The following is a 144,179-nucleotide window of genomic DNA, read 5'->3' on the forward strand; positions in this document are numbered from 1 at the left end:
CGTCATCCGAGTGCCGAACTTATAGGTGCCAGCACCTGCCACTAAGCCACAGTTTCGGCAGCAAATGTGACTTTGTATGCTGACAGACTGTAGGAGGAATGTCTTTCAATGTTGTTTGTTATTCAGTGATCAGGACTGACTGTCACAATCACCAGTAGAGAAGATGGAGTTAGCTGGTGCATAGGAAGGCCTTGCCTCCTCTGAATCTGAGGTTCTGTTGCCTCGGTGAATGATGGTTTCAGAGACAGGTTTCCATCTGAAGTTTATTTTTCTCCTATATATTGAGAAACTGGAGATTTTATATGGTTCCACACAGAGCATGTCCGTATCTCACCACTGACTTCTAGTATCAGCCGCATGCAGTTGACATCAACAAGTGTATGGGCCTGAAGATGACGTTGTTCCAACGTTGGAACTAGTTACCAAAATAGAATCGACACCTTAAATACAACTGGAGGAATTTCTTCATTTTTAATATAAATTTATACCAGCTGACTTCCCAAAGAAAGCAGGTGTTGACAGATGTGAAAATTACCGAACTATCAGTTTAATAAGTCACAGCTGCAAAATACTAACGCGAATTCTTTACAGACGAATGGAAAAACTGGTAGAAGCGGACCTCGGGGAAGATCAGTTTGGATTCCGTATTAAGAAAAGATTAAGGCAAACCTACGTTTCTAGCATTTGTAGACTTAGAGAAAGCATTTGTCAACGTTAACTGGAATACTCTCTTTCAAATTCTGAAGGTGGCAGGGGTAAAATACAGGGAGCGAAAGGCTATTTACAATTTGTACAGAAACCAGATGGCAGTTATAAGAGTCGAGGAGCATGAAAGGGAAGCAGTGGTTGGGAAAGGAGTGAGACAGCGTTGTAGCCTCTCCCCGATGTTATTCAATCTGTATATTGAGCAAGCAGTAAAGGAAACAAAAGAAAAATTCGGAGTAGGTATTAAAATTCATGGAGAAGAAGTAAAAACTTTGAGGTTCGCCGATGACATTGTAATTCTGTCAGAGACAGCAAAGGACTTGGAAGAGCAGTTGAACGGAATGGACAGTGTCTTGAAAGGAGGATATAAGATGAACATCAACAAAAGCAAAACGAGGATAATGGAATGTAGTCAAATTAAATCGGGTGATGCTGAGGGTATTAGATTAGGAAATGAGACACTTAAAGTAGTAAAGGAGTTTTGCTATTTAGGGAGTAAAATAACTGATGATGATCGAAGTAGAGAGGATATAAAATGTAGACTGGCAATGGCAAGGAAATCGTTTCTGAAGAAGAGAAATTTGTTATCATCATCTATAAATTTAAGTGTCAGGAAGTCGTTTCTGAAAGTATTTGTATGGAGTGTAGCCATGTATGGAAGTGAAACATGGACGATAACCAGTTTGGACAAGAAGAGAATAGAAGCTTTCGAAATGTGGTGCTACAGAAGAATGCTGAAGATAAGGTGGGTAGATCACGTAACTAATGAGGAGGTATTGAATAGGATTGGGGAGAAGAGAAGTTTGTGGCACAACTTGACTAGAAGAAGGGATCGGTTGGTAGGACATGTTTTGAGGCATCAAGGGATCACAAATTTAGCATTGGAGGGCAGCGTGGAGGGTAAAAATCATAGAGGGAGACCAAGAGATCAATACACTAAGCAGATTCAGAAGGATGTAGGTTGCAGTAGGTACTGGGAGATGAAGAAGCTTGCACAGGATAGAGTAGCATGGAGAGCTGCATCAAACCAGTCTCAGGACTGAAGACCACAACAACGACTTCCCACTGTCCTCCATTTCAACTATGGATGTACGAAGACTGTATGGTTCCAGTTCCTGTCCATTCTAGAGCTGTTCTTGGAAGGCTTTCTTGTCTCATTCTTTTAACATGGCCAGACCATTTCAGCCTGTTTGTTTGCATTTTTCTTTTAGGAGATTTATGTATCTGGAGGATGTTTCGTATCGTTTCATTCCTTGTCCTGTTCCTTCTCTTGCTCAGGATATATTTTAGAAAGCTCGTTTATGTCACTTGTATTATACTCAGATCTTTCTTTGTCCAGAGAGCAGAGAGAGAGAGAGAGAGAGAGAGAGAGAGAGAGAGAGAATCACAGCAAAGTATTTCCTCTTTGTATATAGATATACATATTGTTATCGTGTATGATGCAATTCTTCAGTATTATTGAAGAGTAATGATAGAATTTTGCCTTTTCACCATAAGTTTTATTAAAATACTCATATGTACAGAAAATTATATACACATAATAAATAACAGATGTTTCTAATTCTACAGGCTTGTGTGATATGCAATTTTAATACAACACATATTTGCAGATGACAAAACTTTCATAAAATCCCAGAACACTGCCAGCAGTGTTTCACATGCAACATACACACTGATCAGGCACACAATGGCGTAAATATTCACAACAGCAAAACAAAATGCAGCATTTTGTAGCAGTCGTGAGAGGAGATTTTTTTAAGTACAGTACAACTTGAAATAAGTGAAGGTAATGATGTCAGTTCCTTTAAGATGATCATTAAAGAAAGATAGAAAACAAATCTACATCTTGTATTGTCAACTGGTACATACATTAGAATGTGTTTTGGAAGGAATCCTTTACTAAGAATGAAAGTGAAACATTGAAATGTCTTTTTCATTATGAATAAATGTCAATTAAGTGTGTGTAATACACAACATAGATAACAAAATTCTTAAGATATTTACAAGACTATACAGAACTTTTCATATGTACATTAAAGAGCACAACCTTGTGAAATAGGTAGAAGTTTGCAGGCAGTGGTTTCTGATCCGCTTGACCTGTTGTCTAAAAGAAGCACATACAGCATTGTACTACTAATAGAAATTGCTTCCACACAGTGCTGTATGCACTACATTCTTATTCAAGGAAATACATACAACAGGTTGTGAGCTGCCTCAGCATGACAGTAAATGTAGGCATGTTCACTGTAACGGCAGTGCACTTTCTTGCTAGTCTTTCGATAGTTGAGTGCTGTAGGAACGTGGAACTTTTTTGGCGCAAGCTTAACTGAGCCATGACACCGAATCATGGCTAGTAAGGTTGTAGCTCTCAATCTTCCACAGTTTGCGAACAAAGACATTCCGACTGTTGAGAGGTTGCAAAACACGGAAATTGTTTACCATACGATCTTCACCTGAAGAATAGATACGTCGGAACTTCTTGATCTGAAAGAAAAAAAAATTATCAGAGATGAGTGTAATTGTAGAATGTAGAATCGTAACTTATGTATGTCACAGAGTAATGTGTAATATTGGTACCCATGTAATGTAGATTACATTTAGACAGCATAAACATAAATAGTATCAAGTGATACAGTGTCAACGTGGCACTTCATTTATCCTCATGCCGATACTGAGCTTTGCCCAATCAGTCTCACATGCAGCTTCAGTTTCTATCTCGGTGGATTTGAGTTTTTTGTCTACTGTGGCAAGTACACTACCTCCATTGCCGCCCCCCCCCCCCCCCCCCCCCCCCCGGAAAAAAAAATCTTATTGCCATCAATTTCCGGTTTCACCCAGCTTTCTGTACCTAGTATTGTGTGAGCTCACTGCTTTTCATGAGCCCTTCAAGCCGTGGCACTTTGTTGTGAATGCTTCGGCACTTTACAGTTCAAATTTTAATATTCTCACCTGTCGGAGGCAGTGCTTTCTATCTTACACTGATACCTTTGGGTTTCTTATGGCTATCGTTATCTAGATTGGATGGAGAGTCGCCTAATCAAAAATACCTTGTGTGCACCCTACACACTGTCAACTATCTGAGTAACAGCCTCTGATGTGTTGTGCACACCTTACATATTTAGGGAGGCCCTACAGTTCTCAACCCTAAAGTGCCAGTCCAGGAACTTGTACCGGCCTAGCTTGTCACAGAACCTCGAAGTATCTGGTTCAGTCCTTCCACCCGACTCAGAACCAAGGAGTCATGACCAGTTCTAGAGACAATGCTCCAAACTGTGAGCTCCATTGAAACTCCACGTGCAGTGCTGGCCTTCTCAACCTCCTCTGCCAATCACTGGAATGACCCAAGAATTACCTTGGAGTCCAGACGACAGGCATCATTTGTTCCAATGTGCACCACTATCTGCAGTTGGTTGCCCCCCACTTATTGCCATTTCCCTAAGGAGTACAACCATTCGCCGTACGTTTGAACTGCCGACGATTAATGGACCCCTACCCTTTTGCGTTTACCTCCTCCTGACACCACACAAAACAGGTGAAGTGAGTCCCACTGCCTCTGTTTCAGTGAAAGACAGCACCTCAAACTTGTTGGTTAGGGGGATCTGTACAACATCCTGAGTCCCCTCTGGTCCCAGTCCACCCTGTACCGGACACCTAGATCTACCACTGACATGCCACTTGCAGTCGAGTGGATGACAGATTCTGTACTTTTTTTCAGAAGAGACAGGATCCACAGGAAAGGATAGCATTTGAGGTATCTCTGATAGAGGTATCACAGGTACACAACTCTCCGGAGCTCTTCCTCCAACACACCGATTTGCGGCAGCTGGCAATTGTTTTCAGTAGTCAGGGCGATATCCAGCTGCTTATGAATGTCGACCAACTCGTCCCTTGTTTGAGAACAGCATTCACTGTGAGGCTGTATTTTGGGTAGTGAAATGTACTACAAGACAGTGAACAAATAACTTTAAATTAAACCTGCTGATTATGAGGGTGGTTTGAAAAGGTCTCTGAATTACCACAAGAGGTCGGCACTAGCGCAATGAGTTGTTCATGTGATATTCATTGAACTGTTGTCTGCAAACATGTGCCATGTCAGTGCTCTTGGGTGAGAGCTGTGGCGGTGACATGGCTCTGTTGTTACCGTGTAGTGATTTACAGAAATGGAAAAATAGAGATTTGAGCAGTGATTAAGTACTTCATAAGGAAAGGTATGAAAGCAAAGCACATTCATGCTGATTTCCGTAGCACACTGGGGGACTCTGCTCCTTCATATTCAACTGTTGCCAAGTGGACAAATGAATTTAAATTTGGTCAGGAGAGCTTAGACGATGACCCAGCTGTGGTTGGCCAAGAGTGTCACTACTCCAGAAATCACTGCAAAAGTGCACGAAATGGTCATCTAGGATCGCTGATTGAAAGTGCGTGAAATTGCTCACACTTGCCAGATGTCATCTGAAAGGGTATATCGCATTTTGACTGAAGAATTAGAAATGAAGAAATCTGCAAGATGGGTGCCACGACTCTTGACACTGGATCAAAAACGCATGAGAATGGACGTATTGGAACAATGTTTGGCCCGTTACAGGAGAAACGAACAAGATATTTTGTGCCAGTTTGTGATCACAGATAAAACTGGTGCACTACTATATTCCAGAGACAAAATAATGGTCATAGCAGTTGAAACATGCTGATTCTCTGCCACCAAAGAAAGCAAAGAATACCTTTGGCGGGAAAGGTCATGGCGTCAGTGTTCAGGGTCGTGAAGGGGATTCTGTTTGTAGATTATCTCCCCACTGGGCAAGCAATTCCTGGAGAATACTATGCTAACCACCTGGACAAATTGCAACAAAAGATACATGGAAAAAAGGCCAGACTTAACAAGGAAGAAAGTCATCTTCCATCAAGTCAATGAGTGCCCGCACACGTGCTGTCACCATGGTAAAATTACATGAACCAAGGTATGAATTGTTGCCACACGTGCCTTATTCACCTGATATGGCTTCATCAGACTTCCATCTCTTCCCAAAACTGAAAATTTTTCTTCGTGGATGAAGATTCACTTCAAACGAAGAACTGATAGCCGGAGTTGACAACTATTTTGCAGGCGTGGAGGAAACTTTTCGATGTGGGATCAAGGCACTGGAACATCGCTGGAACAAGTGCATTAATCTAGGAGGAGACTACATAGAAAAACAAAAAAAGTTTCAGTGATGTAAGTACTTTTTTTCTATTCCGTTCGAGAACTTTTCAAACCACCCTCGTATCTTTTAATCTGTTGAGCTAAAAATATCTTCTGTACAGGGGCGTGTACAAATGGTGCAACTGCGGACAGCCCCACGCTTCTAGGTGCCCTGTGTAGAAACTTACAAGGTAATCTGAAAACTGTCACCTGTAATTTTGTTGTATAGATAAACTGAAAAAAAAAGGTAAGATGTTTCTGAAACTGCTTTTAATGTATTGTAGTTGAATTGTATACTCATTGTGACACAACTATGACCACTGGAATCCATCTCAGAAAATTATGCCTGCATCTACATCTACATCCATACTCTGCCAGCCACCTGACAGTGTGTGGCGGAGGGTACCTTGAGTACCTCTATCGGTTCTCCCTTCTATTCCAGTCTTGTATTGTTCGTGGAAAGAAAGATTGTCGGTATGCCTCTGTGTGGGCTCTAATCTCTCCGATTTTATCCTCATGGTATCTTTGCAAGATATATGTAGGAGGGAGCAATATACTGCTTGATTCCTCGGTGAAGGTATGTTCTCTAAACTTCAACAAAAGCACACACCGAGCTATTGAACGTCTCTCTTGCAGAGTCTTCCACTGGAGTTTATCTATCATCTCCATAACGCTTTCGCGATTGCTAAATGATCCTGTAACGAAGCGCACTGCTCTCCGTTGGATCTCCTCTATCTCTTCTATCAATCCTATCTGGTACGGATCCCACACCAGTAAGCAGTATTCAAGCAGTGGGCGAACAAGTGTACTGTAACCTACTTCCTTTGTTTTCGGACTACATTTCCTTAGGATTCTTCCAATGAATCTCAGTCTGGCATCTGCTTTACCGACAATTAATTTTATATGGTCATTCCATTTTAAATCACTCCTAATGCCTACTCCCAGATAATTTATAGAATTAACTGCTTCCAGTTGCTGAACTGCTATATTGTAGCTAAATGATAAAGGATCTTCCTTTCTATGTATTCGCAGCACGTTACACTTGTCTACATTGAGATTCAATTGCCATTGCACCTTGTGTCAATTTGTTGCAGATCCTCCTGCATTCCAGTACAATTTTCCATCGTTACAACCTCAAGGGAACCAGGGTGCTGTGGTAATGACGCGCTATAGTAATATCTATGATCAACACAATTATTACTCATGCGTAAATTAAGAGGTACGTGATTCATCGTTTCTTGGCGCCTCTCTGCACGCTTTCTGCACATTGTTATGGCTATCAATCAAGCATTACATTCTTCCATCAGCACGTTTTTCCCCTAAAATGATTTGTTCGTTGTCATCAGTTTAAATGTTCGATACTTTTCCAGTTCACGATGTTTCATGTGTTGTGAGTGCACTGTGTGAAGATGCAGTGTTTTTGCTTTTCCTGTGAAGTTCAAAGTGCCAGTAGGGAAATGTCGTGTGAAAGTGGCAGATTTAGAAAATACAATGCAGGTGCTCAAAAGATTAAGAATATACTACAACATGAGAAGCTGCCTTCGAAAAATTTCTTTGACCAACAACTTCAGACACTCAGACTGAAGTGTGCGTGAAGGACGATGGCATTAGCAGTAGCCTCACATCGTGTGATGCTTTAGATACAAGTGAACATCGAGTACTGGAATGTGGACCACCTCCTATCCAATATTCTGATAGGCCTAGTACTAGTAATTGTGAAGTAACCACAGATTCGGACTCAGTCACTAGGCCTAATACATTAACATCCTCCACAATAAATGAAATTGTACAGAAAGGTCCTACGAAAATTGTAAATTTTGAGTATCCCTTAAATGATAACAGAGGAAAATTTTCAACTCATTTTTAGTAAGAACTTCACCAAATGGAGAAGAAGAGATCACAAATGGCTTCCGTATTCGAAATCTACTGGCAAAATTTTTTTAATATAAAATTTACTTGAGCACATCTCAATATTACAACACCCCTTCCCCCCCCCCCCCCCTCCCACCCTCCCCGTGACCCCGCCGTAGGAGCTCCGAAAAAGGCAGGGTAGTAACCCATAACCACCATCCCCTGCTGTGAATATCGCATTTACATTTCATCAAATGGTTTTGAACAGCACCTGGTGGTTCCAATCTGTACCGAAGAGCAAAACTTGAGGTCCTGCTGCCCTCGAAAGCAGTCAGATCGCATTTAATGGGAATGCAGCCCAACAATGTCCTAAGAGAAGGGCTGAAACATCTGAGGGTGTCACCAGTGTCAAATGTTATCAGGAAGTCTTTCTGTTTTTCATTGCAGTGTGAAATGTCATTTCCATCTGTGAAATGTGTGGGAATCAACTTCCCAAGAAAAGGGGTGGTTTCACTTTACAGATAGTAAGTTCAGTCCCTGTTCACATATTAGAATAACAGAGAGAAACGTTACCAGTCATTTTAAAAACAAGACGACAACATTCAGATGAAACAATCAAGACATTTAATCAAGAATTAAATGCCGAAGTAACAAAATATAATAAAGTGATTTTAATTTTTATCGTGAGAATGAACTACAGCGGCAAGACCCATCTGGGAGGTAGTACTATCATGATGATTGCACACTCTTATTTATTTATTAGTTTCCTTTGTTACACATGACCTGTACCTTAGAAGATATTTCAGTTCATATTTCACGGTTATTATTATTATTATTATTATTATTATTTTTACTTAAATCCGTAGTGCATTAAAAACGCTGACAGGTCGTTGTGATAGTACCAATAAAAAGCACTAGATCACAGGCCACTGAAAAGATCGAACAGACCCGAGATTTCCCGAACTGTGACATAAACTGTTCGGACACCTTGAGCCGTGTTCCAACACAGCCCTAGCTGTCCGCAGCTCGTGGTCTAGTGGTCAGTGTTGCTGCCTGTGGATCATAGGGTCCCGAGTTCGATTCCTGGCCAGGTTGGGGTCTCTGCCTGGGGACTGGGTGTTTGTGTTGTACTTATGATTTCATCATCATTCTCATTCGTGAAACTGGCTAGATTGGAGTGTGTCAGAATTGGACTGTGTAAAAATTGGGACTTTGTACGGGCGCTGACCACTGCGCAGTTGAGCGCCCCACAAACCAAATGTCATCGTCAAACAGCCCTACCTAAGGTGTCAATAGAAAGGGTGAAATATGGCTGTATGCACCTTTATGCCGTGTTTCAAACTACTGTGTTACAGTGATAACAGACAATTACGGGTTTTCGAAAATGTTATCCTTTAATTGTATTGTGGAGTGTAGATATCACTCCCAGTATCACGTTCTCCGAGAAGCACCGTGCGAGGTGACACAGTGGTTAGCACACTGGACCTGTATTCAGGAGGATGACAGTTCAAACTCGCGTCCGGTGTTCCTGATCTAGGTTTTCCGTGATTTTCCTAAATCACTTCAGGCAAATGTCGGGATGGTTCCTTCGAGAGGGCACGGCTGACTCCCTTTCCCATCCTTCCCCAATCTGACGGGATCGGTGACGTCACTGTTTGGTCCCGTCCCGTGACTCAAACGACCGACCGACCTCTGAGAAGCACTGGACTGCTATGTGGAGAGGAAGTAGACCGCTCACCTGGTTGAAGGAGATGGGCAACGCATCCGGGAAGATGACCCATGTGACGGACTCGGAGCAGGGCGGCGTGGTGAGCGAGCCGCGGTACGTGTAGAAGGCGTCCATGTCGGCGGTCAACAGCGACGACAGTGAGAAGCTGACGTGCAGTGGCGAGCTGTCGCCGGGGAACTTGACGCGCTCCAGCACCTCCAGGATGGGCCGTAGCGCATGGTTGTTCTTCTCCTGGGCCTGCGTCAACAAATGGGGATGCAGTCAACACACTAATCGTATTGCTTACACTAGAACACTATATGGGGCTTTGTCCCCTGGATCTACATGGTTGTATACCAGTCGTAATGGTTGTCAGCATTTCGAGCTGTGCATGAAGCCTGTCCAGGTTAAAGGCTGTTGTATGTACTCCAAGCAATTCTTCCCAATGTCGTGCAGATGGGATAGTCGCTTTGAATCCTCTTGATTGAACCTTTGATCAGTCTCATTCAGAATGAGCTCAAGAATTTCAAACAAACTTTTCCTAAATTTTCGTTCTTCAGACAATTCATTGGGAACAGACAGTGTGTTACAATTTCGCTGGTAATTTTCTTGGCCGTGAGGTATTTAGGTCTTCCGTACTTAGGTTTTTAGAATAACCTTTTGGATTTCTGTAACAGCATATCAAATGCTTCCAAAGTCCTAGGATTTGCAAGAGCTACTTTTAGAACCTCTACAGAATTACATTTACGTTCTTCAATGAACTACTGAGAACAATCAGTATTGAGCCAGGAAATTTATGACAAATAAATGACATTAAATAATTACACACCTTTCACAACAAAGATTCACCTCGAAACTGCAAAGCAAATGCTTGTGTCTTTATCTCTGTATGGCAAAGGAGAAAAACCACTGGCTACATTGTACACGTTACGTGTTCGTTTCCAGAGCTACAATGCGTAGCGACGTAGCTACGGCGTGAAGACATGGTGGTCGTGAAGGGAGGGAAAAGGGGGGGGACTGTTAGAATACTGTCTCTCCTCACATTTGGGTGTACCGTAGGTCTCCAGAAGAGCGTAGCGTTCCAAAGGATGGGAAAAGGGCACAGGTCATCCCCGTTTTCAAGAAGGGACGTCGAACAGATGTGCAGAACTATAGACCTATATCTAACGTCGATCAGTTGTAGAATGTTGGAACACGTGTTATGTTCGAGTATAATGACTTTTCTGGAGACTAGAAATCTACTGTGATTTCAGGTGTGCCGCAGGGGAGTGTCGTAGGACCGTTGCTATTCACAATACACATAAATGACCTTGTGGATAACACCGGAAGTTCACTGAGGCTTTTTGCGGATGATGCTGTAGTATATCGAGAGATTGTAATAATGGAAAATTGTACTGAAATGCAGGAGGATCTGCAACGAATTGACGCATGGTGCAGGAAATGGCAATTGAATCTCAATGTAGACAAGTGTAATGTGCTGCGAATACATAGAAAGGAAGATCCTTTATCATTTAGCTACAATATAGCAGTTCAGCAACTGGAAGCAGTTAATTCCATAAATTATCTGGGAGTAGGCATTAGGAGTGATTTAAAATGGAATGACCATATAAAATTAATCGCCGGTAAAGCAGATGCCAGACAGAGATTCATTGGAAGAATCCTAAGGAAACGTAGTCCGAAAACAAAGGAAGTAGGTTACATACAGTACACTTGTTCGCCCACTGCTTGAATACTGTTCACTGGTGTGGGATCCGTACCAGATAGGGTTGGTAGAAGAGAGAGAGGAGATCCAACAGAGGGCAGCGCGCTTCGTTACAGGATCATTTAGTAATCGCGAAAGCTTTACGGAGATGATGGATAAACTCCAGTGGAAGAGACTGCAGGAGAGACGCTCAGTAGCTCGGTACGGGCTTTTGATGAAGTTTCGAGAACGTACCTTCACCGAGGAGTCAAGCAGTATATTGCTCCCTCCTACGTATATCTCGCGAAGAGACCATGAGGATAAAATCGGAGAGATTAGAGCCCACACAGGGGCATAACGAAAATCTTTCTTTCCACGAACAATACGAGACTGGAATAGAAGGGGCTACCGATAGAGGTACTCCAAGTACCCAACGCCATACACCGTCAGGTGGCTTGCGGAGTATGGATGTAGATGTAGATGGGTTTTTACGTTGTTTTTCTAAAATGTTGTATAGTTCGTAGAATGCGGCGGACATTGTCGTTGCGGCGAGCCAGGTTAGGAGTACCGACTGCTGTTAGGGCATCGTATGCCGGTGATTGTCAATTCGAATGGACCGGCACGTGGCTTCTGCCCGCGTCACCGCGAGACTAAACTGATCAAAAAAAGTTTTGCACCACCTGCAGATCTGCGAACATGTATGGTCTTAGATTCCAGGGGAACCGAATTGTAAGTAATGAGGGTGGTGGCAATATTTGTTTTGAACAATATATTATTACGCAGGTGCAGAGGATGACTGTTAACACCGTAAAGGGACAGCAAAATCAGATATTTACAGTAAAGATATCTGGAGTAAGTCTGGGGCTCCTCCCCCAGATTCGGCGCACTGGCCACTGTAGGGTACAAGACATAGCCCGCCGTGAGGGCCCGATCAGTCTCAACTACTTTTCGAAAGCGCTACGCAGAATTTTTTTACATATTCATACGGAGGTTGTCCCCCATTAGGAGTCACAGATTGAAAAATGGACGAAGGGAAAGGACAGAAGCTCGGTGTTACAAGCTACTTCAGCCAAAAGCAAAAATCACTGCCAACAAAAACACTGATACCATATTTCTTGACGGCATCATAGTTTATTCATTGGCTCTGCCTATAGATTAAATAAAACTCCAAGTCAATTTGGGGGGAGGTGGAGGGGGGGGGGGGCAGAAACCGTATCTCGCCTTCCCGGAGTTTGAAGTGGAGGGGGGCGACTGCCCCTCTCCCCCCACCCCCACCCCCTCCCCGGTTGATAGGCACTCTCTATAGACTTAGTGGAGGAATGCACTAAAGCGGATTGTAGCTGTAGTAACATTTTTGGGATCAGAGGGCCTCTATTTCGCGGCGACAATGAAATGCTAGGATCTCCCAACAACGTAAATTGTTTAGGACGTATGGAATTATTGAGTAAATTCGATCCATTTCTTGCAGATCACTTACCAAAATTTGGGAATACTGGAAAAGGTAACATTTCTTACTTTTCAACGAATATCTGTAATGAGTTTATTGATGTCATGGCAAAACGCCCTAAAATTATAAATGAAGTTAAATTAGCAAAATATTTTTCCATTAGCGTTGACAGTACGCCCGATCTGTCTCATGTTTGTAATTCGATACTTAAAAGATCGTTCCCCTGGTGAAAGGTTCCTGGAATTTATTCTTATTAAAGACCATAAATCTGTGTATTTAGCGGAAACCATCTTGAATTTTTATAGGAATCATGATATTCCCATAAAAGATTGCAGAGGACAATGCTTCAAATATGTCGGGGAAGTATACTGGTCTACAAGCAAGAATTAAGGAGAAATATGAATTTTCCACCTTTGTTTCATGTGCGGGACATTCACTAAACTTTGTAGCTGTCCAAGCTACTGGGTGTGTATCAAAGGCAACCAAGTTTTTTTGAAGTGGTTCAGAAAGTGTACAACTTTTTTTCGAGGACTACCCACCGATGACATACATTGACAGAACATTTAGGTTCAAAAAAAGCCATTAAAAGTCTTTCATAGATCAGATGGTCATCCCGAGCTGATGCAGTAAGCGCCTTGCATGAACGACATAAACAAATTATAGAAACTTTGATGTCCGTCACAGAAGATACAGAACACGCAAGAGAAACTGGAGGTCGAGAAAAACGGGAAAGCTAGAATTTATTATACTAACGGAAAATCGGCGCTCTTTATTGGAAAGAATAGACAAAACGAGTTATTGTCTTCAGAAAGAAACAACAACACTGCACGTCGCAACTAATTTATTCGCTCCACTTGATGATTTTATCATTAATCTCTGGGATAAATTTGAAGACTTCGAATCGCCCGCCAAAGGAAAAAATCCGGAATCTGATTATAAGGACGTATCTCAAAGTACGAAACGCAGAAGTTCACGCCAGAATTTTTTTTGATGGCTCTGCACCGTGAGTCCAACTGAATGGAAAAAGAGAAATTCAAAGTAGAAACCTTTCTTCCCATAATTGATACCCTGAGCGTTCATCTATAACAGCGATGAAGCTCGTATGAGACTGTTAGTCAACGTTTTGGTTTATTTTTTCGCTACTCTTAATTCCGAAGAGTGGAGACTAAGTTACAATGAATTTGCTGCAATTTATTATGAAGACGTTAACGAACAGGAGTTGGAACCGGAATGTCTGCATTTAACTGAATACTTGAAAATTGTTCATAGTAAAAATAAGAAATAGTGGGATATTGGAAATATATCACGTTTTCAAAGAAAACAAAATTGAAGACACATTTCCAAATGAAGAAAACGCGTTGACAATCTTTTTGAGCATGATGGTAACCAACTGCAGTGCGGAATGCTCCTTCTCCAAACTGAAAATAATAAAAAAATGAATTAAGAAGTATAATACTTCAAGAATGATTAACCAGTTCATCGCTGATGTCCATAAAATATGATATGCTCAAAAATATAGCTTTTGAAGAACTAATTAACGATTTTGTCCACCTTAGATCTAGAAGGGTACCTCTTCAATCAACATAGATTATTAAGCCCTAACCTGTGAATGCTAAAAGAGTCACTCTTGTCGATTATATTATCTATTTATTTAATCTGACTGTAAAGAAATAAAAATATATCTAAAACCTCGCTTACCTACTTTCTTTGTCTATTTCAACAAAATAGTGCTCTGTCAAGCTCATAGGGGCTCCATTATCCTAATGTGCCTAGGGCCTCCAATAGGTTAAGGACGGCCCTGCGGATACTTAAAGGCTCAAGTGTACAAATCTCACCTCTCAACAATGCAAGGACAAGGAGACAATCACCCAGGAAGTGGCTGCCATTCCACTGGAAAGGACACTAACAATTATGGATAACTTGTGGGAAATGCTTCGTCAATGTATCAACAATGGAGGACACCATTTACCGGAAATAATTTGTAAATCTATGTAATGTAGAATTCCTTAGTATTTGTTGTTCAAAAATAAAAATATTTTCTCTGAATCTTCCTTTTTTGTTTGTTTGTAACTACCTTTCGAAATACAAGAGACCTTTTTGTCGGTGCCTGTACAAGGGTTGTCCATAAAGCAACTGCTGTTTATTTTTTAAAAACATGTAAATGAAGTTATCGATTTTATCATACAATACTACTTAAAATTTAATTTTAATTTAATTTTCCGCATAGTTTCCAGCCCCATCGAGAGATCTCTCGGTGAGACATCTTTCGTAGCGTTTGATGAGTTTGAAATTCTGCAATCGGAGAATACAGCCCATCTATACCGAAGCTAATCTACGTCAATGGTTTTCAACGCTTTGTCATTGCCAAAGCGCTTCGGGCCAACCGCTTCTTCGTGTGCATGAAGAGATAATGATCGTTAGGCGCCAAATCAGGGTTGTATGTGGGGGGGGGGGGGGGGGGGTGAGAGTGATCAAATACTTCTCATTTGAACTCTCGCTTTTTTTTTAAATTTTTTTTCACGGTACGTCGCATTGCATGCAGGCAGGCATTGTCATGCACGAAAATCTCGCCAGGGGTCAACATACCACAATGTCAGTTTCGAATGGCCCTTCGCAAATTTATTAGTATGTTAAGATAACTTTCAGCGTTAACTGTGGCACGTCTCCAAGAACTAAAATTAAACTAAACTCCGCTCGAACAGGCCATGAAGGCCCAACGGACCGACCGGCCGCCGTGTCATCCTCAGCCCACAGTCGTCACGTCGCCAAAAAGTGCACTGGCAAAATTTATTTCCTGTCCCATAAGACAGTTGCCCTGAGTTTCCCGCTCGAAAGTGTTTGACGACACATTGTGGGCTTTTCCGGCGACCATATATTGCCCCACTGCATTAGCTGAAGTTTTACTTCTGCATTCACATACTGCACCCACGTTCCTTCTCCCGCCACGATCTTCCTCTTTTTTTCATAACGCACAAAAAAGACAGTTTTTGTTTTTAAGAAAGGAGTTTAGGCATACACATGGCATTAAATTTCCGGTAGCCCAAATCTTCGGTAATTACTTCGTACAAGAAGAGCACGACTAATCAGTGGAAAATTAACCCAAAGGCTCCGAGATGGTAAATCTGTGGTTTTCTGTAACATTTGCGTCAACCAAACGCATCAGATCTGCACTCACGGTACTCGGTCGACTGCTTTCCTCCTAATTACGGATATTTGTTCACCTATTTTTCAACGTACGGCACCATCTTTTAGGGTTCCATACCACACTCGATAGAAACGGAACCTTTATAGGGCCACGTTGTTGTCCAACTGTCTGCTGTCTGTCTGTCCAACTGTCGAAAACCATTTTTCTCAGGAGCGGGTTGAAACTGATGTCACATACTAAGGTCTATGGTCCCTTGGCGGTATAATGAAGGTAAGCTTGCAAGTCAATGCAGTACGAACATACGGCCATTTATGTCACTTATTTTGATACTCGTAAACCGACTTATCAAAACGTGTAGGGTATGTCCAGTTGGCCTAGAATCATGAAATGTAGCAAGAAGCAAGTTTTCACACTACGGGGCTATTACAAATGATTGAAGCGATTTCATAAATTCACTGTAGCTCCATTCATTGACATATGGTCACGACACACTACAGATACGTAGAAAAACTCATAAAGTTTTGTTGAGCTGAAGCCGTACTTCAGGTTTCTGCCGTCAGAGCGCTCGAGAGCGCAGTGAGACAAAATGGCGACAGGAGCCGAGAAAGCGTATGTCGTGCTTGAAATGCACTCACATCAGTCAGTCATAACAGTGAAATGACACTTCAGGACGAAGTTCAACAAAGATCCACCAACTGCTAACTCCATTCGGCGATGGTATGCGCAGTTTAAAGCTTCTGGATGCCTCTGTAAGGGGAAATCAACGGGTCTGCCTGCAGTGAGCGAAGAAACGGTTGAACGCGTGCGGACAAGTTTCACGCGTAGCCCGCGGAAAATTGGCTCATGCCACAACTGGAGACCGACAGCGCCGACTTCATCTTTCAACAGGATGGTGCGCCACCGCACTTCCATCATGATGTTCGGCATTTCTTAAACAGGAGATTGGAAAACCGATGGATCGGTCGTGGTGGAGATCATGATCAGCAATTCATGTCATGGCCTCCACGCTCTCCCAACTTAACCCCATGCGATTTCTTTCTGTGGGGTTATGTGAAAGATTCAGTGTTTAATCCTCCTCTACCAAGAAACGTGCCAGAACTGCGAGCTCGCGTCAACGATGCTTTCGAACTCATTGATGGGGACATGCTGCGCCGAGTGTGGGAGGAACTTGATTATCAGCTTGATGTCTGCCGAATCACTAAAGGGGCACATATCGAACATTTGTGAATGACTAAAAAAACTTTTTGAGTTTTTGTATGTGTGTGCAAAGCATTTTGAAAATATCTCAAATAATAAAGTTATTGTAGAGCTGTGAAATCGCTTCAATCATTTGTAATAACCCTGTATAAGTAAACGAAAAAATCCGAAAACTGTTAATTTGTGATTATTTCACACCAAGAAACAATTTTTTTTTGGTATTTGTTGTCTGACTGTTGGTCTGTTTGTCCATCCATCAAGATCCCTTTCTCTCATGAACGGGTAGACGTATCAAGCTGAACTTTATGCCACATAGTAAGGTATCTGGTCCCTTGCCAGTGTAATATATGTAACCTTCAGAGTCACTGCAGTCGGAACATACGGCCATTTGTGTCTCATATGTTGATACTCGCAAATTTACTCATCAAAAACTATATAGGATACTTCCTGTTGACCTAAAATCATCAAATTTGGCAGGCGGCAAGCTTTCACACTGGAAGTAAAGGGAAAAAATCCGAGAATTCTCAATTTGTAATTATATCATACGAAAAAATATTTCTTTTGTTATTTGTTATCTGACTAACCGTAAGTCTGTCGATCCGTCTGTTGAGACGCCTGTTTCTCAGGAACAAGAAGAAGTATACAGTTGAAATGTATGTCACATACCATGGTCTACCGCCTTTTGTAAGTGTAAAAAAGCTGAACTTCTAAGTAGTGCAATCAAAAGGTACAGTTTTTTACGTCACGTATTTTGATACTCGAAAACTTGCTCATTAAAATGTATAAGGGTACTTTCCGTTGACCTACAATCATGAAATTTGGAAGAAGTATGGTTTCACAGTACACGTAAAGGGAAAAAAATCAGGAAATTGTTAATTTGTAATCATATCTCATGAAAAAAAATTTTTTTGACATTTTTTATCCGACTTCAAACTTGAAATTAAAACATTCTGGAAAGCCTCGGAATACTGAGATGCAATATCTTGCCAGTATTGAGGGCAGCATAAGAGGCAATAAATCGACAAGAATCTCGAGTCCCAGGATGGATGCACTGTCTATACACATAATTAAGTTTGCACGGAGCCCTCACAGCGTGAGTGCTAGTTGCACCTGGCCAATTTTTTACACTACCTTCACTCATTACATTTGGCCCATAAACTCCACAGAGTTCGCCATGAATTTCACTAGCTTTTTAGTTTTTTGCGACAAGAAACTTTATTAGAGAATGTAACTCACAACCGGCAGGACTTGTGATTGTAGCACACAGTTTGAAAGCACGTGGCTGTCGGAGGAACAAAGACATGACCTTGACTCTCCGATGCTCACAGGGTACTGGTTCAAGGTGCATTCCACCATAAGAACGGCACTACTATCTCTACCATTACACACGATATATGAAAACGGAAAATACTGACTGAAATATGCCGTTGTCAAGCACTTATATAAGAAAGGCCGTAGGACAGGTGTCAATAACTACAGATCTATTTCACTGCTAGTACCATTTTCCAAATTGTTGAGAAGGTAATGTGTTCTGTATTAGTATCTCACCTGAGCAACAATAATATCCTCAATAAATCGCAGTCTGGATTTCAGAAGAGTTTCTCTACTGGGACTGCCATTTACATGTTCATGCAACAAATTCTACAAGTGTTGTTGTTGTTGTGGCCTTCAGTCCTGAGACTGGTTTGATGCAGCTCTCCATGCTACAGTAAAGCTGCATGTCCTCGGGAAAAATTACGGCTGTAGTTTCCCCTTGCTTTCAGCTGTTCGCAGTACCAGCACAGCAAGGCCGTTTTGGCTAATGTTACAAGGCCAGATCAGTCAATCATCCAGACTGTTGCCCCTGCAACTACTGAAAAGGCTGCTGCCCCTCTTCAGGAACCACATGTTTGTCTGGCCTCTCAACAGATACCCCTCCGTTGTGGTGGCACCTTCGGTACTGCCATCTGTATCGCTGAGGCACGCAAGCCTCCCCACCAACGGCAAGGTCCATGGTTCATGGGGGGGATTCTACAAGTATAAATAATAAAACAGTGGAATTTGACTGTGTGAATTACAGTAATTGAAGCTCTATCTGATCGATGATATAGCCTACAACTGGGTAATATCAAATCTAACCAAAAGAGTGCAGGAAATTGTACTTAGTAATTCAGACTGGGGAGAAATCACGTATGGGGTTCCCCAAGGCTCAATATAAGGGCCACTATTGTTCCTCAAATATGTAAATGATATCCAGTCTAATATAGAACAAGCATAATTAGTTCTTTTTTGCAGATGGCACTAGTATTGAAATCAATCCAAGCACACATACAGAAACAGAAAAGATGGTAAACTATGTCCTTGAAAGTATGATTGATTGGTTTTCTGTAACTGTTTTCACCCTCAGTTTTAAAAAGATACAACATATACCGTTCTGCACATCTAGGGGTACTATACCATTGGTAAATTTAACACATGGTGAGGAAATAATAAATAGGGTGGAAGCTTCAAAATTCTTAGGCATCCATATTGATGAGAATTTGAACAGGGGAAAGCATGCCTTGAAACTCCTAAAACAGCTCAGCTACATTTGTATTTAGAATTATTATAGATCTTGAGGAGAGAGAAATCAGAAAGTTGAAGTATTTGGGACATTTTCATTCAGTAATGTCATATGGAATAATGCCCTGGGGTAACTCCTACTTATGAAAGAAAGTGTTCGTTGCTCAAAAACATGCTGTACGAATAATATGTACTGCTCACCCACGATCATGTTGTAGACATCTGTTTGAGGAGTTGGGCATTCTTACTACTGCTTCCCGGTATATTTATTCCCTCACGAAGTTTGTTTTAAATAATCCACTGCAGTTCAAAATGAACAATAATGTACATAATTACAATACCAGAAGGAAAAATGAGATTCATAACCCCACGTTAACGTCGACTTTTTTTTAAGTACGAAAAGGGGTGCACAATTCTGCAGTTAAAATTCTTTGTTAAATTACCAGTGATATAAAATGTCTGACAGACAGCAAAGTAAATACGCAGCTTCTGTTCTTTCAGACAGGAAATTTACAGGGATCAGTGAAATGTTGCGATTTCTGAGGGTAACGGGCAGGGACATTATGTCAATAATGTGTGGACAGGTTGAAGATTTGAGTCGGTCGAGGACCGTGTGTGAATGACCAAGATGGAGCCGGCACGGTAGCTCAGCGTGCTCGGTCAGAGAGGTAGCTGTCCTTTGTAATAAAAAAGAAAAAAAACTGAGTTGATGTATCAACAATGAACTTCGACAAGTGTCATAGGACATACGCCCTGAACAAATACACCGATCAGTTACGAACAAAATGAGATTAATAAGAAAAAAAAGGTGCTCAAGGCAACCAATCACTAGAAATGGAAAAGTCCGGGTTTGAGTCCAGGTCTGGTCAAAATTTTCAACTTTCCTCATTGATGCATTTAATGCCCAATGGCTGCTTATGTCTTCATTTCCCTTTTATGCTGAAGTTTTATTATTCTGTGTCTTTTATTCACATTCATCTGATAAAAAACTTTATTTGAGTGCTGAATACTTTGCTGTCATGTGCCCAGTCCAACAGATTACGATGATCAGTATCATCATCAGTTGTTCACCCATCTACTTTGAGCTTCAGTTTGGATTTTAGAACCTCGACGATCAAAAGAGCTCACCTGGAAGAAGAAAGCGAGGACGACGAGCCCATCTGGTTTCTGCATGGCTTCATTCAGCGACGAGTACTTCATGTTGCGGTGGACGATGTGCATCTCCATCGGAAACCTGTGAACAGGGAGTAGACAAGGCAGGTATTTCAGACCGCATGAAATCAGTGAAATACAGAATGCTATTTGAACATGCTAATTATACACTCTAAGACAAAAGAAAGGAAAAAAAAAATCGACGCACTATGAAGGAATTGTCCGAATGGGCTGGAAATCGGAAGACGTGATGTACATGTACCGCCAAACAAATTGGGTATTGTAAGCTAGATTATGTACTGTGTAAGCCTAGGGACCGACGACCTCAGTAGTTTAGTCCCATAGGAAATTACCGCCACGATGGACACGAATGCACACTCTGTGATGATATCGCACACAGGCCACAAGATCGGGAGGGAGTTCTTGCGGTAGGACGTTCCATTCTTCCAGCAGCGCATTTGACAACTGCTGGATGGTCGCTGGTGCATGTGGACGTTCTGTACATCTCCCCAATGCATCACATACGTAACCGATAGAATTTAACTGTGGGTAACGGGCAGGCTGGTGCATTCATCAGATATCCTGTCATTTCGAGAGCTCCTCCAACTGTGCTGTCTGATGCAGTCGCAATCGCTTCTCATTCATAAAAGGAACATCAGGGCTGAATGCACCCCTGGGAATATGCTCACAGGGAAGGAGTACAGCATCGCAATAATTTTGACAGGTGAGTGTACTTTGTTCGAAGAGCTGGGTGTTAGTATGTGTGCTGGCGTACGCTGGCGCCATCACACTGTGTAGCATAAAGGTTAAGAACCGACGGAGGCCAATGGGAAGACTCGCTGGAAACGCGCCGCCAACGCCCTCTCAGCCGCCAGTATTTAGGATCGCCGCCGCGGACGGAAGGTCCAGTTAGTCAGTCAGTTCGAGTCTGTATGCCGTGGGGTTCCGGCGTGTCACCGGGATGAGCCGCAGACCTCGTGTCTAGTGCAGAGACAGCCAGCACACAGCAACCTTACAGTGAACATAGCGGACATCTACTTCGACAGCATTGAGGCTACGTGGACTGCACAGAAGAAGGCTTGCATAACAGCACATGGAACTTTAAGTAGCTCTTTCTTTATGAATAAAGAACCCAGTTATCAATTGCGTCCAGTTTGTGTTATACAGGGTGGTCCATTGATCGTGACTGGGCCAAATATCTCACAAAATAAGCGTCAAACGGAAAGACTACAAAGGACGAAACTTGTATAGCTTCAAGGGGGAAACCAGATGGCACTATGGTTGGCCCGCTAGATGGCGCTGCCATAGGTCAAACAGATCTCAACTGCGTTTGTTAAAATAGGAACCCCTTTTTTATTACATATTCGTGTAGTACGTAAAGAAATATGAATGTTTTAGTTGGACCACTTTTTTCGCTTTGTCATAGATGGCGCTGTAAAAGTCACAAACATACGGCTCACAATTTTAGACAAACTCTTGGTAACAGGTAGGTTTTTAAAATTAAAATACAGAACGCAGGTACGTTTGGACATTCTATTTCGGTTCTTCCAATGTGATACATGTACCTTTGTGAACTTGTCGTTTCTGAGATCGCATGCTGTTGCAATGTAATTTACCTGTAAATACCACATTAATGCAATAAATGCTCAAAATGATGTCCGTCAACCTCAATGCATTTGGCAGTACGTGTAACGACATTCCTCTCAACAGCGAGTAGTTCGCCTTCCGTAATATTCGCACACGCATTGACAATGCGCTGACGCATGTTGTCAGGCGTTGTCGGTGGATCACGATAGCAAATATCCTTCAACTTTCCCCACAGAAAGAAATCCGCGGAGGTCAGATCGGGTGAACGTGCGGGCCATGGTATGGTGCTTCGACGACCAATCCACCTGTCATGAAATATTCTATTCAATACCGCTTCAACCGCACGTGAGCTATGTGCCGGACATCCGTCATGTTGGAAGTACATCGGCATTCTGTCATGCAGTGAAAAATCTTGTAGTAACATCGGTAGAACATTACGAAGGAAATCAGTATACATTGCACCATTTAGATTACCATCGGTAAAATGGGGGGCCAATTATCCTTCCTCCAATAATGCCGCACCATACATTAACCCGCCAAGGTCACTGATGTTCCACTTGTCGCAGCCATCGTGGATTTTCTGTTACCAAATAGTGCATATTATGCCGATTTACGTCACCGCTGTTGGTGAATGACGCTTCGTCGCTAAATAGAATGCGTGCAAAAAATCTTTCATCGTCTCGTAATTTCTCTTGTGCCCAGTGGCAGAACTGTACACGACGTTCAAAGTCGTCGCCATACAATTCCTGCTGCATAGAAATATGGTACGGCTGCAATCAATGTTGATGTAGCATTCTCAACACCGAAGTTTTTGAGATTTCCGATTCTCGCGCAATTTGTCTGCTACTGATGTGTGGATTAGCCGCGACAGCAGCTAAAACACCTACTTGGGCATCATCATTTGTTGCAGGTCGCGGTTGACGTTTCACATGTGGCTGAACACTACCTGTTTCCTTAAATAACGTAACTATCCGGCGAACGGTCCGGACACTTGGATGATGTCGTCCAGGATACCGAGGAGCATACATTGCAAAATGGTTCAAATGGCTCTGAGCACTATGGGACTCAACTGCTTTGGTCATAAGTCCCCTACAACTTAGAACTACTTAAACCTAACTAACCTAAGGACATCACACACATCCATGCCCGAGGCAGGATTCGAACCTGCGACCGTAGCAGTCGCACGGTTCCGGATTGCGCGCCTAGAACCGCGAGACCACCGCGGCCGGCCATACATTGCACACGCCCGTTGGGCATTTTGATCACAATAGCCACACATCAACACGATATTGACCTTTTCCGCAATTGGTAAACGGTCCATTTTAACACGGGTAATGTATCACGAAGCAAATACCGTCCGCACTGGCGGAATGTTACGTGATGCCACGTACTTATACGTTTGTGACTATTACAGCGCCATCTATCACCAAGCGAAGAAAGTGGTCCAACTAAAACATTCCTATTTCTTTACGTATTACACGGATATGTAATAAAAAATGAGGGTTTCTTTTTTAAAAAAACGCAGTTGATATCCGTTTGACCTATGGCAGCGCCATCTAGTGGGCCAACCATAGCGCCACCTGGTTTCCCCCTTCAAGCTAGACAAGTTTCGTTCTTTGTAGTTTTTTCGTTTGATGCTTATTTCGTGAGATATTTGGCCCGGTCACTATCAATGGACCACACTGTATAATTTCAGAGTATGCAAACAAATAATATGTGAATACGATGATGTGTGTCCACACTGAGTGCACCATGCCGAATACATTCTGCCACTTGTCGGTGTACCAAAGGAAGTGGAGCAACTGCACTTATTCAGTTTGGACACGAGTGTCGCACAGAAATGTGCTTGCAAGGTGTTCTGGCATTCACCACTAGATGGAGATGTCACTCTTTTTGTAGTCTTGTACCACAAGGAAGCAAGGGAGAGGATGTTGTTACGTGTGGCCGGCATCCTCTTTTCTTTGCCTAAATGGTGTCGAGAGGGTGTTGGCAGCGAGCTGCTTGTCAGTTTGTCTCTGGCACCTCTCGTGATAGGCGCACTTGATCCAGCGCCCTCTAATCCATCCTCGTGCTTCATCTTTGCCGACCAGTGTGCTGGCGAGAGATTATGCTGCACACTTGTCAGAAGGGTGGTGGAGGTTAATTCATCAGAGTTCAACCAGTTTGCACGAAATATTTATAGAATATATGCGCAAACCTTCCTTGTGGTTCAAATCGCTCTGAGCACTATGGGACTTAACATCTGAGGTCATCAGTCTCCTAGAACTTAGAAACTTAAGGACATCACACACATCCATGCCCGAGGCAGGATTCGAACTTGCGACAGTAGCAGTCCCACAGTTCCAGACTGAAGCACCGAGAACCGCTCGGCCACTGCGGCCGGCCCTTCCTTGTGAATTGGTCTATCTACTAGTGAGAACATTATCAAACTCCCTACAGTAGTTGCTGAGATTAGCTCAAACATACAGACAGAACCACATTGACTGCCTTTATTTAATACACTACTGACCATTAAAATTGCTACACCAAGAAGAAATGCAGATGATAAACGGATATTCATTGGACAAATATATTGTATTATAACTGACATGTGATTTCATTTTCACGCAATTTGGGTGCTTAGATCCTGAGAAATCAGTACCCAGAACAACCACCTCAGGCCGTAATAATGGCCTTGATACGCCTGGGCATTGAGTCAAACAGAGCTTGGGTGGCGTGTACAGGTACAGCTGCCCATGTAGCTTCAACACTGTTCCACAGTTCATGAAGATTAGTGACTGGCGTATTGTGACGAGCCAGTTGCTCGGCCATCATTGACCAGACGTTTTCAATTGGTGAGAGAGCTGGAGAATGTGCTGGTCAGGGCAGCAGTCGAACATTTTCTGTATCCAGAAAGGCCTGTACAAGACATGCAACATGCGGTCGTGCATTATCCTGCTGAAGTGCAGGCTTTTGCACGGATCGAATAAAGGGTAGAGCTACATCTGAAATGTAACGTCCACAGTTCAAAGTGCCGTCAATGCGAACAAGAGGTGACCGACACGTGTAACCAATGGCACCCCATACCATCACGCCGGTTGATATGCCAGTATGGCGATGACGGATACACGCTTGCAATGTTCGTTCACCGCGATGATCCTGTAAACAGAACCTGGATTCATCCGAAAAAATGACGGTTTGCCATTCGTGCACCCAGGTTCGTCGTTTAGTACACCATCGCAGGCGCTCCTGTCTGTGATGCAGCGTTAAGCGTAACCGCAGCCACGGTCTCAGAGCTGATAGTCCGGGCTGCTGCTAACATCGTCGAACTGTTCGTGCAGATGGTTGTTGTCTTGCAAACGTCCCCATCTGTTGACTCAGGGATCGAGACGTGGCTACACGATCCGCTTCAGCCATGCGAATAAGATGCCTGTCATCTCGACTGCTAGTGATACGAGGACGTTCTGATTACCGTCCTGAACCCACCGATTCCATATTCTGCTAACAGTCATTGGATCTCGACCGAGGCGAGCAGCAATGTTGCGATACGATAAACCGCAATCGCGATAGGCTACAATCCGACCTTTATCAAAGTCGGAAACGTGATGGTACGCATTTCCCTCCTCACACGAGGCATCACAACAACGTTTCACCAGGCAACGCCGGCAAACTGCTGTTTGTGTATGAGAAATCGGTTGGAAACTTTCCTCATGTGAGCACGTTGTAGGTGTCGCCACCGGCGCCAAATTTGTGCGAATTCTCTGAAAAGCTAATCATTTGCATATCACAGCATCTTCTACCTTTTGGTTAAATTTCGCGTCTGTAGCACGTCATCTTCGTGGTGTAGCAATTTTAATGGCCAGTGGTGTATATGTGTACAACAGAAAGGAGATAGATAGATTAACGGTACAAAGGGCTGGTTGGTTAATTGGGGGGAGAGGACCAACAGCTAAGTCTTCGGTCCCATGAGATCAGGGAAGAGTGGGGAAGCAAATTGGTCGTGCTCTTTCAAAGGAACCATCCCGGCATTTGCCTGAACCGATTTAAGGAAAGCACGGAAACCTAAATCAGGATGGCCAGGGCAAGTTTAAACCGTCGTCCTCCAGAGTGCGAGTCCAGTGTGTTAACCACTGCGCCACCTCGCTCGGTCACTACAAATGGACAGAGTACCGTGAGCGTACTGCGGAACTATCTATTGGTTCACGCTTAACGACAAAGCTGCGTTTATAACGAACGCTGGTGGATCTTGAGCACCTGCGCCGCTTACCTGATGCTGTTGAGGACGTGCTCGCTGCCCCTGGAGAAGCGGTGGCCCCAGTGGAAGTGGAAGCTCTCCAGCTGGTACTCGTGGAGCAGCAGAGCACCGAACACCTTCGGCCATGATTCCCCCGTCACCGCCGGCCGCAGGGACACTGCCAACACACACAAGTAGGCGGATGTCCGTCATCCTGTCTACATCTACATCTACATCTACATCCATACTCCATACATACTGCGTGTAGCGCAGGCTACCTTGAGTACCTCTATCGGTTCTCCCTTCTATTCCAGTCTCGTATTGTTCGTGGAAAGAAGGATTGTCGGTATGCTTCTGTGTGGGCTCTAATCTCTCTCTGATTTTATCCTCATGGCCTCTTCGCGAGATATACGTAGGAGGGAGCAATATACTGCTTGACTCTTCGGTGAAGGTATGTTCTGGAAACTTTAACAAAAGCCCGTACCGTGCTACTGAGCGTCTCTCCTGCAGAGTCTTCCATGTAGTTTATCTATCATCTCCGTAACGCTTTCGCGATCACTAAATGATCCTGTAAGGAAGCGCGCTGCTCTCCGTTGGATCGTCTCTATCTCTTCTATCAACACTATCTGGTACGGATCCCACACTGCTGAGCAGTATTCAAGCAGTGGGCGAACAAGCGTACTGTAACCTACTTCCTTTATTTTCGGATTGCATTTCCTTAGGTTTCTTCCAATGAATCTCAGTCTGGCATATGCTTTACCGACGATCAACTTTATATGATCATTCCATTTTAAATCACTCCTAATGCGCGCTCCCAGATAATTTATGGAATTAACTGCTTCCAGTTGCTGACCTGCTATTTCGTAGTTAAATGATAAGGGATCTCTCTTTCTATGTATTCTCAGCACATTATACTTGTGTACATTGAGATTGAATTGCCATTCCCTGCACCATGCGTCGATTCGTTGCAGATCCTCCTGTATTTCAGTACAATTTTCCATTTTTACAACCTCTCGATACACCACAGCACCATCCGCAAAAAGCCTCAGTGAACTTCCGACGTCATCCACAAGGTCATTTATGTATATTGTGAATAGCAACGGTCCTACGACACTCCCCTGCGGCACACCTGAAATCACTCTTACTTCGGAAGACTTCTCTCCATTGAGAATGACGTGCTGCTGTTCAAACAGCTCTCCATACAGGGGACTGTGTCAGTTGTAAGGGTTCAATAAAGCAATAGACGCACACAACTAATGCATTGCAGGCCGCATATTTGAGTTTTTATGCAATCAAGGAAAGGAAAAACTTTTGTGCTACAAATTTACGGAAGCACCACTGGTGTAGGCACTCGTATTCAAATGCAGAGATACGTAAACAGGCAGAATACAGCGTACGCTTGTACGTATAAGACAACTAGTGTGTGGTGCAATTGCTAGATCGGTTACTACATCTACATTTACATTTCCACTCCGCAAGCCACGCAACGGTCTGTGGCGGAGGGCACTTTACGTGCCACTGTCATTACCTCCCTTTCCTGTTCCAGTCGCCTATGGTTCGCGGGAAGAACGACTGCCGGAAAGCCTCCGTGCGCGCTCGAATCTCTCTAATTTTACATTCGTGATCTTCTCTGGAGCTATAAGTAGGGTAAAGCAATATATTCGATACCTCATCCAGAAACGCACCCTCTCGAAACTTGGACAGCAAGCTACACCGCGATGCAGAGCGCCTCTCTTGCAGAGTCTGCCACTTGAGTTTGCTAAACATCTCCGTAACGCTATCACGCTTACCAAAGAATCCTGTGACGAAACGCGCCGCTCTTCTTTGCATCTTCTCTATTTCCTCCGTCAACCCGACCTGGTACAGATCCCACACTGATGAGCAATACTCAAGTACAGGTCGAACGAGTGTTTTGTAAGCCACCTCCTTTGTTGATGGACTACATTTTCTAATGACTCTCCCAATGAATCTCAACCTGGTACCCACCTTACCAACAATTAATTTTATATGATCATTCCACTTCAGATCGTTCCGCACACATACTCCCAGATATTTTACAGAAGTAACTGCTACCAGTGTTTGTTCCGCTATCATATAATCATACAATAAAGGATCCTTCTTTCTATGTATTCGCAATACATTACATTTGTCTATGTTAAGGGTCAGTTGCCACTCCCTGCACCAAGTGCCTATCCGCTGCAGATCTTCCTGCATTTCGCTGCAATTTCCTAATGCTGCAACTTTTCTGTATACTACAGCATCATCCGCGAAAAGCCGCATGGAACTTCCGACACTATCCACTGGGTCATTTATATATATTTTGCTGCTACAGTGGCAGGTTATCAAGATCTAGATGAGTTTGAACGTGGTGTTATAGTGGGCGCACGAGCGATAGGACCCAGCATCACGGAGGTAGCAATGAATTCGGGATTTTCCTGCACGACCATTTCACGAGTGTACTGTGACTATCAGAAATCCGGTAAAACATCAAATGATCCTGCAAGAACGGGACCAACGATGGCTGAAGAGAATCGTTCAATGTGTGAGAAGTGCAACCCTTCCTCAAACTGCTGCAGTTTTCAATGCTGGATCATCAACAAGTGTAAGCTTACAAACCATTCAACGAAACGTCAAGGATATGGGCTTCTGGAGCCGAAGGCCCACTCATGTACCTTTGATGACAGCACGACACCAAGATTTACGGCTCGCCTGGGCCCGTCAACACCGACATTGGACTGTTGCTGACTGGAAACAAGTTGCCTGAAGAGTCTCGTTTCAAATTCTTCTGAGCGGGTGGGCGTGTACGGCGACAACCTCACGAACCTTGTCAGCAGGGGACTGTTCAAGCTTGTGGAGGCTCTGTAATGGTGTGGGGCGTGTGCAGTTGGAGTGATATGCGACCCCTGATACGTCTAGATACGAGTCTGGCAGGTGACACGTGCGTAAACATTCTGTCTGATCACCGACATCCATTCATGTCCATTGTGCATTCCGACGGACTTGGGCAATTACAGCAGGACAATGCGACACACCACACGTCCAAAATTGATACACAATGGCTCCAGGAACACTCTTCTGAATTTAAACACTTCCGCTAGCCACCAAACTCCCCAGACCCAGTCAGTTTGCTGGTTCGGAATAGTCGGACGGGGAAAGCCTAATGGTTCCACATCTCTCAGGTCAAGGGAGGGAGCTAGCTCTTGTCTCTTGTCTTGGACGAATGGGGGACAGTTTATGGCTGCCACGCCACGCCATTTGCACGAAACGGTTCTGATATTGTGACACGGAGAGTTAACGTTCTGGAAGGTGCCATCACTGTCATTGAAGAGATATGCATAGGTGACAAAAGTTGTGTGATAGCGATATATGCACGTTGCAAGGCATATCTAGGATGCCTAGCAACGTGCTGTTCACAAAAGATCTCCACCCCCCTTGTACTGTTGCGGATTTATGAAAAGCCCTGCAGGATTCACGGTGTCAGTTCCCCGCCAGCACTACTTCAGACATTAGTCGCGTCCATGCCACGTCATGTTGCGGTGCTTCTGCGTGATCCCTGAGACTGTACACGATATTAGTCAGGTGTACCAGTTTCTTTGGCTCTTCAGTGTAGTTTTATTGTGTAGACCAGATGTGGCTTCAATTCAAAGAAACTGTATCGACAGCAATTGAGAGATTTATACAAAATAAATTAACAAACGGCGGTGCTGATTCCCCTTGGTATACAAAACGAATCAGATCACTGTTGCAGAAACAACGAAAAAAGTATGCTACATTTAAACGAACGCAAAGTCTCCAAGACTGGCGAAGTTTACAGAAATTTTTAACGCTGACTTCAGTACGAGACGTTTATAATAGTTCCACAACGGAACTTTTTCTCGAAATCTGGCAGAAGATCCAAAGAAATTCTGGTCGTATGTAAGACATGCTAGAGGCAAGACAGTCAATGCCTTCCTTGCGCGATGAAACTGGAAATACTATCGATAACAGCGTTGTCAAACCGGGGCTGCAAACACAGCCTTCCGAAATTCCTTTATCAAAGAAGACGTAGTAAATATTCCAGAATTCGAATCAAGAACAGCTGTCAACATGACTAACTCAGAAGTAGGTATCCTCGGAATAGTGAAGCAGCTTAAATCACTTAATTAAAGCAAAGTCTTCCGACCCGGACTGTATGCCAATTAGGTTCATTTAAGAGTATGCTGATGCTATAGCTCCATTCTTAACAATCATATATAACCGCTCGCTCGACGAAGGATCCATACCCAAAGGCTGGAAATTTGCACAGGTCATACCAATATTCAAGAAAGGCAGTAACAGTTCAAATGGTTCAAATGGCTCTGAAGACTATGGGACTTAACATCTGAGGTCACCAGTCCCCTAGAACTTAGAACTGCTTAAACATATTTAACCTAAGGACAGCACACACATCCATGCCCGAGGCAGGATTCGAACCTGTGACAGTAGCGGTCGCGCGGTTCCAGAGTCAAGCGCCTAGAACCACTCGGCCACACCGGCCGGCGCAGTAACAGTTGTTGTTGTTGTGGTCTTCAGTCCTGAGACTGGTTTGTTGCAGCTCTCCATGCTACTCTATCCTGTGCAAGCTTCTTCATCTCCCAGTACCTACTGCAACCTACATCCTTCTGAATCTGCTTAGTGTATTCATCTCTTGGTCTCACTCTACGATTTTTACCCTCCACGCTGCCCTCCAATGCTAAATTTGTGATCCCTTGATGCCTCAAAACATGTCCTACCAACCGATCCCTTCTTCTAGTCAAGTTGTGCCACAAACTTCTCTTCTCCCCAATCCTATTCAGTACCTCCTCATTAGTTACGTGATCTACCCACCTTATCTTCAGCATTCTTCTGTAGCACCACATTTCGAAAGCTTCTATTCTCTTCTTGTCCAAACTAGTTATCGTCCATGTTTCACTTCCATACATGGCTACACTCCATACAAATACTTTCAGAAACGACTTCCTGACACTTAAATCTATACTTGATGTTAACAAATTTCTCTTCTTGAGAAACGCTTTCCTTGCCGTTGCCAGTCTACATTTTATATCCTCTCTACTTCGACCATCATCAGTTATTTTGCTCCCCAAATAGCAAAACTCCTTTACTACTTTAAGTGTCTCATTTACTAACCTAATTCCCTCAGCATCACCCGACTTAATTTGACTACATTCCATTATCCTCGTTTTGCTTTTGTTGATGTTCATCTTATATGCTCCTTTCAAGACACTGTCCATTCCGTTCAACTGCTCTTCCAAGTCCTTTGCTGTCTCTGACAGAATTACAATGTCATCGGCGAACCTCAGAGTTTTTATTTCTTCTCCATGGATTTTAATACCTACTCCGAAATTTTCTTTTGTTTCCTTTACTGTACAGTAACAGTACTATACTAAATTACAGGCCCATATCTTTAACGTTGATATGCAGCAGGATACTGGAACATATATTGCGTTAGATCATTATGAATTACCTCTACATCTACATCTACATTTATACTCCGCAAGCCACCCAACGATGTGTGGCGGAGGGCACTTTACGTGCCACTGTCATTACCTCCCTTTCCTGTTCCAGTCGCCTATGGTTCGCGGGAAGAACGACTGCCGGAAAGCCTCCATGCGCGCTCGAATCTCTCTATTTTTACATTCGTCATCTCCTCGGGAGGTATAATTAGGGGGAAGCAATATATTCGATACCTCATCCAGAAACGCACCCTCTCGAAACCTGGCGAGCAAGCTACACCGCGATGCAGAGCGCCTCTCTTGCAGAGTCTGCCACCTGAGTTTGCTAAACATCTCCGTAACGCTATCACGGTTGCCAAATAACCCTGTGACGAAACGCGCCACTCTTCTTTGGATCTTCTCCATCTCCTCCGTCAGCCCGACCTGGTACGGATCCCACACTGATGAGCAATACTCAAGTATAGGTCGAACGAGTGTCCTGTAAGCCACCTCCTTTGTTGATGGACTACATTTTCTAAGGACTCTCCCAATTAATGTCAACCTGGTACCCGCCTTACCAACAAATAATTTTATATGATCATTCCACTTCAAATCGTTCCGCACGCATACTCCCAGATATTTTACAGAAGTAACTGCTACCAGTGTTTGTTCCGCTATCATATAATCATACAATAAAGGATCCTTCTTTCTATGTATTCGCAATACATTACATTTGTCTATGTTAAGGGACAGTTGCCACTCCCTGCACCAAGTGCCTATCCGCTGCAGATCTTCCTGCATTTCGCTGCAATTTTCTAATGCTGCAACTTCTCTGAATACTACAGCATCATCCGCGAAAAGCCGCATGGAACTTCCGACACTATCTACTAGGTCATTTATATATATTGTGAAAAGCAATGGCCCCATAACACTCCCCTGTGGCACGCCAGAGGTTACTTTAACGTCTGTAGACGTCTCTCCATTGAGAACAACATGCTGTGTTCTGTTTGCTAAAAACTCTTCAATCCAGCCACACAGCTGGTCTGATATTCCGTAGGCTCTTACTTTGTTTATCAGGCGACAGTGCGGGACTGTATCGAACGCCTTCCGGAAGTCAAGGAAAGTAGCATCTACCTGGGAGCCTGTATCCAATATTTTCTGGGTCTCGTGAACAAATAAAGCGAGTTGGGTCTCGGGTTTCCAGAAACGCCTGCGCATTGAGTCAAACAGAGCTTGGATGGCGTGTACAGGTACAGCTGCCCATGCAGCTTCAACACGATCCCACAGTTCATCAAGAGTAGTGACTGGCGTATTGTGACGAGCCAGTTGCTCGGCCACCATTGACCAAACGTATTCAATTAGTGAGAGATCTGGAGAATGTGCTGGCCAGACCAGCAGTCGAACATGCAACATGCGGTCGTGCATTATCCTTCTGAAATGTAGGGTTTCGCAGGGATCGAATGAAGGGTAGAGCCACGGGTCGTAACACATCTGAAATGTAACGTCCACCGTTCAAAGTGCCGTCAGTTCTAACAAGAGGCGAACGAGACGTGTAACCAATGGCACCCCATACAATCACGCCGGGTGATATTCCAGTATGGCGCTGACGTATACACGCTTCCAATGTGCGTTCACCGCCATGTCGCCAAACACGGATGCGACCATCATGATGCTGTAAACAGAACCTGGATTCATTCGAAAAAATGACGTTTTGCCATTCGTGCACCCAGGTTCGTCGTTGAGTACATCATCGCAGGCGCTCCTGTCTGTGATGCTGTGTCAAGGGTAACCGCAGCCATGGTCTCCGAGCTGATAGTCCGTGCAGCTACAAACGTCGTCGAACTGTTCGGGCAGATGGTTGTCGTCTTGCAAACGTCCCCATCTGTTGACTCAGGGATCGAGACGTGGCTGCACGATCCGTTACAGCCATGCGGATAAGATGCCTGTCATCTCGACTGCTAGTGATAAGAGGCCGATGGGATCCAGCACGGCGTTCCGTATTACCCTCCTGAACCCACCGATTCTATATTCTGCTAACAGTCGTTGGATCTCGAACAACGCGAGCAGCAATGTCGCGATACGATAAACCGCAATCGCGATAGGCTACAATCCGACCTTCATCAAAGTCGGAAACGTGATGGTACGCATTTCTCCTCCTTACGCGAGGCATCACAACAACGTTTCACCAGGCAACGCCAGTCAACTGCTGTTTGTGTATGAGAAATCGGTTGGAAACTTTCTTCATGTCAGCACGTTGTAGGTGTCGCCACCGGCGCCAACCTTGTGTGAATGCTCTGAAAAGCTAATCATTTGCATATCACAGGATCTTCTTCCTGTCGGTTAAATTTCGCGTCTGTAGCACGTCATCTTCGTGGTGTAGGAATTTTAATTGCCAGTAGTGTAACAATGAAATGGCGTGGTGATGTGGCCCTCAACTGCGTACGCTCCGACTCGGAGTTGAAAAACTAAAAGGTTTTGGCTGGTTTCGTTGTCTAGGGGCTGGGATGCGTAGTTGCCGCATTACGAGCCAAATACTGCTGAGTCTACAGTATATAATATGAATATACACATTAATCGAATGGTCGAAGGTTCCTATCACTCGGCAATCGCGAATGTAACGAAGAAATTTATAAATAAAAGAGTGCAGTAAATAAAAGCTGCAGGTACTATCTTAACGACTTTACGTGATGAGTACGATAGTAGAAGTACTTTTGAGAATGTGGTATATTTCTGCAAAATTTGATGTCGATGGTCGAGCAATTAAATAAAATGTAAGTTGAATAACAGGGAAACAATAGATTCCTACTTCACGTAATTATTTATGAACAACAACGCAGCTCGCGAGATATTCACTTCTGAACGCATACTACATTTTCAGTGCAGAACCCACGGAAATCACACAAGAGCACAGGTCGGCACTCCGAAACATTTCTATTCTCAGCGACCACGTGCAAAACTCCACACTTTACTAGTCCCTCTCGCGCCATCGCGTCCAGCACTTCCCGTGTCCTGTGCCATCTTCCCTTCAGAACTCACGAGCGCTGTGATTGGCTAGTGCGCTCTCGCCACGTCTTCAAGCCAACGCACCCACACAAACATAATGAAACACATTCGAAATACTGTGTTTACATTTAAATAAATTGAAATTAAATAAATATTCCTACGGCTGGACCATAAACACGCTCTAACACACATTATTAAATACATAAACAAATTAAATAAACATATATCAAAGGAACAGAACCGAAGTATGCCAGTAGCCTAATGTCTCTGTACTTCCTAAAACACAGTAAATAATTGATCAATTTCTTCGTGAATAGTATATATCGGATATAAACAAAGACATGTTGTTGTTGTGGTCTTCAGTCCTGAGACTGGTTTGATGCAGCTCTCCATGCTACTCTATCCTGTGCAAGCTTTTTCATCTCCCAGTACCTACTGCAACCTACATCCTTCTGAATCTGCTTAGTGTATTCATCTCTTGGTCTCCCTCTACGATTTTTACCCTCCGCGCTGCCCTCCAATGCTAAATTTGTGATCCCTTGACGCCTCAGAACATGTCCTACCAACCGATCCCTTCTTCTGGTCAAGTTGTGCCACAAACTTCTCTTCTCCCCAATCCTATTCAATACTTCCTCATTAGTTATGTGATCTACCCATCTAATCTTCAGCATTCTTCTGTAGCACCACATTTCGAAAGCTTCTATTTTCTTCTTGTCCAAACTATTTATCGTCCATGTTTCACTTCCATACATGGCTACACTCCATACGAATACTTTCAGAAATGACTTCCTGACACTTAAATCTATACTCGATGTTAACAAATTCCTCTTCTTCAGAAACGCTTTCCTTGCCATTGCCAGCCTACATTTTATATCCTCTCTACTTCGACCACCATCAGTTATTTTGCTCCCCAAATAGCAAAACTCCTTTACTACTTTAAGTGCCTCATTTCCTAATCTAATTCCCTCTGCATCACCCGACTTAATTAGACTACATTCCATTATCCTTGTTTTGCTTTTGTTGATGTTCATCTTATATCCTCCTTTCAAGACACTGTCCATTCCATTCAACTGCTCTTCCAAGTCCTTTGCTGTCTCTGACAGAATTACAATGTCATCGGCGAACCTCAAAGTTTTTATTTCTTCTCCATGAATTTTAATACCTACTCCGAATTTTTCTTTTGTTTCCTTTACTGCTTGCTCAATATACACATTGAACAACATCGGGGAGAGGCTACAACCCTGTCTCACTCCTTTCCCAACCACTGCTTCCCTTTCATGTTCCTCGACTCTTATAACTGCCATCTGGTTTCTGTACAAATTGTAAATAGCCTTTCGCTCCCTGTATTTTACCCCTGCCACCTTTAGAATTTGAAAGAGAGTATTCCAGTCAACATTGTCAAAAGCTTTCTCTAAGTCTACAAATGCTAGAAACGTAGGTTTGCCTTTCCTTAATCTTTCTTCTAAGATAAGTCGTAAGGTCAGTATTGCCTCACGTGTTCCAGTGTTTCTACGGAATCCAAACTGATCTTCCCCGAGGTTGGCTTCTACTAGTTTTTCCATTCGTCTGTAAAGAATTCGTGTTAGTATTTTGCAGCTGTGACTTATTAAACTGATAGTTCGGTAATTTTCACATCTGTCAACACCTGCTTTCTTTGGGATTGGAATTATTATATTCTTCTTGAAGTCTGAGAGTATTTCGCCTGTTTCATACATCTTGCTCACCAGATGGTAGAGTTTTGTCATGACTGGCTCTCCCACTGCCGTCAGTAGTTCCAATGGAATATTGTCTACTCCGCGGGCCTTGTTTCGACTCAGGTCTTTCAGTGCTCTGTCAAACTCTTCACGCAGTATCATATCTCCCATTTCATCTTCATCTACATCCTCTTCCATTACCATAATATTGTCCTCAAGTACATCGCCCTTGTATAGACCCTCTATATACTCCTTCCACCTTTCTGCTTTCCCTTCTTTGCTTAGAACTGGGTTTCCATCTGAGCTCTTGATATTCATACAAGTCGTTCTCTTATCTCCAAAGGTCTCTTTAATTTTCCTGTAGGCGGTATCTATCTTACCCCTAGTGAGATAGGCCTCTACATCCTTACATTTGTCCTCTAGCCATCCCTGCTTAGCCATTTTGCACTTCCTGTCGATCTCATTTTTGAGACGTTTGTATTCCTTTTTGCCTGCTTCACTTACTGTATTTTTATATTTTCTCCTTTCATCAATTAAATTCAATATTTCTTCTGTTACCCAAGGATTTCTACTAGCCCCCGTCTTTTTACCTACTTGTTCCTCTACTGCCTTCACTACTTCATCCCTCAAAGCTACCCATGCTTCTTCTACTGTATTTATTTCCCCCATTCCTGTCAATTGCTCCCTTATGCTCTCCCTGAATCTCTGTACAACCTCTGGTCCTTTTAGTTTATCCAGGTCCCATCTGCTTAAATTCCCACCTTTTTGCAGTTTCTTCAGTTTTAATCTACAGGTCATAACCAATAGATTGTGGTCAGAGTCCACATCTGCCCCTGGAAATGTCTTACAATTTAAAACCTGGTTCCTAAATCTCTGTCTTACCATTATATAATCTATCTGATACCTTTTAGTATCTCCAGGGTTCTTCCATGTATATAACCTTCTTTCATGATTCTTAAACCAAGTGTTAGTTATGATTATGTTGCGCTCTGTGCAAAATTCTACCAGGCGGCTTCCTCTTTCATTTCTGTCCCCCAATCCATATTCACCTACTATGTTTCCTTCTCTCCCTTTTCCTACACTCGAATTCCAGTCACCCATGACTATTAAATTTTCGTCTCCCTTCACAATCTGAATAATTTCTTTTATTTCATCATACATTTCTTCAATTTCTCCGTCATCTGCAGAGCTAGTTGGCATATAAACTTGTACTACTGTAGTAGGTGTGGGCTTCGTATCTATCTTGGTCACAATAATGCGTTCACTATGCTGTTTGTAGTAGCTTATCCGCATTCCTATTTTCCTATTCATTATTAAACCTACTCCTGCATTACCCCTACTTGATTTTGTGTTTATAACCCTGTATTCACCTGACCAGAAGTCTTGTTCCTCCTGCCACCGAACTTCACTAATTCCCACTATATCTAACTTTAACCTATCCATTTCCCTTTTTAAATTTTCTAACCTACCTGCCCGATTAAGGGATCTGACATTCCACGCTCCGATCCGTAGAACGCCAGTTTTCTTTCTCCTGATAACGACATCCTCTTGAGTAGTCCCCGCCCGGAGATCCGAATGGGGGACTATTTTACCTCCGGAATATTTTACCCAAGAGGACGCCATCATCTTGTAATCATACAGTAAAGCTGCATGCCCTCGGAAAAAATTACGGCTGTAGTTTCCCCTTGCTTTCAGCCGTTCGCAGTACCAGCACAGCAAGGCCGTTTTGGTTATTGTTACAAGGCCACATCAGTCAATCATCCAGACTGTTGCCCTTGCAACTACTGAAGAGGCTGCTGCCCCTCTTCAGCAACCACACGTTTGTCTGGCCTCTCAACAGATACCCCTCCGTTGTGGTTGCACCTACGGTACGGCTATCTGTATCGCTGAGGCACGCAAGCCTCCCCACCAACGGCAAGGTCCATGTTCTCATGGGGGGAAACAAAGACATAGATGAATAAATATATTTATCAGCATGCTGCTACCGTTCTTTTTCGTGTAACTGTGGAGTAATTATGGCCTGATGTGATCGATAGTGATCGGCCATTTTGACCTTCAATAACTCATGTACTACTCAAGTTACATGCCTGTAATTTATACCAATTTAGGATGAACTTACTTACTTACTGGTCATACCGGACTCGAGAGTCCATTACCGCAGCAACGTATTTTCGCCACCTGTCCCTGTCTCGGGCTATTTCCTTCCATTAACCTTCAATACCTAGGCTCCTCAAATCAGTCTTCACATTGTCCTCCCATCTACGCCTCGGTCTCCCCACAGGACGTTTTCCCTCTAGGTGCCCTACCAGTACTCTGCGTGCTGCCCTGCCCTCATCCATTCGAGCTACGTGACCCGCCCATCGCAGCCTACGTGATTTAATAATACTGATTATGTCAGGGCTTGAATAAAGTTCGTGAACCTCTTCGTTGTGCAGTTTTCGCCACTCTCCGCTAATGTCATACCTTTTTGCTCCGAAAATTTTCCTCAAAATTTTGTTTTCAAATAGTCGAAACGGCTTTTCATTTTGCACAGTGAGAGACCAAGTCTCACACCCATACAGCATAACTGGTAGAATAATAGTTTTGTATATTCTAATCTTTAAATTCCTAGACAACATCTGTGATGAAAGTAATCTATTCAGTGAGCAGTAGCGCGCATTTCCCGCCCGTAATCTCTTCTTCAGTTCGGATTCAATCTCATTTCTCGAGGTGATGTCCACGCCTAGATACTTAAACGTGTTCACTTTTTCAAACTGCATGTCTCCAACTCTTAACATTTCCTGATCTACTGCTGTTGGCATTCTAGTAGTAACCAGGTATTTAGTTTTGTCTTCACTTATCCTTAGACCTACATCTTCACTAGCCTTGATTAACGCATTCGCATTTGCTGTTACAGATTCTTTCCTTCGCTAATGATGTTTAGATCATCTGCATACCCTAATATCTTAATATTTCCATTTAACTCGACACCCTCTGAATTATCTGCTGCCATTCGTACAATATGTTCTAGGACTAAATTAAAAAGTAGCGGAGACAGGACATCTCCCTGCTTAAGTCCGTTCTTTATTACAAATTCTTCTGACTCCCAATTTCCCCACGCGTACTCTACCTTTTGTGTTTTTCAAACTCGCTTCTATAAGTCTAACATACTTCTTTAGTATTCCAAGTTCCAAAAGAATGGTGTACAATTTTGACTGCAATACTGAATCATATGCTTTTGTAAAATCTATGAAAAGATTATGAACTGGTTTATTGTATTGCCATTTCTTTTCCAAAATTTGACGCAGGATGAATATTTGGTCTATAGTTGATCTGTTCCTCCAAAAGCCGGCTTGGTAATCCCCCACAATTTAGGATGAACTGTTTAGATTTTGGAAATTCGTTGCTGGGTGTTACTTGTATAATTTATCGTCAAATACTAAACTTTAAACTAACTAAATTATTGAAAATCTGATTACACCATCAGAATCGTCGTGGAAATAATGGTGTTCTACATGTTTCTTTTCGAGGTATCATGATCCATCTGGGTACTATTGATTTCTATATGAACTGTGAAATGTCTGCCATTAAGGTTTCACGAAGTCCGCCATCTTTGGCACTCCCGGCATGCCTCCTTCATCGACACAGCGTCACCATGGAATTCCCAGCCACGCGGTCGGCTGGACCACGGGGTCCGTCCGTTGTGCGGAATCACGCAGTTGCTAACGAGCCGCGGCTTACCGAGTGGCCCGAGCGGTGGCTGCCAACTCTGAATTTAAAATATCTCCAGGGCGCCGCAACTCGCGCGTTACCTCACAATGTTCCCAAACAACGACGGAATTTTTCTGAATGACAGTCACTGGAAAAGGAATGAACAAGGTACAGGGACACAGTACTAGAAGTGGCTAAAGAATGTCTTGGAACAGTAGTGTGTAAAGGTAGGACGAAGCAAACAGCTCGGTGCAATGACACAGTCAAGGCAGCCTGTAAAAGGAAAAAGAAGGCGTATCAAAAATGGCTACATACTAGAACTCAGGTAGACAGAGAAAGTTATGTTGAAGAAAGAAACAAAGCCAAACAGATTGTAAGTAGGCTGTTTAGGTTTTTTTATTGGTAACGCCACGTCACGCTCTATATGAAAATCACTGACTGTGCTGTGTGCAGTCTGTGGCTGGGTAGCATTGTTGGAACAGTCGCTATTGTAGTGTTGGGCAGCTGGATGTTAACAGATAACAGCGCATAGCGTTGCGCAGTTGGAGGTGAGCCGCCAGCAGTGGTGGATGTGGGGAGAGAAATGGCGGAGTTTTGAAAGCGGATGATCTGGACGTGTGTCCATCAGAGACAGTAAATTTGTAAGACTGGATGCCATGAACTGCTATATATATTATGACTTTTGAACACTATTAAGGTAAATACATTGTTTGTTCGCTATCAAAATCTTTCATTTGCTAACTATGCCTATCAGTTGTTAGTGCCTTCAGTAGTTAGAATCTTTTATTTAGCTGGCAGTATTGGCGCTCGTTGTATTGCAGTAGTTCGAGTAACGAAGATTTTTGTGAGGTAAGAATTCATAAAAGGTATAGGTTAATGTTAGTCAGGGCTATTCTCTCGTAGGGATTATTGAAAGTCAGACTGCGTTGCGCTAAAAATATTGTGTGTCACTTTAGTGAATGTCTGAGTATGTTCAGTTTTGCTCAGCTGTTTGAAAATCAAATAATGTAAGAGGTTTATCAGCACAGTAATTCATAAATTTTTCTAAAGGGACGTTACATAATTGCAGCATCCAAGGAGAAATCTTGGAAAGACTTTAGAAACATGTTGGAGACTTTGGGTCAAGCTGCTGGAAAACCATTCTGGAGTGTGATTAGCAGTCTTCGAAAGGGAGGTAAGAAGGAAATGACAAGTATATTGGACAGGTCAGGAAAGCTGCTGCTGAATCTTGTTAATGCTTTGGGCAGATGGAGGGAATATTGTGAAGAGTTGCTTAATGTAGGTGAAAATACGATCAGTAATGTTACATATTTCGATGTACAATGGGATAGGAAAGATGATGGAAATAGGATCACATTTGAGGAAGTGGAGAAAATGGTGAATACATTGCAGTGCAATAAAGCGGCTGAGGTGGATGAAATTAAGTCGGAACTCATCAAATACAGTGGAATGTCAGGTCTTAAATGGCAACACAGGATAATTGTAATGGCGTGGGAGTCGGGACAGGTTCCATCAGACTGGACGAAAGCAGTAATCACACCAGTCTTTAAACATGGAAACAGAAAAGATTGTAACAGCTACAGAGGTATCTCTTTAATCAGCGTTGTGGGTAAAATGTTCTCAGGTATTGCTGAAAGGAAAGTGCGAGTATTAGTTGAGGACAAATTGGATGAAAATCAGTGTGGGTTTAGGCCTCTTAGAGGTTGTCAGGACCAGATCTTTAGCTTACGGCAAGTAATGGAGAAGTGTTACGAGCGGAACAGGGAATTGTATCTATGCTTTATAGGTCTAGAAAAGGCATATGACCGGGTTCCTAGGAGGAAGTTATTGTCTGTTCTACGAGATTATGGAATAGGAGGCACACTTTTGCAAGCAATTAAAGGTCTTTACATACATAGTAAGGCAGCAGTAAAAGTTGACGGTGAATTGAGTTCATAGTTCAGAGTAGTTTCAGGGGTAAGACAAGGCTGCAACCTGTCTCCACTGTTGTTCATATTATTTACGGATCATATGTTGAAAACAATAGACTGGCTGGGTGAGATTAAGATATGTGAACACAAAATAAGCACTCTCGCAAATGCGGATGACTTAGTTGTGATGGCAGATTCGATTGAAACTTTGCAAAGTAATATTTCAGAGCTAGATCAGAAATGTAAGGACTATGGTATGAAGATTAGCATCTCCAAAACGAAAGTAATGTCAGTGGGAAAGAAATATAAACGGATTGAGTGCCAAATAGGAGGAACAAAGTTAGAACAGGTGGACGGTTTCAAGTACTTAGGATGCATATTCTCACAGGATGGCAACATAGTGAAAGAACCGGAAGCGAGCTGTAGCAAAGTTAATGCAGTGAGCGCTCAGCTACGATCTACTCTCTTCTGCAAGAAGGAAGTCAGTACCAAGACTAAGTTATCTGTGCACCGATCAATCTTTCGACCAACTTTGTTGTATGGGAGCGAAAGCTGGGTGGATTCAGGTTACCTTATCAATAAGGTTGAGGTTACGGATATGGGAGGTACTAGTAGATGGGAACAATGGCAGGAGGGTGTCCACAATGAGGAAATCAAAGAAAAACTGGGAATGAACTCTATAGATGTAGCAGTCAGGGCGAACAGGCTTAGATGGTGGGGTCATGTTACACGCTTGGGAGAAGCAAGGTTACCCAAGAGACTCATGGGATCAGCAGTAGAGGGTAGGAGGAGTCGGGGCAGACCAAGGAGAAGGTACCTGGACTCGGTTAAGAATGATTTTGAAGTAATAGGCTTAACATCAGAAGTGGCACCAATGTTAGGACTGAATAGGGGATCTTGGAGGAATTTTATAAGGGGGACTATGCTCCAGACTGAACGATGAAAGGCATAATCAGTCTTAAATGATGATGATGATGATGATGACAACGCGCCATGCACTGGGCCACAACGGTTTTAAATTGGTTTGAACAACATTCTGGACGGCTCGAGCGAATGATTTGGCTGTCCTTCGAACTCTTATGGGACATAATCGACAGATCAGTTCGGGCACAAAATCCTGCAGTGACAACACTTTCTTAATTATGGACAGCTACAGAGGCAGCGTGGCTCAGTATTCTGCAATATTCTATTCTCCCAACGATATGTTGAGTCCATGCCACGTCGAGTTGCTGCACTACACCTGGCAAAAAGAAGTCCAACACAATAGTGGGGGGTATCGCATGACTTGTCATCTCAGTGCACTGTCTCCACCAACCTCCGTAGTTGGCATAGTTTTGAGCAGCCGTTTGCCTGTATGAAGCCATATGTGGATGTGACCATCTCCCTGGTATAACAAGAAACGCGATTCTTTGTACCATGTGAAGACGTTTCCTTTGATACACAGTTCTATCTCGATGATCCAACGCCCACTACAGTCCTAGGTGTCGGTGTCGTTTAGTCCACACGGGGATATGTGGAGTCGTTACACATTACGTAGGAAGTCAGCATGCATTGCACCATTTAGATTGACATCGATAAAATGGGACCAATTATCCTTCCTCCCATAATGACGCACCATACATTAACCCGCCGAGGTCGCTGATGTTCCACTATTACAGCGCCATCTATCACAAAGCGAAAAGAGTGGTCCAACTAAAACATTCCTACTTCTTTACGTACTACACGAATATGTAATAAAAATGGGGGTTACTATTTAAAAACCCGCAGCTGATATACGTTTGACCTAAGTCAGCGCCATCTAGCGGGACAACCATAGCGCCATCTAGTTTCCCCCTTCAAGCTAGACGAGTTTCGTTCTTCGTAGTTTTTTTCGTTTGATGCTTATTTCGTGAGATATTTGGCCCGGTCACTATCAATGGACCACCGTAGGCAGATGCGCTGACCTCTACGCTACCGTGACACAGATCACTGGAACCATATGGTTTCATTTTATTAAAGTACCGATGCCTGGGTTTCAGGCAGAATCCACCGTTTCGTTCGATGACGAGATGCTGCTCCAGCATAGTTGGAGAGCCTCTGCAATGGTGTTCAAGTTTAGGGGGAATACCAAGCAGGCTGAAGAGTGAAACGGAATTTGGATTGAATAAGAAGACATGCTAGCGTAGTCCGTACAGCTGTGCAAAGCACTGTGCCAGGGTGGCGTAGTGGTTAGTGCATCTGCCTAGTGAGCAGCAGACACGAGTTCGAACCTCTGCCTTAGTACAAATTTCCACTCGTCTCTGCATATATACATCATAGATGTTGGAGAATCATTTGATTATTGGCAGTTACAACAGCCAGATTTACCATAGCTACTGGGCTGATTTGGTAGTATGGGGCCCAATCAGCTTGAGTGTCCAGTTTTGGTGGTAGCAACTTCGCCTGAAAGCATACGGCTGGCTGGAGCCAGACCCAGTCAATGTTACCGACAGTTTCAGATATGACCACGACAACTACAAAATCTGGGCTGTCGTGATTGCAATCTAGGTGCCTCCTACGGCCCAGCTACTAACCATACAGGAGTGTGCAGCGGGTTGCCGCACTTGTGAGGCGCCTGCAACATAACGATGGGACATTGTGCCTGCAGCAAACTCTCTGGCACCTGCTGGTGCTACATTCGCCAGATATCTACATCTACGTGAATACCCCTCAAGCCATCGTACTGTGAATGGCGAAGAGTACCCTGTGTCATTTTAAGCCATTTCCTTTCCTGTTCTACTCGCAGATAGAACGAGGGAAAAACGACTATGTATACGCGTCTGTATGAGCCCTAATTTCTCGTATCTCATATTTGTAGTCCTTACGCGAAATGTATGTTGGTGGCAATAGGAGCGTTCTGCAGTCAGTTTCAAATGACAGTTCTCTAAATTTTCTCAATAGTGTACAGTGAAAAGAGCGTGCCCCCCTCCCCCTCCAGGGATTCCCATTTGAGTTCCCAAATAATCTCCGTAACACATGTGTATTGTCTGACCCTATCAGTAACAAATCTAGCCCCCCATCTATGAACTGCTTCGATATCTTCCTTTAATCCGATTTGGTGGCGGTCCCAAACTCTCGAACAGTACTCAAGAATAGGTCACACCAGCGTCCTATATGCGGTCTCCTTTACAGGTGAACCACTCTTTCCTAAAATTCTCCCAATAAACCGAAGCCGACCATTCGCTTTCCCTACCACAATCCTCGCATGCTAATTCCATTTCGTATCGGATTGCAACGTTACGACCACGTGACTGTGTCAAGCAGGACACTGCTAATATTGTACCCGCACATTACGGATTTATTTTCCCTACTTATCCGCAATAATTTACATTTTTCTACGTTTAGAACTAGCTGCCATTCGTTTACCACAACAACTAAAACTTTTGTCTACGTCATGTTGTATCTTCCTATAGGCACTCAACTTCGACACCTTAGCGTATACCACAGCTTCATCTGCAAACAGCCACAGATTTTTGCCCACACTGTCCGCCAGATCATGTATAACATATAGAATAACTACGCACTGAAAGACCTAAGTCGAAACAAGGCCCCGGGAGCAGACAACATACCATTAGAACTACTGATAGCCTTGGGAGAGCCAGCCCTGACAAAACTCTACCACCTGGTGTGCAAGATGTATGAGACCGGTGAAATACCCTCAGAATTCAAGAAGAATATAATAATTCCAATACCAAAGAAAGCAGGTGTTGACAGATGTGAAAATTACAGAACTATCAGTTTAGTAAGTCACGGCTGCAAAGTACTAACACGAATTCTTTACAGACGAATGGAAAAACTGGTAGAAGCCGGTCTCGGGGAAGATCAGTTTGGATTCCGTAGAAATGTTGGAACATGTGAGGCAATACTTACGTGGTCTCACCTGTCAGAGCCGTATCTAGACGTATTAGAGGTCCCATATCACTACAACTACACACGCCCCACACCACTACAGAGCCTCCACCAGCTTGAACAGTCCCCTAATGACAAGCAGAGGCCATGGATTCATGAGATTGTCTCCATAGCCGTACACGTCCATCCGATCGGTACAACTTAAAACAGATTCGTCCGACCAGGCAAGATGTTTCCAGTCATCGACAGTCTAATGTCGGTGTTGACGGGCCCAGGCGAGACGTAAAGCATTGTGTCGAGCAGTCATCAAGGGTCTTCGAAAGCCCATATCGACGATATTTCGTTGAATGTTTCGTACGCTGACACTTGTTGATGACCCAGCATTGAAATCTGCAGCAATCTGCGGAAGGGTTGCAGTTCTGCCACGTCCAACGATTCTCCCTACTCTTCGTTGGTTCCGTCTTGCAGGATCATTTTCTGGCCGCTGCGATGTGGGAGATTTGATGTTTTACCGGATTCCTGATATTCACGGTACACTCGTGAAATGGTCGTACGGGAAAATCCACACTTCACCGCTACCTCGGAAATGCTGTGTCCCATCTCTCGTGCGCCGACTATAACACCACGTTCAACCTCACCTTGATAACCTGCCGTTGTAGCAGCAGTAACCGATCTAACAACTGCGCCAGAGAGTAGTTGTATAGGTGTTGCCGACCGCAGCGTCGAATTCTGTCTCTTTACATACCTCTGTATTTGAATACGCATGCCTGTACCAGTTTCTCTGGCGCTTCAGTGCAGATATAAGTGTACAAAATGGCATAATTCTAGCCTTCATAGATTCTGAGAGAAAACGCAATTTTCAGGAAAAGCTATTTCAAGTTCAACCTAACGTTACCAGGTCTTCAACTGACTTTTCAGCTTCAGACAGGCGCTTTAAATCTATTTTCCTCACGATTTCTTGAGGAAAATTTCCTACCTTAGAGCCTGTTCTCTCTAATACCTCCACCCTCCCTACGTTCCCGCCATTAAATACAAGAACTGCATCATAAGTAGGAATTAAACTGTAGCAGATGAAAATGTGGTTTTAGGGCATCGTTCCCAAATGATTGAATTAAGAGACTCCTTTCGATTCTGGGTTTTGCCATGAACATACTTTTTTAGAAGTTCAGGATCGGCTATAAACCTATAAGTGGGCTTGAAAACGTGCTGGATACAGTTTAGAAGCCTCTCCTTGTGAATGTAGTGGTTATGTCTATGAGCCTGTACATGTTTACACGAGCTAAGGTGGCACAGATGAATGGGATATTCATTGTTGACACCATGTGGAAATATGTAGTCCATACTGCTCTTTTCATGTCACTCACAGTGCATAGGTTTAGGCATTATTGAATGGTGAAAGTATCGAACACTTGCGTAAAACAAGAATTGCTTCTCTGTAAACGAAGCAAGTTCTTTGTTATTTATTCCAAGATACGGAACACAGTCACAGATGATCTATAAAACCAAAGAGTACATGTCACAGCCTGCTAGACGTATGCTGTGCACTTTTACTTGAAGGTAAAGCACGGAATCGTTTCTAACATTCTGCGTGGTGTCTGTTTGTTCTATATCGTGTCTCCCTACCACTTTCGCGCAACGACGCTCTGAGCGTGTTTTTTTAGGGAATTGACTAGTTTGAACCTGGGACCTGTTGCTGGTAAGGAGACACCAGACCACACATGACATATAGAGTTCAGAGGAGTTCAGTAAGACTAGCGATGATATAACCAAATACTTAATGATTTCAGCGTCAGCTCCACTGCACTCCCTGTAAAAGAATCTTAATACTAACTAAATTTAGTGGAAGGGGTTCAAGGCTTTCCTATTTTTAGTTACCTGGTGAAATAACGTCGAAAAAACAGTTAAGTTTACCATTGGAATTTTTATTCTACTCAAAAAACATTGTTTATAAATTATACTATTGATAAAAGGAAATATTTTAATACAGGATGATAAAAACCAAGTGCGTTCAACAAAAATGTGAACGAAGATTCCCTGAATGGGTTTCCAAGTTCTATAATGGATCAAAGGATGACCTATGCCATATCACATCTATAATCTAGGTTTAAATTAAGTCTCATAAAAGAAGACTATCAAAAATGGTCTACAGTGAGCCTCAATTATCTTTAATTACTTATTTAACTTGTTGTAAATTACAGTGGCTGATGTGGTTTTTCAATAATTATATAACAGAAAAATCATCGCGTTTCAGATTTTAACTTCAAGTAGCAAATGTGAACACCACGAAGTTTAATTGACGATCGACACTAGTATTACGTAAAAAGGGGATGTAACAGATGAGACTTCTGCAGCTCTGAGTGAAGCCTTACGCGCTCTTATGCGGCATCGCGTGCGTTCATTACCTCGTCGGTGTTCGTCAGGGGGTGGCGGACAGCACAGCTCCACACACCTCGTCGTCTCGGTAGCAACTCTCTCGAACTTATCCTTACTACTGTTTACTGAAGTTGGTTTAAGAAAAAGGTATCTGGCTGTGTTTTCAACTGACCAATCAGCATCTCAATGTGAACCTTAAGCTCCACCTACAAAAATTCTGTCCATCCAATGAGAAACGTTACACTTTTCATGGTGGGGCAATGTTTTTAATGTTTGTTACGTAACAGAGACGCATATAGTCTCACGCTAAAACTTGCAGCTGGTGTGGCCCTTTTAGTGTTACCGTAAGATCTATACTGTTTTTCTGGAGGGCTCTATCTTTTAACATGGGCTGGAGGGTGGTCCTCCCGGCGGTCGGCCAGTGAAGTGGGTGCCCCATTGTCCCGCTCTTATCGTAGGGCCTTCTAGCCTACACGGCTCTGTTCTCGGCTTCTGTTCTCGTTTCTCCCCTCGGAGCTGCGTCTGCTTCACGGTGGGAAGGTATGACATGCATTTAGGCGTTCTTGTGTTAGTCTGCTATGCGACATATTGCCGGATTTGCTATCATGTCAGGGTTTTCATGGAAGGTGTTGGATTTGCCTGAACCTTACACGTTGTTCACGGGGCTAGTGTTGAAGTGCTGGTTCAAAAAGTAAATGTGCCAACACTGTCATGTCACACGTTTAATTATTTTTCAGGAACTTCGGATGCAGTTTCATCATAGAAACTTTGGGAAGCTGTTGTCCATGAGTTCTACCAATAAATAAGCCTTTAGGAGCTGTGTTAAAAAAGTTTCATCGTTCCTTGGCTACCTGAGCACATCTATTGATTATACTCTGTTCATCATAAGAATAAACCTGATGTAAACAAACACAGATGCGATGATTGGTCAGAAGCCGTATCATACGTACACTGCTATTGTTACGCTCTTGGAAGTAGGTCCTATTTATGTGTTAGATACCTTGTTACTATGTTACGTTAAATGAATCTGTAAGATATTCTAATCTATTGACAGACATCGACGTTTTTCTTAATCACACTTTAGCTGTGTACCTTTTATTTCAAAAATCGTGTACAGTCACAGCCTCTTTACTGTTGTGCTCTGATTGTCGCTCTGTTAATACGCAGTAAGAAAACCGCTGAGGCTGCTTACTGTCCCGTAATGAAACACGCGGATGTAACACAGTTAAAAAGTGCGAAAAACAGGTGGTTCCTGATGTTTTTGAAAAAATTACAGACAAAATGGGCTCTGAAGTTTTCCGAGGTACAGTATTTGATACAGTTGAGATACAACTAAACTTCGGATGTATAGCGGAATGAGTAGAGTAATAGACAGATAATCTGGTGCAGTTCACGGATCGCTGGTTCAAGTCTCGCCTTGACCATCATCTTTTTCGTTCAGTTTCAAATATCTGCATCTCTTACTGTAAAATTCATCATAATTTTGATTTTATCCATACTGGATGAGAGGTCGTGGTTGTGAATGTCGATGTTTAAAAATATATCGGCTCAACCACTTGTTTATAGGGTAAAACACTAAGATTGACGCGTTTCGGAAGTCAAGCTTCCATCATCAGAATAATAAAAAGTAAAAGAACCTGTTAAAACTCGCTAAAATGGAACATGCACTAAGCGAGTTTTAACAGGTTCTGTTACTTTTTATAATTCTGATGATGGAAGCTTGACTTCCGAAACGCGCCAATCTTATTGTTTTACACTATAAACAAGTAGTTGAGCCGATATATTTTTCAACATTCATCATAATTTTTTATGAATAATGTACGTCTTCTTGTTTCTAATTACATATTGCAAGCGAAACTGGTGTTTTCATTTCATAAATTATTAATTTTCAATATTCCATGAAACATAGTTAATGAAGGTTGCTTAAATTATAAAAACATAACAATTTAATTTCTAATGCAAAAATGAAAAACTAAATACTCTTTATTTCGACTGTGTCCACTGTTTTATACCGCAGATGTAGAAACGTGTCGTAGAAACATGAAAAACAATCATTTTTCACAGCATCGAGTACGCCGTACCAACGCTGCATTTTACATTTGCCATTACAGTATGAACCCAACAGAAGTGACCTGGAGCCAAGTTAAGGGTATTATCGTCGGAAGTGACAAGACTATTAAGCTGCCAGACTAACGCACGCTGGTTTTTCACAGGCTGTTGCCGAACGCTGGCGGGTTATAGAACGGCTCGTCATAAAAGAAGAGGAGAAACTGCAGCGTCTGTGTGTCTTCGTGGATTTTGTTGTTGATCGACTCGTTATCAACGTAGCAAATGACAGTTCCAGAACTGAAATGTTTTTCTCGGATTCGGATAAGGAAGAAGCTAAAAGATTACCAGACGACTGCCTGTAATTAATGCCTACAGTGTGTTCAGTATTCAACGTTACGGTGAAATTCCTGAAGTATGCTTTTGCATCACACACAGGTCGCTCAGAAAAGTTACCCCGTGTTTAAGTTGGGAATTTTCATCTCTCTTGTTTGTAATTAAAATACTACACTACTGGCCATTAAAATTGTTACACCAAGAAGAAATGCAGATGATAAACGGGTATTCATTGGACAAACATATTATACTAGAACTGACATGTGATTACATTTTCACACAATTTGGGTGCATAAATACCACCTCTGGCCGTAATAACGGCCTTGATACGCCTGGGCATTGAGTCAAACAGAGCTTAGATGGCGTGTACAGGTACAGCCGCCCATGCAGCTTCAACACGATACCACAGTTCATCAAGAGTAGTGACTGGCGTATTGTGACGAACCAGTTGCTCGGCCACCATTGACCAGACGTTTTCAATTGGTGAGACATCTGGAGAATGTGCTGGCCAGGGCAGCAGTCAAACATTTTCTGTATCCAGAAAGGCCGGTACAGGACCTGTAACATGCGGTCGTGCATTATCCTGCTGAAATGTAGGGTTTCGCAGGGATAGAATGAAGGGTAGAGCCACGGGTCGTAACGCATCTGAAATGTAACGTGCACTGTTCAAAGTGCCGTCAATGCGAACAAGAGGTGACCGAGACGTGTAACCAATGGCACCCCGTACCAGCACGCCGTATGATACGCCAGTATGGCGACGACGAATACACGCTTCCAATGTGCGTTCACCGCGATGTCCCCAAACACGGATGCGACCATCATGATGCTGTAAACAGAAGCTGGATTCATCCGAAAAAAATGACGTTTTTTTCCATTCCTGCACCCAGGTTCGTCATTGAGTACATTATTGCAGGCGCTCCTGTCTGTGATGCAGCGTCAAGGGTAACCGCAGCCATGGTCTCCGAGCTAATAGTCCATGCTGCTGCAAACGTCGTCGAACTGTTTGTGCAGATGGTTGTCTTGCAAATGTCCCCATCTGTTGAGTCAGGGATCGAGACGTGGCTGCACGATCCGTTACAGCTATGCGGATAAGATGCCTGTCATCTCGACTGTTGGTGATACGAGGCCGTTCAGATTACCGTCCTGAACCCACCGATTCCATAATCTGCTAACAGTCATTGGAACTCGACCGAGGCGAGCAGCAATGTCGCGATACGATAAACCGCAATCGCGATAGGCTACAATCCGACCTTTATCAAAGTCGGAAACGTGATTGTAAGCATTTCTCTTCCTTACACGAGGCATCACAACAACGTTTCACCAGGCAACGCCGGTCAACTGCTGTTTGTGTACGAGAAATCGGTTGGATACTTTCCTCATGTCAGCACGTTGTAGGTGTCGCCACCGGCGCCAACCTTGTGTGAATGCTCTGCAAAGCTAATCATTTGCATATCACAGCATCTTCTTCCTGTCGGTTAAATTTCGTGCCTGTAGCACGTCATCTTGGTGTTGCAATTGTAATGGTCAGTACTGTAATTTACGCAAAACCTCGGCAATACACTTCTTAGGGGACCAAGCAGAGAACCTAACACCTTGTCGTTCTTAGCTAACATAGCATTGTAATTAAAAACAAGAGTGATGAAAATTCCTAACTTAAACACAGTGTATATTTTCTGTACGAGTAGTGCGTGAAGTGAAAACGTGTCGTGTTGCAGGGACTTCACCGGATATTCAAGCCACTGAAGGTATTACTTACACTCAGTCGTCTGGGAATCTCTGAACCCCTTCAATATTGGAATACGAGGGATGCAGTTCAGTACCGAACCTGTCATTTGCTACGTTGATAACGAGTCTATCAACAGCGGAATCCACGCAGCCGCCCAACGACCACAGTTTCTCCCGTTATATTATGACGCGCTGTTCTGCATCGTGTCACCGTCCTCCACAGACGTGTAACAAAGCTTGCTGCATTACTTGCAGTACGTCCGGCAGCTTAAACGTCTTATCGTTTCTCGCGTCAAATTCGTCATCTTGAATGCAGATAAATTATGTTGGGTTCAGATTGCAGTGGCACGGCAACAGCTTAAGAAACGCAGCGTTTGTACGGTGTGCTCGATGCTGCGAGAAATTACTGTTTTCCATGTTTTTCTTTCCACGCTGGCCACTCTGGCTCGTGTGAGACCTCATTTGCGGCATACAACAATGGATGCAGTCCAAATGAAGAGTATTACATTTTTTATTTTTGTCCCAAAAATTTTATTTGTAATGTTTTCGTAATTTCTGCACAGCAAGAATTAACAGCGCGACAATCAGAGCACAATTGGCGTTCTCTGGGACAGCGACAGTACACGGTGTGTTCAAATGTGTGTGAAATCTTACTGGACTTAACTGCTAAGGTCATCAGTCCCAAAGTTTACACACTACTTACCCTAAATGATCCTAAGGACAAACACACACACCCATGCCCGAGGGAGGACTCGAACCTCCGCCAGGACCAGCCGCACTGTCCATGACTGCAGCGCCTTAGACCACTCGGCTAATCTCGGGTGACAGTACACGATTTTTGAAAGAAAAGCTGCATAGCCAATGTGTGACTAAGCAGTACGTTGATGGCTGTTAATATGTCAGGATATCTTAAAATTTAATTTGCAGTAGCATAGTAATAGGATATCTACATTGAGGTGACAAAAAGTCGCGGGATAACGATATGCACTTGGTAGTATCGCATACACAAGGTATGAAAGGGCAGTGCATTGCCAGGGCTGTCATTTGCGCTCAGGTGATTCACGCGAAAAGGTTTCCGACGTGGTTATGGCCGCACGACGGGAATTAACAGACTTTGAATTCGGACTGGTAGTTAGAGCTACACTCATGCTCTTAAATTAGGGGCTAATGCTGCTACATGGTGGGCGGTTTTCGGGTTTAAATCACCTCGGGGTATGACCGTGCGGTCGTCGCACGGTGGCGCTGGCAGCAGTCCACATACGCAGAGGTGTGTTGGTGTATGTCAGAGAATGGTGCACGGAGTAAGTGTGTAGACGTTTTCAGACTTGCTAATGGTGACAGTGTGTTGAAAATGGCTCAAAGAACACATATTGATGACGTTACGACCCGGCCGGAGTGGCCGAGCGGTTCTAGGCGCTTCAGTCTGGAACCGCGCGACCGCTACGGTCGCAGGTTCCAATCCTGCGTCGGGCATGGATGTGTGTGATGTCCTTAGGTTAGTTAGGTTTAAGTAGTTCTAAGTTATAGGGGACTGATGACCTCAGATGTTAAGTCCCATAGTGCTCAGAGCCATTTGAACCATTTTGTGATGACATTCGATGTTAAGTCCCATAGTGCTCAGAGCCATTCGAACCATTTTCTGTGAGACGACTCACCCGAGTGTCCGGTGTTGGTGGCGACGACGGGCCCAGGCAGCAGGTTGTGGAAGCCGACCATCTCGAGCGCCGGGATGGGCAGCCTCTGCGCCCGGTGGCTGATGATGCGGATAGGCGACTGGTACTTCCCGGCACACGCGTCGCTGTGTTCGCTCCACAGCTCCTGCTCTGCAACCAGACGCGACCTTTTCCAACGTGCGTGACTCGTGTACATATGCACATAAACAAATAAACGAAAATTTGAAACCTCCCCCTAGCAGATTAAAACTGTGTGCCGGACCGAAACTCGAACTCGGGACCTTTGCCTCTCGCGGGCAAGTGCTCTACCATCTGCGCTACCCAAGCACGACTCACGGCCGGTACTCACAGCTTTACTTCTGCCTGTATCTCGTCTTCTACTTTCCAAGCTAGTTCTGCAAGGTTCTCACAAGGAAACCTCCCCACCGCACCCCCCTCAGATTTAGTTATAAGTTGGCACAGTGGATAGGCCTTGGAAAACTGAACACAGATCAATCGAGAAAACAGGAAGAAGTCGTGTAGAAGTATGAAAAAAACAAGCGAAATATACAAACTGAGTAGTCCATGCGAAAGATAGGCAACGTCAAACACAATGCGAGCTCAGGAGCGCCGTGGTCCCGGGGTTAGCGTGAGCAGCTGCGAAACGAGAGATCCTTGGTTCAACTCTTCCCTTCAGAGGAAAGTTTAGTTTTTTATTTTCAGACAATTATCAAAGTTCAGTCACTCACACATAATCAACTTCGCTCTCCAAAATTTCAGGACATGTTCAGATTTGCTTCGACATATGCAGCGTTTGACGGTCTACACACGGAAAAATTTGAAAACGTTAAAAACATGTTTTGACAGAGCACAGGGAAAACTGTACGACTGTGAAACTGTTGCATTCATTTGTTGTAGTTTATGTGACAAACTCTTATGTTTTCATCACGTTTTTGGGAGTGATTATCACATCCGCAAGAAAACCTATATCTGGCAAGGTAGAAGAATCTTTTTACCCATTCGCCAAGTGTACAAGTTAGGTGGGTCGACAACATATTCCTGTCATGTCCCGCACACGCCGTCACCAGTGTCGTATAGAATATATCAGACGTGTTTTCCTGTGGAGGAATCGGTTGACCTATGACCTTGCGATCAAATGTTTTCGGTTCCCACTGGAGAGGCACGTCCTTTCGTCTACTAATCGCACAGTTTTGCGGTGCGGTTGCAAAACACAGACACTAAACTTATTACACTGAACACAGACGTCATTGAACGAACAGACAGATCATAACTTTGCGAAAATAAAGAAAGCAGACTTTCCACTCGAGGGAAGACTTGAACCAAGGACCACTCGTTCCGCAGCTGCTCACACTAAGCCCGGGACCACGGCGCTCCTGAGCTCACACTGTCCTTGATGTTGCCTATCTTCACATGGACTACTCAGTTTGTATATTTTGCTTATTTTTTCATACTTCTACACAACTTCTTCCTGTTTTCTCGATTGATCTTTCAGTTCTTCAAGGCCTATCCACTGTGCCAACTTATAACTAAATCTGAGGGGGGTGCGATGGGGGGGTTCCCTTGTCAGGAGAGCTGCTGTAAAGTTTGGAAGGTAGGAGATGTACTAGCAGAAGTAAAGTTGCCAGGACGGAGTGTGAGTCGTGCTTGGGTAGCTCAGTTGGTAGAGCACTTACCCGCGAAAGGCAAAGGTCCCGAGTTCGAGCCTCGGTCCGGCACGCAGTTTTCATCTGCCAGTAAGTTACATATCAGCGCACACTCCGCTGCAGAGTAAAAATCTCATTCTGGAAATGAAAATTTGCACCAAAGCCAGGATTTGAGCCCAGGACTCTAGCTCACTAGGTAGATGCGTTGCCTGCTACGCCACTCTGTCACAGTGGTTTTAAACAACTCCACCGAGTACCACGCCTTCTCCCTCAATCCGAATTCTCGTTCACGCCTCAGCCAACTTGGTATTCCCACTAAAATCGAACAACATTGGAGAAGCTTGTAGCGGGACATCCTCCTCTAACATTACGATTCCTCAACAGTAATTGTCGATACCAGTATTATTTTTCGAATTTTGGACAGGTCAGTATTATGTCAGCTGCTTTTCTGAAAACTTTCGTACAATTTTATAGATAATATGTTATATTAATTACTTTTGAATACATTGTGGGAGTGAACATAGGTCAATGTTGTTACAAATATTTACCATCAAAAACAGTTTTGATCACAAATTATTTATTTTGGTGACCGGTTTCGACCACAACTGTGGTCATCTTCAGACCAATGGGCAAGAACATCGTTCTCGTGGTAAATCGCTATGAATTTACCACCAGAAGGAAGTTCTTACTCATTGGTCTGAAGATGACCACAGTTGTGATCAAGACTGTTTTTGATAGTAAATATGTTATATGTCAAGCTAAAATTTATGAAATTAAAGTATTTTTTTATGTTACAATGTATAAGTACTTGTTCTGAATGTACAATTAAATTTTTTTTAGAAATATTTGAAATTACAATTTATTTGGCACACTTAAAATTTCTATTCTCAATTACACAGTCTAGTACTGTCTACTATATTTGTTTATGCATTACTTTATTAAATAACAATCGAAATTAATAGAAATTCATCTGTCAAGAAAAATTGCAAACCCTTTGGAATGTGGTTATTACCGTAGACTGAAGTAGTACTAAGCATGTCTCTGGTGTGACAGGATGTACTTTTTGTATTTTGGGCGAACAACGTAATTTCGCCTTTGTTAATGTGAAAATTCGAAGACTGTATGATAACAAAATATATTAACGTAACAGCAAAAATTCTGCAACAACAATCTTCAAATTTATTTAGAGCAATTCTACCATGAGGACCTAAATTATGAGAATTTCAGCATCAGGAATCAGACTCTACACGAAAAGATAAGTAGACTAGAAAGTTTATTGTAATCTTCGCTCCACTCAAATTTTTTCATAAAAGACTTTGCTTATTGTGGAAAACAGCTGGTATTAGGAAGGATGGGGGTGATTACAGAATCTTCAGCTGTGTTGGAGTGACACCTCAGCATGGAATGAAACGGGGAATCCTGCCTGAAACTCAGACATAGATGCTTTAATCAAATTACAATATACGGTCACAGAAACTTTTCCGAGTCTCAAACATCTATGATCTATATACACATGACAGCCAAGTGGGCTGGGGCGTGAATGGGAATTCGGGTTGAGGAGGGAGGCGTGGTAGCGTACTCAGTGCAGCTGTGCAAAGCCGCTGTGTCAGCGTGGCGTAGTGGTTTGCGTAGCGCTTGTGCCTGGCGATCAGGAGACCTGGTTTCAAATCCTGGGACTGGTACAAATTTTCATTCGTTCCTTCAATTAGCATATACACGTCATAGACGTTTCAAACTTGGAGTGGTGTCTGGAACTATACAGTTTCATTTGGTGCTAGACACAGGCCGACACTGGTCAGAAGTTAACATCGGCTGCGTCCAAGACTGATTTTAATTAATTTTGCAACAATCAGACCGCTGTTCTCCGACAATGGTATATAAAATTACGTACGTGTCAGATCTATCACCACAAAGTGTTACACCCAGTATGAGTTGATTGATTACAGTTGTGACTGATTTACATTTCGGTTTCCATGTAGTCATGTGGACAACTATTGGGTTGGAAAAACTGGTAGAAGCCGACCTCGGGGAAGATCAGTTTGGATTCCGTAGAAATGTTGGAACACGTGAGGCAAAACTGACCCTACGACTTATCTTAGAAGAAAGATTAAGGAAACGCAACCGAAGCTTTTGTAGACTTAGAGAAAGCTTTTGACAGTGTTGACTGGAATACTCTCTTTCAAATTCTGAAGGTGGCAGGGGTGAAATACAGGGAACGAAAGGCTATTTACAAATTGTACAGAAACCAGGTGGCAATTATAAGAATCGAGGGACATGAAAGGAAATCAGTGGCTGGGAAGGGAGTGAGACAGGGTTGTAGCCTATCCCCAATGTTATTCAATCTGTATATTGAGCAAGCAGTAAAGGAAACAAAAGAAAAATTCGGAGTAGGAATTAAAATCCACGGAGAAGAAACAAAAACTTTGAGGTTCGCCGATGACATTGTAATTCTGTCAGAGACAGCAAAGGACCTGGAAGAGCAGTTGAACGCATTGGACAGTGTCTTGAAAGGAAGATATAAGATGAACATCAACAAAAGCAAAACGAGGATAATGGAATGAATTCGAATTAAATCGGATGATGCCGCGGTATATAGATTAGGAAATGAAACGCTTAAAGTAGTAAACGAGTTTCGCTATTTGGGGAGCAAAATAACTGATGATAGTCGAAGTAGAGAGGATATAAAATGTAGACTGGCAATGGAAAGGAAAGCGGTCCTGAAGAAGAGAAATTTCTTAACATCGAGTATAGATTTAAGTGCCGGGAAGTCGTTTCTGAAAGTATTTGTATGGAGTGTAGCCATGCATGGAAGTGAAACGTGGACGATAAGTAGTTTAGACAAGAAGAGAATAGAAGCTTTCGAAATGTGGTGTTACAGAAGAATGCTGAAGATTATATGGGTACATCATATAAGTAATGAAGAAGTACTGAATAGAATTGGGGAGTAGAGAAATTTGTGGCACAACTTGACTAGAAGAAGGGATCGGTTGGTAGGGCATATTCTGAGGCATCAAGGGATCACCAATTTAGTATTGGAGGGCAGTGTGGAGGGTAAAAATCACAGAGGCAGACCAAGAGATGAATACACTAAACAGATTTAGAAGGATGTATGTTGCAGTAGGTAGTGGTAGATGAAGAATCTTGCACAGGATAGATTAGCATGGAGAACTGCATCAAACCAGTCTCAGGACTGAAGACCACAACAACAACAACAATTGGGTTAATGCATAAGTTCTTAGCGTTTTTCCGTAAGTTTAATAAAACAACTGATATACCTAACAGAGCCTTTAGTCATCAATAATATAATCTCCTTCAGTATTTACAACAGTCTGCAACGCTGGCTGACAGAGCCTTTAGTCATCAATAATATATTCTCCTTCGCTATTTACAACAGTCTGTAGCGCTGGGGTAAATTTTCGATCCGCGACTCTAGAAATAACGTGGTTTCGAGGCGAAGAACTCGTCGAGCCGAAAGGAAGTTCCTTGACGGTTGCTCGACAAGAGAGCCGTAAAGGGGAAAATCTGAGCGTGCAAGATCAGGTGAATAAGGTGGGTACGGAATGACTGACTTTGCAATCAAATTCGAATCAAAAAGTGTTTTTGTCAGTCTAGCAGAATGCGGGCGGAGGTTATCGTGGAGTAGCATCGCTTCACGCAGTCTTCCTGGTCATTGTTTTTGGATTACTTTTGCAAGACGTCTCCGCTGTTGACAATAAATGTCAGCAGTGATGGTTACAACTCAGGGAAGAAATCTGTGGTACACCACACCGTCGTTGTTCCAACAGATGCATAACATTATCTTTTATGGTTGCACGCAGGCCTTTGTACGCGGACCTCCTGCTTTGTTTAGGCTCATCCATTCATTTCTTTTCCTCACATTAGCATAAAAGAACTACTACCTCTCGTCACCAGTAACGATACGTGATAGGAATGGCCGGTGTTGTTTACGAGCCAATTGATGACGAGCGAGCAGAGATCCACATATGACCACCCACCGATATTTGTGATTTTGGCTTAGAGCATGCGGTACCCACACACCCGACTTTTAAACCTTTCCCATTGCATGCAAATGTCGCACGATGGTGGAATGATCACATTTCAACACACTTGCCAATTCTCGAGCACAGTAACGTGGATCGTTTTGGGTTAGTGCGTCAAGCGATCTTCATCAAACCCCAAAGGACTTCCTCAACGTGGACTAATGTGAGAACGATCCTTTTTGAAAACGAGAAAGCCATTTCCCTGCCGTGTTCTGTCCAAGGGCATTATCCCCACACATGGCACAAGTGATTCTGGCTGCCTCCGCTGCTCTGACCCCTCAACTAAACTGAGACAGAAGAATATGTCGGAAATTTTACGATTCCTCCACTTGGTACTCTACATTCTAGCGTCCACACCTCCACTCACCATCTCCAAATGACAAAATGACGATACGTAACCTCAAACAGCAACAGTGAACTACAAATAAAAAATGACAATCGATGAGTAAACCCATAGCTACCGGAATACCAATATCCAAAACAAAAACGGTACGAACTTACGCACCAACGTAATTTACGAGTGTATTGGTGAACATATAAAGTTGGTGATCAGTCTTCACAGTACTTTCCAATCTTATGAAAAGCTGGTTGGATATTAATCGTGGAGTAGAAACGAAGTAAAACCCACGAAGTTTGCTCTGTTGAAATATATCCTGGTACGAAATTCATTTGCTTTGCCTTTTTAACAAATTTGTCAAACTACTCTATAGACCGAATGTACCAGTGGTAAATCTGGCAAGAAGTCGTAGTAGAGACACTGTAGCAGAGTTTCGTTCCATACGGTCTTAATAAGAGTAAAGTATGGGGTAATTACGAAATCCATGAAACATATGAAAATAGCGGTTCAGATGAAAGGCAAGAACAACGTAGTAAACGACACAATATGTGAAAGACTAAATCTAGAATAGTCAAATGGCACACATCTAAAAGGTACCTATACCAGACGCAGTATGTTAGATGTGACGGGAAGAACAGCTGTTATGATGCGGTGTTGCAAGCCTTCGAGGTTCTGTGATAGAGATGGAACACATATCTACATTTACATCTACATACATACTCCGCAAGTCGCCGTATGGTGCGTGGCGGAGGGTACCCTGTACCATTACTAATTTCCTTTTCTGTTCTACCCACATATAGAGCGAAGGAAAACGACTGTCTTTATGCCTCCGGATCAGCCATATTCTCTCTAACCTTATCTTTGTGGTTCTTACGCGAAATACACATCAGCGGCAGTAGAATCGTTCTCCATTCAGTTTGTAATGCCGGTTCTCTAAATTTGCTCAATAGAGTTCCTCGAATAATAACGTCACCTTCCCTTCAGTGATTCTGATTTCAGTCCCTGAAGCGTCTCCGTAATACTTTCCTGTTTTCCGGACGTACCAGTAACGAATCTAGGAGCACCCCTCTGAAATGCTTCAATCCGATCTTGTGCGGATCCCAATCAATCGAACAGTACTCAGCAATGGGTGGTACTGGTGTCCTACATGCGGCCTCCTTTACACATGAACCGCAGTTTCCTAAAATTCCCAATAAGCCATTCGCTTTCCCAACTACAGTCCTTATATGCTGATTCCATTTCATATTGGTTTGCAACGTTACGTCCATACATTTGACCGGCATGTCTGTGGCAGGCAGCTCACTGCTAACACTGTGTTTGTTTCTGCAACTCATTTGCATTACCTTACATATTTCTACAGTTAGAGCCAGCTGCCGTTCATGACACAAACTAAAAATGTTGTCAAAACTAGACACGATTGTCTTATTGGGATTTCCGCGATCGTTCTTTAAATAAAAATATGGTATTTCAGTCTTTGATCGCAATTCTTTTATTTTCAATGACCGGTTTCAGGCTAGCTGCCCATCTTCAGATCTATTAGATAAAGTTAAAAATGTAATTAACAAGAGAGATACAGTTACTGACAGAACTATACTAGTTTACAAAAAGAAATTTTGGAATGTATTAAATGCCAACGTACCATAATTGCAGTTTGGAGAAACCTGATTGGTAACAGTAAAAAATGCCCTCTAAGTTGGTTCAAATGGCTCTGAGTACTATGGGACTTAACTTCTAAGGTCATCAGTCCCCTAGAACTTAGAACTAATTAAACCTAACTAACCTAAGGACATCACACACATCCATGCCGGAGGCAGGATTCGAACATGCGACCGTAGCGGTCGCGCGGTTCCAGACTGTAGCGCCTAGAACCGCTCGGCCACCCCGGCCGGCCTATCTCCAAGAATTGTGCATAAGATGTTACTTTTTGCACCGTACATATTAATGGCGAATATACTTCTTAATAATAAGACAATTTTTAAAGAAATAACATATGAATAATCTTTTTTGAGTGGACCATGAACTGAAATAATTTTCACTAATTTAAAAATTTATAAAGAAAAAAATGTAATTGAAACATATAGATATTCTTTAGAAAGTGAGCCTTTCCTCTTCTTTGTACTGATTGGTGGTGGAGAGGATTTCCCAACGTCAGAACGCATACAGCGCCACGCCAAGTCTCTTCTTCCGCCGCGCCCAATTCACCTCGCCGCCAGTACGCTGAGGGCCGTTCCGCTGCAGCTGGTTCTTACTGGAGCGTGCTGTTGCATTCAAGAGCAAGCCCAAAACAGGTCTTTAAAAAATCTCATAATAACTCCTGTGTGCCGGCCGGTGTGGCCGTGCGGTTCTAAGCGCTTCAGTTTGGAACCGCATGACCGCTACGGTCGCAGGTTCGAATCCTGCCTCGGGCATGGATGTGTGTGATGTCCTTAGGTTAGTTAGGTTTAAGTAGTTCTAAGTTCTAGGGGACTGATGACCACAGATGTTAAGTCCCATAGTTCTCAGAGCCATTTGAACCATAACTCCTGTGCATAAAATCACTTTGCTCATTAAGTAGTAGGTCTGGGTTTTTCCTTTGTTGAGCGTATATTTCAGTCTCTTCGAGCACGTTGAGATAGAGACTTTGTAAGTAGGCTGTTCAGGTTTTTATGTTGGTAACGTCACGTAGCGCTCTGTATGAAAATCACTGGCTGTGCTGTGTGCAGTCTGTGGCTGGTTGGCTATTGTAGTGTTGGGCAGCTGGATGTGAACAGCGCGTAGCGTTGCGCAGTAGGAGGTGAGCCGCCAGCAGTGGTGGATGTGGGGGGAGAGATGGCGGAGTTTTGAGAGAGGATGATCTGGACGTGTGTCCATCAGAAAGAATAAATTTGTAGTATTGGATATCATGAACTGATATGTATGTATGATGACTTTGGAACATTATTAAGGTAAATACATTGTTTGTCCTCTATCAATATCTTTCATTTGCTGACTATGCCTATCAGTAGTTAATACCTTCAGTAGTTAGAATCTTTTATTTAGCTGGCAGTATTGGCGCTCGCTGTATTGCAGTAGTTCGAGTAACGAAGATTTTTGTGAGGTAAGTGATTCATGAAAGTTATAGGTTATTGTTCGTCAGGGCCATTCTTTTGTAGGGATTATTGAAAGTCAGATTGCGTTGCGCTAAAAATTTTGTGTGTCACTTTAGTGCCGATCAGAATAGATAAAGAGCGAAATGTCTGAGTACGTTCAGTTCTGCTCAGCTGTTTGAAAAGCAAATAACGTATGAGGTTTTCCAGCATAGTAATTCATAAATTTTCCAAAGGGGCGTTCCAACTTTTTGGAGCTTTATGTAGCACCTCTATTTGTTCATTTATATTGCTCACTTCATGATTGCTATCCTTTACATGCGCTCCAAATGCTGTCCGATTGCTATGACTGCAATGTTCCCTGTATCGAATTTCAAAATTACGCCCTGTCTGCCCTATATAATAACTGTCACATTCAGCACATTTGATCTTGTATTCTCCGGAATTGTTGTATTTAAAAAAAAATGGTTCAAATATCTCTGAGCACTATGGGATTTAACATCTGAGGTCATCAGCCCCTAGAACTTCGAACTACTTAAACCTAACTAACCTAAGGACATCACATACATCCATGCCCGAGGCAGGATTCGAACCTGCGACCGTAGCAGTCACCCGGTGCCGGACTGAAGTGCTAGAACCGCTCGGCCACGGCCGGCCTGTTGTATTTCATTTGTTTCGTCGTTTCTGGTTTATGTCTTAGTCTATGCGCCATTTGCCCTTCATTCTGGAATGCCACAGCGATGTTTTTTTGGAGAGCATTTAGCAGTTCTTTCCGACACACTCCCTTTGTATGCCAGGGTGATTATTCATATGCTATTTCTTTAAAAATTGTCTTATTATTAAGAAGTATATTCGCCATTAATATGTACGGCGAAAAAAGAACATCTTAGTACATATGCACAATTCTTATAGATAGAAGGCACTTTTTACCGTTGGCAATCAGGTTCCTCCAAACTGTGATATAAGGTTTTAACAGATTAAAAATTACTTTAGTTATGACAGCGAACCAAACTATATCTCTCATGTTAATTATGTTTTTAACTTTATCTAACAGATCTGAAGATGGGCAGCTAGCCTGAAACCGGTCATTGACAATAAGAAATAGCGATCAGAGACTGAAATGCCATATTTCTATTTTATAAAAATGTTGTGAAGTAATCTTGTATCTTGGCCCACCCGGTTAGCCATGCAATCTAACGCACGGCTTTCCGGATTGGGAAGGAGCACCTGGTCCCCGGCACGAATCCGCAGGACGGACTTATGTCGATGTACGGTGAGCCGGCTAGTCTGTGGATAGTTTTTAGGTGGTTTTCCATCTGCCTCGGCGAATGCTGACTGGTTCCACTTATTGTGCCTCAGCTACACTTTGTCAGCGATTGCTGCGCAAACAAGTTCTCCACGTACGTGTACCCCACCGTTCCTCAACCACGCAAACATAGGGGTTACACTCGTCTGGTGTGAGACGTACCCTGGTGGGTGGGGAGGGGGGTGGGAGGGGGGGAAGATGCTCTGTAGACTGAACCGCACAATAACCCTGAAAGAGTAGTTCGGTGTGGGGCGGCGGAGGGGTGAAGTGGACTGCGGTAGTCGTCGTGGGGTTGTGGACCACTGCGGCTGCGGCGGGGACGGAGCCTCTCCGTCGTTTCTAGGCCCCCGGTTAACATACAATACAATACAATCTTGCGTCTTCCTACAGTCACTGAACTTCGACACCTCCCCGTACACCACAGCAACATCAGCAAACAACCGCAGACTGCTGCATACGCTGTCCGTTAGATTATAATCTAATTATTTGTGTATACAGAGAACTACAGCGGTCCAATCACACTTACCTAGGGCACTCCAGATCTACATCCATACTCCGCAAGCCACATGACGGTGCGTGGCGGAGGGTACCTTCAGTACCTCTGTCGGTTCTCCCTTCTATTCCAGTCTCGTACTGTTTGTGGAAAGAAAGACTGTCGGTATTCCTCCGTGTGGGCTCTAATCTCTCTCATTTTGTCCTCATGGTCTCTTCGCGAGAGAGATACGTAGTTGGGAGCAATATTCTGCTTGACTCCTCGGTGAAGGTAAGTTCTCGAAACAAAAGACCGTACCGAGCTACTGAGCGTCTCTCCTGCAGAGTCTTCCACTGGAGTTTATCTATCAATCTATCATCTCCGTAACGCTTTCACGATTACTAAATGATCCTGTAACGAAGCGCGCTGCTCTCCGTTGGATCTTCTCTATCTCTTCTATCAACCCTATGTGGTACGGAATCCACACCGGTGAGCAGTATTCAAGCAGTGGGCGAACAAGCGTACTGTAACCTACTTCCTTCGTTTTCGGACTCCATTTCCTTAGGATTCTTCGAATGAATCTCAGTGTGGCATCTGCTTTACCGACGATTAATTTTATATGGTCATTCCATTTTAAATCACTCCTAATGCCTACTCCCAGATAATTCATGGAATTAACTGCTTCCAGTTACTGACCTGCTGTATTGTAGCTTTCTTTGCATGTATTCGCAGCACATTACACTTTTCTACATTGAGATTCAATTGCCATTCCCTGCACCATGCGTCAATTCGTTGCAGATCCTTCTGCATTTCAGTACAATTTTCCGTTGTTACAACCTCTCGATACACCACAGCATCATCCGCAAAGAGTCTCAGTGAACTTCCGATGTTATCCACAAGGTCATTTATATATATGGTAAATAGCAACGGTCCTACGACACTCCCCTGCAGCACACCTGAAATCACTCTTACTTCGGAAGACTTCTCTCCATTGAGAATGACATGCTGCGTTCTGTTATCTAGGAATTCTTCAATCCAATCACACAGTTGGTCTGATAGTCCATATGCTCTTACTTTGTTCATTAAACGACTGTGGGGAACTGTACCAAACGCCTTGCGGAAGTCAACACGGCATCTACCTGGGAACCCGTGTCTATGGCCCTCTGAGTCTCGTGGACGAATAGCGCGAGCTGGGTTTCGAAACCCATGCTGATTCCTACAGAGTAGATTTCTAGTCTCCAGAAAAGTCATTATACTCGAACATAATACGTGTTCCAAAATTCTACAACAGACGTTAGAGATATAGGTCTATAGTTCTGCACATCTGTTCGACGTCCCTTCTTGAAAACGGGGATGACCTCTGCTCTTTTTACAATCTTTTGGAACGCTACGCTCTTCTAGAGACATACGGTACACCGCTGCAAGAAGGGGGGCAAGTTCCTTCGCGTACTTCTGACGATGCCCTCGTCTCTGATGAACGCTCGTCGACGAGGATAACGTAGTGAGTTCTATTATTCAATACTATACGGCTTGGACCTCTCACATACCTGGGACGCTATTCCGTATGCTCCTACTGTGGTGTCACCGCCAGACACCAAACTTGCTAGGTGGTAGCTTTAAATCGGCCGCGGTCCATTAGTACATGTCGGACCCGCGTGTCGCCACTGTCAGGGATCGCAGACCGAGCGCCACCACAAGGCAGGTCTCGAGATACGGAATAGCACTCGCCCCAGTTGTACGGACGACGTAGCTAGCGACTACACTGACGAAGCCTCGCTCCTTTGCCGAGCAGATAGTTAGAATAGCCTTCAGCTAAGTCAATGGCTACGACCTAGCAAGCCGCCATTAGTAACATTGCATGTATCTAAAGAGTCTCACTTGTATCGCCACAATCTCCAGATGTACCAAAAAGGATGGATTAAAGTTAAGTATTCCAGAAGCTACGTACTTTTCTTTATAGCATTCATTACGTATCCTGTTTCAGACCTCACGCCATCCTGCTTTAGCTTAGCGCGTGCCTTTCGGCTTCCTCTCATTGTGTCTAGGCTGTCTTGTCTAGACACAACACCTACCTTCGTTAACAGTTGGCAGTGTGGCACCGTGTCAAATGCTTTGAGGAAATGTAGGAATGTGATATCTGCCCGTTGCGTAAACGCTATCCTTGATCTAACCTCACAAGAAAAAAGTCGCAAGTCGTCAAGTATGGTGCCCGTGTTGAGCACTCGAGTAGCGCCGGCATAGCTCTCGCAACCCTGCCTATCAAGCGCCGGGGAACGTCTCCTCTAGGTAACATCGAACACTGCTGTGGAAGTCTGGAGGGTCTCATCTTGTTGAAAGATGAATCCCTGCTATCAGCCCCAAGTTGTGACATGAGACACACTTACTTTACTTTACTTTTTCGTGTCCGGAAACTACAATTTGTTTGCCCAGTATTGGGCAATGTCCAATGTTTCTTCTTTAGCCAGCCATAGATCGTCGAGGGTGCATCTGTGGGGGCAGGCAGGACATGTAGGAGATGTTCCATTTCCTGTCGAATGCCGCAGTCTCATTTGTCGTCATTTTCGTCCAACAAACCCCATTTGATCAGATTAGATTTCACAGGAGCCACCCCAGTTCTGATGCGGTTAAGCATTCTCCAGGTTTCCAATCACCAGAAACGCCGCTTGGTGGACAGTAGATGGGGGGGGGCTCATCTAAGGCGCAACTTAGGAAACGGCGTCTGGATTTGAGTCTGATGGGGCCACACTCTTGGCCAAATATTGAGTGACGGGCATCAAAGGTTTGTTTTAACTTCATGGGCTTTCCTACTTGAGTCAGGGTTTGTGAAACCTGCGGCCCTGTGAAGATTTTCTGTGGGGGTTGGTTTCATGCAGCCTGTCACTATCCTGCATGTTTCATTCAAGCTAATACCTACCTTTTTTGCGTGGGCGGATCTGCAGCATACCGGGTAGGCATATTCGGCAGTTGAGAAGCACAAAGCTTGGGCTGAAGTTCTGACCACGGTAGGTTTGGCACCCCATTTGCTATTGGACAGCTTTCTTAATAGGGAATTTCGTGCTTCTACTTTTTTGCGTGTCTTTTCGCAATGATATCTGTATGTCAATGTTCTGTCCAGCACGACGCCAAGGTAGGTGGGAGTATCTGTATGTTCTGGTAGTGTCCCGTCCCAGGTGACACTGAGCCTGTACTTTGCCTGCCTCGAGTTCAGATGGAATGCATTCACTTGAGTTTTGGAGGGATTGGGTTTTAGAGAATTCTTTTTGTAGCAGGTTGACATTGTAGAAAGGGCGGTTTCTAGTTTCTCCTCGATGGCTTCAAACCTGTTGCCTTGAACTGTTATTGCCAGGTCGTCTGCATATCCAAAATTTTGGTTTTGTCTGGAGTTGGTTGGTCATTTGTATGTATGTTGAATAGGATTGGCGCCAACACGCTCCCTTGGGCGAGCCCATATTTTGGTTCCGCCATCGACTCTTTGTCCCCTCAAGCATTACGAAGAACTGTCTATTTTGGAGCAGGGATTCGATTATCTTGACTAGGTGGTAGTCTTTCAGGGTCTCGTAGGTTTTATGCAGTAGTGTCCGGTGATCTACTGTATCATAGGCGGAACTTAGGTCGACTAGTGCCAACCCGGTGATTAGTTTATTTTCTAACCCATCCTCGATATGTTCCGTCAGTGCCAGAATTTGACTGGTACAGGACTTTCCAGGTCTAAAACCTGCTTGGTGTGGAATTAGCTTCGAGTCAACGAAGCTAATTCCACACCAAGCAGACACAGTAGCAGCATGTCAAGGTAGGCGAAGTAACTGACAACCCTTTCAGTAAAGACGAAGGGTCCGTAGAGTGTCTTGTCGGACACGGCGCAGAACACGTTGAACTTTCTCGTAATCCCAGAAGTGTTCGACATCTGCCTGTCGACTCAGTGTCTTCCATACGCGTGTACTGTGTCTGTTGACGGTTGCCGAAAGACGAAAAGCTATTTCGTCATCGAAGATTAATTTCCTTGCGAAGTCATCATTTTCAAGGTGGTTCTGTATATGAATGCGGAACGGCAGCAGCGCAATTTGTCCTCATGGCTTATGGTTTGAGGGAGTTGCGCTAGCTCCATAGACAACACGTCTCACAGACTGTTGTTGTGGTCTTCAGTCCTGAGACTGGTTTGATGCAGCTCTCCACGTTACTCTATCCTGTGCAAGCTTCTTCATCTCTCAGTACCTACTGAAGCCTACATCCTTCTGAATCTGCTTAGTGTATTCATCTCTTGGTCTCCCTCTATGATTTTTACCCTCCACGCTGCCCTCCAGTACTAAACTGGTGATCCCTTGATGCCTCAGAACATGTCCTACCAACCGATCCCTTCTTCTAGTCAAGTTGTGCCACAAACTCCTCTTCTCCCCAATTAATTCAATACCTCCTCATTAGTTATGTGATCTACCCATCTAATCTTCAGCATTCTTCTGTAGCACCACATTTCGAAAGCTTCTGTTCTCTTCTTGTCCAAACTATTTATCATCCATGTTTCACTTCCATACATGGCTACACTCCATACAAATACTTTCAGAAACGACTTCCTGACACTTAGATCTATACTCGATGTTAACAAATTTCTGTTCTTCAGAAACCCTTTCCTTGCCATTGCCAGTCTACATTTTATATCCTCTCTACTTCGACCATCATCAGTTATTTTGCAAAACTCCTTTACTATTTATGTCTCTCATTTCCTAATCTAATTCCTGCAGCATCACCCGACTTAATTCGACTACATTCCATTATTCTCGTTTTGCTTTTGTTGATGTTCATCTTATATCCTCCTTTCAAGACACTGTCCATTCCGTTCAGCTGCTCTTCCAAGTCCTTTGCTGTGTCTGACAGAATTACAATGTCATCGGCGAACCTCAAAGTTTTTATTTCTTCTCCATGGATTTTAATACCTATTCCGAACTTTTCTTTTGTTTCCTGTATTGCTTGTTCAATATACAGATTGAATAACATCGGGTATAGGCTACAACACTGTCTCACTCTCTTCCCAACCACTGCTTCCCTTTCATGTCCCTCGACTCTTATAACTGCCATCTGTTTTCTGTACAAATTGTAAATAGCCTTTCTCTCCCTGTATTTTACCCCTGCCACCTTCAGAATTTGAAAGAGAGTATCCCAGTCAACATTGTCAGAAGCCTTCTCTAAGTCGACAACTGTTAGAAACGGAGGTTTGCCTTTCCTTAGTCTTTCTTCTAAGATAAGTCATAGGGTCAGTATTGCGTCCCGTGTTCCAACATTTCTACGGAATCCAAACTGATCTTCCCCGAGGTCGGCTTCTACCAGTTTTTCCATTCGTCTGTAAAGAATTCGCGTTAGTATTTTGCAGCTGTGACTTATTAAACTGATAGTTCGGTAATTTTCACATCTGTCAACACCTGCTTTCTTTGGTATTATATTCTTCTTGTATCTCTCAGACTGGAGATGTCCAAAACTGCCGCGTTAAAACTGATACCAGTATTTTAATTCTAGGCAGTATTTTAGTTGTAATGTGAAGTTTTATTTTAATAACAATGCCAACAGTTAGAAACTGGCTACAGACATATGCCATACGAATTGGTACAGCACTGCCGAGACAGTGATATCCCTGTTGCCGTCTATCGTGACGTAAGACACTCGTGTGCGTGCAGCGTGCAGGACCCGTCACTACTCCATTTGTACGGTAGGTCCTCGCTATCGTCGCTGGACATTCGTTGTACTCTGGAATGGCACCAGTGATAGGCCAGAAACAACTTTACGAAATGACGTAGCAATGAAGTACACTGCTGCATTTGCTTTAAAAGATTAAAGATTTGCCTGCCATTTCTGTGAAATAATAAGGGAGGAAGGAAATTATGGTAACAATAATAAATTAAATGATAATTAAATCGACACCCTAACTGCAAACAAGCGTTGATAATACATCACTGGGGACATGTTGAAAATGTGTGGCCCACCCGGGACTCGCACTATTCTCTGTGCCCTCGGTGGCTCAGGTGGATAGAGCGTCTGTCAGTTAAGCAGGATGTAACACGTGTATATTTCTATTGTCTATTGTCAAATCACAATTTATGAAAGATGTTTATATTTTATTAATAGGATTAAGTACCGACAAATAATATTTCTCATTTTGGAAATAATTGTGGTAGCAGGGAATGTCGGCACCAAAGTATTGTTGACAAGAGATACCGCAAATTGATATAATTTTTAAAAGGGCGGGAGAGACCGCGTATGGATACATCTTAAGAAAAGAGCAGGAAAGACCGCGCATTGATACATTTTGTAATGGTAGCAGGGATTGTCTGCACCAGAAAGCATTGTTGGCAGGAGAAACCGCACTTTAGAGTTCGTAGGAAGTCAGTAATAAGCGAGTCGGTAGCAGGTCTGAAGCGAGAGGTTGAGAGGAGCGGTGTGCCTGCCAGCCACCAGCTATGATTTACAAGAGATTATAAACGGATGTACAGAGACATCAGCTAACTATTATCATAAGAGGAACTAATATTATTGAATTTTTTTTTTTTTTGACAAACTCAAGACTACTGAAGGTATGTTTGCGCAATGCTAGTCGTAAGATTATTGTAAGAAGTAAATCCCATTTGAACGTTTGTAAAATCATTTCATTACCAGCAGTAAATATTTGAAGCGTTTTCAGAATGTAATTAATTTTTGCCAGCAATGTTGCATTACTGATTATAATCCATCCCAAAAACCATCAACATAAAACTTTGCAAAAATTTTATTGTTGTCAAGAAAAAGTGTAACTATGAATTACGTAACTTCATTCAAATTAATTAAAGCATAACGTCAGCTTTGCTAATAAGAAACAGTTTTGGGTTGTTGCAGATAACGACTGAGGGCCACGACGACGATACATTCTATGTTTCGTCGAAATAATCAGAAAATAACTTTTAATAAGCAGCAATTAAATTTGTTTGCGAAGATTGAGAAAGAGAATAAATGTCAAAGGAGAGATTTCATTTGTTATTATTAAGCAAGAGATAGAAATCCTACGGGGAGGGTACATGGGTTATTGTAAAAGGGAAGGTTATCATTAACAAAAGAATTATAGAGGAGACGGGAAGGTTTCAAGGAGATCCCGGGTTCGAGTCCCGCTCCGGACACACATTTTCAACATGTCCCCAATGATGCATATCAACGCCTGTTTCCAGCTATGGTGTCGATTTAATTATCATTTTATTCATGAGAAGCTGCACGGTCATCAATGGTATCCGTTCTTTCGGGAACATACTACTTTCACATATAGTTAATAATAAATTAAAAACTTAACAAGTCATTTATAATATACAGTAAAAATAGAAATCCGCCGATACGCTGCCTCTGTCAACATAATATATCTTTATCTGCTTGTAACCCTTCAAAACGGAAAAGTTACCACGAAAAATTACCTCGAGGTTCTTCAACCTGTTTTCACCCCCTAGCAATGACTAACGTAGTGCACAAATGGTACGATTCTCCATTACAACACGATTTTCGAGCAGAGTTTCGAAAAGATAGAATCAATAAGAGAATACTGGTGATTTTTTGCATTGCATTCCACTTATCATTATTCGAGAAAAGCAGCGAATGGTCGACGGACTAAGTTTCCTTTTATCCGCCGAATTAATGCAATATTTTGATTGTATGTATCTTGGAACTGAGACAGCCAAAAGTTTTCAATTTTTTTAATAGATTTCCATATTTATTACAGGAAATGGGAATAACAAACCGAAAATCGGTTATTTCAGAAGCCAGTTATTCAGAGCGGTTTTAAAATCAGGTTAAACTGGCGTGGGGAAAAACCGATACAACCGAAAACTGGTTGTCTCGGCGATAGCCGCTACACCTACCTCAGACTGTCCACAGTCTGTACTGATACACGCAGTTGGCCCGAATGATTCGCATCGCAGTAACAACCATTCTGTTCGAATTTCTTGTACCACTTCACTATGCTGTTGCAATATCGAGGCGTCATGTGAAATTTGCCACGGAATGCTCTTTGCACACCCACTACCGATTGATAACGGGCGAGTCCTAGCACACACAATGCTTTCTCCGCCTGCTTTTCTGCCATTTTCAGCAACTACTGTCTCTGGCACCCGTGTTGGCTGTTTTCCAAACTAACCTGCCAGCAACGCGTTAAAAAGAAAGAACCACTGTAAGAGTTTATCCTTCACATACTGTATCGTTTGCTTTGTTATGATTAGCCATTTTCCACTCCATTTTCTCAAAAGGTTTCACGGACTTTATTATAACCCTGTACAAAAAACATTTATCTTACCTTCTTTTGTGTATCCGAAGAAATGGTCCCCATGACTAGACACTGCAACAAAGAACAGAATAAATATAAAAATTGTGTCCTCGTATTTTTCATGCAGGTGATTTACGTTTATTAAGGGGACCACACTGTGGTTCAGGTTGAAAAAAATCGATTTTAGGTTTTCACATATTTCGATAGATTAAGGTCTTATTTAAGTATCCTAAAAAGGATTTTGTTGAAAAATTTTTTTCAAGCATTTAAAGAGCATTTTCCTACCATTTGTGTTTATGTGCCACACCCACTTTTCTGTCACCCACTTTCTTGCATATATTTTAGATCTTTATATCCCCAACGTTGCACGTTAGGGATTTTTTTTTTAACTCCCGAGTATGTTGACTATCCTTGGAATGCAACGGTCGGTATTCTTTTGTTTCTGCTGTTTGTAAACAACGCTCTTTCAAACATGCAGTTAGTTTTGTTCAAGTGTGATTGCGAGTAGTTGTTATACTTACGTTTGCAGTGCTTGTTTACGTGTGTTTTGTTGTGTTTATTGAAGATGACGAAACGTAAAGGCATTTTCAAGAAACGACAATCTAGAGGAAAGAAGTTTAGAAAGCTTTCTGCAAAAGAGGTTATGTTGCCTGACAACGATGTTTCCAATTGTAATTCTTCAACAAGTGCATCATCAGAGAAACTCTCACCATTTCAAGAGAGTTACAACGAATTTACTGTAAGTGACAAGGGGTGCAGTAACATTATTATACATTTGAGAATATTATCAAGTGTAATTTCTAAATTTGTACAATGTAGACAGTGTGGTGGTGAGTCACAGAGTGTGTAAATTTGTGAGAGTGCCAGTGGGAGAAAAGGCCTACCAATTGGTTTGGATTTAATTTGCACTAAATGTTCAGCTGTGATTTCATTTATGAGTTCTTCAAAACCAGATGCAAGTGGCCCTAATGAAATCAATTCTAGATTAATTTATGCCTTACGATCCATTGGCAAGGACAGGGCTGCAGCGAGAACATTTTTTTCAGTGATGAACTTACATCAACTACCAAATGAATTTGAAAAACTGACTGCAATGTTAGAAAAAGCTGTATGTGAGGTCAGTGAGGAAAGCATGAAACTGGGTGCTAGGGAAGCAGTGGAAGAAAATTATGGATGTTCGGATATTGCAGTTGCACTTGATGGAAGTTGGCAGAAAAGAGGACATACTTCTCTGAATGGAGTAGTGATTGCCACGAGTGTAGACACCGGTAAAGTGTTAGATGTGGAGATAATGTCTAAATATTGCAAATGTTGTAAAGTCAATGAACATAAAGAACACAACTGTGTGGCTAATTTTAGAGGAACAAGTGGTAGTATGGAAATTCATGGAGCACAACAAATATTTCATCACTCCGTAGAAACAAGAGGCATACGGTACACCAAATATTTGGGCGATGGTGACAGTAAGGCATACAACAATGTGGTGAAGTCTAAGCCATATGTTCAAAAATGTTTGGGAACAATGATGAGAAAACTAACTGTTGATATGAGAGGAAAAAAATTAGAAGATGGAAAATTGTTGACCGTACAGTGTCAGTTAACTAAAACTGAAATAGAAAACTTGCAGGTATACTATGGGCAGGCAATTAGGAGAAATAAAGAAAATCTGGAGGCAATGAAGAGAGAAGTTTGGGCCATATTCTTCAATAAGTCCTCTACTGATGATAAGCCATGTCATGGATTGTGTCCATCAGGAGAAAATTCGTGGTGCAAATACAATAGGTCTCAGGCAACTGGAGAATCTTATTCTCACCAGCATTCTCTTCCTGCTGCTGTTATTAAAGCAATTAAACCTATTTTCAGAGATTTGGCTCATCCTGGCCTTCTAAGGAAATGTCTGAATGGGCAGACACAGAACCCAAATGAATGTTTCTGCAGCATAATTTGGAACTGCCTTCCTAAAGCTATATTTGTAGGCATGCATACACTAAAACTGCATACAATGATGCTGTTATTACATTCAATTGTGGTAATATTGGAAAATGTTGGGTACTGGTACTGAAAAAGCTGGGAATTAATCCTGGTGAAAATATGGTCACTGGGCTGCAACATTGAGTTAAAATACGGATAGCCGATGCGGACAGGTCTGCATCTAATATGGCCAAGAAAGCAAGACAAACATCCAGGAAGGTGAAAAAGACGCTGGAAGATCTGCTAGAGGCCAAAGAAGGGCCATCATATGCAGCAGGACAGTTTTAATTAACTGTAAGTAACAAATTTCAAAAGTTTTTTCTTTAAAGTCAATTTCCTGCAAACAAAAATTTTCAGTACATATGCTCCATTATAGCAGAAACTCATAGATAAATGAATGAAATTTCCAGAGACTCCTCTGGTACAACATTCATTAATATTCCCTCATTAGGAAGTACACAAAAAAATATTTTCTGCAGAAAAACTTAATACTTTTTCTTAATAAATTTAAAAAAGTATTTCTTGAAAACTATAAAATGGATAAAGTAGATTTTAATACAGCTGACTCTTTCAGCATCATGTAACATACAGTAAAAATATTAAGGTCCTGCATCAAATATTTTTTTCAGAAATGGGTCAATTACTTGCCTAAATTAGCATGGGTTAGATATGCAGTGTGCGATCCCATTAAGAAGCTAAACTACACAGAGTGGTCAAAAGTCTTGGGAAGGCCCTGGTTGTTATGCTAATAGCGAGTCGCTCCTCGAAACTAGAGCAACACATCCAGGCGTGGACTCTACAAAACGTTGGAATCGTTCTTGGCGGATTCTGATCCACACATGTCACAACGATATCAATAGTAGTTCCTGTGTGGTCGGTGCTGAGAACATCGAGCGTGCGACAGCATTCCACAAACGCCTGTTCTTTAGATCACGGGCTTTTCTGTAAGTTTCTGCTGTGATAACAATACTACTCTCGAATAAGTAGTATTCTTTGAAGAAAACATGACATTCTATGCCCGTTTCGCATTTGGTTTGTTTTGAACAAATAGATTCTGAAAAATGTGTGTCAATATTAGTACGATCAACCATTCGAAATTCGCTCAAGGCCGTGTCCCCTTGATACAACTATTTGTGTTATCCACAGGTGGTCTGGGAGATGTGGTATGCGCATCAAGAATCGAGGGATTTTTGTCTGGGGAGGGGGGAGGCTTTTCTTGTTATATACTACTACACTAACGAAATTATACTACCACACTACCAACTTGTTGCTCCATTTCTGGTGAAAGCCTGTTCTTGACACACAAACGTTTTTGAGAACTTCAGTATGCGAAAGGGAAATATTGAACCTGGCGATACCACTCGACTGCATTCGCCCAGGACGTCATCGACATGGCAGACATGAACCACTCATCGACATCCAATATGCGCAGAAACGCGCTCGTAACAGTAATTGCAGTCATCCTGATGACAGGCACTTGAATGTGATTTGCAGAATATTCGTGCAGACATCATGGGGCAAGTTTTGAAAAGAGGTCATACCATGAACATCAACAAAAATGTGCAGCAAAGGTAACGGAACGTAGGTAAATTGAGTCAGACGTTTCTGAACGAATTAGATAAGGAAATGAGATTGTAAAAGTAGTAGACGATTTCTGCTATTTTTGGAGCAAAATAACTGACGATGTCCGAAGTGAAGGAGATAAAAACTGCAATGGCAAGAAAATGCCATAGCAAGAAAAGCATTTCTGAAAAGGGGAAATTTCTTAACAATGAAAACTGTATGAAATAAAGGGTTAATTGACTTTTCTGAAAGTATTTGTGTGGAGTGTACCCACGCATGGAAATAAAATGCCAACGTGAGTGGAAGATTTTGAAATGTGACGCTTCAGAAGACTACTCAAGATTAGATGGGTAGCCACATTAAGTGATTAAGAGGTACTGAATCAAACAAAGGGAAAAAGAAATTTATCGCACAACTAAAAGGAGGGACTGGTTGATGCGATATGTTATGAGGCACCAAAGAATGTTTGGTAATGGGACGGAAGTGTTGGGATTAGAAATTACAGAGGGAGAGCAGGACATGGGTACGTAAGTAGGTTGAAATGGATATGGGCTGAAGTACGAGGGGCGTTCAGTAAGTAATGCAACATATTTTTACCCGGCCAGTTTCGGTTTAAAAAATGTGGAATTTCCTGTGGGACATGGTGGAATATTCCAGCTTCAGCGCCCATAGTTTCATGAAGTTCCGATAGGTGCGGCGCGTACGTAGCCTTCAAAATGGCGTCTAGAACTGACATGTGTTCCAAGGATGATGATGACGTTTGGTCTGTGGGGCGCTCAATTACGCGGTCAGGAGCGCCCGTACAAAGTCCCCAATTTTTACACAGCCAAATTTTTGTACACAGGCAAATCTAGCCATGGTCACGAATGATATGATGATGAAATGATAAGGACAACACAAACACCCACTCCCCATGCAGAGAAAATCCCCAACCCGGCCGGGAATCGAACCCGGGACAGGGTGATCCAGAGACCACCAGATGCGGACAGGAAATATAGCCATGGTCACGAATGATAACGGAGATGAAATGATGAGGACAACACAAACACCCAGTGCCTGGGCAGAGAAAATCCCCAACCCGGACTGGAATCGAACCCGGGACCACGTGATCCAGAGGCAGCAACTCTAGCCACTAGACCACGAGCTGCGGAGAGGAAATCTAGCCATGGTCATGAATGATAATGATGATCAAATGATGTGGACAACATAAAGACCTAGTCCCCGGGCAGAGAAAATGCCCAACCCGGCCGGGTATCGAACCCGGGACGGTGTGATCCAGAGGCAGCAACGCTAGCCACTAGACTAGCAGCTGCAGACAGGAAATCTAGGCATGGTCACGAATGATAATCATGATGAAATGACGAGGACAACAGAAACACCCAATTCCTGGGCAGAGAAAATCCCCAACCCGGCCGGGAATCGAACCTGGGACAGCATGATCCAGAGGCAGCAACGCTAGCCACTAGACCACGAGTCTAGCCATGGTCGCGAATGATTATGATGATGAAATGATGAGGACAACACAAACATTCAGGCACTGGGCAGAGAAAATCCCCCACCTGGCTGGGAATCGAACCCGGGACTGCGTGCTCCACAGGCAGCTACGCTAGCCACTAGACCACGAGCTGCGGACAGGAAATCTAGCCATGGTCACGAATGATAATGATGATGAAATGATGAGGACAACACAAACACCCACTCCCCAGGCAGAGGAAAATCCCCAACCCAGCCGGGAATTGAACCTGGGACGGCGTGATCCAGAGGGAGTAACGCTAGCCACTAGACCACGAGCTGCGGACAGGAAATCTAGCCATGGTCACGAATGATAATGATGATGAAATGATGAGGACAACGCAAACACCCAGTCACTGGGCAGAGAAAATTCTCAACCCGGCCGGGAATGGAACCCAGGACCGCGTGATCCAGAGACAGCTACGCTAGCCACTAGATCACAAGCTGCGGACAGGCGCGTTCCAAGGAGAGACCTATCATGCAGTTTCTTTCGGTAGAAAGCCAGATCATTGCTGATATTCACAGGCGCTTGCGGAATGTCTGCAGAGACATGACAGTGAACAAAATCACGGTGAGTCGTTGGGCGAGGCGTCTGTTATCATCGCAACAAGGTCGCGCAAACCTGTCTGATCTCCCAGGTGCCGACCGGCCGCACACAGCTCACTCCTTTAATGTTCGATCGTGCGGACACCCTGATTCGAGGTGGTCGATGGATCACCGAACACCTGGCTGTTCATCTGGACGTCTCTGTTGGTAGTGCTGGCACACTCGTCCCCCAGAAGGGGTACTCAAATGGGTGTGCCCACTGGGATCATGGCCGGCCGCTGTGGCCGAGCGATTCTAGGAGCTTAAGTCTGGAACCGCGCTACTGCTACGGTCGCAGGTTCGAATCCTACCTCGGGCATGGATGTGTGTGATGTCCTTAGGTTAGTTAGGTTTAAGTAGTTGTAAGTCTAGAGGACTGATGACTTCAGATGTTAAGTCCCATAGTGCTTAGAGCCATTTGAACCATTTTAACTGGGTTCCTCACCTCCTAATACAAGACCATAAAGAGCAACGAAGCACCATCTGTGGGGAATTGCTTGCACGTTACAAGGCTGATTGTAACAATTTTTTGTAGAACGTCGGCACAGGCGATGAAACACCGATATGTCACTTCAAACTGGAAACCGAACGACAATCAATGGAGTTGCACCAAACTAACTCCCACGGAAGAAAAATTTCTAAACCGCACCCTCAGCTGCTAAAGTCATGGTCACGGTCTACTGGGACTCTTAAGGGATTATTCTGTTTGACGTCTTCCCTCAAAAAATGGTTCAAATGGCTCCAAGCACTATGGGACTTAACATATAGGGTTATCAGACCCCTAGAACTTAGAACTACTTAAACCTAACTAAACTAAGGATATCACTCACATCCATGCCCGAGGCAGGAATCGAACCTGCGACCGCAGCAGCAGCGCGGTTCAGGACTGAAGCGCCTAGAACCGCTCGGCCACGGCTGCCGGCACGCCTTCCCTCATGCTGCAACGCTCAACCCTGAAGAGTACTGTGATATACTCAGGAAATTGAACAAACGGCTTCAGATTGTTCGTCGTCACAAAAATGCAAGTGAACGTCTTATTCTCCGTGAAGCATACACACAAGAGCCAATAACTACACTGAAGTGACGAAGAAACTGGTATAGGCACGCATATTCAAATACAGATATACGTAAACACGCAGAACACGGTGATGTGATCGGCAACGCCTGTATAAGACAACAAGTGACTGCTGCTACAATGGCAGATTTAAGTGAGTTTGAACGTGGTGTTATAGTCGGCACTGGAGCGATGGGACAGGTAATCTCAGAGGTAACGATGAAGTGGAGATCTTCCAGTACGACCATTTCACGACTGTACCGTGAATATCTCCGACATCGCTGCAAGAACGGGACCAACGACGACTGAAGAGAATCGTTCAACGTGACAGAAGTGCAACCCTTACGCAAATTGCTGCAGTTTCAATGCTGGGCCATAAACAAGTGTCAGCGTGCGAACCATTCAACGAAACACCATCGATATGGGCTTTCGGGGCTGAAGGCCCACGCGTCTACCCTTGATGACTGCACGACACAAAGCTTTACGCTTGCCTGGGGCCGTCAACACCGACATTGGACTGTGGATTACTGTAATCATGTTGCCTGGTCGGACGAGTCTCGTTTCAAATTGTATCGAGCGGATGGACGTGTACGGGTACGGAGACAACCTCGTGAATCCATGGACCCTGCCTGTCAGCAAGAGACTGTTCAAGCTGTTGGAGGCTTAGTAATTGTGTGGGGCGTGTGCAGTTGGAGTGAACCCTGACAGGTGACACATACATAAGCATCCTGTCTGATTACCTGCGTCCATTCATGTCCATTGTGCATTCCGACGGAGTTGGGCAATTCCAGCAGGACAATGCGACACTCCACACGTCCAGAATTTCTACAGAGTGGCTCCTGAGACGTGAACATTATTGAGCATATCTGGGATACCTGCTGTTCAGAAGGGATCTTCACCCCTCGTACTCCTATGGATTTATGGACAGCCCTGCAGGGTTCATGGTGTTAATTCCCTCCAGCACTACCCCAGACACTAGTCGAGTCCATGCCATGTCGTGTTGTTGTATTTTTAAGTGCTCGCGGGGTCCCTACACTATATCTGGCGGGTGTACCAGTTTCTTTGGCTCTTCAGTGTAGATGGGGGGAGGTTACTGATGCAAGGCATTGGCTCCTACGTCGACCAGTAGAGTGGTACCACGAGAGCATACAAACTCCCCGAGTAAGGTGGCGTAAGATCGTCGCATTGAATGGAAAAAATGTTTTTAAAAATAGGGTTTTGTAGCCAAAAGAGTGGGGGATAATATTTTACATTAGAATCCTGTATAAAACCGACGTGCCTTCAGAAAGAGCCAGCCGAAGTTGCCGAGCGGTTCTAGGCGCTACAGTCTTGAACCGCGCGACCGCTACGGTCATAGGTTCGAATCCTGCCTCTGGCGTGGATGTGTGTGATCTCCTTAGGTTAGTTAGGTTTAAGTAGCTCTAACTTCTAGGGGACTGATGACCTCAGAAGTTAAGTCCCATAGTGCTCAGAGCCATTTGAACCTTCATAAAGAAATGTGTTGCATTGTTTACTGAACGCCTCTTGTAATTGTGCAGAGATGAAGATTAGCAGGTGGCGCTGCATTAGACCAAACGTCGGACTTATGACTACAACAGCAACAATAATGATGACGATATTTTTTTGGTGTGTCGTTGATTCTTAAGTTCTTGCGACAACGAGCGATATTTATTAATATTACAAACTATGTCGTTCAAATGGCTCTAAGCACTATGGGACTTAACACCTGAGGTCATCAGTCCCCTAGAACTTAGAACTCCTTAAACCTAAGGACATAAGACACACCCATGCCCGAGGCAGGATTCGAGCCTGCGACGGTAGCAGCAGCGCGGTTCCGGACTAAAGTGCCTAGAACCTCTCGGCCACAGCGGTCGGCAACTATGTTGTGATATATCTAAAATATGTTGCACTTAATTATAAGTACGTCTTAGGTTCTTACCTTGTGCAAAGAGAAGACACGCTATGAGGCATACAGCTGTGGTGTCCATACTCATCTGGAACAAACAAAAGCAAGTTAACGATATTTACAGATTTAAAAACATCCATTCTGGGTGTCAGTTTTGAAAGCGGTATAAGTGTAAACAATAAAGAGTTTGCATACACAGCAGAATTCAAGGTCTTGGTAAAATTTTGATTTATCTGAAGAGATGAACAGTTTTGACTTTGCAGCTGTCACCAGATCTTAAAAAGCGTTAGGATGCATAGGATACATAGCGAAGTTTTAAGTCCTGATTATAAGTGTCAGGCCAAAACCAGTCACTTGTCCAGCTTATTTCAATATCGAGGTCACGTCCCATTGTAAAGTCCTAAGGTCCATGTGACCGCACTTCATGATGTAAATTAACAGTTGCCTTTTTAAACATGTCAGTGCCGTATCCTCCGCCTAGTTTTGTAGTTTCACTTATTGTCAGCATGCGAGCCGCGCGAAGTGGCCGCTTGGTTTGAGGCGCCTTGTCACGGATTGCGCGGCTCCTCCCGCCAGAGGTTCGAGTCCTCCCTCGGGCATGGGTGTGTGTGTGTGTTGTTCTTAGCTTAAGTTAGTTTAAGTAGTGTGTAAGTCTAGGGACCGATGACCTCAACAGTTTGGTTCCTTAGGAATTCACATACATTTGAACATTTTTTCTGAACATGTGCACCCAGCACGAGTCACTCGTTTGAAATATCACATGCCTCGCAAGTTTGACCGCCCGCCAGGAGATATCTTTACGCTACTTCACATGTCATATCTCCAGCAGTTCGGGAGCTTTGACTGGCGTGTGCCAATGGGAGTGCAGAGAGGCTGCCAAATTTTATTTGTGCCGATATGCTCTGAAAGACAACGCTACACTCTTGCGTTTGGGTCCTGCATTAGTGTGGTTTAGACGTTCTGGGGGAAGCTGATGGTATTTTGGTGTTTCAGCATGCTTTTTGGTACAGTTGCGATCGATAGCTGGCTGTTGTGGGCTTTAGCTGTCTATGTCATTTACGTTTTATTCATGGTGCTTCTATCACAAGTACTGGGTGTTTCAAAAAGGACTTTACAACTTAGAAAATTTATATAGATTAATTCATAGTATCTACAGAGGTGAGTGTAGCGTCAATTTGTGGGGAAATGCACCGTGTTTTGTCTCGCGTATTTCGCTAGTGCCGAATCGCACTGTAAGGAGCGCTAGCGGCAGTTGCGTTAAAGATGGCTGCCTTAACTGGACCCGAGAGTGCTAGCTGTGTGTTTTGGTTTGAAGACTCGAAGTCGGCGACAACGGTTCAACGTAATTTCCCTACCAAGTACGCAAAAGATCATCCTAGTAGGCCTACAATTTATGGGTGGCATAAATGTTTTGTAGAAACGCGGCTGCTCGGTAAGGCTTGGGAATTCATCAGGTAGTCCATATCTTGACGACGTCGTTGAGTGAGCGAAACAACGCTTTGTCAACAGCCCTACGAAAACGACTCAGCGTGCATCTCGTGAACTGCAAATCCCACATACGACTGTTTGGCGTGTATTGAGAAACTGTTTGCATTTGAAAACGTACAGATTGACGATCGTACAAGCTATAAAAGACACTGATAAATTTGCTCGCAAGACCTTCTGTGTGCATATGTTAAACCAATCCATGAGAATGAACATCGTCTTTTCTGACGAGTCGACTTTTCACTTAAGTGGCAAGGTTAACACACATAACTAAAGGATTTGGGGCAGTGAAAATCCACATCAAACATTGCAACATGTTCGTGATAGTCCTAAACTGAACGCTTTTTGTGCATTGGACAAGAACAAAGTGTACAGCCCATTTTTTTCCGTGAGAGAGCCGTCAATGGGATAGTGTACCTGGATATGTTCCCAAATTTTTTAATACCACAGATCGATATGAGATGGTGCACCACCCCACTACCTGGCTGACGTCTGGGATTTTCTCAGTGACCGCTTTCCAGGTCAATGGATTACTAGTAATTGCATGGACCCCACGTTCTCCAGACCCAACAACACTCGATTTTTTTAATGTGGAGTTATTAACGATACCGTGTTTGTACCACCTGTGCCGGCTTCTCTAGCAGAATTTAGAACAAGAATTTACGCCGCCACTGAGCAAATTACAGCTGCAACGCTACAGCAAGTTTGGGAAGAAATTGACTTCGAATGGGATGTGTGCAGGATAAGCAACGGAAGCCACATACAACATCTTTAGTTTAAGGTAAAAAAACTTGAGGTGTTTTCCTACAAAATAGCACTAAATCCAGCTCTATATCTTCTTTCAATAAATTTATATGAATTTTTAAAGTAAAGTCCTTTTTGAAACATCCTGTATATTTTCAAGTAATGTTTTTCAGAATAGCTTCTCATGTCACGTATTTATCACCTTGCAATGGAGTTTTATTTTAAATTTTTTTTTTTTTTTGGCTGAATATACTAGAATAGTTTTTATGAGAATATTGTTGGCTTTAATTTTCCTTTGTGACTCATTCGAATCCATGAGTGCACTAACACTTATTTGTATTGTCCATCTGGGACTACAATTTCTGTACCACTATTTTGAACATTGAAACATTCATTTCTCACATTTTCATCCACATATTTATTGCAGTGGAGAATACCCTACATCTACATGTGGCTTTGTTCATCCAGATTGATACTAAGTGAACTCCTCATGGAACCTTTTCCTGTGTGGTCCGATTTGAAAGAAAAACACCTACTCACTTTGCATTGTATATGCCCACTATCTTTAGTACTATTATTCTCAATTCAGGATATGACACTGTGACAGTTCTTGCGATGAAGCTTGTTGTAGTAGTTCAAGTGAAAACCATAACAGATGCCAAGCAGATTTGCCCTGCACAAACTGAGCTTATGATACAAAGTTAATTATACACTACTGGCCATTAAAATTGCTACACCACGAAGATGACGTGCTGCAGACCCGAAATTTAACCGACAGGAACAAGATGCTGTGATATGCAAATGATTAGCTTTTCAAAGCATTCACACAAGGTTGGCGTCCGTGGCGACACCTACAACGTGCTGACATGAGGAAAGTTTCCAACCGATTTCTCATACACAAACAGCAGTTGACCGGCGTTGCCTGGTGAAACGTTGTTGTGATGCCTCGTGTAAGGAGAAGAAATGAGTACCATCACGTTCCCGTCTTTGATAAAGGTCGGATTGTAGCCTATCACGATTGCGGTTTATCGTATCGCGACACTGCTTCTCGCGTTGATCTAGATCCAGTGACTGGTAGCAGAATATGGAATCAGTGGCTTCAGGAGGGTAATACGGAACGCCGTGCTGGATCCCAACGGCCTCGTATCACTAGCAGTCGAAATGACAGGCATCTTATCCGCATGGCTGTAACGGATCGTGCAGCCACGTCTCGATCCCTGAAACAATAGATGGGGACGTTTGCAAGAGAACAACCATCTGCATGAACAGTTCGACGACGTTTGCAGCAGCACGGACTATCAGATCGGAGACCATGGCTGCGGTTGCCCTTGACACTGCATCACAGACGGGAGCGCCTGCGATGGTGTACTCAACGACGAACCTGGGTGCACGAATGGCAAAACGTCATTTTTTCGGATGAATGCATGTTCTGTTTACAGCATCATGATTGCCGCATCCGTGTTTGGCGTCATCGCGGTGTACGCACATTGGAAGCGTGTATTCGTCATCGCCATACTGGCGTATCACCCGGCGTGATGGTACAGGGTGCCCTTGGTTACGCGTCTCGGTCACCTCTTGTTTGCATTGACAGCACTTTGAACAGTGGACGTGGCTCTACCGTTCATTCGATCCCTGCGAAACCCTACATTTCAGCAGGATAATGCACGACCGCATGTTGCAGGTCCTGTACGAACAGTTTTGGATACAGAAAAAGTTCGACTGCTGCCCTCGCCAGCACATTCTCCAGATCTCTCACCAATTGAAAACGTCTGGTCAATGGTGGCCGAGCAACTGGCTTGTCACAATACCCCAGTCACTACTCTTGATGAATGGTGGTATCGTGTTGAAGCTGCATGGGTGGCTGTACATGTATACGCCATCCAAGCACTGTTTGAATAGATGCCGAGGTGTATCAAGGCCATTATTACGGCCAAAGGTGGTTGTTCTGGGTACTGATTTCTCAGGATCTATACACCCGAATTGCGATAAACTGTAATCACATGTCAGTTCTAGTGTAATATATTTGTCCAATGAATACCCGTTTGTCATCTGCATTTCTTCATGGTGTAGCAATTTTAGTGGCCAGCAGTGTATGTTTGGCCTTTGTGTAGGCAGCGAGTGTATTATAGTATTCAATCTGCGGTGATCAGAAATGACTTTACATAACTGTAGGGCTGAAAATGGTCTGGTCACTGGCGGTGTCAGAGTGGCGAGGAGAGGGGGAGAGCGGGTGGATATAACATCATGGGCTTGGGTCCACAGTGACAGGAAGGCCAGGCAAGTATGGTGGGAGGGGGGAGCGGGAGGGGAAGAGGATGTGTGTGGAAGGGGCAGCAGCCTGCCCCCAGCAGTAGACTGCATCGTTGCCACTGGGGTGAGGTAAGATCTGGATGATAGAGTGCCTTTGTCTCCACAGACTCCCAAACTGTGATCCCTGTGGTTATTGGGACAAACGAAGTAGAGATCATATCGAGACACAGGAGGTCCAAGTAAACGGCAAGTGGGCTGGACAGTGGGGACCATGATGTCTGGTCCAAGGTTCAGAGGTAGAGAAGGAGGCACCAACGGTGACTGCAGTCACAGCCAGATATGGCTTGATATGTCACGGTGGCATGACCAGCCGCGACATCAGACTCCCGATATCCCCTGTGGCCTGCAAAGAACCTTGGGGTTCGCCCGCAATACAAGACAAATGTGCGTGCCCACACAGAGGTGCCTCGCATGTTGGAGGGCATCTGCTCAGGATGAGCATGCTGCGTGGGATGCATGACCCTGGTACTGTCCCCTTTAACACTGTGTGATGCTAGTGCCGATGCTAGCGATGTGAGTTGCGGGCTTTCAAGTAATAAAATGAAATGATGTGGTGTGGTGTTCCTCAACTATGTACCATCAGAATCAGAGTTGAAATATTGGAAGTTTTGGCTGGTTTTGTTGTGTAGGGGCTGGGATACATAGTTGTAGCATTACAAGCCAAATACTGCTGAGTCTACATTATACAATATGAATGTAGACAAAAATCGAATGGTCACTAGGCAATTGCGAATTTTGAAATGGCTCTGAGCTCCATGGGACTTAACTGCTGTGGTCATCAGTCCCCTAGAACTTAGAACTACTTAAACCTAACTAACCTAAGGACATCACACACATCCATACCCGAGGCGGGATTCGAACCTGCGACTGTAGCGGTCGCGCGGTTCCAGGTTGTGGCGCCTAGAACCGCTTGACCACTCCGGCCGGCCGAATTTTGAAGGTAGCATAAACATTTATACAGGAAAGATTGCAATTAAATAAACTCTGTAGGTACTACTTTAAAGGATGAGTACAATAGCAGCAGTACCTTTAAGAATGCCCTTTATTACTGTAAAACACTTATTGGTGTCGATGGTCCAGCAATTAAATAAAATATAAGTTGATTAACAGGGAAAGAATAGATTCCTACTTCACGTAATTAGTTACGAACAACAACATAGCTTGCGAGATATTCACTTCTAAACGCATACTACGTCTTCGCTGCAGAAGCCACAGAAATCACACAAGAGCACAAGTCGGCACTCCCAAATATTTCTGTCTCCTACTACCACGCGCAAACTGTTCCACTCTCCAAGTCTTTCCCGCTACTGTCTGTCGCGCCTCCTCTCCTAGCACTCCTCTGTCCTGTCGTGCTCCCCCACTTCCATTCAGTCTCCCCATTAACGAGCGCTGTGATTGGCTAGAGCGCTCCCGCCATGTCTTCAAGCCAATGCACCCTCACAAACATATTGAAACACATACGAAATACTGGATTTACATTTAAATAAATTGAAATTAAGTAAATATTCCTACAGCTGGACCATAAACACGCTCTAGCACACATTATGAAATACGTAAACAAGTCAAATAAACATATGTCAAAGGAATAGAAACACAAGGTAGGCCAGTGGCTTAATGTCTCTGTGCATCTTAAAACACAGTAAATATTTAACCAATTTCTTCATGAATAGTAAATATCTGAAACTTCCTGGCAGATTAAAACTGTGTGCCGGACCGAGACTCGAACTCGGGACCTTTGCCTTTCGTGGGCAAGTGCTCTACCAACTGAGCTACCCAAGCACGACTCACGCCCCGTCCTCACAGCTGGCAGAAGTAAAGCTGTTTGGGTAGCTCAGTTGGTAGAGCACTTGCCCGCAAAAGGCAAAGGTCCCGAGTTCGAGTCTCGGACCAGCACACATTTTTAATCTGCCAGGAAGTTACATATCAACGCACACTCCACTGCAGAGTGAAAATCTCATTCAGTAAATATCCGATATAAACAAAGATATAGATCAATAAATATATTTATAAGCATGCTGGTACTGTTTTATCGTGTAACTGTGGAGTACTTATGGCCTGGTGCGATTAATAGTAATCGGCCTCTTTGACCTCCAATAACTGACGTAGTATTCAAAGCCAGCCAATGTGGCCGAGCGGTTCTAGGCGCTTCAGTCTGGAACCGCCCGACAGCTACGGTCGCAGGTTCGAACCCTGCCTCGGGCATGGATGTGTGTGATGTCCTTAGGTCAGTTAGGTTTAAGTAGTTCTAAGTTCTAGGGGACTGATTACCTCAGATGTTAAGTCCCATAGTGCTCAGAGCCATTTACGTAGTATTCAAGTTACATGCGTGTAATTTATACCAATTTACGTTTACACAAATATCTTTCTAAAGGCACGTTGATTGATAAAATCGGATGAACCATTTAGATTTTGGAAATTCGTTACTGGGTGTTATTTGTATAATTTATCGTCAGCTACTAAACTTTAAACTAATAAAGATATTGAAAATCTGATCACACCATCAGAATCGTCGTGCAAAGAATGATAATGTACATGTTTCTTTTTGAGGGTTCATGATTCCTCTGGCTACTATTAATTTCTATATGAACTGTGAAATGTCTGCCATTATGGTTTCACAAAGTCCGCCATATTTGGCACTCCCGGCATGTTTCCTTCATCATCATGGGTTTCGAAAAAGACGATCGTGTGAAACCCAGCTCGCGCTATTCGTCCACGAGACTCAGAGGGTCATAGACACGGGTTCCCAGGTAGATGCCGTGTTTCTTGACTTCCGCAAGGCGTTCGATACAGTTCCCCACAGTCGTTTAATGAACAAAGTAAGAGCATATGGACTATCAGACCAATTGTGTGATTGGATTGAAGAGTTCCTAGATAACAGAACGCAACATGTCATTCTCAATGGAGAGAAGTCTTCCGAAGTAAGAGTGATTTCAGGTGTGCCGCAGGGGAGTGTCTTGGACGGTTGCTATTCTCAATATACATAAATGACCTTGTGGATGACGTCGAAAGTTCACTGAAGCTTTTTGCAGATGATGCTGTGGTGTATCGAGAGGTTGTAAAAATGGAAAATTGTACTGAAATGCAGGAATTGACGCATGGTGCAGGGAATGGCAACTGAATCTCAATGTAGACAAGTGTAATGTTCTGCGAATACATAGAAAGAAAGATCCCTCATCATTTAGCTACATAGGGAATATTTTGTTGACAGCGACCTACATAGGGAGGAACGATCACCAAGATAAAATAATGGAAATCAGAGCTCGTACGGATGGATACATGTGTTATTCTTTCCGCGCGCTATACGAGATTGGAATAATAGAGAGTTGTGAAGGTGGTTCGATGAACCATCTGCCACGCACTTAAATGTGATTTGCAGAGTATCCATGTAGATGTAGATGCAGATGTAGATGTAGATACTACATGAACCGTGCGTGTGTCTGACTGGCACTCATTCCTCGCCAGGTGACGCTACTGCAAACTGGGACGGGTTTACATCGATAGTAGGTCGCTGGTCATAATGTTCTGGCTGATCGGTGCGTGTTCCAAAATTCTACTGCACATCAACTTCAGTGACATGGGTTTGTAATTTATCGGATTACTTCTGTTTCCTTTGAAAGTATATGTTGTGAGCTGTGCAACTTTCCAGTCGTTGCCGGACAGGTTTCTCGTCGAGCGAGCGATTGTATATGATTGCTATATTAAGTGCAGAAGTAAGCAGTACTTCTCGGCAAATAACTGCAGTGCGTCTCTTGCTCGGGATGCAGTCATCATGTTCACGCAATCTTCCGACAGCTGCATAGATAAGGGGTATCAGTGGGACATTTCCACGTCGTGAGCCTACCCGTGTTATCTCTGCACGGAGTCACTTACGCAGATGCATCAGACATCCTTGCGATAAGCACTTGTTCTCCGCAGCACTCATTACTAGGACAGGAGGGTGTTGCGTAATACTGTAATGGAAACACGTGGCGTTTTGTAACCACTGGTAAATGTTTACATTACACTGAAGTCCCAAGGTTAAGGCAACAGGACAACCCTCTCAAGAACCATACTTAAAAATGTCATAATAGACGAAAAACGGACTTGGTAATGGAAATTATTTACAGAAGCATGGTTATGTGGGTGGATGACAAAGAGAAGCTGTGACCAGCAGCAGGAAATGTTAGTTTCTAACAAAAAAAAAAAAAACATTGAAAATTCGTGAGTTGGTTGTTCTACGAGTTCATTATTACGGGAACGGCGGAAATGTTTTGGCCAGTTAAGCCAGAACGGGCATCAGATTTTTGTTACAAAGCACACACATAAAAAAAAGTTTTGCATCACCTCTGTTCCGAGAGTTCCGGAACCTGTGCAGAAAATTGGTATAGAGATCAACATATACACCATTTCCTCCCTTTTTATTGCTCACGAAAACCACACATTGCATACCGTACCATCATACAGCGAGACCTTCAGAGGTGGTGATCCAGATTGCTGTACACACCGGTACCTCTAATACCCAGTAGCACGTCCTCTTGCATTGATGCATGCCTGCATTCGTCGTGGCATGATATCTTCAAGTTCATCAAGGCACTGGTGGTCCAGATTGTCTCACTGCTCAACGGCGATTCGGAGCAGATCTCTCAGAGTGGTTGGTAGGTCACGTCGTCTATAAACAGCCCTTTCAAATCCATTCCAGGCGTATTCGATAGGGTTCATGTCTGGAGAACATGGTGGCCATTCTAGTCAAGCGATGTCGTTATCCTGAAGGAAGTAACTCACAAGATGTGCACGATGGGGGCACGAATTGTCCTCCATGAAGACGAATGCCTCGCCAGTATGCTGCCGATATGGTGGAACTATCGGTCGGAGGATGGGATTCACGTATCGCACAGCCGTTACGGCACCTTCCATGACCACCAGCGGCGTACGTCGGCCGCACGTAATGCCACCCCCAAAACAGCAGGGAACCTCCACCTTGCTGCACTCGCTGGACAGTGTGTCTGAGGCGTTCAGCGTGATCGGGTTGCTTCCAAACACGTTTCCGACGATTGTCTGGTTGAAGGCATATGCGACACTCATCGGTGAAGAGGACGTGATGCCAATCCTGAGCGGTCCATTCGGCATGCTGTTGGGCCCATCTGTACCGCGCTGCATAGTGTCGTGGTTGCAAAGATGGACCTCACCATGGACGTCGGGAGTGAAGTTGCGCATGATGCAGCCTATTGCGCACAGTTTGAGTCGTAACATGACGGCCTGTGGTTGCACGAAAAGAGTTACTCAACATGGTGTCGTTGCTGTCGGGTTTCCTCCGAGCCATAATCCGTAGGCAGCTGTCATCCACTGCAGTAGCAGCCCTTGGGTGGCCAGATCGAGGCATGTCATCGACAGTTCCTGCCTGTATCTCCTCCATGTCCGAACAAGGTCGCTTTGGTTCACCCTGAGACGTCTGGACACTTCCCTTGTCGAGAGCCCTTCCTGACACAAAGTAACAATGCGGACGCGATCGAACCGCAGTATTGACCGTCTAGGCATGGTTGAACTACAGACAACACGAGCCGTGTACGTCCTTCCTGGTGGAGTGACTGCAGCTGATCGGCTGTCGGTCCCCCTCCGTCTAATAGACGCTTCTCACGTATGGCTGTTTACATCTTTGGGCGGGTCTAGTGACATCTCTGAACAGTCAAAGGGACTGTGTCTGTGATACAAAATGCACAGTCAACGTCTATCTTCAGGAGTTCTGGAAACCGGGTTGATGCAAAACTTTTTTTGATGTGTGTATTTTATATCGTGGGCATCCACGGCTTTTGAAAAGCATGATGTTAAGAAGAATTCCGCAAACATTCTTGCACCTCACGATGGCGTCTTAACGCCGCGAAACCGGTTGTGTAGCAACAAGACAACAATTTCACCAGCTGTCAGCGGAATTCTTCTAAACACCAAAACTTTTGCTTTTGTTTTGAAACAGGGTGTAACTGCACAAGATTTGTAACCAAAATGACACATACGAAGGAAAAATCTTGTACGATTTCCTGTTCGAAATGGTGGGGGCATACAACAAAATACAGGTTTTGAAACAAATACGGTGTTTTTGTGGTTCACAAACAAATCAATTTGTTTATAAATCAAAAGCACAGGATAACAAGAAAGAGTTGGTTAAAAAACGTTTCAAATTATGATCGACAACGCAATAAACTTCCGGACTGGGTGCCTCTTCATAAAGGTTTGATACAAACCTTTACCATCCAATTTCTTTTCTCTCTTAAATCCTTGAGGCATTTTAAAATTTTCTGCCAAATCGTAAGCCAGAGACTGAAACTCAATCTTTGCTGGCAAAATCTAAACCTGTCATGTGTGCTACATGCTTTTCTGCGAAATTTTATTCAAATGTTGATTTGAAAAACCCCATTTGACATGTCATAAACGTCTGCCGAGTAAATACAATGAGTTTAATCTCTTTTGCAATACAGTTCTGCGAACACTAAGACGATGGGCAGACGCTCTTTCGTTCATTTCGCCTTCCAAAACGCTTGAAACCGCACACTTCACTGCTCTGTCGAACCCCTCCCCTCGACCTTCCTCACCGGTGGGTTTCTTCTTAAACCTCAGCACCGAGCCCTAAAGACAAAACAAAAAAGTTCTGGTATGACCCATACCACCCTAAGACGATATGGTCCATACTCACCGTCTGACATTACACATTAAAACAAGGCAGAAACAGAAACCGGCTTCAGTGAGTGGAATTTCATTACTACGATACAGTTTACATTAGACTACTTGTATGTTAAGAGGCCCACACCGTGGTTCAAGTCAAAAAAATCGATTTTTTGTTTTCATCATATTTCGATAGATTAAGGTTTTATTTAAGTACTCTGAAAAGCATTTTGGTGCAAAATATTTTTTAGAGTATTTAGAGAGCATATTCCTACCACGTGTGTTTATGTGCCACGCCCACTTTTCTGTCATCTATTTTTCTGCATATATTTTACATAATTATATCCCCTACATTGCACGTTAGGGATTTTTTTTACTCCCCAGTGTGTTGGCCATCCTTGGAATGCAACGGTCGGTATTCTTTTGTTTCTGCTGTTTGTAAACAACACGCTTTCAAACACGTGGTTAGTTTTGTTCAAGTGTGATTGCGAGTAGTTGTTATACAAAACTTGCAGGTACACTATGGGCAGGCAATTAGGAGAAATAAAGAAAATCTCGAGGCAATGATTTTTGTTCCATGTTGTTGTTGTTGTGGTCTTCAGTCCTGACACTGGTTTGATGCAGCTCTCCATGCTACTCTATCGTGTGCCACTTTCTTCATCTCCCAGTGCATACTGCAGCCTACATTCTTGTGAATCTGCTTAGTGTATTCATCTCTTGGTCTCCCTCTACCATTTTTACCCTCCACGCTGCCCTCCAGTACTAAATTGGTGATCCCTTGATGCCTCAGAACATGTCCTACCAACCGATCCCTTCTTCTAGTCAAATTGTGCCACATACTCCTCCCCAACCCTATTCAGTACCTCCTCAGTAGTTGTGTGATCTACACATCTAAACTTCAGCATTCTTCTGTAGCACCACATTTCGAAAGCTTCTATTCTCTTCTTGTCTAAACTATTTATCGTCCATGTTTCACTTCTATACATGGCTACACTCCATACAAACACTTTCAGAAACGGCTTAGTGATACTTAAATCTATACTCGATGTTAACAAATTTCTCTTGTTCAGAAACGCTTTCCTTGCCATTGCCATTCTACATTTTATATCCTCTCTACTTCGACCATCATCAGTTATTTTGCTCCCCAAATAGCAAAACTCCTATACTACTTTAAGTGTCTCATTTCCTAATCTAATTCCCTCAGCATCACCCGACTTAATTCGACTACATTCCATTATTTGTTCCATATTCTTCCATAAGTCCTCTACTGATGATAAGCCATGTCATGGATTGTGTCCATCAGGAGAAAATTCGTGATGGAAATACAATAGGGCTGAGGCAACTGGAGAATCTTATTCTCACCAGCACTCGCTTCCTGTTGCTGTTCAAATGGTTCAAATGGCTCTGTGCACTATGGGACTTAACAGCTATGGTCATCAGCCCCCTAGAACTTAGAACTACTTAAACCTAACTAACCTAAGGACAGCACACAACACCCTGCTGCTGTTATTACAGCAATTAAACCTATTTTCAGAGACTTGGCTCATCCTGACCTTCTAAGGAAATGTCTGCATAGGCAGACACAGAACCCAAATGAATGTTTCAACAGTATAATTTGGAACCGCCTTCCTAAAACTGTATTTATAGGCATGCATACAATGAAACTAGAAGTTCATGATACTGTTATTACATCCAGTTGTGGTAATATTGGAAACTGTTGGGTACTGAAAAAGCTGAGAATTAATCCTGGTGAAAATACACTCCTGGAAATTGAAATAAGAACACCGTGAATTCATTGTCCCAGGAAGGGGAAACTTTATTGACACATTCCTGGGGTCAGATACATCACATGATCACACTGACAGAACCACAGGCACATAGACACAGGCAACAGAGCATGCACAATGTCGGCACTAGTACAGTGTATATCCACCTTTCGCAGCAATGCAGGCTGCTATTCTCCCATGGAGACGATCGTAGAGATGCTGGATGTAGTCCTGTGGAACGGCTTGCCATGCCATTTCCACCTGGCGCCTCAGTTGGACCAGCGTTCGTGCTGGACGTGCAGACCGCGTGAGACGACGCTTCATCCAGTCCCAAACATGCTCAATGGGGGACAGATCCGGAGATCTTGCTGGCCAGGGTAGTTGACTTACACCTTCTAGAGCACGTTGGGTGGCACGGGATACATGCGGACGTGCATTGTCCTGGTGGGTCTGACACACCGGTGTCAATGTGTTCTTTTTTCCATTTCCAGGAGTGTATGATCACTGGGCTGCAACATTGCGATAAAATGAGGATAGCCGATGCAGATAGGTCTGCATCTAATATGGCCAAGAAAGCAAGACAAACATCCAGGAAGGTGAAAAAGAAGCTGGAAGGCCTGCTAGAGGCCAAAGAAGAGCCATCATATGCAGCAGGATAGTTTTAATTTACTGTAAGTAACAAATTTCAAAAATTTTTTCTTTAAAGTCAATTTCCCGCAAACTAAAATATAAGAAAGTATCATAGATAAGTGAATGAAATTTTCAGAGACTCTGTACAACATAAAAAGCCACCTCTGGTACTACATTCATTAATATTCTCCCATTAGGAAGTTCACAAAAAATATTTTCTGCAGAAAAAACTAAATATTTTTTGTTAATAAATTTAAAAAAGTATTTCTTGAAAACTATAACATGGATAAAGTAGATTTTAGTACAGTTGACTCTATTAGCATCATGTAACATACGGTAAAAATATTAAGGTCCTGCACAGAATAGTTTTTTTCAGAAATGGGTCAAATACTTGCCTAAATTAACGTGGGTTAGATAGGTAGGGTGTGTTCCCCTTAATACTACATGGTATCCGTAAATTGTACACTTGTTTTTAAATAAAACCACCTTTTCTTGCTGCAACTTAATTTAATTTTCCCAGACGCGTTTCGCCTTTTCCTTGCTCTAAGGCATATTCAGTGGGATCTAGAACGATACTGTTTCGTTATTTTTAGATTGTTTAACAGTTCATGTTGCGTACTTTTATGTAAATAAGCGATTAGTTACAATTTGTTGGCATCTGTGTGTCCCCTCATCTGGTCTGGAGGCCGCACTACCACTTCATTTTCGAAATGTAAGCACAATTTTGTATTCCGAGCTTTTTCTTCCACACTGTTCACAAAGTATGTCCGTGCTTGCTGCGGAGGATGGCCACGCAAACAAACTTATTGTCTGTAAATTATCTTTACAACTTAAGAATTCAATACCTTTAAAACTATACTAGTGACTAGCAAATGGTTATCAGCTTATGATAACTCGTAAAGTTTTGTTTTCTCATTCATACACATCAATGTGTCCGCTGTTGGTGCCACGGATAATGTGGTAATTTCATTTCTAGCCACATAGAATTCAACATCTCCACGGTGAGACGATGAAATGTATTGTACACTACTGGCCATTAAAATTGCTACACCACGAAGATGACGTGCTACAGCCACGAAATTTAAACGACAGGAAGAAGATGCTGGGATATGCAAATGATCAGCTTTTCAGAGCATTCACACAACGTTGGCGCCGGTGGCGACACCTACAGCGTGCTGGCATGAGGAAAGTTTCCAACCGATTTCTCATACACAAACAGCAGTTGACCGGAGTTGCCTGGTGAAACGTTGTTGTGATGCCTCGTGTAAGGAGGAGAAATGCATACCATCACGTTTCCGACTTTGATAAAGGTCGGATTATAGTCTATCGCGATTGCGGATTATCGTATCCCGACATTGCTGCTGGCGTTGGTCGAGATCCAATGACTGTTAGCAGAATATGGAAGCGGTGGGTTCAGGAGCAAAATACGGAACGACGTGCTGGATCCCAGCGGCCTCGTATCACTAGCAGTCGAGATGACAGGCATCTTATACGCATGGCTGTAACGGATCGTGCAGCCACGTCTCGATTCCTGAGGCTACGGATGGGTACGTTCGCAAGACAACAGTTGGACGACGTTTGCAGCAGCGTGGACTATCAGCTCGGAGACCATGCCTGCAATTACCCTTAACGCTGCATCACAGACAGGAGCGCTTGCGATGGTGTACTCAACCACGAACCTGGGTGCACGAATGGCAAAACATCATTTTTTTCGGATGAATCTAGGTTCTGTTTACAGCATCATGATGGTCGCATCCGTGTTTGGCGACATCGCGGTGAACGCACATTGGAAGCGTGTATTCGTCAGCGCCATACTGGCGTATCACCCGGCGTGATGGTATGGGGTGCCATTGGTTACACGTCTCGGTCACCTCTTGTTCGCATTGACGGCACTTTGAACAGTGGACGTTACATTTCAGATGTGTTACGACCCGTGGCTCTACCCTCCTTTCTATCCCTGCGAAACCTTACATTTCAGCAGGATAATGCACGACCGGATGTAGTAGGTCCTGTACGGGCCTTTCTGGATACAGAAAATGTTCGACTGCTGCCCTATCCAGCACATTCTCCAGATCTCTCACCAACTGAAAACATCTGGTCAATGGTGGCCTAGTAACTGGCTCGTCACAATACGCCAGTCCCTACTCTTGATGAACTGTGGTATCGTGTTGACGCTGCATGGGCAGCTGTACCTGTACACGCCATCCAAGCTCTCTTTGACTCAATGCCCAGGCGTATCAAGGCCGTTATTACGGCCAGAGGTGGGTGTTCAGGGTACTGATTTCTCAGGATCTATGCACTCAAATTGCGTCAAAATGTAATCACATGTCATTTCTAGTATATTTGTCCAATGAATACCCGTTTATCACCTGCATTTCTTCTTGGTGTAGCAATTTTAATGGCCAGTAGTGTACAAAACACTTCAGGAAGACGTCTAGCGGAATGAGCTCAGGGGGTCGTGGCAGCCATCGAATTCGACCATCTCGTCAAATCAACCTATCCGGAAATTTCTCATCTGGAAATTGGTGGTCATTTTGGAGCCAGTGGGGTGGTGCCCTACCCTCCTGGAATATGACATTGGGTGGCAAATGCTCTAATTGTGGAACAGCAAACTCTTGTAACATGTCCACGTAAACGCCACCGTTGAGGGCAGACACGATGAAAAAGAATGAACCACTGATGCAATTGCGCATCAGTCTTCACCAGACACTGGTCTTGTGACAGTCTCTTTCCATTTAACTTTTAACATGAGGATGCTGTGAACCCCATATATGAACGTCACGAAGATTCAGTTTGCCAGATACATGAAACGTTGCCTCATCGGAGAAACAAAGCTTATCCCAAGTGTCAGTCTCGTGTAGCACACCCACTGCAATCTGTTGGCGCCGAGGTCTGTCCGTAGGTTTAAATGCCTGAAGCGGCTACTCATTGTAGGGATATAGCAGTAACCTCTTACGAAAAGAGACTGTACATTGTTGATGATTTAATTTCCATCTCTCTGGAAGCCGTACACATCGATTTTGTCGGACTCCTTGCAAACGCCTGTTGGACCTTTCCCACCCTGGCGTCTGAAACAGATGGGCGACCCGCCTCCCTTCTTATGGAGGACACTGCTTGTTTCCATGAGTGACGTGCGTCAAGCCCGAATCGTTGGTCGGCACAGTTGTTGCCTTCCATACCGTGTTCGAAAGTTTCGTTGCACTTGGGTATCGGATGTCGTCTGCATTAACCAGGCCCTCACACTGTGTTTTGTACTGTGACGTCCACACTTTATCAGGTTCCTAAGTTCAATTTTGCGTCAAAATTGCGTCACCTTGAAGGTGATAAAAACTTTATGAGCTATCTTATCACTTGTTGTAAATCATTTGTTAATCCTACTATAGTTTTAAAGTTATTAATCTTACGGTGTGAAGATAATTTATGGATACCCTGTTGTATAATAATGTTACTTCTTACCTTTAAAAGTATAAACCGATGATGAAAGTTACACCATCCAGAAGCTTCGATACTGGGAATAAAACAAAATTTATACATGTTGTCTTCTTCGGTTTCGGCCTCTTATTCCGCAGTTGCAAATATACTCATTGTATTGGTTAAACACCGTGGAAAAACAGCAAGAATAACGTAAACTACAACAAAACCTGAGCACTGAAGATCCTTCAGAATAAAGCGAAACATGTCTGGTCTTAGTAAAACTTCCATTACAATTGCAAATGATGGTATTTGGCCTATGCGACTCATAAATAAAATTTACTTGTGACACAGAATAAACAGCTACATCACTCTAAAGTTCTAACAAATGACGGAGTGATGTCTGCGCTTTGTTCCAAACACTGCCGGCGTCCGCCGCCTAGCGACAAACCTGAGAAACACCATGTGGCCCGTTACTAACAGATGGCCCATACCAACTGCAGCTCCCATAATTTGCATAGTTATCTTTCCGGTATGATGATTGCACATTATTTCAGTTTCTGCTTAATTGGTTCTCAGCCATACTTTTCAAACTTCCTCTTTCACATTACTCAGTTTGTTGTGAAAGTTTATCTACCCCACGGGGAATGAGAACACAGTCACCACCAAAGTTGAGGTGCCATTTCCTGACGACCCGCCCTCACAGCTTCACTTCCGCCAGTACCTCGTCTCCCATCTTCCAGGCCCCACAGAAGTTCAACTGCATGCCTATCAGGACTAGCGCTCGTGGAAGAAAGGATACAGCCAAGAAAATCTTACCTCAGTTTACGGATCGTTTCCATAAATTATTCCGCCATGTATGTTATGGCATATAATTTTTCAAAATTTGTTTGTTTTGGCATTCTGTACTTTGAAACAATGCTTGAAGACATGCGGATAAAGTGGTATATGAAGTCGCACAGAGGACGTACGAGGGTGAGTCAAATGAAAACGTTAAATTTGTAATAACAAATCGAAATTTCGCACCGGTATCCTGTAAGTTGCTAAGTGTGCTACAAACAGCGTGCAGAATGGCCTGTAGGGGGCAGCTTAGTGCAGATGCACACACACCGTCGCAGTATCAGTATAAACATGGCCGCCCCACTTGCGACATGCACCAGGGAAGAACAGCGTTCGGTTAATCGGTTTTTGCGTAGTAAAGGTGTGAAACCTACTGAAATCCATCAACGAATGAAGGTTCAGTACGGTGAGTGGTTGCGCGGACTACCAAAAGAATTTTTTCTAGAGGAATTTATGCACTTTGTAGGCGCTGGAGGACTTGCATTGAGCGTGGGGGAGATTATGTAGAAAAGTGATACAGCTTTGTACCACTTCTGCACAATAAATAATATTTAAAAAAATATTTAAGGTTTTCATTTGACTCACCCTTGTAATAACAGACATCCCTGGCGAAGGGAAGCAACTGCACGAGCTGAAAAAAAAGTCGACAGGTCCGGACGGAACTCCAGTTCAGTTTTACAGAGCGTGCTCTACGCCACTGGCCCCTTAACTTGCTTTTATCGCGTATCTCTCACCCAGCGCAAAGTCCAAAGCGACGGAAAAAAGCACAGGTGATTTCTGTATATAAGAAGGGCAAAAGAACAGACCTCGCAAAATTACAGACCGATATCCTTTGCTGCAGAATTCTTGAACATACTCTCAGTTCAAATACAATAAATTTCCTTGAGACACAGTAGCTTCCACCCACGAAACAGTACGGATTTGGAGAGCATTACTCAACTTGTCCTTTTCTCACATGATGTCCTACAAACTATGAATGAACGGCAAAAGGCAGGTTTCATATTCCGAGATTCCTAAAAAGCGTTTGACACAGAGCCTAAGCGCAGACTGTTAGCGAAGGTCCGAGCATACGGGATAAGTTCCCAGATATGTGAGTGCGTCAAAGACTTCTTAAGTAACATACCGCAGTATGTTGTCCTCGACGGCCAGTATTCATCACATACAAAGGTAGCGTCAGCAGTTCCCCAGGGAAGTGAGATAGCATTGCTGTTATTCTCTTTACACATAAATGATCTGACGGATATTGTAAGCAGCAGTCTGAAGTTGTTAGCTGATAATATTGTGGTGTATGGGAAATTAAGGAGATGGGACCTCAATAAACTAAGAGAACCAGAGATTATAGAGAGTTTCAGAGAGAGCATTACGGAATGATTGACAAGAATGGTGATAAGAAATACAGTAGAAGAAGAATAGGTAGCTTTGAGAGATGAAATAGTGAAGGCAGCAGAGACTCAAGTAGGTAAAAAGATGAAGGCTAGTAGAAATTTAATTGATGAAAGGAGAAAATATAAAAATCTAGTAAATGAAGCAGACAAAAAGGAATACAAACGTCTCAAAAATGAGATCGACAGGAAGTGCAAAATGGCTAAGCAGGAATGGCTACAGGTCAAATGAAAGGATGTAGAGGCTTATATCACCAGGGGTAAGATAGATACTGCCTACAGGAAAATGAAAGTGGAGAAAAGACAACCACTTGTATGAATATCAAGAGCTCAGATGGAAACCCAGTTCTGAGCAAAGAAGGGAAAGCAGAAAGGTGGAAAGAGTATATAGAGGGTCTATACAAGAGCGATGTACTTGCGGACAATATTATGGAAATGGAAGAGGATGTAGATGAAGATCAAATGGGAGATGTGATACTGCATGAAGAGTTTGACAGAGCACCGAAAGACCTAGGTCGAAACAAGGCCCCGGGAGGAGACAACATTCCATTAGAACTACTAATAGCCTTGGGAGAGTCATCTGGTGATCAAGATGTATGAGACAGGAGAAATATACTCCGACTTCAAGAAGAATATAATAATTCCAATCCCAAAGAAAGCAGGTGTTCACAGGTGTGAATATTACCGAACTGTCAGTTTAGTAAGCCACAGCTGCAAAATACTAATACGAATTCTTTACAGACAAATGGAAAAACTGGTAGAAGCAGATCTCGGGGAAGATCAGTTTGGATTCCGTAGAAATGTTGGAACACGTGAGGCAACTACTGACCCTACGACTTATCTTAGAAGATAAGGAAAGGCAAACCTAAGTTTCTAGCATTTGTAGACACAGAGAAAGCTTTTGACAATGTTGACTGGAATACTCTCCTTCAAATTCTGAAGATTACAGGGGTAAAATACAAGGCGTGAAAGCTATTTACAAATTGTACAGAAACCAGATGGCAGTTACAAGAGTCGAGGGGCGCGAAAGGGAAGCAGTGGTTGGGAAGGGAGTGAGACAGGTTTGTAGCCTCTCCCCGATGTTATTCAATCTGTATATTGAGCAAGCAGTAAAGGAAACAAAAGAAAAATTCGGAGTAGGTATTAAAATCCATGGAGAAGAAATAAAAACTTTGAGGTTCGCCGATGACATTGTAATTCTGTCAGAGACAGCAAAGGACTTGGAAGAGGAGTTGAACGGAATGGACAGTGTCGTGAAAGGAGGATATAAGATGAACATCAACAAAAGCAAAACGACGATAATGGAATGTAGTCGAATTAAGTCGGGTGATGTTGAGGGAATTAGATTAGGAAATGAGACACTTAAAGTAGTAAAGGAGTTTTGCTATTTGTGGAGCAAAATAACTGATGATGGTCGAAGTAGAGAGGATATAAAATGTAGCCTGGCAATGGCAGGGAAAGCGTTTCTGAAGAAGAGAAATTTGTTAATATCGAGTATAGATTTAAGTGACAGGAAGTCGTTTCTGAAAGTATTTGTATGGAGTGTAGCCATGTATGGAAGTGAAACGTGAATGATAAATAGTTTAGACAAGAAGAGAATAGAAGGTTTCGAAATGTGGTGCTACAGAAGAATGCTGAAGATTAGGTGGGTAGATCACATAGCTAATGAGGAGGTATTGAATAGAATTGGGGAGAAGAGGAGTTTGTGGCACAACTTGACTAGAAGAAGGGATCGGTTTGTAGGACATGTTCTGAGGCATCAAGGGATCACCAATTTAATATTGGAAGGCAGCGTGGAGAGTAAAAATCGTAGAGGGAGACCAAGAGATGAATACACTAAACAGATTCAGAAGGATGTAGGTTGCAGTAGGTACTGTGAGAGATGAAGAAGCTTGCACAGGATAGAGTAGTATGGGGAGCTGCATCAAACCAGTCTCTGGACTGAAGACGGCAACAACAATAAACTAACTTACGCTAAGGACAACATACACACCCATGCCCGAGGCAGGACTCGAACCTCCGACGGGGGAAGCCCCGTGAACCGTGGCTCAGACCCCCAGACCGCGCGGCTACCCCGCGCTGAGTCATGGTAAATTACATTTTTTAGTGTGAACGTAATTAGGAAAACAGACCGTTAATGTTGCTAAATACATCGCCATCTGGTTATAATTTCGCCGAAAAGTACGCACATCGAAGCATTTCTTTCGACAACTAGAGTCTGCAGTTGATTACGGATCAATCCGTGTATTTTAACTGCATTGGTTCTACTTCTGATTTCCCTTTGCTGTGCGGTGGATACATGGTACTTCTGTAATCGGCGAATGCCATTCTCCACCTGTCAGTAAAAGTATACCTCGCAGAGCTAACATAAAGGCATACACACGAGCGAAATCACTTTGAATGAAAACGTCGGTATTCCAGTTTTATGGACAAACAGCCCATCGTGTAAAGAGTGATCGCTTTGCCCACCCCAAGGATCAATAACGTAGATAAACGGCTGTATTTCTACGTAACATCGCAAAACTTTGTCCAAAAGCTGGTGAAAGGTTTCCTTCGTGAGCTTTCCCGACTTTATGTTGTCCGCGCCGCTAGTTTCTGCGGTCATCAAAGAATGTAAACCGTGAGGATGATCCCTTAGAAGAACGAAACCGGTTATCTAGAAATCTAAATAAAATTAAACAACTGTGTTCACTGAAATAAGTTACTTGCATCGCTAATGAGTGGTTTTGCAATTCCAGTTCGTTCTGCAGTTCCTTGCTTATTTTCCCGACGACTGTTTTGGCGTTGACAGGTTTCGCGAATGCGAAGGTGAACCAACAGTTTGGCCACATTCTAATTCAGTTAGCTCCGAGATAAACTACTCACAAGTACACAGAACACCCGTCTGACCACGATCGACACTTTCAACGTATTGACGACATTATATAGGTGCCGCTGTCGGTCAACTACAATAGCGCAACCTGGAGGCTTGTGTAGCATCTGCATTTATGTTCAAGCACGGATTTCTCACTGTGTTTCCATGTTTTTGTCCAACCCGTATAGATGTAAGCAGATCAAACAATAAGCTGAGAGTAACTAAAAAAAGAGAATCTTGCATAGGTTGCACAAGGATTCATCCCTTCGAAAGTGCGCCACCCCTTCTCGCACCTTTTTAGGGTGAGTTTGGTCACGAAATTTCGAAACTACGTCATAGGTCAAAGGATTTTATGTGCTTATTTTTTAAAAATCAATTTTTTGCTGTAGATCGTAAAAGGATCGTTAACTGCGAGGTCGACATTGGCTGTTGTTGTTGTTGTGGTCTTCAGTCCTGAGACTGGTTTGATGCAGCTCTCCATGCTACTCTATCCTGTGCAAGCTTCTTCATCTCCCAGTACCTACAGCAACCTACATCCTTCTGAATCTGCTTAGTGTATTCGTCTCTTGGTCTCCCTCTACGATTTTTACCCTCCACGCTGCCCTCCAATGCTAAATTTGTGATCCCTTGATGCCTCAAAACATGTCCTACCAACCGATCACTTCTTCTAGTCAAGTTGTGCCACAAACTTCTCTTCCCCCCAATCCTATTCAATACCTCCTCATTAGTTACGTGATCTACCCACCTTATCTTCAGCATTCTTCTGTAGCACCACATTTCGAAAGCTTCTATTCTCTTCTTGTCCAAACTAGTCATCGTCCACGTTTCACTTCCATACATGGCTACACTCCATACAAATACTTTCAGAAACGACTTCCTGACACTTAAATCTATACTCGATGTTAACAAATTTCTCTTCTTCAGAAACGCTTGCCTTGCCATTGCCAGTCTACATTTTATATCCTCTCTACTTCGACCATCATCAGTTATTTTACTCCCTAAATAGCAAAACTCCTTTACTACTTTAAGTGTCTCATTTCCTAATCTAATTCCCTCAGCATCACCCGATTTAATTTGACTACATTCCATTATTCTCGTTTTGCTTTTGTTGATGTTCATCTTATATCCTCCTTTCAAGACACTGTTCATTCCGTTCAACTGCTCTTCCAAGTCCTTTGCTGTCTCTGACAGAATTACAATGTCATCGGCGAACCTCAAAGTTTTTATTTCTTCTCCATGAATTTTAATACCTACTCCGAATTTTTCTTTTGTTTCCTTTACTGCTTGCTCAATATACAGATTGAATAACATCGGGGAGAGGCTACAACCCTGTCTCACTCCTTTCCCAACCACTGCTTCCCTTTCATGCCCCTCGACTCTTATAACTGCCATCTGGTTTCTGTACAAATTGTAAATAGCCTTTCGCTCCCTGTATTTTACCCCTGCCACCTTCAGAATTTGAAAGAGAGTATTCCAGTTAACATTGTCAAAAGCTTTCTCTAAGTCTACAAATGCTAGAAACGTAGGTTTGCCTTTTCTTAATCTTTCTTCTAAGATAAGTCGTAAGGTTAGTATTGCCTCACGTGTCCCAACATTTCTACGGAATCCAAACTGATCTTCCCCGCGGTCCGCTTCTACCAGTTTTTCCATTCGTCTGTAAAGAATTTGCGTTAGTATTTTGCAGCTGTGACTTATTAAACTGATAATTCGGTAATTTTCACATCTGTCAACACCTGCTTTCTTTGGGATTGGAATTACTATATTCTTCTTGAAGTCTGAGGGTATTGCGCCTGTCTCATACATCTTGCTCAGCAGATGGTAGAGTTTTGTCATGACTGGCTCTCCCAAGGCCATCAGTAGTTCTAATGGAATGTTGTCTACTCCCGGGGCCTTGTTTCGACTCAGGTCTTTCACTGCTCTGTCAAACTCTTCACGCAGTATCTTATCTCCCATTTCATCTTCATCTACATCCTCTTCCATTTCCATAATATTGTCCTCAAGTACATCGCCCTTCTATAAACCCTCTATATACTCCTTCCACCTTTCTGCCTTCCCTTCTTTGCTTTGAACTGGGTTGCCATCTGAGCTCTTGATATTCGTACAAGTGGCTCTCTTCTCTCCAAAGATCTCTTTAATTTTCCTGTAAGCAGTATCTATCTTACCCCTAGTGAGACAAGCCTCTACATCCTTACATTTGTCCTCTAGCCAACCCTGCTTAGCCATTTTGCACTTCCTGTCGATCTCATTTTTGAGACGTTTGTATTCATTTTTGCCTGCTTCATTTACTGCATTTTTATATTTTCTCCTTTCATCAATTAAATTCAATATTTCTTCTGTTACCCAAGGATTTCTATTAGCCCTCGTCTTTTTACCTACTTGATCGTCTGCTGCCTTCACTACTTCATCCCTCAGAGATACCCATTCTTCTTCTACTGTATTTCTTTCTCCCATTCCTGTCAATTGTTCCCTTATGCTCTCCCTCAAACTCTCTACAACCTCTGGTTCTTTCAGTTTATCCAGGTCCCATCTCCTTAAATTCCCACCTTTTTGCAGTTTCTTCAGTTTCAATCTGCAGTTCATAACCAATAGATTGTGGTCAGAATCCACATCTGCCCCTGGAAATGTCTTACAATTTAAAACCTGGTTCCTAAATCTCTGTCTTACCAGTATATAATCTATTTGATACCTTTTAGTATCTCCAGGATTCTTCCAGGTATACAACCTTCTTTTATGATTCTTGAACCAAGTGTTAGCTATGATTAAGTTATGCTCTGTGCAAAATTCTACAAGGCGGCTTCCTCTTTCATTTCTTCCCCCCAATCCATATTCACCTACTATGTTTCCTTCTCTCCCTTTTCCTACTGACGAATTCCAGTCACCCATGACTATTAAATTTTCGTCTCCCTTCACTACCTGAATAATTTCTTTTATCTCGTCATACATTTCATCAATTTCTTCATTATGTGCAGAGCTAGTTGGCATATAAACTTGTACTACTGTAGCAGGCATGGGCTTTGTGTCTGTCTTCGCCACAATAATGCGTTCACTAAGCTGCTTGTAGTAGCTTACCGGCACTCCTATTTTTTTATTCATTATTAAACCTACTCATGCATTACCCCTATTTGATTTTGTATTTATAACCCTGTAATCACCTGACCAAAAGTCTTGTTCCTCCTGCCACCGAACTTCACTAATTCCCACTATATCCAACTTTAACCTATCCATTTCCCTTTTTAAATTTTCTAATCTACCTGCCCGATTAAGGGATCTGACATTCCACGCTCCGATCCGTAGAACGCCAGTTTTCTTTCTCCTGATAACGACGTCCTCTTGAGTAGTCCCCGACCGGAGATCCGAATGGGGGACTACTTTACCTCCGGAATATTTTACCCAAGAGGACTCCATCATCATTTACTCCTACAGTAAAGCTGCATGTTCTCGGGAAAAATTACGGCTGTAGTTTCCCCTTGCTTTCAGCCGTTCGCAGTACCAGAACAGCAAGGCCGTTTAGGTTAATGTTACAAGGCCAGATCAGTCAATCATCCAGACTGTTGCCCCTGCAACTACTGAAAAGGCTGCTGCCCTCTTCAGGAACCACACGTTTGTCTGGCCTCTCAACAGATACCCCTCCATTGTGGTTGCACCTATGGTACGGTCATGTGTATCGCTGAGGCACGCAAGCCTCCCCACCAACGGCAAGGTCCATGGTTCATGGACAGAGGAAAAAATAATTTACCACTTTATACTGAAATTATGCGACCTGATTCATTGTGCCCCGTGGTTCAGAGTGCCCCACTCTCCCCTACTACCAAGCTAGTGTCATCAGCAAACAGAAATATTATAGAGTTACCCGTAATACTAGAGGGTATATCATTTATATAAATAAGGAACAGGAGTTGCCCCAACATTGATCCCTGAGGCACCCCCCACTTGACCATACCCCACTCAGACCCCACATCACAGCCATTCTCAACATTGTGAATACTGACCTTTTGTTGCCTGTTGCGAAAGTAAGAGATGAATCAATAGTGAGCTACTCCCTGTATTCTATAATGGTCCAGCTTCTGGAGCAATATTTTGTGATCAACACAATCAAACACCTTAGTAAAATCAAAAAATATGCCCAGCATTTGAAACCTTTCATTTAACCTATCCAGTACCTCACAGAGAAAAGAGAATATAGCATTCTCAGTTGTTAAATGACTTATAAAGCCGAACTGTACATTAGGTAGCAAATTGTGTGATATAAAATGATCAATTATCCTTACATACACAGCCTTTTCAATAACGTTATCAAACACTGAGGGCATAGAAATAGGTCTAAAATTGTCTACATTATCCCTTTCTCTCTTTTTATAAAGCATTTTAGTGCTGAGTACTTAAATCGTTCAGGGAAGTGACCAAGACTTAAGAAAAAAATTACAAATATGGCCAAGAACAGGGCTAAAATGTGCAGCACAGTATTTTAATATTCTGCTACATACCCCCATCATGTCTTCAGTGATTTAGTTATTGACTCAATTTTGCCCTTGTAAGTATCACAGAGGAGTGTTTCGGAAATCAGTCTTGGAAAGACATTTTCAAAGAGAGTTATATGATTCCCTGTAGAAACTAAATTTTTATTTAATTCACCAGCAACAATCAGAAAGTGACTGTTAAATACTGTACATACATCCGATTTATCAGTAACAGAAATATTTTTACTGCAAACTGACTTTATCATCAGCCTTGTGATGCTGACCAGACACTTCCTTCACAACTGACCATATGGTTTTAATGTTATCCTGTGAATTAGCTTTCTATTTGCATACCACACACTCTTTGCCTTCCTAACAACATTTTTAAGCACCTTACAGTACTGCTTGTAATGGGCTACTGTAGCTTGATTGTGACAACTTCTAACATTTTGATATAATACATGCTTTGTTCTACATGATATCCTTATCCCACTAGTCAGCCACCCAGGCAGCCTATTACTGCTAGTACCCCGTTCAGAATGTTCTAATGGAAAGCAACACTCAAAGAGCATGAGAAACGTGTTAAGAAAAGCATTATATTTATCATCTATGTTATCGGCACTATAAACATCCTGCCACTCTTGTTCCTTGACAAAGTTTGAAAACCTCTCTACTGCTGTTGGATTAACTTTCCTACGTAGTTTGTAATTACATGTGACATTTGTTTGAGTACAAATGCCTTTTAGTGTTAAAATTTGTGCATCATGGTCTGAAAGGCCATTCACACTTTTACTAACGGAATGCCCATCTAGTAATGAAGAACAAATAAAAATATTGTCTATGGCTGTGCTAATGTTCCCCTGCACCCTAGCTGGAAAAAATGCAGTCTGCATCAGATCATATGAGTTTAGGAGTTTTTCCAGCATCCTTTATCTTGCACCATCATACACAAAATTTATATTAAAGTGACCAGATTTCTGGTACTTCCTAAAAAGTGAATCAAGAATCCACTCTAGCTTGAGCAGAAACGCCCTGAAGTCAGAGTTAGGGGATGTATAAACAGCAACAATTAGAAGTTTAGTTTCACTAAATTCAACTGCCCCTGCACAGCATTTAAATGTATGTTCAGTGCAGTGCCATGATAGGTCTATGGACTCAAATGGAATACTATTTTTTATGTACATAGCCATCCCCCCCCCCCCCCCCCCCCACACACACACACACAAGGAGCTCCTTGAAAAGCAGCCAGCCAATCTGAGTCCTGGTAAAAGAAACCTCTGAACTTTCAAATTATTTATATATCTCTTCTTTTAACAACCCTTTCAGAGAAGCAGATTTTACATCGAACTGTGCTGCAACACTCAGAATTGCTCTAATTGTATTGTATCAACAGGAATAAATGTTTTATTATAGTCAATACCTACTTGTTGACAAATCCACAAACAATTAGCCTTGCTTTACAGTGATCAATTTTACTATCAGCTTTGCACTAAATTCTATAAACCCAACAGTTTGTAATGAGCTTACGATCTGGTGACATAGGTTCCAGAGTCCATACAGCACTTTCCTCTAATGGTGTCACTTCTTCCTCCGTTTCTCTTCTCCAGTGTTCATGGTCTACAGAATGTTCACCCTCTGTATAACATTGGCTAGGCTAACAAAACTGCGTCCTACGGAGTATCGCCTCAGTTCTGCGACTGGATTCGTGATTTCCTGTCAGAAAGGTCACAGTTCGTAGTAATAGACGGAAAGTCTTCGAGTAAAACAGAAGTAATATCCGGCGTTCCCCAAGGAAGTGTTATAGGCCCTCTATTGTTCCTGATCTATATTAAACGACATAGGAGACAGTCTGAGTAGCCGTCTTAGATTGTTTGCAGATGAGACTGTCATTTACCGTCTTGTAAAGTCATCAGATGATCAAAACGACTTGTAAAATGATTCAAATAAGATATCTGTATGGTGCCAAAAGTGGCAAGTGACCCTGAATAAAGAAAAGTGCTAAGTTATTCACATGAGTACTAAAAGAAACCAGCTAAATTTCGATTACGCGATAAGTCACACAAATCTGAGGGCTAAATACTTAGGGATTACACTTACAAATAACCTAAATTGGAACGGTCACATAGATAATATTGTGGGTAGAGTAAACCAAAGACTGCGATTCATTGGCAGAACACTCAGAAGGTGCAACAGGTCTACTAAAGAGAATGCTTACACCACGCTTGTCCGCCCTATTCTGGAGTATTGCTGTGCGGTGTGGGATCCGCATCAGGTGGGGCTGACATGACATCGAAAAAGTACAAAGAAGGGCAGCTCGTTTTGTATTATGGCGAAATAGGGGAGAGAGTGTCACAGGCGTGATACGTGAATTGGAGTGGCAATCATTAAAACAAAGGCGATTTTCGTTGCCACGGGATCTTCTGATGAAATTTCAGTCACCAGTTTTCTCCTCAGATTGCGAAAACATTCTGTTGTCACCCACCTACATAGGGAGAAATCATCATCACGATAAAATAATAAAAATCAGGGCTCGCACAGAAAAATATAAGTGCTCGTTATTCCCGCGTGCCGTTCGAGAGTGGAACGGTAGAGAGACAGCTTGAAGGTGGTTCATTGAACCCTCTGCCAGGCTCTTTATTGTGAATAGCAGAGTAATCACGTAGATGTAGATGTAGGCACGTATAACAAGAGTAACTCACCTGTGCTGAGGGCTTTGCTGCTCGCGCCTGTTCCCCTGCAGATGGTTCGCGGCAACGGCCGACGACGGATAAGGCAGACAGATTACGTTTTCGCAGCTGCCAGTGTTTACCATTGTTTATCTGACCACGCAGCGATCATGCGGTTCCTCCGGAGGCGTGTCCACGCGTGTTCAACGTCATCCCACCACGAGACACACGGCGCGAGTTCCAAAGTCTTACAGGTAGAGGTACCGTCACCCATGTTGTTAATGCTTTCAAAAGTGCGTCAAGAGCACTGACAACGGGACCGCGCCTGTTCCTCATCATCGATTTCGTCAAAATTTATGGTATTTGCTGGCTTGGCCAGAAATGAAAGTGACTATAATAATTCCAATCCCAAAGAAAGCAGGTGTTGACAGATGTGAAAATTACCGAACTATCAGTTTAATAAGTCACGGCTGCAACATACTAACACGAATTCTTTACAGACGAGTGGAAAAACTAGTAAAGCCGACCTCGGGGAAGATCAGTTTGGATTCCGTAGAAATATAGGAACACGTGAGGCAATATTGATCCTACGACTTATCTTAGAAGCTAGATTAAGGAAAGGCAAACCTACGTTTCTAGCATTTGTAGACTTAGAGAAAGCTTTTGACAATGTTGACTGGAATACTCTCTTTCAAATTCTAAAGGTGGCAGGGATAAAATACAGGGATCGAAAGGCTATTTACAACTTGTACAAAACCAGATGGCAGTTATAAGAGTCGAAGGACATGAAAGGGAAGCAGTGGTTGAGAAGGGAGTGAGACAGGATTGTAGCCTCTGCCCGTTGTTATTCAATCTGTATACTGAGCAAACAGGGAAGGAAACAAAAGAAAAATTCGGATTTTAATCCATGGAGAAGAAATAAAAACATTGAGGTTCGCCGATGACATTGTAATTCTGTCAGAGACTGCAAAGGACTTGGAAGAGCAGTTGAACGGAATGGACAGTGTCTTGAAAGGAGGATATAAGATGAACATCAACAAAAGTAAAACGAGGATAATGGAATGTAGTCGAATAAAGTCGGGTGATGCTGACGGTATTAGATTAGGAAATGAGTCCCTTAAAGTAGTAAAGGAGTTTTGCTATATGGGGAGCAAAATAACTGATGATGGTCGAAGTAGAGAGGATATAAAATGTAGACTGGCAATGGCAAGGAAAGCGTTTCTGAAGAAGAGAAATTTCTTAACGTCGAGTATAGATTTAAATGTCAGGAAGTCGTTTCTGAAAATATTTGTATGGAGTGTAGCCATGCATGGAAGTGAAACATGGACGATAAATAGTTTGCACAAGAAGAGAATAGAAGCTTTCGAAATGTGGTGCTACAGAAGAATGCTGAAGATTAGATGGGTAGATCACATAACTAATGAGGAGGTATTGAATAGGATTGGGGAGAAGAGAAATTTGTGGCACAACTTGACTAGTAGAAGGGATCGGTTGGTAGGACATGTTCTGAGGCATCAAGGGATCACCAATTTACTATTGGAGGGCAGCGTGGAGGGTAAAAATCGTAGAGGGAGACCAAGAGATGAATACACTAAGCAGATTCAGAAGGATTTAGGTTGCAGTAGTTACTGCGAGATGAAGCAGCTTGCACAGGATAGAGTAGCATGGAGAGCTGCATCAAACCAGTCTCAGGACTGAAGACCACAACAACAACAACAACTTGGGAGCTCCAGATGACCAAGCATCAGAAAAAATTAGCCAGGTACGAATAGCACACGCGTTCCGAGGGTTCTGTACAAACTTAATTATGAATATAAAAGTCAGTGGTCTAAGTGTCTGAGTGATTCATCATTGCCCAGCCAAAACTGCTTAAACTTGAAGTCTGGAGAGGGTGTTGATCTTATATTGTAGACGTCGGTTAAGTACAAATTTTTCGAAATTCCGCACCTAAGAGGGTGAAATGGGACCGCGAAAGATTTTGAAAATATGTCGCTATTAAGGCAATTTTGAGGCTAGACCTACAAAAATTGGTATCTGGTTGCTCGATCAGAAATAAAGAAATATTTCTTTCAGCATTTTTGGAAACGTATCCCCAATGGGGATCAGATAGTGGCGAAATTTCTTTTGAAACCAAATCATTATTAAAGAACTACTAGAGGATTTTTAAAGCTAGATCTATGAAAACTGGTATTTGACTTCTCGATTGCAAATAAAAAACATATGTGTTTCGCCATTTTTCGAAATTCAACTACTAAGGGGTGACATAATGGGTCAAAGTTTTTTTTGAAAATATTTCACTATTCAACGATTGCTGAAGTATTTTTAAAGCTATATCAACGAAAACTGGTATTCGACTTTTTTGTTAGAATTTGTTTTCAAAAAATATGCGTTTCTGTGTTGCTAGCATTAAACATCCTAAGGGAGTGAAATAGGGGATGAAAAGTTTTATGAAATTATTTCATTACGAAAGCGTTTTTAACGCTAAATCCATGAAAGTTTTATTTAGCCTCTCTGTTACAATTTAAAAAATTACATATTTCACTGTTTTTGGAAATTCAAACCTTAAGGGCTTGAAATAGGGGGTGAAATGTTTTATGAAAATATCTCATTGTGTTGTGAAATCATTTATAAAGCTAAATATTTGAAAGCAACTGGTACTTGGTTTCTCGGTTACAGATAAAAAAAATACACGTTTCACTCTTCTTGGAAATTTAGCGCCCAAGGGGATGCAATAGGACCAGATTGAATTAATGACTCATCATCTTGCAGCCCATACCGCTACGGATAGAAACTTGGGATTTGGAGAAGGACTGGATCTCGTACTGTAGGCATTCTTTAAGACGATCTTGTTAAAAATTCTACTCGTAAGGAGGCGAAATAAGGGATGAAAGGCTTTTTGAAAAATATCGCTATTAAGGAAATATTGAAGCTACAACTATGAAAATTAGTGTTTGGTTTCTCGATCAGAAATTAAACATTTAAGCATTCTTGGAAATTCAACCACTAAGGGGGTAAAATAGGGGTGAATGTTTTCATCAAAAAATTTATTATTTATCAATTACTGGAGTATTTATAAAGCTAGGTCTACGAAAATTGATATTTGACTTCTCAGCTGAAATTTTGTTTTGAAAAAATACGTGTCTCTGTGTTGTTGGCATTGAATATCCTAACGGAGTGAAATAGGGGATGAAAAGTTTTATGAAAGTATTTCGTTATGAAAGTGTTCTCGAAGCCAAATTAGCGAAAATTTGTAATTGGCTTCTCTGCTAGAAATAAAAAAAATACGTCTTTCACAGTTTCTGGAAATTCAGTCCCTAAGGGGGTGCAATAGGGTATGAAAAATTCTAAGAAAATATTTAGTTATATTAAAAATTTTTAAAGCTAGAGTTATGGAAATTGGTATTTCAGTTCTCGATTCGATGTAAAGAAACATGTGTGAGCGGGTGGAAGTTGCAACGGAAGTATCACCACAAGAATCCAGAAGGCATGATTAACAAAAGCTTTGGACTCCAGTTACCAGAACCGATTTATGGTCAGCAGTAAATTCAGAAAAGACCTTAACTGAAGTGAAAAGTTTAGAAGATGTTGCAGTTTGTGAACAACGTAAAAATACGATTAAAGAGAAACAAAAATGACCTGTGAAGACCATACGGTCTATGCGAGCGAAGCAGCGGTCTCTAAGCTAGTTATGTTTGTAGACAGTTATGTTTGTACACTGAAACTGGTGAGATATCGGTCCTGGGAATTTCAAGATTTTCGAGAACGTAGTAATTTTAAGTTCGAGTCGCATAACTAAACACAAAAGAAATATTTTTTTTGCATTGTTGTTGTTGTGGTCTTCAGTCCTGAGACTGGTTTGATGCACCTCTCCATGCTACTCTATCCTGTGCAAGCGTCTTCATCTCCCAGTACGTACTGCAGCCTACATTCTTCTGAATCTGCTTAGTGTACTCATCTCTTGGTCTCCCTCTACTATTTTTACCCTCCACGCTGTCCTCCAGTACTAAATTAGTGATCCCTTGATGCCTCAGAACATGTCCTACCAACCGATACCTTCTTCTAGTCAAGTTGTGTCACAAACTCCTCTTCTCCCCAATTCTATTCAATACCTCCTCATTAGTTATGTGATCTACCCATCTAATCTTCAGCATTCTTCTGTAGCACCACATTTCTAAAGCTTCTATTCTAAACTATTTATCGTCCATGTTTCACTTCCATACATTGCTACACTCCATACAAATACTTTCAGAAACGACTTCCTGACACGTAAATCAATACTCGATGTTAACAAACTTCTCTTCTTCAGAAACGCTTTCCTTGCCATTGCCAGTCTACATTTTATATCCTCTCTACTTCGACCATCATCAGTTATTTTGCTCCACAAATAGCGAAACTCCTTTACAAATTTAAGTGTCTCATGCACATAATCGTTGGATGTAACACGGCCTTTGAGAGTAATGATGGGACCAGCAGAATACCATGATGCAGCTGTCCACACCATCAAATTTCCACCTCCACGTTTAACCGTTGGCATCAACTAATCAGGACTGTAGGCTTCTTTTGGCGTTCTCCAGACGTAAACACGCCCCATGTCAGACCATATGGCGTGTTTCCACTGATCAGCCGTCCAGGATCTATGCTCCTGACACCATGTTTTACGCGTCTTTGCGTTGGTTGTCGTCACTAATGGTTTTGGTATAGCAGCTCGTCCATGAATATTCGCTTTATAAAGTTTTCGGCGGACCGTGTCGATATATACAGGGTCTCGAAGGTGGCTGTGGAACTCTGCAGTCACATTAGCCACCGTAGTTTTGTGTTGTTTTGACACAAATGGTGTTAGTGTACGGCGATTTCTGCCATTTAGTTACGATTTGCGCCAACTATTACGTTTACACGATGATGTCTTTCCATGTTTTGTATGAGCCGTCATGACTGTTGAAACAGTTGCTCCTGAAACATTCGGTAGGTTGGCTGCCTTGGTTACTGATGCCCCAGCTAATCGGGCCCCCACAGTCTGCCCTCTCTGGAACTCTGTTAGGTCTTTCATCGGACGCCTACCTCGGTCTCTGAATACGAAGTTTGCACTACTCGTAAACAACCTGCACTGATGCCTGGTCGGTACTGAACTCGCACAGTCCACCGCGTCACATGCCTTACCTGCATTGTTGAAAGTCAAACGCAGCCATCCCATTACTACCACTGTTCACATTATTTTGCCTATCCACTGTGAGTTCAGAACCAATACACTTGAAAACAGGTATCGAGAATTTCAACAGCTATCTGCACACACTATCCAAATGGGAACAGAATACAGGGATAAAACTCAACCCATCCAAAACCCAAGCGGTACTGACTGGTCATTCTAGGCTCACCAGCCCAAAATATCGGGAATCCCTTCTTTCTGGCGCTAAATGGGCAAATATCAACTTGTTTCCTAAGAGTGATAATACACTACTGGCCATTAAAATTGCTACACCACGAAGATGACGTGCTACAGACGCGAAATTTAACCGACAGGAAGAAGATGCTGTGATATGTAAATTATTAGCTTTTCAGAGCATTCATACGAGGTTGGCGCCGGTGGCGACACCTACAACGTCCTGACATGAGGAGAGTTTCCAACCGATTTCTCATACACAAACAGCAGTTGACCGGCTTTGCCTGAAGAAACGTTGTTGTGATGCCTCGTGTAAGGAGGAGAAATACGTACCATCACGTTTCCGACTTGGATAAATGTCGGATTGTAGCCTATCGAGATTGTGGTTTATCGTATCGCGACATTGCTGCTCGCGTTGGTCGAGATCCAACGACTGTTAGCAGAATATAGAATCGGTGGGTTCAGGATCCCAACGGCCGTGCTGGATCCCAACGGCCTCGTATCACTAGCAGTCGAGATGACAGGTATCTTATCCGCGTGGCTGTAACGGATCGTGCAGCCACGTCTCGATCCCTGAGTCATCAGATGGGAACGTTTGTAAGACAACAGCCACCTGCACGAACAGTTCGACGACGTTTGCAGCAGCATGGACTATCAGATCGGAGACCATGACTGTGGTTACCCTTGACGCTGCATCACAGACAGGAACGCTTGCGATGGTGTACTCAATGCCGAACCAGTATGCACGAATGGCAAAACGTCATTTTTTCGGATGAATCCAGGTTCTGTTTACGGCATCATGATGGTCGCATCCGTGTTTGGCGACACCGCGGTGAACGCACATTGGAAGCGTGTATTCGTCATCGCCATACTGGCATATCACCCGGTGTGATGGTATGGGGTGCCATTGGTTACACGTCTCGGTCACCTCTTGTTCGCATTGACGGCACCGATAATAAACATTATTTTAAAGTCAACATCTCTGTTTCTTAACACGTACTGATTGTACAGGATCGAATGGGGCATCGTTGGAAAGGTTTTTTAACCGGTTTCTCACATTGCATACGGATTTTGCGCTAAAACCTACTGTTTGTGGAAAATTATAACAATCGAGACTTTTAACTGTCACAGACAGAAGTGCGTGACGGATTCCCAGCTTCATACGTAATTTTACTAAGCTAACTTATTGCCGGCCGGTGTGAACGAGCGGTTCTAGGCGCTTAAGTCTGGAACCGCGCGACCGCTACGGTCGGAGGTTCGAATCCTGCCTCAGGCATGAATGTCTGTTATGTCCTTAGGTTAGTTAGGTTTAAGTAGTTCTAAGTTTTAGGGGACTGATGACCTCAGATGTCAAATCCCATAGTGCTCAGAGGTATTTGAACCATTTGAGCTAACCTCTTAATCACGAATAAGAGACTGCCTTTTCGTATTAGCTTATTACAGATATCATTTATTTGTTTTAAAGTAATTATTAAGTGAATAATTTGTATACAGCATTGTCACACATAATAACCGTGAACACTGGGGTAGTCCATTATCTCCACCAGTCGTACAAGTTGACTTTTCTAAACGAATATACTTTCTGAAACGAGAAACATTCGGCATTATCGCCTTGAATTGTGATTTACCTATCGCTACTACGGATTAACGCGCCTACTGTAGTTGAAAATGTTTGTGGAGTTAAACTTATAGCTTATGCGACACTACTGACAGTCCCTAATCTCTGCCTGTCTAACAAGCCACGACAAACATTCCGAATGCAAAACACATTTTTGGACACAGTTTGAGATACAAATATATATTTGTATCTGCTTCTATAGCGCACTCACGTATTGCTTCTACAGCCTAAAGAACGACGAACAATCAAAATCTCAAAACACAGCTAAGGTTTTAAGAATGAAATTTTCACTCTACAGCGGAGTGTGCGCTGATATGAAACTTCCTGGCAGATTAAAACTGTGTGCTGGACCGAGACTCGAACTCGGGACCTTAGCCTTTCGCGGGCAAGTGCTCTACCGACTTTTTTTTCGTTTTTTTTATTTATTTTTATTTATTTTTTTTTATTTTTTTTTATTTTATTAAAATGGAACTAAAAAAAACAAGTGCCACCGCCACTTTTCATCCTATAACAAAAAAAAAATCTGGGCCACTTCAGGCGTTGGCTCCTGACTAAACCTACCCCAGAGAGCTGCCTATATACCAGGGGAAATATGGGAAATCAAGGTTAGGGCTATCCTTAAAAACAAAACAAAATCTTCCTTTTTCTGAATTTTATTTTAATTTGTTTTTTTGTTTTATATATATATTTTTTTTATTTATTTTTTTTTTTTTTGTGTAATTGATCAGAGGCCTTCTGCGCCCCGCTGGTAATATGTTGAGACACGTCTTCTCGAAATTGATGTGTTCCGTTCAATTGTTCAGAAATGTTCATTGGTTCAAACAGGAAACCTTCTTCTCTCTTGGCTTAACACATTCCAGCTGCGAGGCGGCTCGTGGAAAGCACTCCCAAGGAAGTTCGAGAAAAATTGTCTGTATTTTGGGTGACGGACAACGATATAATGACGGTCATTGAGGTATGTCCAAAAATCGAGTACAGAGTCTACAGTTTGTCCAAATAAGTAGTGAATGGCATGTCCGCGAATCCAATTCACAGCATTGGTCTTTGTCCGAGGAAAATAGTCCCGTTCCGGAAATAATAATGAAAGGGGAGTAATCGGATCCGGAATGTCCCGCGTTAGAAAAGCCACAATACGTCGAACCAAGTGCCAAACCTCCGCTGCCGGTCCGCAAACAAACCGATGTTCATCATTGTCTGGCACTCCACACGTGGAGCATAGAGGTGATTGGGCGAGGTGGATACGATGAAGGCGAAATTGGTTGATTTGCTTACCATTGACAGTTATGTACCAGACAGATTGAACATTCGTGTCAAGGTAACAGGCGAACACCGCGCGCCATACATGACGCCAGTCAACCTGGGGGAACTTTAGTTCAATCGGGTTAGGTGGACGACCTAATTGGAGGACATTGTATACTGCCTTTGTCTTGAGTAAAGGCTGTCTTGGTAAGGTGAGGCGTAGATAACTGAGTTCCAGAAAGAAGTACCGTATATAATGGAACTGGGCCGGAACATCCGAGATCATCACTGGGGCTGACAGTGAGACCGGCGAGTATGCCGACAGGAGGAGACCAGTGAGGCTCGTTGGGCAACGTGTCCATACCGCCATCTGGGAGCTGACAAATAGGGCGCGAGCTCTATCCGGCACGTGAAACAGACCTATCCCACCTCGTTCACGGGGAAGAGTAAGGGTCGCATAGTTAACTTTGAACAACATCCCAGAGCTGACGAAAGATGCCATCGCTGCCAACATGCGACGTGCCACAGTATGCGGGAAAGGTAGAACTTGCGCTACATGGGGAACTCGGGATGCGATATATGTATTGACATATCGAGCTCGTTGGAGAATATCTAGGGATCGAAGGCGATGGTCCATAAGACCTGCTCTGATCATTAAAAGGAGGCGTCGGCAGTTGATGGTGGCTGAACGCCGGAGATCAGATGAAAAATCTATTCCCAAACAACGAATGGTATCAACGGTGGTGAGAGGTGTAACGCACTCCACGGGAAGTCCCGTGCCAATGAACATAACTTGTGACTTACGTACGTTTAAAGAGCTACCCGACGCCTCACCATAAGTCGCTACCCACGTCAAAACAGCTCGAACTTCGTCGGCATTACGTAAACAGATGACGACATCGTCAGCATAGGCCGTGCAACAGAATCGGTAGCGATCTATGGACAACCCTACCAAACGTTGTCTTAGTCCACATAGCAAGGATTCCAAGGAAAAGGCGTACAAAATTGCTGATAGAGGGCAACCTTGACGTACGGATCGACCTGTTATTATCGGTGGAGTGAGTCTGCCATTGTACATAATCCTGGATGAGGCACCCCGCAGAAGGCGCATCACTACCGTGATAACGGCGACCGGGAAACCCATATGGTGGAGAACGGCCGTAAGGAACGAATGGTCAACCCTATCAAAAGCTTGACTAAAGTCCAAAGACGCAAGTGCCCCAGAGAGGCGTTGTGCCTGGGTAACGGCGATCATATCCCTGTAGCGGCATAAAGCCGTGCGAATATTGTTGTCGCCTCCCAAAGATGCTTGGTCTGGCGACACAACATAGCGGGCAACGTTTTTAAGTCGTGCTGCCAAAAGGCGAGTGAAGATTTTCATATCACTGTTAAGGAGGGTGAGGGGCCGATAATCACTGATATTGTTGCCACCGTGCGGTTTATGTACAGGAATAATAATTCCTTCCATGAAAGCGTCCGGCACAGGTACTTCCGGAGACATCAGTTCTCGACAGATGGAGGTGAAGGTGGACTCTAACAAATCACGGAAGGTGCGATAAAATTCGAGGGGAAGACCGTCGGGGCCCGGGGAGCGATTGATGGTTCCTGCCCGGATCGCATCGCGGACTTCCTCATCAGTCACCTCCGACATCAAGTCAATCGCCGCATCTCCTGGGATACCACCGAAGTTGAGCTGTGAGACTTCCTCGATCAACTCTGGGGAATGTGGAACTGCGGCGTAGAGCTGCCGGTAGTGGGCGTGAAGCACATTCCCTATGGCAGATTGGGTTACGTAGCGACGCCCTTCTTGATCCGTTAGGACATGAATCAATTTTCGGCGTCGATTTTGTCGTTCTTGGATGATATGGTACATCGACGGATGTTCATGAGGCATGCGATCAGCAGTACGAGATCGTACTATCGCCCCTTCCAAATGCCGTCGCATGAGATTGGAGATTTGGGCCTTAGCTTGGTTCATCCTTGTATGGCGCTCAGGGGAGGCTGGCATCGTGGAGCATTCTCGTAGGATCCTGTAGTAAAAGTCCATAGTGCTCTTCCTCCAGGCGACAACATCTTTGCCATACCGGATTAAAGTTTTTCGAAGAGCAGGTTTTGCACACTGGATCCACCAGGATATGGTAGACGGATACGTGGGTCGGCGTCTATTACATGTGATCCAGGTGTCTTCTATTAGAAGTCGACAGTCAGGTGAATTAAGAAGTGCCGTGTTCAGTTTCCATAAACCACGTCCGTGCCATACTGCCTGTCTTGTGAGAACAACATCACAGAAGTAAGCCTCATGGTCTGAGAAAGCAACAGGCCAGATTTCAGCCTGTCGAGTGTGTTGAATTAGGGATCGCGAGATGTAGATGCGATCTAGTCGGCTAGAGGAGTGCGCAGTGTGGTATGTAAAGCCCAAAAGATCACCGTGAACATGTCTCCACGTGTCGACAAATTGTAGCCGCGTGACGACTGTTTCCAGAGCTGCGCATGGTGAGTGACGCGGCAATTGATCCTGAGGTCGCTGGGTGCAGTTGAAGTCTCCACCCATGATCCAGTCATCGTGTTGTCCCATAAAAAGGGGTGTGACTTCATTCGCGAAGAAGGCATTGCGTTCACGACGGTAGCTGGAGCCCGACGGCGCATAAATATTGATGATGCGTACACCAAAGAGAGTAAGGGCCATACCTCTGCCGCTGGGGAGGTATAGGACATCTTCGGCAGGAAGACCTTCGCGTAAGATGATGGCAACACCACTACCGGTGTCCGAAGCGGGAGAAAGATGCACCGTGAAGCCATGTGGTGGTGAAAAATCGGCGACATGCACTTCCTGAAAAAGCGCAATATCTATGTCCGCATCATAAATCATATCGCGGAGCAGCGCTAGTTTGTGGGGTGCACGAATGGTCGCGAGGTTAATCGTTGCGACACGATAATGCTGGTGTTGGAGTCCCACAGGCACAGGCGGGGCTTCTTCTTCAGGAGCGAGAGGTCGTCGATCTTGCCGGTCCGCTGAAGAGGCTGCTATTGTGGAGAGTTTGCGGGCGCGGGCGCAACCGATGGGGGTGCCCCATCATCAGCAGCATCCACCCCAGTCCCTTCGATCTCCACGTCGTCTGCCCAGGAGACTGATGCTGCGGTAGGGCATCGGCTGTGCACATCATCCACGTGGAGAGGAGACGTAGTTTTCGTCTCATCGGATAGGCTCTCTTCAACGTCGACCTGTGGGGGCGACGGCGTCAGTAAGGAGGGGTGTTCGTTGCCAGTGGTCGCCTGTGGCGGGTCTTTCGCATCAGCCTTTCGGTCATCAAAGATCGGTTTGTCGTCCATCTTCGGGTCTGCATCCCCGGTATCCATCCGTAGAATGGATTCATCAGGGGGTGTACGGCTACGTTTCTTTCTCTTTCGTGTCGACCCTTGTTTTCGAACAAGTCGTTCAGAGTCCGATTGCGGGTGGCTTTCGTCTGACTCCGGACCAGTCTGAAGGAAAGCAGAAGTAGGTACCACTCCCGGATCAACGTCCATCTCAGTAGCATTTTCAGTCACAGTGCTGCGATGATTCGGCTGGTTAGGATCTGGCGTCTGGGGCACCTCGGAAGGAATCTCAGGAGCGGTTGCATCTACCTGATCAGACGACGTCAACGGAGCAGGAAGACTCTGTGTAGACGTGCTACCTTCCTGGGCAACCTTGGCGTATGTGACAGGGATCTGAGTCATCACCGCTGGGGACGCATCCTCGCCGACCGGCGTCTGGATCAGGCGGCGTCGCATGCAGGCGGATCTGACGTGGCCTTCTTGTCCACAACCCGCACATGTTCGGGGTTGGCCGTCGTACATGACAATGGCTCGCACCCCGCCAATGGTCAGGTATGATGGAATATGTTTTTTCAGTTCAATTTTGACCTGACGCACACCATTAAGGACATGGTAGGTCGTGAAGGTTTGCCATTTTTCCTCTACGTAACCGATGACGTTACCGTATGGTTGTAACGCAGAGACAACTTCGTCCTTCGGCACTTCAAAAGGTAGTTCAAACACCCTAATCGTGCGTTGACCGTACTCTGCGAGTTCAAGTGTTACAGCTCCGACGTGACCATCAGAGTATTTGAACTTAAGTCCATTGGCATGGCGGCGAATAACATCTTCACACACCTCGGTGTTTGTCATTTTAATATGAACGACACTACTCGTGATCGAAAAATGGATTCCGATAATGTGGTTAGGATCTAAACGAACTTCTTCACGTATGAACGTTTCAACTTCATGTGCACGAGGTCGCGCATGTTCAGCTGGGAAGGAAACTTTAAGGGTCGCACGGCGGTAAGCGCTCGACATGTTGTTCACGGTGGACGGACGCAAGCCTGAAAGCTACGACGCGAAAGTAAACAACGCCTGCAGCGGAGCACTGGCCGGCGCGCGGGGCCGTCCGCACGCTGCCACGGCTGAGAGCCGACTACCGACTGAGCTACCGAAGCACGACTCACGCCCCGTCCCCACAGCTTTACTTCTGCCAGTACCTCGTCTCCTACCTTCCAAACTTCACAGAAGCTCTCCTGCGAACCTTGCAGAACTAGCACTCCTGGAAGAAAGGATATTGCGGAGACATGGCTTAGCCACAGCCTGGGGGATGTTTCTACAATGATAAGGTTATTGCAGCCTTCTTGATATACCGGGTAAAAAGCAAACACTACATTCTTTCACAGGAACAAACTGTTCAAACAACAGGACTATATTTCGCAACTTCTGTCTTTACTCACTGGGAATTGTACATAGCCTTTTCAAAGGTAACCCTTAAAGAAAATGAAAAACAAATAGTAAACAAAGATAACATTCTTAAGTCATATATCGAATGCTGTTCAGAATTATGTGCATGGAAATCTATATACAATCAAGTTCGATAAATTCATGATTATTACACTGCAGAGCCAAAGAAATTATTACATCTCCCTAATACCCTGTAGGAACCCCGCGAGAACGCAGAAGTGCCGCATCACGACGTGGCATGGACTCGACTACTGTCTGACGTAGTGCTGGAGGGAAGTGACATCACAAATCCTGCAGGGCTGTCCATAAATCCGTAAGAGTACGAAGGGGTGGAGATCTCTTGTGAACAGCACGTTGCAAGGCGTCCCAGATATGCTCTGTAAGGTCCATGGTCGGAGAGTTTGGTGCCCAACGGAAGTGCATTAACGGTCCCATAGCACTCCAACTGCACACGCCCCATACCATTACAGAGCGTCCACCAGCTTGAACAGTCCCCTGCTGACATGCAGGGTACACGGATTCGTGAGGTTGTCTCCATACCCGTACATGTCCATCCGCTCGACACAATCTGAAACGAGACTCTTCCGACCAGGCAACATGTTTCCACTATCAACAGTCCAATGTCGGTGTTGACGGGCCCAGGCGAGGCGTAAAGCTTGGTGTCTTGCAGTCATGAAGGGCACACGAGTGGGGCTCCGGATTCTCTTCAGTCGTCGTCGGTCCCATTCTTGCATGGTCTTTCCTGGCCGTAGCGATGTTGGAGATGTGATGTTTTATCGGATTCCTGATATTCAAGGTACACTCGTGAAATGGTCGTACGGGAAAATCCCCACTTCATCGCTACCTCGGAGATGGTTTGTCCCATCGCTCGTGCGCCGACTATAACACGACGTTCTCGATAACCAGCCATTGTAGCAGCAGTAACCGATCTAACCTCTCTATCTACATTACTCTGTGGTTTATTAAGTTTTCAAATTTATACTGACTTTTTGATCACCCGGTATTTAGTTAGTCTCTGCAGTAATGACATGTTCACTTTGTTATTGTATTTTTGTCCGTTTTCGGCGATGGATTAACTCCACTACACCGAAAATGAAACTTAGTTCCGCATACAGTGCATATGTCGCCATTTCTGCTTACTTCATTTTTTTTTTTTTATTTTTTTTTTTTTTTTTTTTTTTTTTTTTTTTTTGCACACGCTGAACTTGACTTTTTGATGGTAAAAGTTCTAGTATCTGGGCCCAGTTTACAGTGTGATTCACTTAGGATCTTTGTGTTCTGGTGTTCCCTTGTGTGAATTTGTTACATTCGTGTTTTAAAACCTGTAGCTCTTCTAGTAACACTGCAATAATTTTGCTTGAACAACATCCCTCGTTTAGTTTTCGATCTACATGATCCCAACTGCATTTGTTGCAGATCCATACTTCACGTTTCGGATATGCATTAACATTATAGTTTTAAATATCGCGCACGTTACACCTTTAATTGCAAGTTTCTTGCAGTAGCGGGGATCCGAGTTTAATTTACACTCGATTCGTCATAGGACGATGTAGATGCCTCACATGTGTACTTCTCATCTTTCAGCTATTTCTCTATGCCAGTGATGACCCCATGTGGGAGTCCGTGCGATGGTCGGTCAAATGACAGTATGTCTGTACGATTATCCGGTATGAGCGGTTTCTTAAACGCGAAATTTAAAACCCCGACTTCCCTTTTGCTGTCTTCTACTGCCACACCAGACTGGTCGACGAGTGACTGGGTAGATGCCGTAGAACCGCCAAGCGGTATTACGTAGGACCAGACTTTTCTTGGGTTCTTGAGCAGATCTTTTGCTAATGTATGACGATAGTAGTTGTATGCTTCGCGTATCGGTCTTTATGTAGTCAGTCGAATCTCTTAAGCTTTGCCTATCACCATCCGCGCGTTCTCTTTTGAACCGAGAGTGCAACAGCCTTTCCTTCCTAGGCGTTTTTCAAATTTCGTTGTTAAATCACGTTGCGTCTTTTCGTCTTTAATCCATACTTCTTCAGAGCACGATTTACAATCGTTGCCGACCGCAGAGCCGTATTCTGCATGTTTACGTATCTCTGTATTTCAAAACGCATGCCTATGCCAGTTTCTTTGGCGCTTCAATGTATTTCAATTCGTTCGGTTCATTTTTCTCTCCTCATTTTTCTCTTCGTTTCCATAAGTACCCTTACTCCAACAACCGCACTTACTCCAGATATTGTCATTACTGAAAAATATAAAAGTGTGAAAGTTTTGCACAGGTCCCGTGGTATGTGTTATTCTGACTGACAGTTTCCTCGCGATTAGCGGCAGACTGCCCTTGAGCCGGTGATTGTAGGCTTAGCGAGAAGTGGGGGATTAAGTGTGGATTATGAAGGCTTTTTTTCCAAAGTGTTGTTTCAACACAGGAATCAGTGGAGAGCTGACACCGGGATTTACGACGCTCGAGTGACATGCGACGGGCGCGTGTGTGAAGTCCTGATAGCAGTCTACACACAGATAATTCCCCAATGGCCAATGTGTCATAACTTCATCATTACTTGAAGATAAAGAAAATGCTCAGTAAACCTTTTGCGTCACTCTCGGCGTTTTCTCAGTCGTTACTTTGACCACTCCAAATCGCCGCGCGCAGTGGCAGCGCGGTTTGAGGCGCCATGTCACGGATTGAGCGGCCCCTCTTGCTCTTTATATACGTAAATGACCTTGTGGATCACATCGGAAGTTCACTGAGGCCTTTTGCGGATGATGCTGTGGTATATCGATGGGTTGTAACAATGGAAAATTGTACTGAAATGCAGGAGGATCTGCAGCGAATTGACGCATGGTGCAGGGAATGGCAATTGAATCTAAACGTAGACAAGTGTAATGTGCTGCGAATACATAGAAAGAGAGATCCCTTATCATTTAGCTACAATATAGCAGGTCAGCAACTGGAAGCAGTTAATTCCATAAATTATCTGGGAGTACGCATTAGGAGCGATTTAAAATGGAATGATCACATAAAGTTGATCGTCGGTAAAGCAGATGCCAGACTGAGATTCATTGGAAGAATCCTAAGGGAATGCAATCCGAAAACAAAGGAAGTTCGTTACAGTACGCTTGTTCGCCCGCTGCTCGAATACTGCTCAGCAGTGTGGGATCCGTATCAGATAGGGTTGATAGAAGAGATAGAGAAGATCCAACGGAGAGCAGCGCGCTTCGTTACAGGAACATTTAGTAATCGCGAAAGCATTACGGAGATGATAGATAAACTCCAGTGGAAGACTCTGCAGGAGAGACGCTCAGTAGCTCGGGACGGGCTTTTCTTGAAGTTTCGAGAACATACCTTCTCCAAGAAGTCAAGCAGTATACTGCTCCCCCCTACGTATATCTCGCGAAGAGACCATGAGGATAAAATCAGAGAGATTAGAGCCACACAGATGCATACCGACAATCCTTCTTTCCACGAACAATACGAGACTGGAATAGAAGGGAGAACCGATAGAGGTACCAAGGTACGCTCCGCCAAACACCGTCAGGTGGCTTTCGGAGTATGGATGTAGATGTAGATATAGATGTAGATGTAGAGGTTCGAGACCCCCTCGCGCATGGGTGTGTGTGTATGTGTGTGTGTGTGTGTGTGTGTGTGTATGTGTGTGTTGTTTCCAGCAGTTAAGTAGTGTGTAAGTCTAGGGACCGACGACCTCAGCAGTTTGGTAACTTAGGAATCCACACACATTTGATCATTTTTGAACCACTCCAAATCGCTACCCCCACTTTCACCCGCGTCTCCAGTGGTGAACATGTAAACACGACTTGCGTACGCTGTTCAGTCGATCAGGATGGCATGAAGCGTTGTTTTGAGCGTAGACCGCGTCAGTATTCTCACCCTGTGACAAGACTGGTTGCCAGTCACGACCTCTACGCGTAATGAAGTTACATCAGAGCGACTTCATCCCAACATTCAAACGCTGTCGTGAAGAACAAAAAGTCACCACATTGTCAGTGAATGCAGGATTCGAGCCTATCACGGTGCTGAAGAGGACTTCCTGCTAGTAACTCCAGATGCAGTGCGTTGGATTGAAGGACTGGATATTCAGTGGTAAAGACAAACTTAAATTTCTTGTGTGTCAATATGTACATATGTATATGTAATTTAATTTTATGACATGTCTGTGTTAGCCATACGCTAAATAGCCGGCCGAAGTGGCCGTGCGGTTCTAGGCGCTACAGTCTGGAACCGAGTGACCGATACAGTCGCAGGTTCGAATCCTCCCTCGGGAATGGATGTGTGTGATGTCCTTAGGTTCGTTAGGTTTAATTAGTTCTAAGTTCTAGGCGACTGATGACTGCAGAAGTTAAGTCGCATAGTGCTCAGAGCCATTTGAACCATACGCTAAATAAATAAAATCCTAATCTAATTCCCTCAGTATCGCCTGAAGCAATCCGACAACATTCCATTATGCGTATTGTGCTTTTGTTGAAGTTCATCTTACATCCTCTTTTTAAAGCACTAACCATTCCGTTCAACTGCTCTCCCAAGTCCTTTGCTGTCTCTGACAGAATTACAATGTCATCGGCAAACCTCAAAGTTTTTATTTCTTCTCCCTTGACGTTAATTCCTGCTCCATAGGCTACAACCCTGTCTCACTCTGTTCTCAAACACTGCTTCCCTTTCATGCCCCTCGCCTCTTATACCTCCCGTCTGGTTTGTACAAATTGTAAATACCTTTTTGAGCCCTGTATTTAACTCTGCTACCATCAGAAACTCAAAGACAGAATTCCAGTCCACATTGGCGAACTATTACGCCCATTTTTTAAGCTGAACTACTCTCATATAAAAAAGTGAAGCTCACAGAAGACATGGTCGGATATCAGTGTTACTTGTACCCGAACGCACCGTCGGCTGTCACGCAAATGACTTAGAGCTGCAATCCTCTGTGATTGGTAGAAGGCTCCCCTTCCCCCACACCCAATCCCGAGAGAATTACTATTGTTCGTATTCAGTGTTGTTACCAGGCCTGGGAGAAGTGTGAACAGCGTCAGATATTGAGTGCTCACTGTGAACAACACGGAGATGCCAAGTATCCGTGTGAGACAGCGTTATCAGCAGCTGACTGAAATGGGCCACAGTCTCTATCTGACTGGCTGGTCGAATCGTCCAATATCCAGATTTACTGTGCATTCAGATCTGACAGAGGCCGCATCTTGGACAACACAGGCAGACATAGCTCCGGTTGACTACGTCTACCCACCATAATGTAGGATCGCCGTAGTGCGCACAAACCACATCGCAACCCCTTCACATCTGCGGCTGCCATCCGAGAACAAGTAGAGGACTTCCTGCAGCGCACTGTGTGAACCCGTAGCATTGTTTGCATGCCAGCAGCGGCCCATGCGTAGGCTGCCGTGAACATCACAACAGAGACAGCTGCGGCATCAGATGTCGCGTTCCCGACTGCACATGCAAAGCAGGGAACTACTTTGTAGATGAGCACTGCTGCTAGAGACCTAATTGATCTTTTAGTTGGTCTCGTGAACGCAAACAACGCTGACGTAATAAAAGGCATCGCAACACTAAGATGGAGTTGCACGACATAAACGAAAGTTGGTGTGCGTGTTTATACACCAGAAACATGATGTCTGTCCTGTTTCACGCCACTCGCATAGAGTGGCGCCACTACAAGGACGCAACTCAGGTTTGCTTTAAATACACGCTGTAACGGCCGTGAGCGTTAGTTACCTTTGAGACTGGACGCGTTGAAGTGATGTTCGTCAAGAATGTATTTAAGGTGTAAGTAGGATATTTAGGTTTTATGTTGGTAACGCCATGTCGAAGTAGAGAGGATATAAAATGTAGACTGGCAATGGCAAGGAAAGCGTTTCTGAAGAAGAGAAATTTGTTAACATCGAGTAGAGATTTAAGTGTCAGGAAGTCATTTTTGAAAGTATTTGTATGGAGTGTAGCCATGTATGGAAGTGAAACATGGACGATAAATAGTTTGGACAAGAAGAGAATAGAAGATTGTGAAATGTGGAGCTACAGAAGAATGCTGAAGATTAGATGGGTGGATCACATAACTAATGAGGAAGTATTGAATAGGATTGGGGAGAAGATAAGTTCGTGGCACAACTTGACTAGAAGAAGGGATCGGTTGGTAGGACATGTTCTGAGGCATCAAGGGATCACAAATTTAGCATTGGAGGGCAGCGTGGAGGGTAAAAATCGTAGAGGGAGACCAAGAGATGAATACACTAAGCAGATTCAGAAGGATGTAGGTAGCGGAAGGTACTGGGAGATGAAGAAGCTTGCACAGGATAGAGTATCATGGAGAGCTGCAACAAACCAGTCTCAGGACTGAAGACCACAACAACAACAACAACAACAACAACGCCATCTAGCGCTCTATATGAAAATCACTGGCTGTGCTGTGTGCAGTCTGTGGCTGGTTTGCATTGTTGGAATATTCGCTATTGTAGTGTTGGGAGTTGGTTGTGAACAGCGTGTAGCGTTGTGCAGTCGGAGGTGAGCCGCAAGCAGTAGTGGATGTGGCGAGAGAAATGGCAGAGATTGAAAGCGGACGATCTGGACGTGTGTCCGTCAGAAAAAGGAAATTTGTAAGACTAGATGTCATGCACTGATATATATATTATGACTTTTGAACACTATTAACGTAAATACATTGTTTGTTATCCATCAAAATCTTTCATTTGCTAACTATGCCTATCAGTAGTTAGTGCCTTCAGTAGTTAGAGTCTTTCATTTAGCTCGCAGTATTGACGCTAGCTGTATTGCAGTAGTTCGAGTAACGAAGATTTTTGTGAGGTAAGTGATTCATGAAAGGTATAGGTTTTTTTTCTTTTCTTTTTTTTTTAAATCGTCTGCACTCAAAACTCTGCCATCTCTCTCCCAACATCCACCACTGCTGGCGGCTCACCTCCAACAGCACAACGCTACGCGCTGTTCACATACAACTGCCCAACACTACAATAGCGAATATTCCAACAATGCCAACCAGCCACAGACTGCAAACATCACAGTCAGTGATTTTCATACAGAGAGCCACGCGGCGTTACCGACATAAAAACCTAAATAGCCTGCTTAAAAAGGCGACAAAGACGCCGTTACCAACACCTCAACGAGGTCGTGTAAAAGGGCTGCGAGTAGCTCGATGTTCCTTCTGCAATATTGCAGAAGGACTTGCCAGGACCGTAGAACTGTAGACGATTGGTGATTCCTGGCAAGGGTGGTGACCAGAATATACGGTCCCAAGAACACCGGGCTCAGGACTGTCACGTGACACTACCGGCGGTGAAGACCACCGTGTTTGGCGTACAGCTCTGAGGCAGCGTGCTGCGTTTGCAGCGGCAATCTGAGCAGCAGTTGCCAGCCACAGTTACACAACAAACCGTTACAGATCGGCCACTTCAAGGACAGCGCCGAGCCAGACAGCCTGTAGCGTGCACTGCACTGACTGCAAACCACCGGCATTTGTGACTTCAGTGGTGTCAAGCGAGAGCTCGTTGGAAGGCAGGGTGGGGATCCGTTGTGTTTTCTGATGAAAGTACATTTCACCTCGGTGTCAGTGATGGCAGTGTGTTGGTTAGTATGAGGCCAAGTCAGACACTGCAACCAACCTGACATCGTGCTAGACACACTGGACCTATACCCGGACTTACGGTCAGGGGTATGATTTCGTATGTCAGCGGGAACACGCTCGCGGTCATACCACGCACGCTGACTGCAGAGTTGTACGTCAATCTTGTGATTCGACCTGTCGTGCTGCCATTCGTGAACGGCACTCCAGAGCGCGTTTTCCAACAGCATAACGCTCGCCCACATACCGCCCTCGTAATCCAACAAGTCTACAGGGTGTCGACGTGTTGCCCTCGTCTGCTCGATGGCCAGATCTGCCTCCAGTCGAGCACATATGTCACACATCTTTGGACGTCACCTCCAGCGTCATCCACAAACAGCATTTACTGTCCCTGTATTGACCGACCAAGTGCAACAGGCTCGGAATTCTGCAATCCCGCCCCACAAACTGACATCCGGCACCTGCACAACACACTGTACACTACTGGCCATTAAAATTGCTACACCACGAAGATGACGTGCTACAGACGCGAAATTTAACCGACAGGAACAAGTTGCTGTGATACTTTTCAGAGCATTCGCACAAGTTTGGCGCCGGTGGCGACACCTACAACGTGCTGACATGAGGAAAGTTTCCAACCGATTTCTCGTACACAAACAGCACTTGACCGGCGTTGCCTGGTGAAACGTTGTGATGCCTCGTGTAAGGAGGAGAAATACGTACCATCACGTTTCCGACATTGATACAGGTCGGATTGTAGCCTAACGCGATTGCGGTTTTTTCGTATGGCGACATTAGTGCTCGCGTTGGTCGAGATCCAATGACTTAGCAGAATACGGAATCTGTGGGTTCAGGTGGGTAATGCGGAGCGCCGTACTGCATCCCAACGGCCTCGTATCACTAGCAGTCGAGATGAGAGGCATCTTATCCGCATGGCTGTAACGGATCATGCAGCCACGTCTCTATCCCTGAATCAACAGATGGGGACGTCTGCAACACAACAACCATGTGCACGAAAAGTTCGACGAAGTTTGCAGCAGCATGAACTATCAGCTCGGAGACCATGGCGGCCGTTACCCTTGACGCTGCATCGCAGACAGGAGCGCCTGCGATGGTGTACTCGACGACGAACCTGGGAGCACGAATGGCAAAACGTCATTTTTTCGAACGAATCCAGGTTCCGTTTACAGCATCATGATGGTCGCATCCGTGTTTGGAGACATCCCAGTGAACGCACATTGGAAGCGTGTATTCGTCATCGCCATACTGGCGTATCACCCGGCGTGATGGTATGGGGTGCCATTGGTTACACGTCTCGGTCACATCTTATTCGCATTGACGGCACTCTGAACAGTGGACGTTACATTTCCGATGTGTTACGACCTGTGGCTCTAACCCTCATTAGATCCCTGCGAAACCCTACATTTCAGCAGGATAATGCACGACCGCATGTTGCAAGTCCTGTACGGGCCTTTCTGGATACAGAAATTGTTCGACTGCTGCCGTGGCCAGCACATTCTCCAGATCTCTCACCAACTGAAAACATGTGGTCAGTAGAGGAGTGACAGCTGGGGACGCAGCCAGAAACATCTGCGCCTCGCGTAGGGATAATGCCATTGGACAGAGAGCGACTAGAAAATTGTTTTCTTGTTTTAAGAAGGGTCGTTTTGACATTAGTGAGTCTGCACGTTCAGGAAGACCTTCAGGGTTTGTGAAGATCGTTTAAACGCATTAATCCACTATGATCCATACCATTGTACTTGAGAACTGGCAAATGTAATGATCTGTGATCATTCCACCATCGTGCGACATTTGCATGCAATAGGGAAGCTTCCAAAGTCGGGTGTGTGGGTACGGCATGCTCTAAGCCAAATTCACAAATATCGGTGGGTGGTCATATGTGCATATCTGCTCGCTCGTCATTAATTGGCTCGTGAACAACACCGACCATTTCTATCTTATATTGTTACTGGTGACGAGAGATGGTGTGTTCATGCTCACATAAGGAAAACAAGAAATGATTGAATCCTAATAAAGCAGCAACTCCCCGTACAGAGAACAACTCCTATCCACAAAAGACAATGTTATGCATCTGGTAGAACAGCGATGATTTAGTGTACTGCGAATTGCTGCTGCGGGATGTAACCGTCACTGCTGATATTTGTTGTCAACAACTGAGACGTGTTACAGACGCAATCCAAGAATAGCTACCAGGAAGACTGCGTGAATTAACACTAGTACACGATAACGCCCGCCCGCATTCTGCTAAACTGACAAAAAACGTGATATAGGATTTGGTTTGGGAAGTCATTCCGTACCCACCTTATTCACCTGATCTTGGACTATCAGATTTCCACCTTTTCCGCCTTCTATCGAACCTGCCGCTTAGCAAGAGTGGTTGCCGTAACTGCCTCGGTCATCCGAGCACGCTTTGCAGGCGACCGAAATTCCCAGCCTGCTGGTTTGGAGTCCCGTAAGAGATCTGCGCTTGGTGTGCATCCGCAATGAAAGAATGGATCATTGGTCGACGCAGGTAATTGATATGTTCGGAAACGGGTTATTCCCGAAACCGGTTATTTTGAGCGGTTTTTAAGAGTCAGATAAAACTGGAAACTTAAACAACCAGTATAACAGAAAAACCGGTTGTTTTATCCATAAGCGCCTTCCCTACGCCGGTTCAGCAGTCTCCCCATCGCAGACGGAAAGACACGTGCAACAATTGTTTGCCCGTCAGCGGGTATCTACATTTGGTGCTTCGTTTCTCTACGTCCCGCTGTGAAGAGATTCGGTTTTCTCGCACGCGTTCAAGTTTGCCTTGGCGTCAGCACTGTAGTGGACTAGTCTAACGAGAAACACGCGGAATTTGAACAGTACTATCTTGCATTTCCCTTCTTTCTGGCTGGTCAATTCCGTGGATTATGGAGACAGGGTGAAAGCAAACAACTGTCTACATTTCCTCACGAATAAGAACAACCTAGAAACAATACTGGTAGATCTGAACAAAATAAAAAGCCTTCGTTCCTAGTTCCAGTGCACAAGTATGGAAGAAGAGAAGTGATTCCGGGCTCTCGATATTCCGAAGCCATCCTGGTTCCTTTGCGGTCTGACCTGATTAGTAAATGTACTGACAGAAACAATCGCAATACCAAAAATAATTAATGTAGAATAATAAAATTTCGCGAATACCTTTGTCTAGGTAACATATTTAAGTGAAAAACATCGTAAGATCACACGGTAATGTACACTACTGGCCATTAAAATTGCTATACCAAGAAGAAATGCAGATGATAAACGAGTATTCATTGGACAAATATATTATACTAGAACTGACGTGTGATTACATTTTCACGCAATTTGGGTGCATAGACCTTAGAAATCAGTACCCAGAACAACCACCTCTGGCCGTAATAACGGCCTTGATACGCCTGGGCATTGAGTCAAACAGAGCCTGGATGGCGTGTACAGGTACAGCTGCACATGCAGCTTCAACACGATACCACAGTTCATCAAGAGTAGTGACTGGCGTATTGTGACGAGCCAGTTGCTCGGCCACAATTCACCAGACGTTTTCAATTGGTGAGACATTTGGAGAGTGTGCTGGCCAGAGCAGCAGTCGAACATTTTCTGTATCCAGAAAGACCCGTACAGGACCTGCAACATGCGGTCGTGCATTATCCTGCTGAAATGTAAGGTTTCGCAGGGATTGAATGTAGGGTAGAGCCACGGGTCGTAACACATCTGAAATGTTACGTCCACTGTTCAAAGTGCCGCCAGTGCGAACAAGAGGCGAGCGAGACGCGTAACCAAGGCACCCCATTCCAACGCACCGGGTGATACGCCAGTATGGCGATGACGAATACACGCTTCCAATGTGCGTTCACCGCGATGTCGCCAAACACGGATGCGACCTTCATGATGCTGTAAACAGAACCTGGACTCATCCGAAAAAATGACGTTTTGCCATTCGTGCACCCAGGTTCGTCGTTGAGTACACCATCGCAGGCGCTCCTGTCTGTGATGCAGCGTCAAGGGTAACCGCAGCCATGGTCTCCGAGCTGATAGTCCATGCTGCCGCAAACGTCGTCGAAGTGTTCGTGCAGATGGTTGTTGTCTTGCAAACGTCCCCATGTGTTGACTCAAGGATCGAGACGTGGCTGCACGATCCGTTACAGTCATGCGGATATGATGCCTGTCATCTCGACTGCTAGTGATACGAGGCCATTGGGATCCAGCACGGCGTTCCGTATTACCCTCCTGAACCCACCGATTCTATATTCTGCTAACAGTCATTGGATTTCGACGAACGCGAGCAGCAATGTCGCGATACGATAAACCGCAATAGCGATAGGCTACAAGCCGACCTTTATCAAAGTCGGAAACGTGATGGTACGCATTTCTCCTCCTTACACGAGGCATCACAACGTTTCACCAGGCAACGCCGGTCAACTGCTGTTTGTGTATGAGAAATCGGTTGGAAACTTTCCTCATGTTAGTACGTTGTAGGTGTCGCCACCGGCGCCAACCTTGTGTGAATGCTCTGAAAAGCTAATCATTTGCATATCAGAGCATCTTCTTCCTGTCGGTTAAATTTAACGTCTGTAGCACGTCATCTTCGTGGTGTAGCAATTTTAATGACCAGTTGTGTATTTCCAATCACTTCGACCTTCCTATGACCGGTAGCGAGTCATAAGTAAGATGTCTGTCAGATTTCAGCTATTACGAAAATAAACGGCACCAGCTTCGAAAGACTTTGTCATTAGTGTGTGGGTATATAACTCGAAACTAATAAAAGTACCATAATTGGAGGTTTCGACTATTAACGTTTTACGTGTTTAACGTAAACTACTTAAGTCATTAACTCATTTGTAAAGTAATGAGACGTCCGAAGCCGTTTTCTACGTGGAGGTCGATTCTGTAGAGAATCGGGGGTGGGGGTGTTGCTGAAAACCATAACAACGTTTCTGTATGTCCATCCTTTCAGAGATAATTGCGAGACTCGGCTGTTCAATACAGAATGTGAAATGAAACACCTTTCAGCCGTCTAATTTCCAAACTGTTTTATTGGGAGATTTATTACGCCATCTTCAGGGCCTCTGACCGACATGTGGGAAGATCCCCTTCTCGGTAGATTTCTGCTTGATACAGCGATCACTTCAAACATCAGAAATCTACAGATACCAATCTTTGATTGTTGGCCCCTATTATGACCGGAACCGACGTTGGAATCTTCCTATATGTGGGCCAGACAGCCTGAAGATGGCGTAATAAATCGCCGAAACTTATAGCACAATAAAATAACAGACGGCTGAAATGTGTTTGATCTGACATTTCATAACCCAGTTTGTTGTTTCTGACGTGACAGCTTAGATGTTCAGCACTGTACTGCCTCGAAGCCACAAGCTGAGACGAGGTGACGAGCGTGTGAGTAAGTCCGGGCTGAGATTGGATTAAGGCTTATCTGCCGCTGACGCATCTTCCCAGTGACGCCATTACGCAGCGTCTGGCGGCGGAGATAAGGCGGCTCCCACAGCGATTACGCGACCTGCCCGTCTCTTATCCTCGCGATCTCTAACTCTCCCTTTGGCGATGTGTGGGTTAAGCGTCTGCCCATCCCTGGCACGCGTCAGCCAGCTGTGTATCACACCCGTGCTTACTTATCCACATCCATACCATACTCCGCAAGCCACCTAATGGTGTGTGGCAGAGGGTACTTTCGGTGCCACTATCTGATCCCTCCAACAATGTTCCACTCGCGAATAGTGCGGGGAAGAATGATCGTCGGTAAGCCTCTGTATTGGCTGTAATTTCTCGAATTTTCTCCTCATGGTCAATACGTGAGATATATGTGGGAGGAAGTACACTACTGGGCATTAAAATTGCTACGCCAAGAAGAAATGCACATGATAAACGGGTATTCATTCGACAAATATATTATGCTAGAACTGACATGTGATTACATTTTCACCCAATTTGGGTGCATAGACCCTGAGAAATGAGTACCCAGAACAAACCCTCTGGCCCTAATAACGGCCTTGATACGCCTGGGCATTGAGTCAAACAGAGCTTGGATGGCGTGTACAGGTACAGCTGCCCATGCAGCTTCAACACGATACCACAGTTCATCAAGAGTAGTGACTGGCGTATTGTGACGAGCCAGTTGCTCGGCCTCCATTGACCGGACGTTTTCAGTTGGTGGGAGATCTGGAGAATGTGCTGGCCAGGTCAGCAGTCGGACATTTTCTGTATCCGGAAAGGTCCGTACAGCACCTGCAACATGCGGTCGTGCATTATCCTGCTGAAATGCAGGGTTTCACCGGGATCGAATGAAGAGTAGAGCCACGGGTCGTAACACATCTGAAATGTTACGTCCACTGTTCAAAGTGCCGCCAGTGCGAACAAGAGGCGAGCGAGACGCGTAACCAATGGCACCCCATACCAACGCACCGGGTGATACGCCAGTATGGCGATGACGAATACACGCTTCCAATGTGCGTTCACCGCGATGTCGCCGAACACGGATGCAACCATCATGCTGCTGTAAACAGAACCTGGATTCATCCGTAAAAATGACGTTTTGCCATTCGTGTAGCCAGGTTCGTCGTTGAGTACACCATCGCAGGCGCTCCTGTCTGTGATGCAGCGTCAAGGGAACCGCACCCATGGTCTTCGAGTTGATAGTCCATGCTGCTGCAGACGTCGTCGAACTGTTCGTGCAGATGGTTCTTGTCTTGCAAACGTACCCATCTGTTGACTCAGGGATCGAGGCGTGGCTGTACGATCCGTTACAGCCATGCGGATAAGATGTCTGTCATCTCGACTGCTAGTGATACGAGGCCGTTGGGATCCAGCACGGCGTTCCGTATTACCCTCCTGAACCCACCGATTCCATATTCTGCTAACAGTCATTGGATCTCGACCAACGCGAGCAGTATTGTCGCGATACGATGAACCGCAATCGCGACAGGCTTCAATCCGACGTTTATCAAAGTCGGAAACGTGATGGTACGCATTTCTCCTCCTTACACGAATCATCACAACAGCATTTCACCAGGCAACGCCGGTCAACTGCAGTTTGTGTATGAGAAATCGGTTGGAAACTTTCCTCATGTCAGCACTTTGTAGGTGTCGCCACCGGCGCCAACCTTGTGCGAATGCTATGAAAAGCTGATCATTTGCATATCATCTTCTTCCTGTCGGTTAAATTTCGCGTCTGTAGCACGTCATTTTCATGGTGTAGCAACTCCTGAAAAGTGCTGTCCCGAAATTTCAATAGTAATGTTTCTAAATTTTTTGAAAACATAGTCGGCGACTTTAAAACATATTAAAATTAAAATTTAAAACAGTCTTGATCGCAATATTGTTAAAACATTTTTTATTGAAGTGAGTGGGCGGTTTCGACGCTATGAAAGAGTCATCTTCAGACTCTAGAGCGGTGGACGGACACTTGTAGATGAGCAGTCACACGAGCGTCGAGGGTCAACGGAATTCATCTAGCAGTGTCCGTCCACCGCTCTGGAGTCTGAAGATGACTCTTTCAATGCGTCGAAACCGGCCACTCACTGCAATAAAAAATATTTTAACAAGATTGCGATCAAGATTGTTTTAAATTTTAATTTTAATAGTAAAGTTCTCCGTGATGCACAACGCCTCTCTTGTAACATCTCCCAGTGGAGTTTGTTCAGCATCTCCGTAACGCTCTCTCTCCAGCTAAACGATCCCGTGACGAAACGCGCCGCTCTTCGTTGGATCTTCTCTATCTCCTCTATGAGTTCTACCTGATAGGCATCCTAGATAGGTGAATAACACTCAAGAATCGGGCGAACAAGCGCTGTATAAGCCACTTCTTTCGTGGATGAGTTACATTTCCTTAAGATTCTTCCGATGAACCTGACTCTGGTGTCTGCTCTTCCCAGTATCTGTTTCGTATGGTCATTCCACTTAAGGTCGCTCTGGATAGTTACGCCTAGATATTTTACGGCAGACGCTGTCTCCAGCTGTTAGTCATCAATAGTGTAGCTGTACAGTAGTGGATTTCTTTTCCTATGTATGCGCAATATGTAACATTTAATTACGTTCAGGGTCAACTGCCATAGTCTGCACCACTCATCAGTTCTCTGCAGGTCGTTCTGCAAATTCTTACTGTCTTCTAGCGTTGCTACTTTGGTATAGACAACTGCATCATCTGCAAATAGCCTTAAAGAGCATCCGACTCTTTCTAGTAGATCATTCATATACACACATCAAAAAAAGTTTTTCATCACCCCTGTCCCCAGAACTCCCGAAGATAGACGTTGACTGCGGATATTGTATCAGAGACACAGTCCCTTTGACTGTTCAGAGATGTCACTAACCACGACCAAAGGTCTAAACAACCATGCATGAGCAGCGCCTATTAGACGGAGGGCGTCAGGCATCCGAACATTTCCAGTCATTCCACCAGGAAGGAGGTACACGGCTCGTGTTGTCTGTAGTTCAACAATGCCTATACGGTCAATACTGCGGTTCGATCGCGTCCGCATTGTTACTTTTTGCCAGGAAGGGCTCTCAACAGGGGAATTGCCCAGCTGTCTCTGAGTAAACCAAAGCGATGTTGTTCGGACATGGAGGAGATACAGAGAGACAGGAACTGTCGCCGACATGCCTCGCTCAGGCCGCCCAAGGGCTACTACTGCAGTGGATGACCGCTGCCTACGGATTATGACTCGGAGGAACCCTGACAGCAACGCCACAATGTTGAAAAATGCTTTTCGTGCAGCCACAGGGGGTCGTGTTACGACTCAAACTGTGCGCAATAGGCTGCATGATGCGCAACTTCACTCCCGACGTCCATGGCGAGGTCCATCTTTGCCACTACGACACCATGCAGCGCGGTACAGATAGGCCCAACATCATGCCCAATGGCCCGCTCAGGTTTGGCATCACGTTCTCTTCACCGATGAGTGTCGCATACACCTTGAACCACACGATCGTCGGAGACGTGTTTGGAGGCAATCCGGTCAGGCTGAACGCCTTAGACACACCGTCCAGCGAGTACAGCAAGGTGGAGGTTCCATGCTGTTTTTGGGTAGCATTATGTGGAGCCGATGTACGCCGTAACGGCTGTTCGATAAGTGAATGCCATCCTCCGACCGGCCGGCCGCTGTGGCCGAGCTGTTCTAGGCGCTTCAGTCCAGAACCACGCGGCTGTTACGGTCGCATGCTCGAATTCAGCCTCGAGCATGGATGTGTGTGATGTCCTTAGGTTAGTTAGGTTGAAACATGGACTGCGGGAAATCCGGAACAGAGTAGTTCTAGGTCTAGAGGAGTGATGACCTAAGAAGTTGAGTCCCATAGTGCTCAGAGCCATTTGAACCATTTGTCAGTATATCGGATGTTGATATATTTTCAGTTTAAGAGCACACCCATCTCTACTTCATCAACAGCTTCCTTAAAGATGTGTTCTGAATAGATGTTGAAAAGCAGTCCGGATAATATACAACCCTGCCTTACACCTCGTAGAATGTATATGCCTTCTGTATTTTCTCTGTACAGCCTCACAGAACCCGACTGGTTCCAATATAGGTTCACAATCATACGTAGGTCTTTATCAACCAAACTAATGCTTCATAAAATGTCAGCAATCTTCTGGTGTTTTACTCTGTCGAAAGCCTTCTGATAATATATCAGGCATAAATGTCGCATTTCACGCCTCTGCACCTTTGAAATAGTACCTGGATACTAAATAATGCTTCGCGCGTGCCAAATGCATTTCTGTAGAAGAAATTTGTTCTACACTGATCTTGTAAATTCTTTGGTGAATGACCCTCAGAAAAAAATCTTTAGCAGGTGACTCATGAGACTGATGGTCCTGTATTCGCCACAAATCTTAGCTCCGGGCTATTTGGGCATTGTAGTAAATTCGGATTTAAGCCATTCCCGTGGAATGTTAGCAGAGTCATAGATGTCATTGAATACTGCAGTCAACCATTTAAATTATCCTCACAGAGTAGCTTGAGTATTTCGGCATTCACATTGTCGGGACCAGGTGATTTACATCTTTCATTCCATTAATCGCAGCGTGTACTTCTTCCAGCAGAATTATGTATCCTGTTTCCCAGTATATTTTTAGGAAGTTCTGACCGGTTGTCATAAAAAGAGTTGTTCTGTGTATGTTTTCTAAGTTTCTTTAAGCTCATCTTCTCCAACTATTGAAACTTCCTGGGAGATTAAAACTGTGTGCCCGACGGAGACTCGAACTCGAAACCTTTGCCTTTCGCGGTCAGGTTAGTAGAGCACCTGCCCGTGAAAGGCAAAGGTCCCAAGTTCGAGTCTCGGTGCGGCACACAGTTTCAACCTGCCAGGAAGTTTCATATCAGCGCACACTCCGCTGCAGAGTGAAAATCTCATTCTTGTCCAACCATTATTTTTCCTTCATTATTCACCAACCTGTTTCCTGTACTTTTTCAGTAATTTCCTGTCACTTCCCTGACCATTGCACTCCATTATTTTTAACTCACTGCGGACAGTCATTGTAGCAGTTGAACTGCTGGAAGCACTTTGGGATTCAACGGTGATTTCTTCTGCTGGTTGCATGAGAATTTTTACAACCACCCTCCTCTATCGTCGACAGTCCGTGTCCGTCACTGCCTGGTTTGGGTTAGCTTCACAGATGTATCTCTAACAGTCGACTTGGAAAGCTGTTGTTTTTTCCATCAGTCTACTGCATGGGGGCTTATTTAAATGCAAGATTGAAAATATTTTTAGTAGCTGTAGCTGTATGTCCGATTACGCTGTGTCTCGTAATCGGTTGGCCCTGACTAGAATTATTACGCAATCTGACTGCAACAAACAATGTAAGAAAATTTTCGTAAATACAGTTAATTAATTAAGTCCCCCAGCAACTATAAAACCTACAAAACCAATAAGCACAAGAGTAACTGTTCTGTATGTGGGAGTGTGACTCAACGTCCACATCTGGCACGGTTCTTCTCCAACAAGACAAGAATTTTTAAATACCAACTATACTGACGTGACAAAAGAAATTTAGAAAAACTATAATTACGCAAGAAAACCAGAATTCACTCTAATACAAGAACACAAGCCAGATGCTTTGTTGACTGAACCTGTAGTTACGCATTATTTCAGACACACAAATAATAAAAGAACATTATGGTTTTTACCTTCATATATATTGACGAAATGCACACAATAACATCTGCTATCTCTCCCATCAAATAACTGCATAAAACATGGAACAACACTCTTTACTACAACATATCGCTCCGACTTCACGACAACCACGAGCTCTGCCCACGCACACACTGCTACGAGCTCTCGACAAACACTGACTGCTACGAACTCTCAACAAGCACCGACTTCCACGAGCTCTCTACTAACACTGACTGCCATGAACTCTCAACACGCACTGTCTGCTACGAACTCTAAACAAGCACTGTGGAGGCGGCTTAATAGTACTCTTTGGCGCAATCTCTGGCGCAGTGGCACAGTGTAGCCACCTTTCATATGCCCCTCCTCCACAGGCCAGAATTTGATGGTATTTTTGCCAGCATTGGTGGTGAAAATACCACCAAATTCGTCCACAAAAATACAGACAAAAATAAAAGATAATATTAATACCTAAATATCACATAATTAGTTAAAATTTTTGGCTTTGCACTGACCTTTCACTAACCTAACATATGAAATACAGTAAGCAATACAACTTCTTTTCATGCATGTGGCTTTACATAATAGTTTACACAATATACAAAAAAATCAGTTTATACAAATGTTCACATAAAATGCTTTCAATGATTAGTTTATACAAAAAAAAGACACCAACAGGTTACATGTTTTCCGTAGAAGCAGTCCATCAGTGGCACCCAGTAAAGTTTAGCAGGTATACCCAGCAACAAGTCACATTAGTTCAGTAGAAGCAGTCCATCAGAGGTACCCAGCAATGTTGAGTAGGTGCAGACAGCAACAAGTGACTTCCTTTCAGTAAAAACAGTTCATCAGTTGCACCCAGCAATGTTGAGCAGGTGCAGACAGCAACAAGTGACATCATTTCAGTAGAAACAGTTCATAAGTAACATCATTTCAGTAGAAGCAGTCAATCAGTTGCACCCAGTAATGTTGAGAGCAGGTGCAGACACCAACAAGTGACACCATTTCAGTAGAAGCAGTCCATCAGTTGCATCAGCAATGTTGATCAGGTGCACACAGCAACAGGGGACATCTTTTCAGTAGAAGCAGTCCATCAGTGGCACCCAGCAATATTGAGTAGGTGCAGACAGCAAAAAGTCACATCTCTCAGCAGAAGCAGTTCCATCAAATTCACTAGCACTGATCACACTGTTCATCAGAGTTTATGAGCAGAAATTAAACATGTCCTAGTGGCACCAATCATGTAGAAAAGGTACAGGTAACAGTCCATAATTTTTTTTTTTTTACAATCACTGATCACACAGTTCATCAGCAGAAATTAAACACGACCAAATGTCACACATCATGTTGAAAAAGTGCAAGTAACAGTTCAGAATATTTATCTT

At 43.7% G+C, this 144,179-nt stretch overlaps 1 protein-coding gene across 1 annotated transcript; it reads right to left on the minus strand.

The window, feature by feature from the left end:
* Positions 1-2,251: 2,251 nt before the first annotated feature.
* On the minus strand, positions 2,252-90,348 carry LOC124718758 (carbonic anhydrase-like). The gene is made up of 7 exons (XM_047244372.1): positions 90,297-90,348; positions 73,327-73,368; positions 54,156-54,323; positions 26,440-26,584; positions 20,583-20,688; positions 9,474-9,701; positions 2,252-3,189 (listed from the first exon to the last, which is right to left on the minus strand). Exons 1-7 carry the CDS (start codon positions 90,346-90,348, stop codon positions 3,028-3,030), a joined length of 903 nt encoding a protein of 300 aa, XP_047100328.1. The 3' UTR covers positions 2,252-3,027.
* Positions 90,349-144,179: the final 53,831 nt, after the last annotated feature.

The sequence above is a fragment of the Schistocerca piceifrons genome, chromosome 10 (genome assembly GCF_021461385.2).
Source record: "Schistocerca piceifrons isolate TAMUIC-IGC-003096 chromosome 10, iqSchPice1.1, whole genome shotgun sequence".
NCBI classification, from domain to species: domain Eukaryota; kingdom Metazoa; phylum Arthropoda; class Insecta; order Orthoptera; family Acrididae; genus Schistocerca; species Schistocerca piceifrons.

Coding starts and splice junctions, on each gene's coding strand:
- LOC124718758 (XM_047244372.1), bottom strand. CDS start 90,348: ATGAGTGCTGCGGAGAACAAGTGCTTATCGCAAGGATGTCTGATGCAT. Junction 73,369..90,296: donor AGGATGTCTGATGCATCTGC/GTAAGTGACTCC, acceptor TCTTTGTTGCAG/TGTCTAGTCATGGGGACCAT. Junction 54,324..73,326: donor CTTCGGATACACAAAAGAAG/GTAAGATAAATG, acceptor GTCTGGTTGCAG/AGCAGGAGCTGTGGAGCGAA.